At 45.0% G+C, this 144179-nt stretch overlaps 2 protein-coding genes across 4 annotated transcripts in view; both read right to left on the bottom strand.

Moving 5' to 3' along the window:
- LOC137522697 (tumor necrosis factor receptor superfamily member 4-like) overlaps positions 1 to 40609 on the bottom strand; it is a 47884-nt gene extending 7275 nt beyond the window's left edge. The window contains exons 1-6 of the mRNA XM_068242762.1: positions 40444 to 40609; positions 34232 to 34417; positions 22910 to 23035; positions 16954 to 17088; positions 16649 to 16715; positions 134 to 351 (exon numbers count right to left, since the gene is read on the bottom strand). Coding sequence (XP_068098863.1) covers positions 134 to 351; positions 16649 to 16715; positions 16954 to 17088; positions 22910 to 23035; positions 34232 to 34361 — 676 coding nt within the window. The 5' untranslated portion in view covers positions 34362 to 34417; positions 40444 to 40609. The remainder of the gene's footprint in view (positions 1 to 133; positions 352 to 16648; positions 16716 to 16953; positions 17089 to 22909; positions 23036 to 34231; positions 34418 to 40443) is intronic.
- A 14271-nt stretch (positions 40610 to 54880) lies between these two features.
- On the bottom strand, positions 54881 to 137377 carry SDF4 (stromal cell derived factor 4). Of its 3 annotated transcripts, XM_068240592.1 has the most exons (9): positions 137293 to 137365; positions 130761 to 130853; positions 126361 to 126484; positions 107357 to 107708; positions 97869 to 98005; positions 94223 to 94336; positions 83851 to 84009; positions 60664 to 60839; positions 54881 to 59378 (listed from the first exon to the last, which is right to left on the bottom strand). In XM_068240592.1, the coding sequence occupies exons 4-9, from the start codon at positions 107656 to 107658 to the stop codon at positions 59202 to 59204; spliced, it is 1065 nt and encodes a 354-aa protein (XP_068096693.1). In that variant the 5' UTR covers positions 107659 to 107708; positions 126361 to 126484; positions 130761 to 130853; positions 137293 to 137365; the 3' UTR covers positions 54881 to 59201. The 3 variants fall into 3 exon arrangements, with proteins under 3 accessions (XP_068096693.1, XP_068096692.1, XP_068096691.1); XM_068240591.1 differs by lacking the exon at positions 126361 to 126484; XM_068240590.1 differs by lacking the exons at positions 126361 to 126484; positions 130761 to 130853 and having other exon boundaries at positions 137293 to 137377.
- Positions 137378 to 144179: the final 6802 nt, after the last annotated feature.

The following is a 144179-nucleotide window of genomic DNA, read 5'->3' as shown; positions in this document are numbered from 1 at the left end:
GGCGGCGTGGGAGCGATCCAGGCTTATGGGGCTGGAAGAAGCCCCAGGTATGTATAAAAGCTTTTTCTATTTTTACAGTTCATTCCTCTCTGGTTCCCTTTAAAAAGATGATATTCCAGTTTCGGAAATTTACCCCAGTTATAGAATCTACTTGATGGTGGCTGGTTGAAGGTAATGAAAGGATTCTGTGATGGAGTCATCTGATCAATGGTCGGTCTGCTCTGAGGATGCGATGATGTTGATATGACAGTTCTGAGTATAGCCACGGTAGTCTGGTCCTTTGCTTTGGAACATTTTACATCCTGGGTAGTGGAACCATTCTCTAGTACTGTCTGACCTTCAGCACTACAGCTGAAAAAGAGGAAAAACATCATTAAAAACCTCAAAACTCACTGGGCCCAATTTAATAAATATGCTGATCTGTTAACAATCAATAGCTCCCTGGTATCAACTGTTTATCTACATTGAACTCTCACCACCCCATAACATACACTTGTCCATTAATGTTTTTTTTCATCAATATCCGGCAGATTTAATCATTTGATCAAATCTGCTACAAATCAGTGCTGCACATGATTCCTGATTTATCGATTTCTGGCCCGAAATTGGTTGATTTAGGCGATTGCGCTAGATAAAGGATATCGCTCAATTGGCATTGGGTTGTGGGCGCTTTAATGGTAGCGTTTGATTTCACAAAGAGCTACCGAGGCAGCAAAGCTTATACTCACCTGTCTGCCAGTGCTTCTTCCTGTGTCTTCTCTCTGTCCTCACTGGGCACTCCTCTCTGTCTCTTTTCTCCTAGGGTGGTGTGCATCACATCACAAACACTAAAGAGGCCTCTAGTGGTCATGTGAGGTATGTGTCACAGTGCTTGTAGTAAACTGCAGTGTTTGGCCTCTGGCATTTGTGACGTGACACAGGGGCCTTGGGGGAGAAGAGTCCTGCTGAAATCTATTGAAAATCTGTGCATAGTGTGTGGAGGCATTCAATCAGATAGACCCCTCTCTGTTTAGATAATGATCTGAGAGGGATCTATCCAATTTCCACATAGACCAGTGTAAAGCTACCCATACACTATGTCGATTTCCCATCGATGTACAGCAGATTTGATCACTGTGATCGAATCTGCTATGAAATTCGATAACGCAAATGGTGAGTTATTGATTTCCATCCGAAATTGATTGATTCAGTTGATCTGTCCCAGCGGAAAATTTTGCTCAAATTTGCGAGTCCCCGGTCCGTGTTGAGACTTTTTCTCCGGCTGGCCTGTCTCATTATTACTTCCTGTCTCCTCTAAAGATGGCCTGAACCTCCGATTTTCGGTTCGTGAACTACGAACCCGAACTTCCTGAAAAGTTTGGTTCTCGCGAACCTTCGCAAACCGCTATAGACTTCAATGGGGAGGTGAACTTTGAAAACTAGAACCACTTATGCTGGCCACAAAAGTGATGAAAAAGATGTTTCAAGGGGCCTAACACCTGAAGGGGGGCATGGCGGAGTGGGATACATGCCAAAAGTCCCGGGGGGAAAAATCTGGATTTGACACAAAGCAGCGTTTTAAGGGCAGAAATCACATTGAATGCTAAATTGCAGGCCTAAAGTGCTTTAAAACATCTTGCATGTGTATACATCAATCAGGGAGTGTAATTAGAGTACTGCTTCACACTGAAACACCAAACTCACTGTGTAACCCACTGCACACAGCTGTTTGTGTAGCGACGGTCGTGCTGGACTGGTGCGCACCATGGCGAGAGTGCAGGCCGTGGCGGTTTTCAAGCCCATATGGTCGCCGGGCTGTGGTAGCTCAATGATAGAACAACAGTGACTGTCCAGCTGATCAAATTTGGTCTGTCCACAATGAAGCAACGACCTTATTATCTTGGGTGTGCCACCCCCGAGACACTCATATAGTCGGCGGTCATTGCTTCATTGTGATACGCAAGCCCCTTCACTGCGGCAAGGTAATGATCACGAAGGGGAATTGGCACATGTACATGCCTTTTGTTTTGTTGTTGCAGCTGCAGTGCAGCCAGAAAAATTAGGCAGGCATGTACACGCACCAGAAAAATTAGTATAGCAGCCACTGCTAGCAGCGGCCTTAAAAATTCAGGAATCCACCTGGAGTCGTGGACCCTGTTGATGGTGGCGGAGAAGGCAGTGAAGTGGCCTGCGGGCGGAGGTGCTGTGTGGGGAGCAACTTAGTCTTGGGGCAGGCAGTCACACGGCGTGCAGGCAGAGATGCTATGTGTGGGGACTGACTTAGTCTTCGGGCAGGCAGTAGCCCTCCGGGATCCATGCCTCATTCATTTTGATAAAGGTGAGGTACTGAACACTTTTGTGACTTAGGCGACTTCTTTTCTCAGTGACAATGTCTCCAGCTGCGCTGAAGGTCCTTTCTGACAGGACGCTGAGGCAGGGCAAGACAGAAGTTGGATGGCAAATTGGGAGACTTCTGGCCACAGGTCAAGCCTGCGCACCCAGTAGTCTAAGGGTTCATCGCTGCTCACAGTGTCTACATCCACACTTAAGGCCAGGTAGTCGGCTACCTGCCGGTCCAGGCGTTAATGGAGGGTGGATCCGGAAGGGCTAAGGCGAGGCGTTGGACTAAAGAATGTCTGCATGTCGACATAACCATGAGATCGCTGGAGAGTCTTGTCCTTACCTGCGTGGACATGGGAGAAGGATTACTGGAAGTGGTACCTTTATTGCGTTGTGCTGTGACATCACCCTTAACCACCCTGGCGTTCTATTAAGATCGCCAGGGCAGCTACATGAGGGTTTTTTTTAAATAAAAAAAAAAATATTTCATGCAGCCAACTGAAAGTTGGCTGCATGAAAGCCCACTAGATGGCGCTCCGGAGGCGTTCTTCTGATCGCCTCCGGCGCCCGGAATAAACAAGGAAGGCCGCAATGAGCGGCCTTCCTTGTTTTGCTTAGATCGTCGCCATAGCGACGAGCGGAGTGACGTCATGGACGTCAGCCGACGTCCTGACGTCTGCCGCCTCCGATCCAGCCCTTAGCGCTGGCCGGAACTATTTGTTCCGGCTGCGCAGGGCTCAGGCGGCTGGGGGGACCCTCTTTCGCCGCTGCTCGCGGCGGATCGCCGCAGAGCGGCGGCGATCGGGCAGCACACGCGGCTGGCAAAGTGCCGGCTGCGTGTGCTGCTCTTTATTTCATGTAAATCGGCCCAGCAGGGCCTGAGCGGCACCCTCTGGCGGTAATGGACGAGCTGAGCTCGTCCATACCGCTAAGGTGGTTAAATGCATTGTAAAGCATAGTTGCCAGCTTGTTCTGCAAGTGCTGCATCCTTTCTGCCTTCAGGTGAGTTGGTAACATTTCCGCCACTTTGTGCCTGTTCTGAGCAGGGCTGTGTAGTCGGTACAAAAATCTTCCGACTCCGACTCCTCAGTTTATGAAATCACGACTCTAACTCCGACTTCGGGTAGCCAAAATGGCTCCGACTCCTCGACTTCGACTCCTTAGTCTAATACTTAACATGGATGTGGATTTTGTACAAAAATCAGCCGACTCCGACTCCTCAGTTTATGAAATCAATGACTCCAACTCCGACTCCGGGTGCCCAAAATTGCTTCGACTCTGACTCCACAGCCCTGGTACTGAGGGTCTAATAGCGTGGCCACCCAGTACAGCTCATTCCCCTTGAGTTTTTTATACGGGGGTCCCTCAACAGGCTGGACAGCATGAAAGACGCCATCTGCACAAAGTTGGATGCAGACGTACTATCCATCACCTCTTGCTCTTCCTCAGTGACGTCAGGTAAGTCCTCCACCCCCCAGCCACGAACAATACCACAGGAACGTTGAGCAGCACAAGCCCCCTGCGACGCCGGCTGCGGTTGTTCTTCTGCCGCCACCTCCTCCTCCAAATAAACACCTTCCTCATCATCCGAGTCTGACTCCTCTTCCCCACACGACTCTTCCTCATTCTCCCCCCTCTGTGCTGCCGCAGGTATTGAGGAAACATCTGGTTCTGATGAGAATTGATCCCACAATGCTTCCTCCTGTTCCTGTTCACGCTCCTCCACAGCTTGATCCACCACTCTACGCACAGCACGCTCCAGGAAGTTAGCGTACGGGATCAAGTCGCTGATGTTGCCTTCACTGCGACTCACCAGGTTGATCACCTCCTCAAACGGCCGCATGAGCCTGCATGCATTTCGCATGTGTGTCCAGTTGTTGGGCCAGAACATCCCCATCTCCCCAGAGTGTGTCCTTCTACTGTAATTGTAGAGGTACTGGGTGTCGGCTTTCTCCTGTTCTAGCAGGTGAGAGAACATACGGAGGGTCGAATTCCAGCGAGTCTGGCTATCGCAAATGAGGCGTCTCACCGGCAACTTGTTTCTCCGCTGAATCTCGGCAAAGTGTGCCATGGCCATGTAAGACCGCCTGAAATGCCCACACAACTTCCTGGCCTGTTTCAGGACATCCTCTAAGCCTGGGCACTTTGACACAAATCTTTGAATGACTAGATTCAGCACATGTTCCATGCAGGGTACATGTGTCAGCTTTCCCAAATTCAAAGCGGAAATGAGATTGCTGTCGTTGTCACACACCACGTTGCCGATCTTCAGCTGGTGCGGGGTCAGCCACCGATCCACCTGTTTGTTAAGAGCAGCCAGGAGAGCTGCTCCAGTGTGACTCTCCGCTTTGAGGCAAGACATGTCTAAGATGGCGTGACACCGTCGTACCTGGCATGCAGCATAGGCCCTGGGGAGCTGGGGCTGTGTAGCTGGAGAGGAGATCGCAGCACCAGTTGAACTGCCACTCAGCCAAGGAGGAGGACGACAGCAAAGAGGATGTAGCAGGAGGAGAGGAGGTGGCAGGAGGCCTGCCTGCAAGCCGTGGAGGTGTCATAAGTTGGTCCGCTGCACAGCCACTTACTCCCTGCTTGCCATCGGTCACCAGGTTGACCCAATGGGCTGTGTAAGTAATGTACCTGCCCTGACCGTGCTTGGCAGACCAGTCATTCGTGGTCAGGTGGACCCTTGACCCAACGCTGTGTGCCAGAGATAACACCACTTGCCTCTCAACTTCACGGTACAGTTTGGGTATCGCCTTTTTAGAGAAATAATTGCGGCCTGGTATCTTCCACTGCGGTGTCCCAATGGCCACAAATTTATGGAAGGCTTCAGAGTCCACCAGCTGGTATGGTAACAGCTGGCAAGCTAACAGTTCCACCAAGCCAGCTGTCAGACGCCGGGCAAGGGGGTGACTGGCAGAAATTGGCTTCTTCCGCTCAAAGATTTCCTTCACAGACACCTGGCTGCTGTGGGCAGAGGAGCAGGAACGGCTCAAGGTCAGAGGCAAAGTGGAGGAGGGTAGCTGTGAAGGCGCAAGGGAGAAAGTGGCTGAAGATGATGCACCTGAAGGAGGAAGAGTAGAAGGAGGGTGGCTGCTCTTCCCATTGCAGTTTGTGCCTTTTCTCCATGTGCCTTCGTAAGGCAGTTGTCCCTACGTGGGTGTTGGCCTTTCCACGGCTCAATTTTTGGAGTCAGAGAGAACAGATGGCATTGCTCTGATCTGAGGCAGACACATTAAAAAATGTCCAAACCGCTGAGCCCCCCTGAGGTGATGGCACTATGGTGGCATCAGCAGCTGACGTTGAAGGGCATGTTGGCTGGCTGTCCATAGGTGGCCATACATGGCGTCGGACACTGTCACCAGCTGTTTCTGACGACGAGCTCCCCCTGCTTCTTTCAGCAACTCGTCTTCTCCTACTCCTCTCTGACTCTCCCTCTGAACTATCCCCTTGGTCATTGTTTCTCTTAGGAACCCACGTGGCATCCGTATCATCGTCATCATAATCATAATCATCCTGCCCAGCTTCGCTTTGCCTCAGACATCTCATAAACTGCACCAACAGCAGGTACTTCATCATCCTCCCCTCACACGTTACGTCCATAGTGTCGCCACCTAACTCAGACATATGAAGTGGTGTAACTTGCTTAGCGCCTTCATCTTGTTGTAACAATAATGGCTGTGCATCAGTGATTTCCCCACCAAATAACTCCTGCAAACTGTCAAATGCAGCGGATGTGGTGCTTGTAGTAGCGCTGGTGGCTGCGGAAGATGAGGTGTTCTGTGTTAAATAGTCAACCACGTCCTGACAATCTTGGGAGTTGATGGGACGTGCCTTCTTCTGAGCACTGTACTTTGGGCCAGGGCCGCAAGAAATCACATCAGCACGACCTCGCACAGACCTGCCGGGTGGCCTTCCTCTGGGTCTGCCTCTACCTGTTTTGTCCGTTTTGTCCATATTGGGGGGGGATGAAGTAAAAGGTATGCACTGACTTGACTAATGCAATGTGCAGTCACACAGGTGCAGTTAACAGGTATGCACGGAGTGGTATATCACATTGCGTGCGCTCACGTAGGTAGGTGCGTGCACTGAACAACAGGTAGGTATAAGAGATAAATGGGTCGGAACCACCAATAGTAAATAAAGCTCTATTAATGAACAGCAGTGACAGATGCTGTTTCGGGCTGACAAGCCCTTCCTCAAACTGCTGCTGGTAAGCAGTTTGAGGAAGGGCTTGTCAACCTGAAACAGTGTCTGTCACTGCTGTTTATTAAAAGAGCTTTATTTAGTATTGGTGGTGCCGACCCATTTATCTCTTTGACTGTATTAGTCCCAAGAGACACTGGGATGGGGTCGTGGCACACCAATTCATGCTAGGGTGCTCCTCGCTTCACCTACTCTTGCAACAGGTAGGTATATGCAGTGATGGGTATTACAATGTGCACCTGTAACACACAGACAGGTACCGTACAGGCACAGTGACACTGCGTGCGCTCACGTAGATAGGTGGGTGCACTTACTGAAGTGAACAACAGGTAGGTATATGCAGTGATGGGTATTACAATGTGCACCTGTCACACACACAGGTAGTCACTAAGTGTGCTGGGCCTGGCAGTGGCACACACAGTAGGAATTACCAAGGCTGTCTATGCAACACAAGTGTCAGTGGGACACACACACACACACACACACACACACACACACACAAAATAGATCACAAGAACAAGATTAGCTCTCAAAAGAGCTGTTGAGGGGTGCTTTTTTAGCAATAAGAATCAACAAGAAGCAAGCTAAGAAGCCTAACTAAGCTTTCCCTCTAGCTCTCTATGCAACAGCTCTCCCTTCTCTAATTACTGCAGGCACACAAGTGAGTCCAATGCCTGACGCTGCCTGCCTTTTATAAGGGGGGGGGGGGTGTCTCCAGGAGGGAGTGTAGCCTGATTGGCTACAATGTGCCTGCTGACTGTGATGTAGAGGGTCAAAGTTGACCCTCATGATGCACTATGAGGGCGAATGGAACTTTCGGAAAAGTTTGCCGTTCTCCGCAAACCACCGAAGTTCGCCGGGAACCGTTCAGGCCCCCTCTAGTCTCCTCCTGTGACAAGCCGAATTTCAAACAGTGCCCTCTACTGTTTGTACTTCCCGCTCGTCACAGGATGGGACAGGAAGTGAAGAGGAGACAGGCCAGCCGGGGAAAGTGTTAGCATGGACTGGGGACTCGCGCCAGTGGGCAGGTAATGTATTGCTGCTGGCCGGGGGAGCACACAGGGGGTGTTGAGCAGACAGCAGATCTACAGGTTGTGAATAGATTTCAAGCTGAAAAGTGTAATTTCATTTCTGTGAATTTTTTTTCACATGAGTGAGGTGGAACCCTTCAAATCATAAAAATGATTTCCTTGTAGGCATTTGCTTTATGTAGAAACATGCTGTAAAGCGGACTTGAACTCAGAACCTCCCTTTCTGCTCAAAAAGATACATACATAACAGCATAAAAACCCCTTCTTTTATCACAGAAGCGCGTCTCCCGGCTGCTCTGAAGAGGCAGGAAGCAGGGCAGCGGTTCCCCTGGTAACGGCGATATACATCACTGCTACAGGAAGCTGCTTTCCTGCTTCTGCCTCTTTACAGCAGCCGGGAGACGTGCCGCTGTGAAAAAAACGGGGTATGATGGAGAGGGGCTGACCAGGATATATAAAGAGGAAGCGGCCGCCAGCTAAGGTAACACTAGCGGCAGACTAGCGGCAGGGGAAGGGGGCAGGGAGAGAGGACAGACCCGCGGCCCAGCTGCAAACAGCTCACGGACCGGCAGTGGACCGGGGTATAGGGACCCCTGTTTTAGCTAATTATGGTCTGTTTTTTTCTTTACAGATAATTCAACACTCTGAATCTATCTCAGGTAAGTGCATTGCTAAAATGTCTCTCTATAACTTAAACAATCTTAATTCCTGCTACTGACAGAAACAGTTTTTTCTTTCTTTTAGTGTGGCAGGTGGCTTATAAATGCTTTGGGACAGTCTATAGGAGGGAAATGGCATTGGACCTGATAAAGTTACATGTGGAGTCACATCCATATACAGTAATGAGGCCTTATCTCTTCATCTTTCACCTACAGCTGAAGTGGCGGCCGATCAGATTACCACAAGGAGAAAAAGGTTCACAAAACTGGCAGCCGAATCATTATTCATTATATGACAGTCGATTGCTGTATTATTAATCACTGCTGATGTCGCAGCTCCCCTGTATACTCTCACTGACTCAAAATCTTCTTTTGTCTTTCTCTCTCAGGGCTGGGTTACATTTGTCTATATTGTTGCCAGATGGCTAATAAAGAACTTCTTCTGCTTTTTTCACAAACTATGTGTCTATCTGTTATCTTTATATCTCTAAATTATGCGTCCTGCTTTATTTTGTTCTATATTTCTTTCCTTCCCTCTTGCCTGCCATGCTTATCTGTAATATTGGCCAGGCTGCGGATATCAGACTTCTCCCTCTGCTGTGGTGTGCTTAGGGGAGGCTTTCCCTTCTCTTTTCCAGGATTTCTGCTCATCCGATGTGCCGCTCTGGGTCCCGTTGCCTCCAGTCACTCTGCATCCGTCCTCTCCCTCCTCTTACCGCTGCCTCACTGCCTCACCACACACAGGTAAACTGGTTAAAAACTAGTTTACCTCAACAGCTGTCCCATCCCGCAACCTGCATGAGTGCTGATCCCTCGCGCACTGCCGCCTCGCGTCTCAGTTGCCTGGCAACCAATAGGAGTGCACGCATCTATTCCTACGCGTGCACTCCCTCTTCCATTAGCACACAGCAGCTCTCCTGTAAATTCGCCTGGCAGTCTGCCCCTGCCACACAAGCCAGTGTCAGCAGCATACACAAAGATCATGGCTGCTGACCAGGCACATCTACATATAACCAATAGATCAAAATATTATATATATACAGTGGGTTGCAAAAGTATTCGGCCTCCTTGAAGTTTTCCACATTTTGTCATATTACTGCCACAAACATGAATCAATTTTATTGGAATTCCACATGAAAGACCAACACAAAGTGGTGTACACATGAGAAGTGGAACGAAAATCATACATGATTACAAACATTTTTTTTACAAATAAATAACTGCAAAGTGGTGTGTGCATAATTATTCGCCCCCTTTGATCTGAGTGCAGTCAGTTGCCTATAGACTTTGCCTGATGAGTGCTAATGACTAAATAGAGTGCACCTGTGTGTAATCTAATGTCAGTACAAATACAGCTGCTCTGTGAGGGCCTCAGAGGTTGTCTAAGAGAATATTGGGAGCAACAACACCGTGAAGTCCAAAGAACACACAAGACAGGTTCAAGACAGGTCAGGGATCAAGTTATTGAGAAATTTAAAGCAGGCTTAGGCTACAAAAAGATTTCCAAAGCCTTGAACATCTCAAGGAGCACTGTTCAAGCGATCATTCAGAAATGGAAGGAGTATGGCACAACTGTAAACCTACCAAGACAAGGCCATCCACCTAAACTCACAAGCCGAAGAAGGAGAGCGCTTATCAGAAATGCAGTCAAGAGGCCCATGGTGACTCTGGACGAGCTGCAGAGATCTACAGCTCAGGTGGGAGACAACTATTAGTCATGCACTGCACAAAGTTGGCCTTTATGGAAGAGTGGCAAGAAGAAAGGCATTGTTAACAGAAAGCATAAGAAGTCCCGTTTGCAGTTTGCCACAAGCCATGTGGGGGACACAGCAACCATGTGGAAGAAGGTGCTCTGGTCAGATGAGACCAAAATGGAACATTTTGGCCAAAATGCAAAACGCTATGTGTGGCAGAAAACTAACACTGCACATCACTCTGAACACACCATTCCCACTGTCAAATATGGTGGTGGCAGCATCATGCTCGGGGGGTGCATCTATTCAGCAGGGACAGGGAAGCTGGTCGGAGTTGATGGGAAGATGGATGGAGTCAAATACAGGGCAAACTTGGAAGAAAACATCTTGGAGACTGCAAAAGTCTTGAGAATGGGGCGGAGCTTCACCTTCCAGCAGGACAATGACGCTAAACATAAAGCCAGGACAACAATGGAATGGTTTAAAACAAAACACATCTATGTGTTAGAATGGCCCAGTCAAAGTTCAGATCTAAATCCAATCGAGAATCTGTGGCAAGATCTGAAAACTTATAGGTAAAAGGCTGCGCATCCCTGACCCAATACTGTACAATTGAATGGTTAATCGCTGTGGCGCACACCGCCCCCCCTGGACTAAAATGCACGCCCGCATCCAAACAATGCAATACTGGTCTATGGAGAAATTTTAGCTTCCATCATAGTTTTGCATGCAAAAATATAGATATACTGGACATCTGCACCAACGTTGAGGTAAATCTCCAGAGCAGATGTCCTAACACTAAACTGACCTAAGTTAAAAGCAAATGTCTTTACCCTGGCAGCAGCTACGCTAAAATGTGTAACTTACATTCAATACAGACAGCAGAAAACAAAGCAAGCGCTCACCAATATGGGCCGCATCTGAATGACTCACCACCTCATATGCACCGCTTAAATAGCTCAAATACACACTCAGCAATCAGACAGATGCAAAACATATGCAAAACTAAACTAGATACTTACCATGCAAAACAGGATAGCACAATGGGTGCTGCTAGCCTGGTAGTTACAGAACTGTGGATACAAAATATAGGTAAAAGGCTGCGCATCCCTGACCCAGATCTGAAAACTGCTGTTGACAAATGCTGTCCATCTAATCTGACTGAGCTGGAGCTGTTTTGCAAAGAAGAATGGGCAAGAATTTCAGTCTCTAGATGTGCAAAGCTGGTAGAGACATACCCTAAAAGACTGGCAGCTGTAATTGCAGCAAAAGGTGGTTCTACAAAGTATTGACTCAGGGGCCCCACTTTGCAGTTATTTATTTGTAAAAAAATTTTTGGAATGATGTATGATTTTCGATCCACTTCTCACATGTACACCACTTTGTATTGGTCTTTCACATGGAATTCCAATAAAATTGATGCATGTTTGTGGCAGTAATGTGACAAAATGTGGAAAACTTCAAGGGGCCCGAATACTTTTGCAAGTTTGGGCAACCTTGTTAATCGTCATGATTTTCCTGTATAAATAGTTGGTTGTTACGACAAAAAATGTCAGTAAAATATATCATATAGGAGACACACACAGTGATATTTGAGAAGTGAAATGAAGTTTATTGGATTTACAGAAAGTGCGCAATTATTGTTTAAATAAAATTAGGCAGGTGCATACATTTGGGGGCTGTTGTCATTTTATTGATTCCAAAACCTTTAGAACTAATTATCGGAACTCAAATTGGCTTGGTAAGTTAAGTGACTCCGGACCTACATATACAGATGAATCTATTATGAGAATGAGTATTTAAGGGGGTCAGTTGTAAGTTTCCCTCTTTTAATTTTCTCTGAAGAGTAGCAACATGGGGGTGTCAAAACAACTCTCAAATGACCTGAAGACAAAGATTGTTCACCATCATGGTTTAGGGGAAAGATACAGAAAGCTGTCTCAGAGATTTCAGCTGTCTGTTTCCACAGTTAGGAACATATTGAGGAAATGGAGGACCACATGCTCAGTTCAAGTTAAGGCTCAAAGTGGCACACCAAGAAAAATCTTGGATAAAGAGAAGCGACGAATGGTGAGAACAGTCAGAGGCAACCCACAGACCAGCACCGAAGACCTACAACATCATCTTGCTGCAGATGGAGTCACTGTGCATCGTTCAACCATTTCGCACACATTACACAAGGAGATGCTGTATGCGAGAGTGATGCAGAGGAGTTTTCTCCACCCACAGCACAAACAGAGCCGCTTGAGGTATGCTAAAGCACATTTGGACAAGCCAGCTTCATTTTGGAATACGGTGCTGTGGACTGATGAAACTAAAATTGAGTTATTTGGGCATTACAAGAAAAACACCTGCTACCTACAGTAAAATATGGTGGTTCCATCATACTGTGGGGTTGTGTGGCCAGTGCAGGGACTGGGGATCTTGTCAAAGTTGAGGGACGCATGGATTCCACTCAGTATCAGCAGATTCTGGAGACCAATGTCCAGAAATCAGTGACAAAGCTGAAGCTGCGCCGGGGCTGGATCTTTCAACAAGACAACGACCCTAAACACTGCTCAAAATCCACTACGGCATTCATGCAGAGGAGCAAGTACAACGTTCTGGAATGGCAATCTCAGTTCCCAGACCTGAATATAATTGAAAATCTGTGGTGTGAGTTAAAGAGGTTCATGCTCGGAAGCCATCAAACGTGATTGAACTAGAGATGTTTTGTTAAGAGGAATGGTCCAAAATACCTTCAACCAGAATCCAGACTCTCATTGGAACTTACAGGAAGCGTTTAGAGGCTGTAATTTCTGCAAAAGCTGGATCTACTAAATATTGATTTAATTTTTTTTTTGTGGTGCTTAAATTTATGCCTAATTTTGTTTAAACAATTATTGCACACTTTCTGTAAATCTAGTAAACTTCATTTCATGCCTCAAATAACACTGTGTGTGTCTCCAATATCCTAGGTTCTCAACGTGTGGTACGCATATCCCAGGGGGTACTTCTGATGGTTCCAGGGGGTACTCAGGCTTGATATACTTAATCAAAAATAACAAATTTAGAGTTTTTGAAAATAAATCTTCTTTAAACAACACCAAATTAGTATTTTAGCTAATTAAAAGCAATAGTAAATGCTTGGAAATTGTTTAGAACCAATTATCATGTACTACGATTAAATATATATTTGTCTAGGGGTACGTGTGACAATGTTTACTATGCTAGGGTGTACTTGGTGAGTACATACCAATAAAAAATAAACACATATGATATACTATATGATACATTTAACTGACATTTTTTTATCGTAACAACCAACGATATAGGAAAATCATGAAGATTAACAAAGTTGCCCAGTATAGGAAGCCTGGAAGGGAGAGCAGTGGGCACAGAGCGGTAGGGAGGGAACCAGCCTCCCCCCTCAACTTAATTCTTCCTGGTTCCAGCCAGGTGCTAGAGCTCTGCATGCCGCTGGTCTGGTCTTCTCAGATGTCCAATGTCGTTCTCACTGTACTCACTGTACTTCTGCTAATCAGTAAGTACAGTGAGAGAGGCATTGGACAACTGAGAAGACCAGACCAGCTGCAGGCAGAGCTCTGGCACCTGGAACCAGGAAGAGGAAAGTCGTTCCCTGCTCGCTGCCACTGCTCTAAATTCTGGAGGGGAGAGCACGGAAAAGGGGCCCCAGGTAAGGGAGGAGGGTAGGCTGCCCCACCTCCCCAATGAGGTATAGTAAGACCAGGAAGAGAGAGGACAGAAAAGCCTAGATCAGATCTACATAAGTAAATCTTCCCTCCTCACTGCTCACTCACTAAGTTACTACTAGTACTAGTCTATTCCCAATTTGTGGCTGTTATATATACAGTGTGTGGAATGAGATTGTACGGCATAATGTGGGGTTCTATTGATGCTGCATATTGTGGGGACCATACTGTGACGGATTGCGGAGAAACCGCCGCGCGTTCTGACAGTGAGGCGGCGGAATCCGCGCACAGAGCGGCGGTTTCCCCGCAGCAACATGCTTCTGGTTTGCCTGGACCTAGTAGTGCACACAGATGGAGAGCTGCGCGCGTGCCGCAAGACAGGCTCTTCATGCCAATAGGAGAAGGGTCAGCTGATCGAGGCGGTCAGCTGATCCCAGCTCAGCAGGTGATTGGTTGATGGGAGCTGGGCGGCGCTGTGGAGCCCTTTACTATATATATATATATATATATATATATATATATATATATATATATATATATATATATATATATATATATATATATATATATATATATATATATATATATCTTTTGCTTTCAGTTGCTGGTTGTCTGGCGTTGCAAATACCTATGTGTTAGCACTCAGACCTTAGTCAGATCCTTCAGTGTGGTGGAACCAGGTGGACCTGGGAATCCACACTTAGCCAGTTTACTGTGTGTTATCTGTGTTATTCCTTAGACCAGTTCCAGGGTGTAGAGACCACGGACCTCACAACCCAGACTAGGAATACTGTGTATCATCTGTGTTATTCCTTAGACCAGTTCCAGGGTGTAGAGACCACGGACCTCACACCCCAGACTAGGAATACTGTGTATTATCTGTGTTATTCCTTAGACCAGTTCCAGGGTATAGAGACCACGGACCTCACACCCCAGACTAGGAATACTGTGTATCATCTGTGTTATTCCTTAGACCAGTTCCAGGATGTAGAGACCACGGACCTCACACCCCAGACTAGGAATACTGTGTATCATCTGTGTTATTCCTTAGACCAGTTGCAGGGTGTAGAGACCACGGACCTCACACCCAGACTAGGGAACCTGTGTTATCAGTCTGTTATACATCAGACTAGTTCCAGGGTGTAGACACCACGGACCTCACACCCAGACTAGGGAACTTGTGTTATCATTCTGTTATACATCAGACTAGTTCCAGGGTGTAGAGACCACGGACCTCACACCCAGACTAGGGAACTTGTGTTATTCTGTTATACATCAGACTAGTTCCAGGGTGTAGAGACCACGGACCTCACACCCAGACTAGGCATTGTTTGATATCTGTTATGACTTATTGCTTTCCTGACTATTCCTCCGCTCTCTGATTCGGTACCTCGCATTTCTGATTACCTGTTGCCAAACCCTGCTTGCCTTGGATACCGAATCAGCTTCCTGTCTCTGTACTTTATCTGTCTGTGTGTTGCCGACCCGGCCTGCCCGACCTTCCTGGCTGTCACCCACCCCTTGGGTGCTCAGCCTTCCTGCAGGGGCCCCCTGCTCCTCAGAGGGGGAACTGCTGCTAATCAGTCAGGGTCTCCTTCTCCTGGAGTCCTTGACTGCAGTAGAGTCTGTCTGTACTCATGCTACCCCGGTGGTCCAAATTACTACTGTTACACCAAACACTTACACGCTTCAGGTGTCCAGAGGTTAGCAATATATCTGTATTATCGGTGATTCTGCAGATCATCAATAATCAGGTATATATCTGTATTCTTGGTGATACTGCAGATCACCAATAATCAGATTCTCTCTGCGTGCTGACACAAATCGTTACACATATATTGTGGTGGAGGATGTTATATATTGTGATGGTGCAGATAGTGGGCCATGGTACATATGGGAAGGGGACAGGCTGCATATATTTTGTGGGGGCGATGGTACATACATATGTTGTTGTTTGAAGTGCCATGCTGCCTGTATGTTTTTTTCAGTAGACATGCTGCTTAATTCTGTTGCTGTGGAGACATGTTGTAAAATAATGTTGTAACTAGCATAATTAAGCACTAAGTTAATGCAAAACTTTGCTCATGGCTGTTAAATTTGAAATTGGAAATAAAGTGTAAGCATCTTTAGAAAAATTATATACAGGTATTAATGGCACCAAAGTGGTTTGCCGAATAAACCCCAATGTAATTAAAAAAAGGACTCTAAACATTGTTACTACTATGACTTGTTAAATGCAGGTTTTTTTTTAAAATTTTACTTTATTTTGACTTCCATGTAGTACATTCTCATCCTCTTCAGCAACCTCAGTTAGCCCCCCTGTATATGCTGCCCTACATCGTCAGCATCCCTGCTTCAGCTGCTGATGTTTGAAGTGCCTGCAGTGGTAGTCGAAGCAGGTTGTTGTGGAGCTGAGCGCCGTGCACTGAAGCTGGCGCCGTCATAGCAGCAATGCTATGCTGAGCGCCCCGCGTAATGGTAATTCGGGGCTCCGGCTGTTGTCAGCCACCGAATTACATCTCCCTCTGAGTTGGGACAACTTGGAGGGGGAATAGTATTTATTGCCGCCTCGGAGTTTAGCGTTTCTCCCTGCACCGAACTGGCTGGCGCCAGAATAAAATGTACTAGCGGTAGTGTACAGCCTCAGATGCCACAGTGCATTCTGGGAGATATAGTCCTTCAATGTGAGTACATCTCTTCACCGCAAGAAGTTCAATTAAATTTAATATGAGGTACAACGCATTGATCTACCTACCACTGCTCCTGCATAACCTCCAATAAATGAAGATATTTCAATTTGGACGATTGATAATTTTGATCAAAATTATGATTGATCTGACATATTGGGGCATATATTTCTAGCACATTTGATCAGTATTAGCAAATCTGCAGGGATTCGAACTGAAATATCTATAAACGTGTGGCATTCTTGTAACCACCTCGGTTTTATTAAATATAAAGGTATTCACAAGCATTCTTACTTTCTTAAACATATCTTACATGATTACATTGAACATCACCTGCCACAAGAAGACTTCTTGACTTACTTGGTCCAAGGACGGCAGGTGGTGTCCTTTGCAGATGAAAAATATCCAAAGGCACATGGTTGGCATTCTGCAATAAAAACAATAGTATGCCTAAATAACTTTCCATGCCAGTTGCTAGCCTTGTATCTTGGTTTCCCCCTTTTCACCTACTGTTGTTCTTAACATTGGTGAGGTTAAGCCGGGGACCGCTACCTGGTGGTCAATTGCTTCAAATTGATGCACAGGTATGTAGCCCGGTACCTTTCTAATACAAAGAACAACAGAAAGATATGAAATGGAACTAGTTATGACAATATGGCACTTACTATTATTGACAATTTCTTTTCCGCTTTCACATTCGCAGGCTGTGTTGTCCTTGTTAAGTGATCTGCTTCCTAGAGGACAGGCACAAACTGTATTTGAGCTTGCAGTACATGGCTGGATTTGTATGGATCCTTTAGCTTTGGAGTGAAAAGAAAATTGAAGTCATTTTACAGTTGATATTTCTCCATCACTATTTTTAACAGAATAGTTTCACTATTCAAAAAAGAAAAAAAAAGGACATCACTCTTGATCAGCTCTATATATTGCAAATATTTTAAAAGACTATTTCGGATTTTTACATTTTTGTAATGTATTTATCGTAATATAGCTGACCTTATAACAAGTAATGCAAAGGACCAGGCCTATGTACGAACGCTGTTAAAACAGTGCAGGAGAATTGGGCGCAGCCAGCACCACCATAGGCCATGATAGGAATAAATTTTAAAGCATTGTAATTCGGCCACCAGCAATAGATGGAAGCCAAATTACATCATTCCCCACTATACATGTGGCGGCCTGGAGGGGGAATAGTAATTAACACTACCAGGACTTGTGCGCCCAAATCTCCCGGCAGCACATTCATAAGTATGCCTAGTATTTGTGAAAAGAAGACAATCCAGGCACCAGATAAGTTGCAATGCTAAATCCACTTTATTTCATCCCCAGACAAACAGGCAAGCAATAGTGTGGCGGCCTGACAGCCATTTTGCAAGCACCGCTTGCTTCCTCAGAGACTCTAAAGCTGGCCATACACTAGACCGATTCCCCACCGATCGACAGCAGATTCGATCACTGGGATCGAATCTGCTGTCAAATCGTTAACGTTAACGCTGAATTTCGATCTATTTCGTCCCGAAATAGATCGGTCCCATCGATCGCTCCGTGCGGGAAATTATCGTTGATTGCCTGCGGGTATGGAGCGCGTCGCTAGCGGCGTTCGAGTGCCCGCCGACCAATACAGCTGCAATACATTACCTGCTCTGCCGGCGCGACTCCCCCGGTCTCTGCTGTCTTCTTCTCCACTCTGGTCTGGTCTCCGGCAGGCTTCACTTCTTCCTGTCCCGGCAGGAAGTTTAAACAGTAGAGGGCGCTCTACTGTTTAAACTTTCCCCAGACAGGAAGTGAAGCCTTCCGGACCCGGAGACCAGAGCGGAGAAGAAGACAGCAGAGACAGGGGGAGTCGCGCCGGCGGAGCGGGTAATGTATGCGGGGGGGAGGGGGGGAGCGGCAGCACCACCACCACAGATTGTAAACGGTTTCAGGCTGAAATCGATTCACAATCTGTTTGCAGTAAAGGCAGCCATATGATCCCTCTCTGATCAGATTCGATCAGAGAGGGATCTATCTGTTGGTCGAATATGATGGCAAATCGACCAGTGTATGGCTACCTTAAGGAAGCAAGCAGTGCTCGCGAAACGGCTATCAGGCCGCCACACTATTGCTTATCTGTTTGTCTGGGGGATGCAATAAAGTGGATTTAGCATTGCAACTTCTCCTTCTCCTTTTCACAAATATTGGATTGGTTGTTCTATCTGGAGGCACAGTGAGTTATCCTTGCCCCCTGAGGTAGCCTGGATGCATCTGGTGCCGATCTCTTACTTCTACATACACGATTAGATAGGTATGTATGATAACAAATAACCTTCTGCTCTGTTTGGCTAATTACACATTCCGGAAAAATGGAAATGTGGTGGAGGAGGGCTTTTTGATAGTGATCAGCATGAGGTCACTACTGTTGACTGGAAGTGAAGTTTAAACTGTCTTAAAATTTCCTAAAATCATAACTGGTTACAAATAAAGCAGGAAACCTAGTTTTGTTTTTTTTTAAAAGGCTCCAGTGATGCTGACCTTCACCCTCCCCCAATATGACCACGGTCTAGTAGTCTCTGCATGGGTGCAGAAGCCAGAGAAGGTCATCAAAGAGGAAAGTTTCTGCACATCTACTTTATCATGTATGGGAAATTACCTTTAAAAGTGCACCTAATGGTGGCCATACATGGTACAATTTTTTCATTTTTTATTAGATCATTTTGCTTGATAATTCCATTAGATCGAATATAAAGATTTCTCCAACATGTGCGATTGGATTTTTATTGAAAAAACAGGATAATTGTTCGTTTTTCTTGATCAATTAAAAAAAACAAAAAAAAAACAAAAGGTGATTTTGACTTTTATTCAATTCAATCGTTTTGGTTGAATAAACGGGAAAATCAAACACTTTTATTGTACCGTGTATGGGCACCATAAGCTCTAGAATTCTGTTACAAACAAAAGCTATGGGTAAATTATCAAAAATCAAGAGAAAAAAAATGGGCCCTTATTTGGCTCTGTACAACTCAATTGAGGAGCTATACTGGTGTCGCATGAAATCTCAATTAATTACAAAAATTGAAATCAGTGCTGCTGCATGTGCATGAAAAATTAGTTCTAATTTTATTGTGCGACTGATGCAATGGTACAAATGGTCTAAGACCTCATAAAAATGTAAAAAACATGGATCAGCATAGTGAGACACTCCATGATTTATGCCAACGACCATCATGTTTAATAGACTCTTCCTAATCGCCCAGCACTCAGCTTATGCAGAAAAAGGCAGGTCATACAATCCTAATTGGTCATGTGGGGCCCCTCCACCGACGCACACCCAGGCTTCTCACTCACACACACGGAGCAGCTACTAGGCCCTTTTCCTAGACTGTAGATTCCTCTAACACAGCTGATGCCAGTCCTTATATTCTGCTCAGATGATAGATGTGACTTAAAGGGGCACTATAGCGAAAAATTGTAAAATTTCAAATATGTGCAAACATATACAAATAAGAAGTACATTTTTCAAGAGTAAAATGAGCCATAAATTACTTTTTTCCTATGTTGCTGTCACTTACAGTAGGTAGTAGAAATTTGACCGAAGCGACAGGTTTTGGACTAGTCTATCTCTTCATAGGGGATTGGGATTCTCAGGGAATTATTTATTTTCAAAGTAAAGTAAATACTAAGTAAATAGCAGTTGCTCTGTCCAACTGCCAAAAAACTGTGTAGGGAGCAGGGAAGCTGGCCAGCATAATTGTTTAAATCCTTTTTAGGGAATATCTTTATAAAGAATAAAAGCCTTGCTGGGAATCCCCTATGAAGAGATGGACTAGTCCAAAACCTGTCACTTCTGTCAGATACTTCTTATTTATTTATGTTTACACATATTTTAAATTTTCCGCCATAGTGCCCCTTTAATCCCTAGGGATATCCAAGTTAACAGTTCTCATTCAGCAATCTGTACCTTTGCTTAAAGGGAACCTGAAGCGAGTCAAATTATTTAAAATAAACACATGATGTAGCTGCAAATGAATATTACATACTAACCTCACCGTCAGTTCCTCTCACAAGATCACCATTTTCTTCTTACAGTGATCCCTTCCAGTTCTGACAATATTTTGTCAGAACTGAAAAATACCAGTTGCTGTCAGTTATGTATCAGCAGCTGTCAGTTACAACTGAATGTGCAAGGCAATGTCCATGTTTCCCTAAGGCTCAAGTGGGTGATATTACAGTTTAACAGTGTGCTGACCAGGAAGCTGTTATGGGGTAATGGCCATTTTTAAAATGGAGGACGGAGAATTCCATTGATCACAGTGGACAAATGGGACGCAGGAGAGGAGAAAGAGATTGAGTAGACTACGCAGGAGGTAAGTATGACCTGTGTATGGTTATTTTGACTTTTTATGTTCAGTTCAGGTTCTCTTTAAGTAGGAAAACAGGAGTTCACAGTTCAGATGTCCCCCCTGTGTGTGGTATGAAGGATGTGGTGCGCAGTGGAGCGTGTCCGCTCATGCAACTTATTATCTCACCGACCTTGAGGCTGTCATCTTACTTAGGAGCTGCGAAGAGGAACTTCTTTAATCTGTGCCGTTGTATTGCGGTAACCGCTCATTTGCAGACTAGCCGAGCCGATGGTACTGGCGTGTGTTAGCCGGTTTGCTTGGGACACGTGAGCGCTCACTGTGCTGGTCCCCGCCCGTCCATGGCATAACTCAATGGAGTGTCTCACTATGCTGATCCATGTTTTTTACATTTTTATGAGGTCTTAGACCATTTGTACCATTGCATCAGTCGCACAATAAAATTTGAACTAATTTTTCATGCACATGCAGCAGTACTGGTTTCAATTTTTGTAATTAATATGGGTAAATTCCCCCTCCCAAAGTAAGTATCAATACATATGGATTGCAAACCTCCCGGGGTTTGCTTTAAACTAGTATGGTGAAAAGGGAACCTTTATAAGTTCCTTCTTTTACCTTAAAGAGACCCCGAGATGGGTTCTAAGAATCCTAATTGCAGACAGAGGCTGGGTCTGCATATACTGCCCAGCCTCTGTTGCTATACAGTTCCCCCCCACAGGCCCCCCTGTGCTCTGCTTGTCCCCATTAATCATACACCGTGCTAAGCGACACGCAGCGTCGATAGTGGCTGTTTACATTGCCACTGTCAGTTTTGCCGCTCCCCCGTCTCCTCTATGTCGCCGTTCCCCGCCCGCGTCCCTTCCCTCCCTGCTGATTGGAGGGAAGGGACGCGGGCGGGGAGCGGCGACATAGAGGAGGCGGGGGAGCGGGGAAACTGACAGTGGCAATGTAAACAGCCGGCTGTCAACACGCTGCGTATCGCTTAGCATGGCGTATGATTTATGGGGACAAGCAGAGCAAAGGGGGGCCTGTGGGGGGAATTGTATAGCAACAGAGGCTGGGTATTATATGCAGACCCAGCCTCTGTGTGCAATTAGGATTCTTAGAACCCATCTCGGGTTTTCCTTAAACCATGGTACAATGAGCTGTTTCAGGAGGCTTCCTGAAGCGGCCTTCTACAATCAGCACAAATGCAAATTCCATCAGGTATAGTTAGTGCTACATTTGTGCCAATATGTGCTGTAAAAATAAAGATTTGTGCAGCTTTCATTTTGAAGATGATAGCAATTTTTTTTCTTCAGGTGACAACACCCAGCTTCCCTACAATAGTGCACGGGCATGAAACCAATATGACTGGGCAGTGCCACATATGTGCTCATCTGCTCATTGTTCTATCTTTTATAGTTTGAGATATTCAAATTTTTGTAAAGGTCAGACGTTAGACACAGCCAAACACTGTTGTGAGAGGCCCGAGTGAACTTTTGGCATTTTTAAAAGGTTTATTTCCTGAAAACCATAAAAGATAGAATGATGATTTTTGCAGCACAAATGGGCACAAATGCAGTACTACCCAACCATACCAGTTTAGCCTCCTTAGCGGTATGCCCAACACTGTGTCAGGCATGTACGCTCTGTGGCCCCAGAAATCCCCCATAATTAAATAATTGTTCCAAATGACTGTAAATCCTTTAGCTAGCACTAGGCTAGCTAGTAGGAGTGTCGGGCACCTGCCGCTGCCCTGCGATCCCCCCCGTTTATACATTACCCCGTGGATGCAGCGGTTGCACAGCCTCCCTGCACAGCTTCGGTCTCTCTATGGGGAGGATCGGGTTTGCGCATGACGTCATGACGTTGGGGACGTCATGTGCAATCCTCTCCATAGTGAAGACCGGAGCTGTTCGGGGAGGTTGCGCCGATCTCTGGATCCAGGCTGGATAATGTATAAACGGGGGGGGGGGGGGATCGGGGGGTGCCAGGCACTTCTACTAGCTAGCCTAGTGCTAGCTAAAGGATTTACAGTCATTTGGAACAATTATTTAACTATCGGGCAAAAAGTAACAAAACCTCCTGAGCGGCTAATGTCCATGCACTGTTTTGGGCGGGCTGGGTGACATCACCATCTGGAAAAAAATAATTGATATCTTCAAAACGGAAGTAACACAAATCTTTATTTTTGCAAACAAATGGGCACAAATGTATCACTAACCAAATGTGATGGAATTTTATTTGTGCCACTGCAGTTATTGTTACGCCACATCTTCATGACTCTAATCTTACTGCTTACATTTGTCACAGACTTTGCACGTCTTGCATGAACTTCTAGCGGTTGCTGGGTTGTAGTAGCCCGGTTTGCATTTGACACATTCTGAGGTTGAGCGTGTTGCTGTACATTCATTCTTTATAAATTCACCTGGAAAAATAACAAACACAGAACATTTAACCACACACAAGGTGAAAGCAAAACTGATATGGTCCCTGTTCATAGAGCTGGTTCTAGGCTCAATAGGCTCCATTAGGTCCCTGTAAGCAGCATTGAGCCCCTCTGTTTCTGCCCCCAGAGCTCCAGGGCTTACCTCCCTCCAGGTGTATAGTGGTAACCAGGGCCATGCAGAGAATTATTCAGCAGAGTGACTCACCTACCCAACTGGTGTACTCCTCCATCTACTGTATGTGCCCCCATCTTCATCGCCACCTCTTCTCAGTGATCCTGTACATGTAAATCACATAACATGCCACCAGGTCACTGAGAGCTGCGACCCGCGGGATGAAGACAGGGAGCATGCAGAATGATAAAGACTGATGGAGGAGCATGTCTGCCAGACAGGTGAGTCGCTTTGCTGGTGAATTCTCTGCAGGGTCCTCAGGTACCACTATACACTTAGAGGAAGACTTTAGATTCTCAAAAAAAGATACAGTTCAGCAAAACCTGCTATGCAAATTTTGCCTTTTATTGACCAGACAAAGGGGTGTCACATTAAAACTTGTACCACTTTCTTCTTTATTCAAGAAGAAAAAATAGCAAGTGCAGTAACAATAAGCATGTTACATATCCAGTTGAAGAAAATAGCTTATTTGAATAAAAGTTTCTTTACATCATGAAACGAAGATGAGACTGAAAACTGAAACTGCAGTTTCTCTACACAGTGAAGCAAACTAAGAGAATTCTGATAGCGCCAGCAAAAATTCTTATGCAGCACCTGAAGAGGTTGAAGCAACTCTTCCCTCATTTGACCTCTGCATAGAAGTTGTGACAACTATTGTCACGCTACAGATTTCCCATTTAAGCAAGACCAGGCATTACACTAAAATTGATGTGCATGAAGCAAACCACATGCCTCTTCAGGAAGTTTCCCCCTGGCCACTGATCCTCCTCATAGAAATGGCAGCTGTGACATTTCTATCACAACAGGCTCTGGTTACTTCCTGTTTCTATCCTAGTGGCGTAGTCTACTGTCTGAGACTCAAAATCTCCAACGGAACAAACTCCCTCTGCCTGCGTTGCTACACAGAGGAATCAGAAGCATGAGCACAATCAATTTTGCTTTGGGAAGGGGAAACCCCTTTAACTTTCCTACAGTCTCAAATTTTAGGTAGAATTTGTCTTCCTGGTGTTTTTCAGCCAAAAGGAAGTCTCCTATTATGTTGAAGTTCCTGAAACTGCAGCACATGATCTGTGATTTGTAAAATCACATTACTGTAGTAAATATCACAAAAGGTCATCTGACATAGTTTGTTGCTTTTGACCTACACAGAGATCATGATGGTAAATCTTGTTGTCTCATTACAAAGTACTCCTTGTTTGGTAATCTTTCAAAAACACCTGATCCTCTTATTTAATCTGGATCAGTATTTAGGAGAGTATTGAAAGCAGACGATCAGCACAAAACACCAAACAACTATTTTGATGGACATTAGCAATGGCAGCTTTCATAATCTCAGTTTAGATATGCTAAAATACAGGTAAAATGGACAAAAAAACTGTGCAGTGAACAACACTCCCTTAAAGTCCAGACCATAGCAGATATGAAGCTTACAGACTGCAATTGTGTATTCCATAAGATTATTCCTGCTTTTTACATTGGTTTTATGTGCTGAAACAAACACAACCATTCCACGAACATACCTATAATTAAGCCACCAGGAGATTCGGGCGCAGGGTAGAGCCAAAAAACGTCTCACTCTGCTCCTGCTAAAGTCCCAGCAGCATTAATTACTAACCCCCCTCCGGGTTGCTATGGATAGTGGAGAGAGATATAATTTATCTGCCAGCTATTGCTGGCAGCTGAATTACGATGTTTTTAGAGTCATTTGGGCGCCGTCTTTTGGCAGCGCCCAAATTACTGTCTGAGCACTGCTATAGCTGTAATTCCTATTATGGCCTATGGTGGCGGCGGCTGAGCCGAAATCTCCAGCACTGTATTTACCGCGCTCCTTCCATGGGGTTCCTGCGAGCAAAATGACCAATGGTTGATTATTCCTGGTGTATAGTAAGAGCTGCAATGCTTCCGTTTATGTGCATCTTAGTGGACAGTCTGTACATTACAGAATACAGTATAGTAAATGTAGTACCTTTTGACTTTCCATATATTTTTAAAAATTTTATTTGTCCATAGACTGGAAAGGAGAGATCATGTTTACCATAATTAAATCACAAATTTACCTTTGAAGACCTATGGAGGTGTCAACAATTTTTTAAACAAAAGTTAAATTTTGTTAAAATCTGTATATACCAGTAATTCTCTTGCATGGATATTTTCTTCATAAACGCTGAGTCACAATTTAATTTTAAATGTAAAAATATTGTGAAGTGGATCTACAGCTCTGGCCTTCTATGGTGATAGAAGCAGTATAGACTTTTTCCCCGTACAGGAACATTTATCTGTGGCAGTCAGATCAGTAGAGCCGGAAGAACGTGTCAAATGATGCAGGAGCTTAATAAGTACGGTAACTATTTTTAGTAGCATAGTATTTGTAATGCTATATATGGATATCAAAAACACGCTGTTTGTGGCTACGCCATTCTGCACTGAAGGGATTTTCCCTTGTAATCACTTCTTTTCTTTCCATTCACTGATTGTGTGTAAATTGCTATGTCTGCAAATTCTATTAAACACGATTGAAAGATCAGGCTATTTTTGGAAACTTATTCAGAGATTTAGAAAACAAAAAGTATTTTTGTTTTAAGTGAAGAAGCGCAGGCAATGGCAAGATAAAACACTGTTGTGTGTGGTCTTTTAGAACAGCCTTTGTTCACACTTTTTATAGCATGTACCCCATTATTGAGGATAGTGTTTCCCAAGTAAGGGCTGAGACACACCAGAAAAGCTCCCCAAACGCTAGAGGTTTCAAAAGCTCTTCCCAATGTAATGCTATGGTTTTTTTTTACAAAACAAACCTCATCGCTCCAGTGTGCATAGACACATAGGATAACATTAGCAGGAGGTTTCAAAAACTCAAAACGCTCAGAAAAACTCCTCTGGTGTGCACCAGGCCTTAGCCTTAGGCTAGTGACACACCAGGACGTTGCGTTTAGGGGACGTTATAGGGCACATAACGTGCCCCTAACGCAACGCCTGGTGCTGTCTGGTGTGGACGTCGGAGTGAGCCGCGTTGTGCAGCTCACTCTGGCGTCCGTGATGCGTACTCTTGGACGCATGCGGCATCACGTGGTCCGGCCCGGCCAATCGCCGCACAGAGCGGCAGCTCCAGGAAGTAAACACTGCACGTCACTGAGTGCAGTGACTATTAATAAGCCATGTGCCCGGCCGCTCTCCCCTCCTCCCCAACATGACTGAGCATGTGCAAACAGTTTAACGCGGCTTAGCCGCCTAGAACATACAGCATGCAGCACTTTGCTGCGTTACAATGTAACGCAACGTGGGCAGTGTGAACAGCCCACTTGTGTTACATTGCTGTGCGTTGGGGGAGCGTTACAGGCTGCACTAACGTGCGCCTGTAACGTCCCTGTGTGCAAGAAGCCTTATTGTTGGTAGCATAGTAGAGTATACATGCTTTTTAAAGAGTCTTTTGTGCTTTTAAAGCGGAATATAACCCTGCATTTCAACTTTGCTCTAAAACATTATTTACAGTATATTATATGCAACCAGCATTTTTTTTTACTAGACCAGCATTGCAAGGGTTACACAGGGCTTTAAAGTTCCTGGAGATTTCTGCAGACGCATCCGAAGCTGAAATAGATACATTTTGTTTACATAAATGTATCTAAGTGTTGAATGTGACTCATCTTTCTGACTGAGAAGGAGCTTGGAGGACAGCCAAAGAGTGTGTAACATTTATCAATAGATACATGTAACTAAATAGAATGTATCTATCTGAACTTCTGCATATCTCTCCACGGAACTTTAAACCTCTGTGTTTAACCCTTCCAATGCTGGTCTAGTAAAAAATAAAAATGCTTTTTGCATATAATATGCTGTAAATAATATTTTAGAGCAAAGTTGAAATGCAGGGTTATATTCCGCTTTAATTACTAATAAATACTTACTTGGGTTTGTTCATTGCAGAATTTACCATAATGATTTTACTGAGACACATTCAAGTCCCCCCCATCCCCCCAGGTACCCCCTGAGTTACGTCCCCCTGCATTTAAGAAAACTATGTAACACCACTTTTCACCTGTACATAAAAATATATAGGCTAGTAAATCTCATATATAGCTATTGCTCATCTTATCTTTAGCCTGCATTGGTTTCCACTGCATACCACGGAATGTTTGTCTGAGCTTACATGTATTGGGATAGTTAACTTGCTCTTAACAGGAATGTGCACAGAGAGGAAATTGGGAGTCACAATCTTTATTCCCTCTAAAAAAAATAAATAAATCAGCAGTTGTGTAGCTGTGCTGCTGAACATTTTGTTTTACTAATGTCTGTGCCATACACTTGCAGCAAGCATGCTGGCAGTAGCTTGAGGCAGATCACCTGATCTGCGCATTCATTCCGGTTTCGGGGATATAAAAGGAAGATTAACATAAAAGCTGGGTTCTTTTTCTACTTCTTGTTTTAAGCCTAACTTGTTGTTTCGGACAATGCAGGGCATTTTCTAGGCTAAACTGCAACGAGGACAAGGGTGTAAAAATTGCACCTCCTTCCCCCCCACCCCCATGGACTCGTGAACACTTTTTTTTTACGAACAGTCACACAGCCCAAGTAGATCTGCCTATTTACTCGTGACCAGCTGCTCATCCAGGAGAAAGCAGGGACCAGGAAAGCACACAAACAATAGAGCCCCGGCAAGCCGACTCCTCCATGGGTGCCGCGCACTTTTGCAGTACCTCTACAGGACATCAGGTGTCCTCACGCGGTGTTGACGTGAAGATGACTTGTTGTCGGATGCAGGCAGGAGGAGTCAAGGGAGGTAATCGCGCTGGTAATCATCTTTCTTCTTCCATTTGGCGGCACCGCGCGTTACGAACTCCCTAGCGGTTATGTCCTTCTGCCTGCGCCCCCCTTCTACTTGCTGGTCTGCTCCCAGGGCAGTTGCCCTGCCCAAGATACAGCCCTGGGACAATGCTTCACTTTTTCTTTGTACTTGTCTTTGTTAAAGTGTACCCAAGGCGATGTGACATGATGAGATAAACGCAGGGTCGGATTTACCATAAGGCACTGTAGGCACGTGCCTACAGGCGCTTGATGATGGAAAGGCGGCTCACACCCCTAGTGCCTCCTTCCCTCCTTCCCTATGCAGAGCCCTGAGCGGAGTTTAAATAAGAGGTTACTCACCGAGCTTTCAACATTCCACTGAAAAAAAAATCTCCCTTTAGTCACGGGCACCTCTAGCTACTTAATTTTGAGGGTACTTCTGGCTACCTAATACTAAAGGACACCTCTAGCTACTCAACTACCTAACGACCGCGTCACGCCAATGGGCGTGACCACGGCGGCAGCCCCAGGACCGCCTAACGCCAATCGGCGTCAAGTCCTTAGGCCGGCTACTGCAGGAGATCGCACGCAGGCTGCGCGCGCATCTCCTGCTTGGTAGACGGAGCTCCACTCCGCCTTCGGTCTCCCAGCGGCGATCGCTGCTCAGAGACTGCCAGCGATCGCCGCTCGGACACTGTTAGACGGTTTCTGCAGATCGCAGCACTGTACTTAGTAAAAAGACAGTGGTTTCGCCGTCTGTACATCGCTGTGATCTGCAGCAGCGCTGTACTGGGGACAGCCGCGTGACAATGTGATTGCTGCGATCGCTGTGATAGACTGGCCGAAGGAGGGAGGGTAAAATTAAAGTAAAATACACACTTTTATTTAAAAAGGAAAAGAAAATAAATATTTGTACAAAAATAAACATCCGGGGGCGATCAGACCCCTCCAACAGAAAACTCTGTTGGTGGGGAGAAAGGGGGGGGGGGGAATCACTTGTGTGCTGTGTTGGGCGGCCCTGCAGCGAGCCATTAAAGCTGCAGTGGCCATTTTAGTAAAAAATGGCCTGGTCTTTAGAGGGGTTTAGCACTGTGGTCCTCAAGTGGTTAATACTGAGGGTACTTCTGGCTACCTAATACCAAGGAGCACCTGTAGCTATCTATGATGGGCAGGGGAAGTAAGGGAGAAGTGACAGCTAGTAGTCAGCACACTTGCGTGTGGTTTGGTGGGGGTTTGTAGGTTCATGGGGGGCGAAGTCTAAGGTGCCAGGACATCTGTGCCTATAGGCTCCTGTGAGGTAAATCTGGGCATGGATAAACGTGTATGTACAGTGCAAAACATTATTAATAACCAGGCTGTTTCTCTTCTTTTTCCAGGCATGTAAGTCTGTATTATTTGCAGCCCATGGAGCATCTCTTATTAACTGAATGCTTTAAACAGTGGATGGCAGAATAATTACATACGGTATATTACGGCGTATAAGACGACTGGGCATATAAGATGACCCCCCCCCCCCAACTTTTCCAGATAAGATATAGAGTTTGGGATATACTCGCCATATAAGACTACCTCCCTCTTCCAATGCCCACCAAATAAAAATGTTTAAAAAAAAATCATATACATGTGCTATGTATGAACAGATACTGGTGCTGTACTATATGTGGTACCCAGTATATAACAGTATACAGGTAGTCCCCGACTTACGAACACCTGACTTACGAACAACCCGCTGATACAAATGGCATGGATTCTGTGTTTCCATTGGAACAAGCCCCCCCCCCATTTTCAAAACGGACATGTAGTTTTTGAGAAAATCAATTTTTAAAGAAAAAATGGCTTTCTAAACTATATAGAAGTTACAGGGGGCAGAGGTGACACAGAGGAGGACACAGGGGGGCACAGAGGCGGTACAGAGAACATAGATTGCACAGTGTTCTGACTTAAGAACAGATTCAGGTTAAGAACTAACCTACAGTCCCTATCTCGTTCGTTAACCAGGGACTACCTGTATAGCCGATTGGTTGGATTGATCAACTCTCCCCCTCCCTAAGTGGATTGGTCAGCTCTCCTTGTCTGTTTATCAGAGCGGTATGGAAGAATCGATCATGCTGTGCCCATAAAAAACGCCTCTTTCACCCTTCTGGTCCACCCTTGTATCCTATTTACCTCCTCTGTCTCTCAAGTCTCGCACATGTTCTTCACTACAGTCCTCAGCAGCGAGATCTGAGAGTCGGTAACAGGATAGGGCGTATCACCCGGTATCAATGACACCCGGCGTATAAGACGACCCCTGACTTTGCAGATGATTTTCAAGTGTTAAAAAGTGGTCTTATACGCCAGAACATACTGTATTTATAGGCTAAAATTTTACAAGAAAAATCAGGCCCAGATTTACATCATAGGAGCCTATAGACACATATGTCCTGGCACCCTAGACTTCACCCTCCATGAACCTACAAACTCTCACTGTACCGCACCACAACTGTGTTGGCTTCCCCAGCTGTCACTTCTCTTTTTCTTCCCCTGCCCATCATAGCTGCAGGTGCCCTAGGTACTGGGTAGCCAGAACTACCCTCAATATTAAGCAGCTAGTGGCGTCAGTGGAATGCCGAGAGCTGGGTGTGTAACTTCACATTTACATTCTCATCAGGACTTTGCATAGGGAAGGAGGGAGGGAGGCACTAAGGGAGTGGAGGGAGCTGCTTTTCCATCATCAGGTTCCTACAGTGCCTTATGGTAAACCTGGCCCTGAGAAAAATAGAAGTACCATAACTGAACAGCCTGGTTCCAATACACTAATAGTCAGAGGTAGCACAATGGCAGAATGGTAAGCGCTCTTAACTCGCAGCATTATTATTTTTTTTTTTTCAAACAAAAAGAAGTTTATTGAACAGAATTTTGCATTTTACAAGGCATATGTATATGTACATAGATCTTAAAGATACATGCATGGCTGTATTACAGGTATAGGGTGAATAATACATGAAGAAATTGCAATTGACTGTATGTAAGACAGCAGTGGGAGATATAATCTTTATAAGGGATAACAAGCCAGGATTTGCAAATAAAAGTCAACAAGTATTTTAGAGTAAACAGAGATTTAACCCGTGTCCCTGATTACAAGCCTTAGTATTGAGAGTACACTCATTACCGATTCTTCCACCTATCCCAAACCAGGTGGAATTTCTTGCTTGAACCTCTGTGCAAATACACAAGCTTTTTGTATGGAATGGCGTGGTTTACTCTTTTGACCCAGTTTTCGAAAGAGGGTGCTATTGGGGATAACCATCTGAGTGCCACTTCCTGTCTAGCCATGAAGAGGACTTAACACAAAAAGTTTTTTTAGCGAGTTATCAAGGGCCTGATCTTGTATTACACCAAGGAGACAGAGAATAGGGGCAGAGTTCAAGGGGCAGCCTATCTTATCATGTAGAAACTTAGTAATTTGAGCCCAGAAGGGCAGAATGGATGGGCATTCCCATATCAAGTGGAAAAAAGTAGGTGAGGTGGCTTGGCATTTGGGACAAGGTCAGATTGTTGTGGGTTGTATTTAGTTATTTGCTTGGGAATCAAGTAGGTTTGATGTAGTATATAAATTTGCGAAGTGCGTTCACGGATACAAGGAGAGACCCTTTTAGGAACTGAGAGTGCCTCGTCCCAGTCATCGTCTTGAATGTCTAAACCACAAGCTTCCCATTTATTCCGTGAGGGTGTAGTAAGATCCTCTGCGCCGTATTCTAGGAGTGTCTTATATATTTCACCAACCATGTGTCTGATGGGCCCATTTTTAATCATCTCTATAATAGGGGAGTTGTATATCTGAACTGGGGTTGTGCGGAATTGTTTCTGGAAGGCGTGCCTAATTTTCCAATATCTGAATTCTCGATTTAGGGGGACGGAATAGGCAGCTGCAATAGCGGAGAAAGGAAGGATCTGTCCTTTTGAGGCAATATGCCCAAGGAAAATCACTCCCTTGTTTATCCAAAAGGAGGGATCAGGAACTGATCTAAATTCTAGCAGGTGAGGGTTGTTCCAGAGGGGGGTATGATAACCAGTGCCTTTGTCACTATATATTTTATTAACACATTTCCATACTTGTGCGGCCTGTAACAGAATAGTATTGTGTTTTTTCTCGCTAGGAATAAAACACTTGAGAGTATCTAAAGCTGGGCTTTCAATTGTAGGATCAGATGGATAACCCAGGGACTCAACGTTTGTGGAGGGAGGGACCAACTCGCAGCATTATAATGCTGGGTTCAATTACTGGAAATTATTTGTATGGAGTTCATATGATTGCCTTGCGTTTGCGTGAGTTTTCTCCAGGTATTCCATTTTCCTCTCACACTTCAAAAAACATACTGGTAGGGCGTGTTCACACTGCAAGAGCTTTTTCTAAGAGCTTGTGTGATTTTAAAAGCTCTTGTTAATGTAATGCTATGAGTTTGTTCTCGCTTGAGCAATGTGATTTTATAGAAATCACCCATAGCATTGCATTAGCAGGGGCTTTTTTTGAAATCACTAGCACTAAAAAAAGCTCTTGCAGTGTGAACCAGGCCATACAATAATTGGTCCCAATTCCCCAAACTGGCTATGGTAGGGATTAGATCGTGAACTCTTTTGAGAGACAGTAGAAAGACAAAAATAAAGAACAATCGAGAGCCCCCAATAGTGTATTATTGTTAATATAAGGTAATCTTCAATTTGTACAGCAGATATGGATATGGATATACTCACAAGTCTGGGCTGCCGACCTCAGGCAACCACTCCAATCACATATGGGGATATTAGGCCTGTCCCCACTCAGGCTAAGAAGTCGCTCTCCGTAGAAGAAAAATAAGGGTGTACACACCCATCCACCAGGTGGATAATGATATTTGTAGTAGTTACAGAGGCGCCAGCAGAATAAAAATTAATAGTCTATTAAAACCAAATTAAAAATTGGGGGACCGGGGTGGATCCGTCTCCCCAATATACATGACACAACCACCATATATGGTATCCAGAAAAATATATATTTAATCAGTACTCCACATAAAATTGTGCAACGTGTTTTCGTGGGTCCCAAGCCCGCTTCCTCAGGCAAATACAAGAGCAGGAGTAACTCCGAGGTTGTGAAGATAGGTGCAGCGCCAGGGGACACAGATAGATAGTCTTGAGCAGTGCACTCTGAACACCATGTTGTGGGGGATGCGGGGCATGGACACAGCAGGGAGCAAGCTGGCAATGCTGAAATATTAGGCTTATACGTGAGTATAGCTAGTACAAACAAGGCAGTCCGTGCACTGCTCCAAAGATTGTTTTAATCCCCTTTAGAAAAGTCACTATACCGATGCATATAAATCCATTGCGTGATATAACAAGGTGATTTCATCAAACCTTAACCAGAGACTGTGCCATAACGGGTAGGGATTGGTGACCAGAGGGCGACAGGACGGCGCAACAGCCGTTTCGTGCCGGTATGACGCTGATGAATATCCCACATAACACCTCCATTTTTATCTCTCTGATATTTTATTTCATTTTTCCATATTGAGCTTTTGCAAGTAAAAACAGTATGCATCATATGATAATAATACCCTTGCCCTCAGAGGAAAATAGGTCACATGAAAAAGGATTCTTTACTGTAAGGGCTGTGAAAAGGGGGAAAGCCACAGGATCTATTTTGTTTTAGGCTAGGTTCACTGTGGGGCGTTATTATCCTGCATTATAAAGTCATATAACGCAGTTTACCGCACTGCAATGTTAGACTATGTGACATTCACAATGTGACGTTAGCGTTGCAAATGTTGCGTTATGGTAACTCACTGCTGCAGTGCATTACTTCTAAACGCAGACGTTACCAGATACATTTCATTGCTTGTATGCTTCACTGAATCTACTGTATGCTACATTATCGTGGCGTTAATGTGGGTTATGACTTTTTTGTTGCGTTGTAATTTTGGGTTGCAACTTTAACCTTGCAACACAACGACCCACTGTGAATCTAGCCTCAAAGAAACTTGGATGATTTCCTAAATCAACAATAAAATGCTTCTTAAATGTTTTAACATTAAATATTTTCATATTAATCTAAGATTTTCTCAATTTTTTTTACGCTTATAAGGAAAATGGACCAAACTTCTTTCTCTGGGTTTTCTGGATTTTTCTGGATTAACTTGGTTGAACTCAATAGACATAAATCTTATCAACAGATCTGGCCTTTAAAGTATGGAAGGGTGTCTCACCTGCTACACAGGAGTCGCAGCAAAAGATCTGTTGTCCACTTTTATGTTCATACTGGTCCTCTCTGCATTTTCCATGAATACAGTGCCAAAGGGACAGAATGGTTATAAGCTGTAGCCAGAGAACAGACATCTCCTCTGCAACTAGTGACACGCGCAGCCAGCTTCCTCTTCTAACTCTATGCCATACTGCAGGAAATATGAGTGAATGATCAATGGGAGGAGCAAAAGGACGATGGGACACCCACACTTCTTAACCCATCACAGATTCATTAAAAAAAAAAACTGCTTGTTCAAAAAATCTATTTCTAAAAAAAGGTGCCAGATGCAAAGCCAGCAGATAGAAGTCTTGCTGCGTACATGTCGTATCATCTGCACCTCACAAAAAGTTAACGTGTGATTCAGTGCCAGTGGTAAATTTAGTGCTCTTGATGTGTGCGTGAGATTAACGGACACCGTAAACCAGTCGTTTTGAGTGTTAGTGCTTGTACACGCTAAAATGTTTTTGGCCAAGGTGGCGGAACGCAAGCGTGTGTACAGTGACCCTGATGTGTCGCCGAGAGATCAGGAGTGCCAGATCGACTCAGCCAAGTGCAGCCAGCCCATTGTTCTCATACTCAACCTACGTGCTAGAAGCCGCCACTCAACCTACACGCTTGTGCACTGTGCTATTGTTCCTCCTCCCCCCTCTATAGCAGCAGAACATCTCAAAATCCTGTAGGTTAGTGGTGCATCTGCACAGCAATCAGGCTCAAAGTGTTGCCCGAAGGATGACGTCCCGATCCCTGTGAGCGACAGTAATTGCTCATGTGTTTGCTCCTTTACAAATGAGAGGTTGGTGTTTTTATATTTTTTGTTACTTTAGTAATAACAGTAAAAATAATGACAAAGTAACATTTTGAGACAAGCAAGGGCCTTGATGCATGAACTAGTAGTAAATACAGTATATTGTGCACACGCAGCACGGATCAATAATAACGCGCATGGTCCTGTCAGCGTAGTGTGTTCTCATAACTGCTGCGCAATGTGCTCGCAGCACAACTACAGTAGTCCAGTTGCGTTGCCGCTACTGCAATTACCATAGTAGCGGCTGCGCTAATGGAGTACTGCGGCCGCACTACAAGTGCATTGTACAACAGTTACGAGTACACAATACGCTGACAGCACCGTGCGCTGTGCGCACATGGTAATATTAACCCGCACTGTGTGTACACGGTATATTTACCAATAGTTTATGCATCAAGCTCAATGAGCCATATCCTATTACCAAACTCACCAGCAATAAGAGCTGGTAAATTCTTAAAGAGAAACCGTAACCAAGAATTGAACTTCATCCCTTCATCAGTAGCTGATACCCCCTTTCTCATAAGAAATCTTGTCCTTTACACAAACGGATCATCAGGGGGCTCTGTATGGCTGATACTGTGGTGAAACCCCTCCCACAGTGTGATGTTAGGACCATGGTTCTGACATCACACTGTGGGAGCCTTGTTGCACTGTGGGAAGTAACAGCTGCCAACTGCCAGAAAAGCAAGCAGGATCATCTTCCACTGACATCACCTGCCAGCAGTAAAAATGTCACCTTGTGATATATGTCAGACTGTAAATAAGGGCAAACACTGACTAAATCATGTATACATAATTATTGTAAATATGAAGCACTTTTTTGTTACATTATTTTCACTGCAGTTCCTCTTAAATTAGGCAATGGGAGCGAGCATCAGCTAATCCAATTAAATGTAACACTCCCCCCCACGGGTAAAGAACTTCTCTACACCCTAGCCAATTGCAGTTTTCATGCTGCCAGGAAGCGATGCTTCCCGTCAGACACAAGCATTGGCTTAGACCTGCAAAAAGCACATCTCCTAGGAGAAAACTCAAGAGAAAAAGTTAATTGCATATGGGCCAAGATGTCCGCTTGCAGTGTTTTGCATGGCACACAGGGTTAGAGTAGGCACTGGCCAGCACTTCTGCAGTTTTTTTTTGAAATATTTGAAACTTTGCTTTCCTTCCTATTTGTGAGTTTGTGTTTTGTGTGCAGGGACTTACTATAAATACAGAGAGGCCAGGAACGCCCTGAAAAGAGAACTGCGATCAGCAAAGAGGGCCTACTCCGATAAGCTGGGGCTCTACCTCCAATCAAACAATACACTGGAGGTATGGAAGGGCCTGAGAGCAGCCATGAACTTCAAACCCGCACCTCAGCCTGCGACCCCGAGCCTTCGGCTGGCGGAGGAACTCAATGAGTTCTACTGCAGGTTCGAGCAACTTCCAAACCTGCACGTAGACCATACAGCCACGACCAAGGCCCCCCCCCCTTGGGTGATCTCAGCGCCCTGGCTCCTGTTGCTGGCCAGGAATTAGAGGTACTCCGGCACCTCCGCAAGCTGAATCCCAGGAAGTGTTCTGGACCGGATGGAGTTTCATCGATCTGCCTGTGAACCTGTGCTGATCAGTTAGCCCCTGTGCTCACCTCCTTATTTGAGCAGTCCTGTTTAAAGCGGTCCGCAATTGTACCAGTCCCCAAAAAACCCGGCAGCACGGAGCCCAACAACTTCCGACCAGTGGCCCTAACTTCCAACATCATGAAGCTCCTTGAGCGGCTGGTCCTTGCCCACCTGAAGAGGTACACGGACACTCACCTTGACCAGCTCCAATTTGCTTACAGGGCAAACAGATCCGTTGAGTACGCCATCAACGCCTGTCTGGCATACATCACCGTGCACCTAGAAAATCCTGCCTCCTACGCTAGGATCCTGTTCCTGGATTTTAGCTCAGCATTCAATACGATGTGCCCAAACATCCTGCTCTCCAATCTGGTGCAGCTCGGAGTAGACCCCTCCCATCGAGCATGGATCAAAGACTTCCTGACAAACAGAACACAACAGGTGAAGCTCGGTGTTATAAATCACCTTTTTGCTTCGACACCAGCAACTTCTTAGAGTTGCACCTCACAGACTGAGATAACACAGCAAGCATTATAGGAGATAGACTGTTCTCAGGTGTCTTCAAAGCACAAGTTGTTTAACAGATATACAGATACAGTTCGTCACAACTGCTACTCCTGCGTTAGAACCACCCTACAGGGGCTCCACAAGGCTGTGTACTGTCACCACTATTGTTCTCCCTCTATACCAACAATTGCATATCATCCGTGGACTCTGTTAAAGTCATCAAATTTGCAGATGACACCACTATCATCGGCCTAATTGGCAGCAACGGAGAGCATGAGAACTGTAGCAGAGTCGAGAGAATCTGTAACTGGTGCAGAGACAACAACCTAGTACTCAATGCTGACTGTTGAACTAGTTGTAGACTTCAGGAGGAACCCTCCCCCCCTCCCACCTGTCCTTATTGGGAGTACCGAAGTCTCGAGGGTGACATCCGTGCGGTTCCTCGGCACGACTCTCACCAACAACCTGAAGTGGGGGCAGAACACCTCCAAAATTCAGAAGAAATCTCAGCAGAGGTTGTTCTTCCTGCGTCAACTGAAGAGATTCAGCATGCCCAGGGAACTACTGACCAGCTTCTATACTGCCACTATAGAATCCATCCTCTGCTCCTCAGTCATTGTCTGGTACGCGGGCGCAACGGCCAGGGATAAACACAAACTGCAGAGAGTCATAGCTCATGCAGAGAGAATCATCGGGTCTCCTCTTCCACCTCTTGATCTTCTCCATTCCGCTAGGATGATGAAGAGGGCCTCTGTGATATCTCGTGATCCCTCCCACCCAGGCAGTCGCTACTTCAAGCTCCTCCCACTGGGCCGACGCTACATGACTATAGCATGCAAAACCACCAGATGGAAGAACCCCTTCTTCCCCCAGGCGGTTCGGCTGCTGAACTCCAACCTCCCCCTGCCAGGCCCGCCTACCGGCATGCCCCAGCGGGGTCTCTCCGTTGGTCTTGGCCGGCTGCTGAACTCCAACCTCCCCCTGCCAGGCCTGCCTACTGGCACGCCCTAGCGGGGGGCCACCACCACCATCATCATCATTATTATTAATTAATAATTTATTTGGTCTGCTCCTGCACGGCTGACCCAGGACTGTCATATATACCATTACTGCTGTTCTAAAATTTGTGTTGTGCGTCTTGTTTTCCTTTACTATGTCTATGCCATGTGTACCACAAATAATTCCGAATACAGTCCTTACTGTACTTGGCGAAATAAATATGATTCTGATTCTGAACAAGGGCAGAGTTCCCCCATAAGTTAAACTATATATCAGTCTCGGGTGGATAATTCCATCAATAGAAGGGGCTTTATACAGAGGCAGCAACCCCTAAATAAATTCACAGCACTTTTCATATATACTTAGCTTGATGTGGTTTATACAATGTGAAAACTGTTAGCATGATTCAGAAAAGGGGTCACTGTGGTGGTAGACGGCTGCTGCGTGTACGCCTTGTGCAATCGAGGAAAAAGAGCAGCTAAAGATATGAGAAAGAGTTTGTGAGACACAGGAAAAGAGTAGAACAGTAAATATTCTCTGTAACTACAGCAACAACTCCAGGGCAGTATTTAAAAGGAATTTCAGTTCATGGTTGAGTAAAACTCAATGTAATTACAGTAGTTGATCCCTAAATATTGGGAAAATATTCCCTAAGAATTGATGGTTACATTATTTCATTTGTCTTTCTTCATGTGTATGTATATGTAAAAAACAAGAAAAAAAAGTAGTTCCTCTGACCTATAGGTACATAGTTTAATAAAGGAGACTATACTGCAGTATTCACATAGAACACATCTTTATTTGCCAACAGTACTAAAAGTTAATAACAATTAAAAACACAATTTGGCTTCCGAGCCTATGATGCCATAATCATATCATAATCATCAATGGTCCATACACCGCTCTCCTGAACAGCAGTGCATTGGCCCAAATAGTAGGGTATCTCACCCTAAGTGCATAAATAATCTAGTGATATGGTGAGACACTGGGTCAATACACCACTGTTCGGACAGTATGCAATTAAATTCTACTATTGCCCAACACATAATAATCTGGCAAGAAATGAGTGCAATTTCCTAATAAAGTGCTAGTGCAGAACAACAATACAAACTATGAGGTCCTATCCAAAAAGGACCAAAGTGCATGACTGAATAAATAATCTCCAATATATGTAAAAAATATGCAATTCAGAAAAGGATCACCCGTGCTGTGAGGTAAAGAGAAAGCAATCACCTTAGAAAAGATGAGAAGGAAGGAAATGGGAAGTGCCTGGTGTGAACAGAGTGTAGGAGATCCCAGCCAGAAGGAAATATAATATCAAGATAGTAGATTAAGAAATAAGTAGAGGGCAATGAAAGGTCGCGGATCGGCAAGGAGCTTACCAAGGATGGTGCTGAGTAAGAGCCCGGGCAGTCAAAGATCCTACCGGTTACCCGGAAGCTACATCAGGGATATGTGTCGTTGGGATGGCGCCATTTAAATACTAGCTATACGCTTGCAGACGTGGCCGTGTCATCGGCGTGACCAGGCGCACCGTTACCATGTAGATGTAAAACACGGTCATTCCACCTGAGGTGAGAAGGATATGGAGGCTGACATGTTTATTTACTTTTAAGTAATGCACATTGCCTGGCTGTCCTGCTGATCCACTGCCTCTAATACTTTAACCCTTTGGGGACCGCCACATGTAAATCCTACGCCGCACTTGTGGCTGTGTAACCCTGATGCGGCGTAGAATTTACTCCACCCGCCCTTTCCGCTCCCGATGTGATTGTGCGCACCCGAGAGGGGAGATTAAGCTGTCATATGACAGCTGACATCTCCCCTCAGTCAGGAGCCATCCCATATGGCTCCTGATCACGTGATAACTATGATCGCCGGCAGATCGTAGTGATCACTGTTAGTGATGCGGCAGTAGGGGGGGGGGGGGGAGAGAAAAGGATCCACTCACCTTCCTGCCATTCCCCCCGCGATCGGCGCTCCCCTCCGCTCTGGACGGCATCCCCGCTTGCTCTGAAGTAAATGTCGGGAACTTAATGTCCGTGTGAGCGAGGATACCGGCGAGAGCGGAGGGGTCCACAGCTGCTCATCGCTGGAGCCTGGAAGTTGATTAAAGGCTGCCTGCAATACGTGGGACACCTGGCCACACAAGGGACACTATCTACCCAGCCATACTGGGGGATCCAGCTGCCTGGCTCCCCTCTATTGAGGTGAGTACCGAAGTTGGGCACCTTTTCCCTATAGTATTGCATCTGTATATACCGTATCTGGCGGCTGCCAGTTATTAGGGGATTCCTGGAGGCATTCCTGATATCACTCCCAACATATGGACATAGGCTGATGGAAACCTCAGATGAAGGGAGAATTCTGGCAGTTAGAGATGGGAGTGCATCAGTTGCGACACTCATCAGATGGCTCATCAAGAGGGGATTGGCCATATTTGTTCATGGGGAGTTGTTTTGTAAGTGGAACCTGGGGGGGGGGGGGGGGGGGGGGAAGAAATTTTAACATGTTGCACATTTAGGCCTGGGGCACACCAGAGGAGTTTTTCTGAGCGTTTTGAGTTTTTAAATCTGCTGCTAATGTTATCCTATGTGTCTGTGCACACTGGAGCAATGAGGTTTTGTAAAAAAAACCCATAGCATTACATTGGGAAGAGCTTTTGAAACCTCTAAAAGCTCTTCCCAATGTAATGCTATGGGTTTTTTTTTTACAAAACCTCATTGCTCCAGTGTGCACAGACACATAGGATAACATTAGCAGCAGATTTAAAAACTCAAAATGCTCAGAAAAACTCCTCTGGTGTGTTTCAGGCCATAGTTTGTATTCATGCCCTGAGTTATTTTTTTTATTCAAAATTGACTATACTGGATTAACTGTATCCATGTAGGTTTCAGAAGACACCTAAAAACTACTGTGCAGCTTTGAAACTGATCAGAACTGTATACTGGCTTCCTGTCTAGAGAAGAGATGTCACATTCCGTCTAATTTCCAATTTTTGCTTTGCAAGCAGTCTTTACAAGAAGTGATCAGATATGATAATATGATACACCAAGACAGAAGGAAGGATGTGGTTGATTGGTATCAGAGCAGCTATGCAGTGGATGCACTGATGTCACAGTAGTTCCACCCTCCAGTGGAACCTTCAACTTTACATAGTGAAACACAGTGTACGTACACTTTTGTTAAACAACTGGTAGTATATAGCTATGATGTAATTTAATGTTAAAATTGGCCCTTCATTTTGAGAGCCAGCCAACCATGATATTCAGCTAAAAGGACATCTTTACAACCTTGGCAATAGTACATTACTTGACAACTCATTTCATATGCAAACGCAGGGCGGGTGATTACAGCTGCCCAGGATCCCCCCTCAGACCAAGGATCCCTCAGACCAGGGCGGGTGCAGTGTCTGGGGACAGGCACAAGTTAAAACACCAGAATATCTGCAGCTCACAGCATTGCCCCCTTTTTTTACCTGCTACAATTGACTTTGGATGTAGCAGCAGTGTGTATACAAAGCATGGAGCAGATCTGGGGGACTTAACAGAGTCAGCTACGAGGACAACCCTGCGCCCTGCTGTGTGAATGCTTCACTTTCCCCGTCATTAGCAATGTCGGCTGTCCTCATTATTATCTGTATCCAAACTGCTTCTGATCAATCCCGTTGTCGATCAGGAGCAGATCGGACATTTAGGAAATATTCTGTCAGTCATACGTAAAATTGCATTATGTGTACCCAGCATGATGTCCTACCATATAATTATACTGTATTGTGCCTGGCTGGCCTTTCAGGAATCCCCCCCTTTGAAAATGCTGGGTTTGCCCCTGAATTTGGAGCACTAATGCCCCAGACACCAATCTTCCTGCAGGAGTAAAAATAATTGAACAGAGGAAGAAGTTATGTTTACCTTGTCACTTCTAGGAGTAATTAAGAGTTCAAACCGGGTAGATGGTGCATTTCCCAGGGAGAAAGGTTTTCCAAATCCAAAATGTTTGAGGTTTCTGTCTGGTTTCCCAGAAAAAAAAAATCTAGATTTAGAAAAAAAAACATATTTTTCTGATGGACTTCCACATAATTTTTGCTTTTCAGTTTGGCTTGCATACCCTGAAAGTGTTGAGAGAATGTAGAAGAGCTAGAAAACATGCAAATTACAGAAGTCTCCTGGAACACCATGGGGCCTTATTCAATTCAGTTTTTCTCCTCAGTTATCTCCTAGGAGTTACTTTTTTATCTTCTCTTTAAAATATTTTTTCAGCATTTTGCAATCAAAAAAGTACCAAAAAGTAGGTGAAAATTTACTATGAAAATTATTTTACGTATTTTCCTGCTTGCTGGTGGCTTCAGAGGTATTTTATTGTCAAGATGTGAAAATATCACTTTGGAGAAAATTCAGGAGTAAAAACTTAATTGCATATGTGCCCCTTTATCTTCAACACAGACTATTTTTGGAGACTATACACACCTTCAGCCAGACATTTTAGCATCTGCATAATACTGATTGTTGCCAGAAGTAAGCAGATTACTGGCATATACAGTATATAATGCATGGAGTCTGTATGCTAGTCAGGTAGAAAGGGCGCTGCACGGCTGAGGACATTTTGGCGCTGCTGTTGGCTGTATTGTGAATTATGGCTAAAGCAGTGCTCAGTGAGTTATTTGAGTGCTGTCAGAGTCTAAATTACAATATAAACAGTGCAATTCAGCCCACAACAATAACTAGAAGCTGAATTGGATCTTACCCCCCACTGTATGGCGCGCCTTGGAGGGGGAATAGTAATTAACGTCACCGGGAAATTTGCCACAGCAGGGTGAGCCATCTTGCAACTTCACCCTGCGCCAAAATTTCTCGGCGGCCTTTTTACATGTATGCGTCTGTATGTTCTCCCTATGCTTGCATTGGTTATCTCCCACATTCCAAAAACATACATACTGTCTTCCCCCAAAGGGGCCTTTGAGCCCCTCTGAGGAACAGCTAGTGACAAGCAGTAGTGCTAAGCAAGATTTCGGATATCCGAACTACCCAGATAATCTGAACTTTGAATAGCTATTCGGATACTTTTTAAAATCCGAATAGACTATCCGAGCAAACTTGGATTTCCCATTTGAAATCCGGGCGGATAGTTAGTTCAATGGCAAAAAAATAAGAGAGAAGAGAGAGAGAGAGAGAGAGAGAGAAGAGAGAGAGAGAAGAGAGAGAGAGAGAGAGAGAGAGAGAGAGAGAGAGAGAGAGAGAGAGAGAGAGAGAGAGAGAGAAGAGAGAGAGAGAGAGAGAGAAGAGAGAAGAGAGAAGAGAGAAGAGAGAGAGAGAGAGAGAGAGAGAGAGAGAGACCTCCAAATAGTTTTTTTTGCCATTTAATGAGACATTTGGAAGCATTTTAAGCCATTTTCAGGTCACTTCCGGTTCTCTATCCAGATATGCGAATTCCACCGGATACTGAGGTCGGATATCCGATTCGGATTGGAAAATTTTAAACTCTGATATCCGACCTGGATCGGATATCTGGGTATCCGGATCCGAATTAAATCCAGATAGTGAAAAGTGGTATCCGAGCAGCACTGGTGACAAGACTTATGGCCCATACACACGGGCTACAACTGTCGCCGCAAACACGTGGCAAGCGCACGTTGCGGCGACAGTTGCACCATGTGTATGAGGCGCGCACCCCAAACTGTCGCCTGAGACAGCAGTTGCCGTGCGATTGGAAAGTTCAATCGCACGGCAACTTCTGTCGCCGCAACTGTCGCTAGTCCGCCGCGTGTATGCGGACTAGCGACAGCTACCCACTCACTGCAGACGGAGTTTCCGGCGGGGGACTGAACCTTCGGCGACAGCTTCCGCCGCGCCTCTGCCTTTGGGCAGAGACATGTAAACAGCTGTCGCACAGGCTGAGCTGTCGGCAAGCTATCGCGCACACGTCCCGTGTGCTAGCGACAGCTACAACGGTCCCCGTGTGTACCCAGCATAACAGAAGATGTCAGCGCTACATAAACATTAAATAAGTAAATAAACACCAAGCAATGCCCTTTGCTCATTAGGTATAAAGAAATTACCCCATACTAGTGAGTGAGAAAACATCTTATAGATGATAGAAAGGTGGCCAGTTAAAGTTAGATTATTGTTTATGTGTATAAACATAAAAATAGAATGAGTGAAACAAGTTAATGTAATAGGAAATTGTAGTTCATCAATCACTTATTTTGTCGGACTTTGCTTGCTCTTGGCTGACTGGGCAACTCATAAGGTTTGTGCAAAAGGACTATAAAATCCTCTATCTAAAAGCCCGAACACACGCTCAACCAAATTGCCTGATTATCGTCTGACTTTAGTCTGTTGGACAACAATCAGGCATGTGTACGCATGCAAATGACTAACTGGTAACAGTTAACAGTTAACTGGTTGCCTGTTCCAACTGTCAGATCTACTCACACAATTGTTGGGCTGCTATTTGTGCAGTTGGCCGTGTGTGTAAAAGTCGTTTGAAGGACGTGTACGCGGCCATGTCGTGCCGAACATTATTCCACTTGTGTCCACAGTATGAAAATGAGCTGGTCATTTAGTTGGTTTGGTCATGTGGACATAGAGGTCATGTCAATGTCTTGAGGTTAGTCATGTTGTTGTGTGTTTCTTGGACGTGTGTATGAGGCTTAAAAAGTAATCAGCTTCTGCTTTTTACTTCTTCAATATACTACGCTTACACAGCTGTCTGTTGTTCTATGGAAGCTTTAGGACTAACTGCAGATGGAGTTTATCTAACAAACAACATTTATATAGCCCGTAAACACAGCATGCGTTTTGCTGACTGCAAGGGCTCCATGACTCACATAATAAACGCAGTGCCCTTTTCACACAGTTGCTGTTTTCACAAATGTAGTGCATGCAGCTTTTTTCCTGTGTTTGGGTTGTGGTGCATAGCGATTTAGCCTGATAGCATCACAATCGTGCCAGAATATGCATTTTGGAAACGGAGAAAATCGTAATCGCAATGCACGTCATTAGCAATTTTCAGTGTGTACGGGCCCTAATAGTTCTACCATTCTTCTTGTATTTTACATACATTTACCCATTTTTAACTGATTATTGCACTTTTTTTTGTACTAGTTTAGTTGTCAATTATCAGCATCCATAGTCACTGAGCACCACTATAGCCGTAATTCTCACTACAGCCTATGGCGGCTCCCCAAACCGCAGCGCTACACAGAAATTAACTGATCCGACATAGGTACTCTATATATTTGCAGACAGCTATGGACTATACTATTTTCCATTAGAAGGAACTGCCCAACAAAGTTAGGACAAAACAGAATAATCTCTTCTGTGCTTTCTGGTGGATTGTCAACATGTTTGAAAAGGTCACTTCTAACGTCTGATCTGAGTCATTCGGCAGAAGTGTGCTATTCATATAAAGCATTTGTGCCTCATTCTCTCAGTTGAGGTTAAAGTCCAGTACACATGCCTGATTCAAGTCAGCTCAGACGGTCGATATCATTCATTAGCACAGAGGCGGCCGATCCCCAACCCGTGATGCGCAAGTGATTTGCCTGGTGGATCGGCTCACCTCTAGCGATGGCCAACTTAATTGTTCACGGCACTACATTTCCTGCTGCGCGATGTCATGCATGTGCTGCCCAGTCATCCCTCCGCCCCCCTACATAGCATTACAGCGCGTCATCAGCTACACAGCTGACATGCATCTGTAAAGCAGAGCCCAGTGATGTCGCCCAAGGAGATCGGGTTCTGATCCGATCCACATCAGTAGTTTGGTTTTGCGTATGCACCTTTAGGGCTGGTGCACACCGAAAAGCGCCAGCGTAATCTCAAACGCTCAGTGTTTTTAGAAGTGATTTTTCTAAGCAATTCTAGGCATGTGCCCAGAGATTTTTATTTGTTATGCCTGGCGATTTTTGGAGCGTTTTGGTGTAGCAATTTAAAAATTTTTTGTATAGTAGAGCTCTGGAAGTATAAAGCTTTTGTAAAAAAAAAAAAAAAAAAAAAAAAAAAAGCTTGGATAATTGATCTGTTCTAGCGCTTTTTAGAACGTGTTTCCACTTTCCTATACTTAACATTGAGGCTAAATCGCCTCAGAAATGCTGCAGGACCTGCATTTGCGTTTGGGGAAAAAAAATAAAAAAATAAATCACATTGCTCTGTGTGAGCCATTCCATGCAAATACATTAGCCAAGCACTTTTCAAAGCGCTAGCATTTTGAAAAGCGCTCAGAAGCAGTCTAGGTGTGCACCAGCCCTCACACACTGAACTGAGCTGACAGGAATTCTGGAGCTGAATCAGGCCCAGAGCACACCAAATACCTCAGATCTGCAAAACGCTAGAGGTTTTTGAAGCAGATTCTAGGCATGTTTAGAGACGTTTTCGGGAGCGTTTTTGTGTAGCAGATTACAAATATTGTTACAGTAAAAGCTGTTACTGACAGAAAACTGCTCTGATCTAGCGTTTTTCAGAGCGGTTTTCCACTTTCCTATAATTTAACATTGAGACAGAAACGCCTCAGAAATCTAAAAAATGCTGCAGCCCCCGAGTTTGCGTTTGTGGAAAAAACAACCTGCTCTGGTGTGCATCATCCCATTCACTTTCATTAGCCAAGCAGTTTTCCCCCTGAAAGCGGTTTAAAAAACGCTCCAGAACCGCTCTGGTGTGCACCAGCCTTCACACAGGGAAACATCTCTAGAAGGAAGAATCCCTTTCAAGTATGAGACAGCTTTGTGTTTTGACATGCAAAAAAGAGACCCCCCCCCAACCAATTCATTGATGTGGGTTTTCAGGGTGAATTCCTTCCTCCGTGTATAAAAGGTTCTGGTTAGTATGTAAATCACTAAAAGAGGAACTTAATTACAGGATAGGATTTTTTTTTTAATGATTGTGTGGCAGAACAATGGTTACTGAACTGAATGATATTGGCACTGGCAGCTGTACACCTGATTGGATGTAAATTCACTTTCAACAGTGCAGTATGTAAACTAGTATTAGGTTTCTTCAGACTCCTTACCAAGTTGCCAATAAGGTGCCCATTTCAGAAATAGCAGGTCACCAGTTGCTATTCTATGGACATTTCTTGTTTTCTACAACTCCTTGCATCCAGGTGCAGCTATTTTTTTTTCACAGGGATACCGAAGTACTTCAGGGAAGGAACACACTAGGCAGAACCGCATGAGTTCTCCCCATAGCACATAGTGGAAAACGCATGAACTCGATAGACGTAAGTGTTTTTTTTACAACACAAATAACTAACATATGCGATTCTGCCTAGTGTGTTCCTATCCTTAGTCTTTCAACATGCATGCCTTTCTAATAGTAGGTAGGCTATTAGCATCACAAAAAATGGAAACAACAACATATACAGTATACACACCACATAAACACATTTTCCCTCAGTCAAGCAGCTAGAAGGCATTAGGGTAGGAACACACTGGGAAGAATCACATTGCGTTTTCCATAGCACATAGTGATCCAATAAAATGCACTTTCTGACGAATTGGATCAGCCAAATTTCTAAGGTGCAAACAACACCCACTACAGGATTTGATTGGAGTGCCAAAAATACCCAATAAGGCCTTGTTCACATTGCGTTCCGCTCGCGTGTCTGTCCGTGGTGGGCTTTTTTTTCCCCAATTCCCGATGCTTGGGTGGGCGATTCGTTTTTGTGGTTAGCGGTTTCCGACGCATTTTTCCAGAGCGTTTTGGTAATTCACTCCGACGCAAGTCAGGAAGTGAACTCTTTGATCCGGAAAATAATAAATACAATGTATTTATTCTTAAAAACATGAACGCAATCGCTCGACAAAGCAGTTTTGTGAGCGTTTTGCGTTTTTTTCTATGCCTTCCATTGAGACGAAATCGCCTAAAAAATGGCTCAAGCACCACTTTACAAAGCAGAACGCAAATGAGCCGCTCATGTGTGAACTCTCTCATACAGAATCATTGTGTAAGCGCTTTCAGGGCGATTTTGAAAAATTGCCGTGCTTAAAAAAATAACAAAAACGCCTCCAGTGTGAACAAACCCATACTGTATACAATCACCACCATTATTTTCACCAAAGGTGTTGGACTGTGTTTGCATGCATTGCTTGTTTATCATTTCCCAAAAGCTGCATACATTTTATTTGTACGTCCTCAAATGTGATGCCATAAAAACACTTGTACATTCTGGTGCCTGCCTCACCAAGAAAAATAGAATCAAAGGAACTTTTACATGCAGATAATTAAAGAGAACCTGACTAAGGGTACGTACAGACATACGATAACGATCGTTCGTTCTGAACGACGAACGATGTTAAAGGAGGTATCGGCCGATGATCGTTTGAAGAAAGGCTACTTTGAACATCGTTCGTGTACGAACGATCTTGGAACGAGCGTTGCGTGCGCAACATGATGTATAAACTGATTTCAAACACAAGTGTCAAAAAGAACTGTTTGAGCATGTGCAAAGCTTTGAGAACGAACGATCAACGACCGATCGTTGTACAGACATTACTTTTTGAACGATGGTCGTTGGAAAAGATCTGGCAGAATGGATCGTTCTTTACCAATGACATATCTCGTTGGTCGGTCGTTTTAATGATCGTTTGTGCACTTTTTACGAACGATCGTCGGGCAATGCCGTCGGTAACGATCGTTTCAAAGACTATAGTCGCATGTCTGTACGCACCCTAAGGCTGGGAGCACACATTACATAGCGTGAAAGGCTGTGTTTTAGGTCATGTTTTATGTTAATGTTGTGTGCGTTTTTGATGCGTTTTTCAAGCGTTTTGTGTGCATTTTAATGCATTTGCGGTTCACATATAAAAAATGCATTTTGTATGAGTTTTTATATTTCCATTTATACAAATCACCAGGAAGACAATAGGAAGCGGAAATACAGCAAAACAAAAATTATTTTTGGGGAAAACCGCATATAAAAACGCATGGAAAATACATACCATTGTGTTCCCATTGACTCATTGTGCGTTTTTGCTGAGTCTATGAATATTATGCAACAAAACCAGCATTTTTAAAAACGCAAGTTGCAAAACGCATATGCATTTTTTCCTGCGGCTCCTAGACTTCCATTTGCAGCAAAAACGCAGCATTTTATGCAATGCTAGCGTTTCTACTATGTGTGCACCCAGCCTAAAGGAAAAAGAATTGATACCTGGTGCTTCCTCCATTCCCATGTACTCCGCGGGCTTCCTTGCCATCCTCCCAGGTGCCTCCGTTCATCAGCAATCTTCCCGCTCATAGGCTCTATTTGGGATGTTCTACGCGGCCTGGCCCCACTCCTCCATCGCCGGAAGCATCCAGCGCAATTAGTATTGCGAAAAGCTTTCTGCAACCGAGCACAAAAGTGTTTGGCATCGATTCCCGATGTTCTGTCACCATGTTTTGAACTCCTTAGGATGCTCAGAACTGATGAACAGGGATGGGCTTACTCGAATTTGGAATTCTAATAAAGATTAATTACTGCACCTGTGACCGTGGGATTGGGGGGGTTTAACTTACCCAGAAGTCTGTGGATCCTATGTGTCTCACAGCTGTAATAAGTGACCTATGGGACGCGTTCCACCACTCACTACCGCCCTTCCTCCTTCCGCCGGTGCACGATGACTGGCAGCACGCAGCTTGGCTTGCATTATTACAACAGAACCCAATTCACCAAGGGGATAACACACCAATGTGAATGGGCCCAATGTGGAACCACTGCAGCACATTGCTGTGTGATTATAACTTGCATACACTCACTCTTGCAGCACCTGCCTGGTCAGCCCAAACATGTAAACAAGTGCCATTTCAGCTGTCAGTTGTGAAAATGTACACCTTTAGCTGCAGATTAAAAGGAAAATACTTTTTATGAACGGTATATCAAAATGACTTGTGCCGCAAAAGTCAACATTTACGGTAATTTAAAAGCATATGTGAAACCTCATTTCAAAGTAGACCTCAAATGAGAGGAATATGGAGATTGACATATTGATATTGCCTGTCTGTCCTGCTCATCCTCTGCCTCTAAAGTCCCATTTTAACTATGTCGAACTTGCAGCGTTTCCCGACATGTGAGCTGGACTAAAATGCTGCCTATTCTGTCAAAAGGTTGCTGTCCAAATTTCATGACGATGCAATTAGGACAGCATGCTGCAGTTTTCTACAGCAAGCACGGGTGCAGCATTGGATTAGGAAACTGGCGCAGCACTCTATAGTGGAAAACGGCCCAAGTACTTTAAGCCAAAGAGACTGAACATGCATGCAGATCAGGTGCTCTGACTGAAGTGTACCTAGATCAGCCTCATGCTTGTTTTAGGTGTGCGATGCAGACACTACTGCAGCCAAATAGATCAGCAGGACAGCCAGGTATTTGGTATTGTTTAAAGGAAATATCAGGCATTTTAAAGAAAATGAGATCTGCTTTCATTGGGGCTGCCTCCAGCCCCTGGAAGGCTTTCTGTCCCTTGCTGCAGCTTCACTGCCAGCTGATCTCCCAGGGTCCCCTCCTCTGCAGATGCCGACCCCGCTCGCACTCACTTAGCTGGGAGTGTTCTGCGCAGGCACAGAAGCTCTGCACCTGCCCACAAATCTCCCAGCCATGGTCGGCATCTGCAACGGCAGGGACCCCAGGAGATCGTCTGGGAGTGGAGCTGCGGCGAGGGACACATAGCCTTTCTTGCTGGAGGAAGCCCCAAGGAAAGTAGATCTCATTTTCTTTGAAATGCCTGATATTTCCTTTAGGCCTCTTTTCCACAGACTGTTGAGCTGTGTGCTCAGCAAGCAGTTACAAGGCAGCAGTGAGCAGTTGTGAGAGGCATTTCACTGCCTACCAACGAACCGCTCTGGTGTACACCATCCCAATGAAATACATTACCCAAGCTGTTTTCAAACAGCTAGCGTTTTTAAAAACACTCCAGACCGCTCTAGTGTGCACCAGCCCTAAGAGCGGTTCTGAGCTTTTCTTAAAACGCTTGCGGGAGGAACACCGCTTGGCTAATGAAAGGGAATGGGATGGAGTACACCAGAGTGGTTACTTTTTTTCCCCCAAATGCAAACTCGGGTCCTGCAGCATTTTTTCTGTTTTCTGAGGCGTTTCTGCCTCAATGTAAAGTATAGGAAAGAGGAAAATCACTCTGAAAAGCGCTAGATTAGAGCAATTTTCCAAGCGTTTTTGTTACAGAAGCTGTTCAGCTACAGCTGTACTGTAACAAAATATAAAAAATGCTACACAGAAACGCTCCAAAAAACGCTAGGCATGTTTAGAAAATCTCTCTAAACATGCCTAGAATCGCTCTGAAAAACAGCTTCAAAAAACGCTAGCGTTTGCAGATCTGGGTTTTTGGTGTGCACTGTCCTCAAAGCTGGGCACACGTATGACAAATGTCGATTGGCAGGGATCGGGGACTCCATCTCTCAAGCGACACTGTGCCTAGTCCTTTAGGGCTAGTTCACAGTGCTCAGTTGCATTGCAGAATAATCCTGCATGTCAGCTCACTGCCCATACAATTGTATGGGTCTGTTCACAGTACTGCATTGTAACGGATCATGTTATTCTTAAGGTCCGTACACACGCCGGACTGCAGGGAACGACGGGTCCGTCGTCACCTCCTGCTGGGCGGGCGTTCCAGCGACAGTCTGGCGTGTGTACAGTCTGTCTGCAGACTGATACGGCTGTTTCGGATCGCTCAGAAACAGCCGTATCAGTCTGCCGACAGACTATACACACGCCAGACTGTCTGCTGAAAACTCGCCCAGCAGGAGGTGACGACGGACCCGTCGTTTCCTGCAGTCCGGCGTGTGTACGGACCTTAACTCACTGCATGCAGACAGCATGGCAATTTGTATTAAAGTGCCCGGGCTGGTGCACACTACAAGAACTTTTTAAATGCTAGAGAGATTTTAAAAGCTCTTGCTAATGCAATGCTATGGGGGATTTTTACACAATCACATTGCTCCAGCGTGAATACACACATAGGACAACATTAGCAAGAGCTTTCAAAATCACAAAGTGCTTAGAAAACTTGTAGGCCTAGTGCACACCAAAAATCGCTAGCAGATCCGCAAAATGGTAGTGGTTTATGAAGCGTTTTTCTTATTATTATGAAGCGTTTTGCGGTTTTGTGTAGCATTTTTTTACTTAAAGTGAAGCGTTTTTGTGTAGCAGATTACAGATATTGTTACAGTAAAGCTGTTACTGAACAGCTACTGTAACAAAAACGCCTGGAAAACCGCTCTGATCTGGCGATTATCAAGCGTTTTTTCTATACTTAACATTGGAGGCAGAAACGCCTCCAAAATCCAAAAAATGCTGCAGCCCGGGAGTTTGCATTTCAGCTAAAACCGACCCGCTCTGGTGTGCACTAGCCCATTGAAATACATTACCCAAGCGTTGCCTCAGCAGCAAGCGTTTCTAAAAACGCAACCAAACCGCTCTGGTGTGCACCAGCCCTATGTCAGTCTCCATTGCAGTTCACACACATTAGAACGTGTGGGTTTTGCAAGTGACCACTGTGAATCCAGCCTTACAGATGGCTCACTAGTCTGCAAGCTAGAGAGGTGTTCTGCTTTGAAGTGGGAGAAAGACTGACAGAGCGGTGCATGGCAGACTGGGGGGACAGATGGAATAACCAATGCATTTGGCTGAGTCTGTCTGCTGCGCATCGAGGGAATTGGAGTGAAACTGCACAAAACGGTGTAAAGAAGTTTGTGCTCATCATGCACCGACATAGGCCATAATGTGAATTACAGCTTTAGCGGCACTCAGTAACTTGGGTGCCCTCAAAAGACGAAACCCAAATTACTTTAACCTCCCTGGCGTTATGCCCGACACAGTATAGGGATCACATCGCCTCGGGAGGATTCTTTTAAATAAAATTTGTTACACTGTGTTAAGCTAGAACTTGGCTAGCTAACTATGCAGCCCAAGTCGCTCCGGTGCCCTCCTATCGCCCCCGATCACCTCCGGTATACATACCCCCCAGGGATCCCGCGATGGTGCAGCCTCCCAATCAGCTCCAGGCTTCGCTATGGGGAGGATCGGGACTGCACACAACGTCATGTCCGATCGTCGCCATAGCAACGAGTGATGCTGATTGGGAAGCTGCGGCTCTCGCGGAATCGCGGACGGGTGAGTGTTGCCGACGGCGATCAGGGGGGGTCGGAGAGGTGCCGGGGGGCTTGGGCAGCATAGTTAGCTAGCCTTGTGTAGCTAACATATAAAAAAAAAAAACCCTCCCGCGGACGCAGCCACTTAAACTATGTAACGCCAGGGAGGTTAAAAACAGCGTAATTTGTCTGATAGCAATAGCTGCCAGCAGAATTAGGTCTTACCCCTGAGTCCATGGCTGCCTGGAGGGGGAATAGTAATTAACGCCACCGGGACTTTTGCAAAAGCAGTGCGAGACGTTTTTCCGATTCACCCTGTGCCCAAATTTTCTAATGCCATATTTGCATGTATGCGATCTGGGACTGCACACTAGTTTCTTGGCCATCGGCCTCGTCTGCTGAGAGAAGTGATATGTGTGTAAACAGCTTTAGGCTGCACATGGTGTGGCCCAAGAGACATTTGGACACAGGAAACCAGGCTAGTACGAGAAATTCTCTAGCATCTTCATACAGGAGATATTGGCAGCGCTTCCAAATACAGGCTGCATCCGAATTCACCAGCTGCATAGATGTGCAGTGCCCACACACACAGGCAGATTACACAACTTGCATTCAAAACGGATGCAGTAAAGGAGGTTGTTGGCTTCAAGGACAGCCTGTGCCCAGATTGTTCAATAGTAGACTCTTACACAACGATGATGTGCCCTCTCCGAAGAGGCAGTGCTCAATCTGGCTACAACAGAGCGCTGCCAATCTTTTCCCTGTTCTTTAGAAAATGTGTAGACCATTTATGGCCAGTAGCCTCAGGTTCATACTATGTTTTAACTGTTAGCTAGTTGTTAGGTCTCTTCCGAGACAGCACGTCATCGTCGTTGAAGAGACACTAGTCTCTGTGCACAGGTTGTCCTTGATGCCAATGTTCTCCTTTACTGCATCTGTTTTGAATGCAAGTTGTGTAATATGCCCGTGTGTGGGCTCTGCACATCTATGCAGCTGGTCAACTCGGGTGCAACCTGTATTTGGAATTGCTGCCAACATCTCCTGTTGTACAAAAATGCAAGTCTACTAATGGCTAGCTGCATCCCTGTGTATCAGTTGCATTCAATTTATTTAGATTAGGGTTTACTGCATAGTTTTGCATCTGCTCTGTACCCAGGGTGTGTAATTTAAGTCCCTGAGGGGGCGGTGCACCCCTCTGTTGCTTTCATTTCAGTTGCAGCCTAATTGAGCACTGCCAATCTTTTCCCTGATCTTCACAAACTTACCTAGGAAACAAACCATTATTCTCCTCAGAAGAAATGCATTCAGGTCAGCTAATTCCTCGACTTCCATTATACAGTAGCTTCACTGTTTTTTTTTTTTTTTTAAATACAGTACTAAAAACGTATGAATTCCTTTAGGGCCAGTTCACAGTCGGCGCTTTGCCTGTTCGCATTCGGCTCCGCGATTACGATTTGCGGGCAAAATCTCGCAATTCGCGCTTGTGATTCCCGCCAATAGAACGAGAATCACTGCGCAATCGCCCTCGAAACGATGCATGCAGCGCAATTGAGATCAGCAAAGCGCTGAAAAATCTCCCAGTGTGAACTAGCCCTTAATATGCACACTGCACACAGCGATAAGGTCAGAATCATTTTTTATTTATAGCATGATAAAATTATTATGTTCATGTTTGCAGCTGTACAACAAAAAAACTCAGACATAAAACGACACAAAAAAGCCTTCAGCAGCAAGCACACAACAGTTCCAGGAAACAGGATTTTCAGTACCAGTCAGGTCAACAGCATCAATCAGCACAATGCTCTGTCATCCTTATCCTCTGGCTCTCTCCTGCAGGGACAGGACAGCCAGCTGGGAACTGTGCTTAGCTCAGAAACAACTGTGCCATAATTTATTCCCAAACACCACTACATAACTAACCAACCATCTCAACCAAACCAGACTGCAGCGTGGTAAATCTCTCACCAGCCTCTGACTTGTTGGGAAAGAATACAAAGATCTCCCGAATGCACTGCTCAAGAGCACCAGAAACCACCACCATGGCCTAACGTGATCCAGGCAAGTGTTCCAAACTCCTGTGACCTGATTTGTAATAAATGTACACCAGGATTTTAAGGGTAAGTGGTGCTCTACAGCCTAGGTTCTCAACGTGTGGTACGCGTAACCCCAGGGGGTACTTCTGATGGTTTCAGGGGGTACTCGGGCTTGATCTATACTTAACCAAGAATAACAAATTAAGAGAGTTTTTTTTCAGAAAATGATAAATCTTATTTAAACACAACCAAATTAGTGTTTTAGCTAATTAAAAGCAATAGTGAATGCTTGGAAATTGTTTACAACCAATTAACATGTATTATGATTATATATATATATATATATATATATATATATATATATATATATATATATATATATATATATATATATATATAATTTGTCAAGGTGTACTTGTGATAATGTTTACTACACTAGGGGGAACTTGGTGTGCACAGGGTTTTAAAAGGGGTACATACCAATAAAATGTTGAGAAACACTGCTCTACAGCTCAGGGCCACCGGTTAAGGAGGTCCCTACATGCAGTGATTTGGGTTGAAATTATATTTTAGTTGGCATTTCTGATTATCCCGTTGTGTTAATAATGAGCTACCTCCTTCATTGTCTCTTGGGGCATAAAACAGACAAATGACGGGAGAGACTGAATGATAATGGAACTATGGCAGCTGATAACTTAAAAAAATACAACTTACAAATGAGTTGTCCAAACTTTCCTGATTTCAGACGTACACAATTAAAGTGACTGCACATTTTCTGTGCTGCCCTAGCATTGCATGCCTGCAACCTCAGATGCCCACAGTCTGTGCTGAGAGGGGCCTGGTTGGTGTAGATCACTGAGCCACACATTCATAGTTCCCTACTGAGCAGGTAGAGAGAGCACCTTGCTGAAATGATGTCCAACACAGAAGGGCTTTGTGGATGCAGTCACCTTTAGGGCCTTTTTCCACCAGCGCAAACTGAATCGCAAAAACGCAAACCGCTAGCGATTTTACAATCGCTACGGTTTGCTTTTTAACATAGGAATCGCGGTAGGTCATTTCCACTACCGCGATTCATTTTTGCCGGGAACGCGAACGCGCGGCGGAGCGATATTTGCTGCGATTTTGCTATGCAGTGCATAGCATAGCAAAATCGCGGCCGCGAACGTCAGGGAATCGCCGGTAATTGCGATTCAGCAATCGCTAGCGTTCAGCGTGAACGCTAGCGATTGCTAGTGGAAAAGGGCCCTTAGACTATCATCATCAAGGGAAAAGGTTACTGGGTAGACTGAAACACTACTACTAAGCCTCAGTTGTGTTTCTACACAGCCAACCACACAAGCCCCCTTTCAGGCGCTAAGAGACCATTTTCAATTGCTATAACTTCCACACAGACCATGTATGGGATACACCCAAGAAAGGATGTTTCACAGTGTACTGGGCCAGTTTCAGGAAGCAGTGACTGGGAGAAATAAACACACTGCAACACTTATTGTAAAACACACAGATTTACATAACATAATTTAAGAAATAATGAAAAAGGAATCATGTTTTTTTTGTTTTGTTTTTTACAAAATACAATTTTTACAATGGAGTAAAATGTTCTTCCTTATCTTACAACCCACTACCACAAACCAACAAGAGAATCCTGAAGAGGTAATGCAGCCCATGTTAGCCATTTTGAATATCAGACAGACAAGAGGACACTTAAAGCAGACATTCAGGCAATATGTGTACTGCAATTGTATAATTTACATGCCTCAGAGGTCTATGGTCATTTTAGTGTGTAATCTGAAATCACAGCTGCAGGACCCAAAAGCAGCTTCAGGCTGGTATGCACCTTTCCTCAGCCTGCATGTGATACAGGCAGGAGGTGGTGCTAAGTGCAAACATAAAATCAGAAGATAAAGCTCAAGGGGGTGCCACAGACTAGACGCATCCTTGGCTGTGCCTAGACACATGAGGTACACTGGTTGAGGAGTTCAAACAGCTCGAGCCAGAAGACAGTGCTATAATGTGATAAGAGGCAAATCAGGAGGTAGAACCTACGGAACCTACCTTCATAGCCTCGCACCATACTGCTTTCAGTGGGAGGAATTTCATCTGTGGTGACTATAGGCTATACTGCACATAAATATGAAGTTACATGTCTACAGAATTCCCCTTTACCACACCAGCCAATGAATGTGGCTGATTCATTGTCCAATAATCCAGCAGGCATCACAGGAAGTTTAAGGGCTGAAATTAAAAACATAGACTATGCAGTCTTGTAGGTTTGTGTTTATCACAAAACATTGAAAACAATCACAAAATATGTCCCCCTTACCCCTCGGAAATTTCCATCTGTATTTATAACACTATATTAAGTGGTTTGCCTGCCATTCCATCTGTAGACAAAAATAATTCCAGTTAATTTTCTATGCGGTTATTTCAAAATCTAACACTCAAGTTATATAGGCATTTTATCATTTACAGCCTGTGCACAAGCCTGCCTCCCCCCCAAATACATCTGACCTATTCACGTGAGCCTAAGCAACCCCCCAATCCTTGTATAAAAGACTGACTAGTAAAAGCCCTATGTGAAACAATGGCATCAGGGCATGTGCCCTCACTGCTGCTCAATGCATTCTTAAAGGACTAATATTGCACACACAAAAAAATCTGTCAAATTAAAATGCATGTGCAATAAATGTACCAGTACTTTTGTGCCAGAGTAAAATGCACTATAAATCTATTTTTCTCCCCCCTATGTCACTGTCACTTACAGTAGGTTGCAAAAATCATCTGACAGATCTGAGGTTTTGGACTAGTCCACTTCCTTATAAGGAATTTTCAGAGTTTTCTTTATTTCAAAAGTGGGGCAGCTGGACGGCAACTTTTTAGAGATCATTTCCATATACAGTAGAATCTCGTTGTAAACTGATATAGTAAACCTCTGTATATATTAAACTCAGTTCTCAAGTCCCGGAAAATGCATCTGTATAAATATACAATGTGTGACCAATTCTGATATAGAAAACTACTTTTCCTGGTCCCTTGGAGTATACTTTAAAGGGATTCTACTGTAGAGCTTCTGAAAAAAAGGAAATACTGAGAATCCCCCCCCCCCCCATGAGGAGACTGGACTAGTCCAAAACCTGCCAGATGCATCAGATTTTTACTGCTTACTGTAAACGACAGTAACATAGGAGAAAAGTAATTAATGGTGAATTTTATTCTTGGGGAAATGTACTTTTTGTACACGTTTTGTAAAATTTGCCATTTTTCAAGGTAGTAGTCCTTTAAGTAGAACGCGGGGGCAAGCTCAGACTGGCTGCCTCCACCACAGGCAAGAAAGGTACGCTTTACATATAGCACAAGAAGTATGACTGGGTAGATCCGATATCTTTCTACCATTACATGACAAAACAATGCAATAGTGCTATTTACAGATTGAATTCTTATACAATTATTTTCAGTAATAGAATTATTTATATATATATATGTATAAATGAATAAGTCTATCTTATTCCGATGAAGATCTATAATATATTACACTTTACACAGACGGTTCAACAGATCCAATCCAGATTAGTCCTTTCTTTTTGCCCCAAAGCTAATCTGCAGCCAGCGAGAAAATGCGCTCTGCAGGCAATTTTTTATAATTACATTAACTGAATGAAGCACGTCACCAAAGCAAAAATCAAAGCCATGAATTATGTGCAAATTCTGCTGTGAAGGTTGCATGTGGGTGGGGAAGGCGACGTCCCCACTCAATACTGCACGCTAGTAATACACAGGAAAAGTAGCAGCAAGACTGGTGTATATTCTCCCATTAGACTAAGAGACATGTCCCCACCACTAAAGCTTATCCAGCTAAATGCTAGTTTGGTTCATCAGGATGGATTGTGGGACGTGGCTGGTGGGCTTAGAACTCCTCGTGAACATTCCGAGCGTAGTCCATTAGTTTGCTACCCGTGAAATACTCGCTGTACTTCAGAATCTCCTCTAGGGACAGATGGTGATCTTGGTTTTCATCTGCCACAGCGATCATCTGCTTGGCTTCATTCAGAGCATTGTATTCATTCATGGGGTCCATATACTCCTGTGAGGTTGAGAGTCACAAAACAAATTACTTTTTGTGTTTTACCTTAAAAATAACAAGAGTTAACCTAAAGGTACTCGTACACTACTTCATTTGTCTAATAGATGAGTCAGTAAATTTAATCTAAACATTGCATTTAACGACAATCTGCTAAAACTGCACGGATATTGAAAACTGCACTGGAGATTGGGACCTGGAAAGGTGGTTTATTATACCATAGTTTATTTATAACGAGATTATACCGCATCTAACTTTTTGGGGGGGCTTTACACTCACTTCAATGAGTGGAAGTTTATAGGTGTTTAGTGGAAGTTTATAGGAGTATAGCATACTCATTTATTTAAGTATTTATATAGCACCAACATATTATGCAGGGCTGTACAGAGTATATTGTCTTGTCACTAACTGTCCCTCAGAGGGACTCACAATCTAGTCCCTACCATAGTCATATGTCTATGTATGTATCATGTAGTGCATGTATCACAGTCCAGGGACAATTTATGGAGAAGCCAATTAACTTATCTGTATGTTTTTGGGGTGTGGGAGGAAACCAGAGTGCCCGGATGAAACCCACACAGATGTTGACCTGGCTGGGATTCGAACCGGGGACCCAGCACTGCAAGGCGAGAGCGCTAACCATTACTCCACCTTGCTGCCTACCCACTTCGCCACCATCAATTACCTTAATTATTAAACTATCTAGTCTCTCCTCTCCAGACCTATCCATTTCCTGATATAACCACACTACAATCGTTCTTGGAGCGGTCTTGTTTTCTCCTTACACTTTCTCCCCTGGCAAACTTATACTGGCCTACAAAACCATCAATGCAGTACTAGCTATGCTGAGCCAACTTCCCATGGCCCCCTGTGGGTTCCATTGTGACAAGAACCAGCGTGTCCAATAAACAGATATACAGCTGAAATGTAAAAATACCAGAATTTCAGTAGGTTTCTATTAGATTTAATGTTTATATTAAAAATGTCAGCTATATTGAAAAAAAAATAGGTATTGTATAGGTCACCTCAAGGAAAGAATGGGTGACACAAGGGACAATGGGAACAGGTAAATGGTATGCAAGATAAAAAGGAGTGTCCTAGGTTAAAGAAGACCAATGAAATCCTAATGTTTTTAAGCTGATGTAAATAGTATGCAAATTTATGCAGCATAGAACTGGACTAGTCAAATGCAGAAGCTGATTATTTTGATTGAACAAAATTAAAGCAGTATAAATTGACATACAATGAAATTTGCATTAATATAGCAGAAATTAATGAAGCCACTTACCTCCAGCTCCTCCATGGTGACAATCTTGTCATGGTTGCTATCAATAGCTTCTTCAAACTCTTTCTTCCGATCTTGCACCCAATCATCATCAATATCCTGAGCTTGTTGGTTCTCCACTGTTCCCACAGGAAGAGAGATGAACTCTGCCAGGGTCAGCTTCTTATCACCATCCTGGTCTGTGTGGAAGAGAAGTAGCAGCTATGCATTAACAATCAACCATTATACAACATTAAGTCATTGCATATTTATTATTAACCATGAATGGGTTTGTAAAGATTTACAAATCAATATCAAGTATAACCCAAAGCAAACAATTTCCTTAGAGCTTCAGATAAATATGTTGGTGGCATTTAAACGCATCAGAAGAAAGTCTTTTCTATGTTTTGCCACACACCTGCTGACGCTACAGATAGGCGTGAGGTGTAAGGCTAGGTTCACAATAGGCAGGATGCACAACGGTGCATTCACAGTGTATCCTGAGCTGTGCCTCTTTGCATCGTCCGGCGAGATCTTCACTCATCAACGTTGGGCATCAGGTCCTCCGCACTACTGGGCTCAGGGACAAGTGCCAGGTGTCCTGGAAGAAGCATTGGGCTCCCATTGGGTTGTAAATGGTCAATGGGAATCCTATCTGGCAACAGAGAGAATTATCATTGGTCCATCCCTGAATCAATGAAAATCCTCAACTTGTGTGGTAAACACCTCAACACATGTCAGTAAATGTCAATTCATAAAAATGCGGTAAAGCACAGGAAAATTAACATTAGGTTTGATGTGGCAAAATCAGAGCGGTTTCTGTGCGAGACTGGGCAGGGAGCTGCGACTCTGAATCAGAAGCTTCAGTGAGCTATGAGCCAATAGAAAGAGCCCGTCTCCTGCAAGAACCCTGTGATCGTATCGGATTGGACCCGCAGGCTTCTCCTACACCTAATTTCCTCAGTTCCCTCCAAGTTATCACAGTGTGTCTAAATAAGACACTATGGCCCATATGCCTTTAATGCAAAACAGATGCAAAATTATGTGCTCTCTAATCTAAAAATTTGAGAGTGAATTTAAAACAGTGAAGGCAGCTAGCCACTAGTATACTTACATTTAATTTTGCACAGTGGGAGATATGGCAGCGCTTTCAAACAAACCTCATACCTGAATGGTTTAACTGCAATGGTGAGCAGAGCTCCAGAAACTGGACTATATTACACACCCAGCATACACTGCAGGCAAAGAGAGGGAGGGGGAATTAGTGATTAAGCTGCATCAGTGGGCAGAGCTCCAGAACCTGGACTATATTACACACCCTGCATCACTATAGACCAAGGGGGGGTGTTAGCTTCAGTGATAATTAGTGCACAAATTATGACCTAATAGACTTCCCCACGGCGGTGACGTACCCCCTTGGGGAAGACCTAACTCTAACCTAGCGATAAAAACATAATTCCTCGTGCTGCTATTCATAAATGGCCGCTGATGGCTTACAATTCAGGTGCATCCTTGAGCGCTTATCATTTGTCTGTTTTGCTTGTCTTATGAAATGTGTATACCATTTATGAATAGCAGCATGACGAATTATGTTTTTATCTCTAGGTTAGAGGTAGGTCTTCCCCAAGGGGGTACGTCACCGCCGTAGGGAAGTCTATTAGGTCATAATTTGTGCACTAATTAACACCCCCCCTTGGTCTATAGTGATGCAGGGTGTGTAATATAGTCCAGGTTCTGGAGCTCTGCCCACTGATGCAGCTTAATCACTAATTCCCCCTCCCTCTCTTTGCCTGCAGTGTATGCTGGGTGTGTAATATAGTCCAGTTTCTGGAGCTCTGCTCACCATTGCAGTTAAACCATTCAGGTATGAGGTTTGTTTGAAAGCGCTGCCATATCTCCCACTGTGCAAAATTACTATGGCCCATATGCCAGGGGTCCCCAACCTTTTCCGTCCCGGGGACCGCTTTCTGACCAAATTTTTCTCCGGGGACCGGGGGTGGGGGGCTGGTGTTATGGGGTGATGAGTGGGGTGCGGGACCTAGTGAACAATGTCGTGCGCAGCAGGTTACGGGGAGGGGGGGGGGGGGTTCTGGGGTGCAGCTGCATTGCTAGCATAGTTGCCCAAGTATAGATAGTTTAGTTACCCCAGTATAGCTAGTAAAGTGACCAGTATAGCTAGTATAGTCCCAGTATGGGTAGGTAGTGTCCAGTATGGGTAGGTAGTGCCCCAGTACAGCTAGTAAAGTGCCCAGTATAGCTAGTAAAGTGCCCAGTATAGCTAGTATAGTGCCCAGCATGGCTAGTTTAGTGCCCAGCATGGCTAGTACAGCACCCCAGTATGGCTAGTATAGTGGCCAGCGTGGCTAGTATAGTGCCCAGCGTGGCTAGTGCCCAGCGTGGCTAGTATAGTGCCCAGTAAAGTGCCCTAGTATGGGTAGGCGGTGCCCCCGCTCATATTACCTTATGAGCGAGCGGGCGGCCGCTTCCGGATTCCCCTAGGCGCCGCTCTCCTTCTCCTTCATGCCTCATCTCCGATACCAGCAGCGCGTCTTGCAGAGGAGGGAGGGAGGCGGGGCAGCGGCTTCCTGTAGCGGCGATAAGCTACGCCGCTACCATGGCAACCGCTGCCCCGCCCTCCTTCCCTCCTCTGCAAGACGCGCTGTTAGCGGAGATGCTGCATGAAGGAGAGAGGCGCCTGTGGGAATCCGGAAGCGGCCGCTCGCTCAAAAGGTAACATGAACGGCGGCCGCGGGGGGGGGGGGGGGGGGGGACGGGGGGAGGGGTGTCTGGATTGTTGCCACGAGGGGTGAGAGGACAGACCCGCCGCGGCTCGACTGGAAACTGCCAACGGACCGGCAGTGGGCCGCGGCCCGGTGGTTGGGGACCCCTGCCATATGCAATTCACTTTTTCACCTGAGTTTTATCCTAGGTGATATTTTTCAATTTGTCAAAATGTTTTTTAAGCCACCAGAAAGCAAGAAAATACTCAAAATAATTGTATTACCTTTTCACCTACTTTTTGGTACTTTTCGTGTTAAAAAGTACTGGAAAACTATTTTAAATCGAAGATGAAAAATTATCTCCTAGGAGAAAACTCAGGTGAAAAACTGAATTGCATATGGGCCCATGTTTCAACCTGGGTGGAAGTGAGGACCAAGTGCCATGTAATATACCTACTAAAGACCAGGGTTCAGCACAAGCTGCCTCCAGATTATAATCAGAGAATGTAGATGTTTGCAAGATCCAATTACGTACGTGTCTAGTGAGGCATGCTATATTATATCTTCTGATATCAGGGATTCCAAGCCCTCCATGTTCCTTAGGTAGAGATAGTCTTTTTTTTTTTTTTTTTTTTAAAGATATTCTGATCCTTTTACCTCTCCATAAGAAGGTGGAAATTGCTCTATGTATCTGTTGTATCTCTGCATGTTTGAATAAAAGGGGAAGAATTTGCATGCGATACAATAGCCTCCCAAAGGTTACCATTTTTACCAGTGCTGCCCTACCCATAATGCTGGGAATACACCATACAATTTTCTGTTAGATTCTTCTGGTAGATTTTTGTTAGAATGCAAAAAATAATTCGATTATTTTCTGTAGAGAATGGTCATGATCTCTGGTGCATTGTCTTCTGTTTATCTCCTGCTGAGTAGAACAATGCCTAATTGCTCGGCAGATAGATGGTAAGATAGATAAATTTCCAACATGTTGAACTTTATCTGGCAGGTAAATCTAATGCCTGGAATACACGAGTCGATCTGGCGGCCGATTAGCCGCCGGATCAACTCCTGCCGCGTTCCCCGATCGTCCCCGCCGGCGCTTCCTTATCAGCGCTCCATTCCCTGCCATTGTCCGCCGGCGGGGATCGAGCGGCAGGGCAATTTCTAGGCTAAAATACACCCAGGGCGAGGGTTAAAATAGCGCCCCCCCCCCCCCCCCCCCCGCGCGAGGTATACATGTCCGCAGTGTAGGTTAGCCAGGTCTAGTTGCACTCAGTATATGTAGCCAGCTATAGGTCCCCCCAGTATAGGTAGCTAGGCATAGTATAGGTAGCCGGCATAGGTGCCCCAGTATAGGTTAGCCACCTAGGTGCCTCCAGTATAGGTAGCTGGTATAGTTGCCCCCAGTATAGGTTAGATAGGCAGGTGCCCCCGGTATAGGTTAGATAGGTAGGTGCCCCTAATATAGGGAGTCAGAATAGTTGCCCCCATCCTAGGTTAGATAGGTAGGTGCCTCCAATATAGGTAGCCAGTATAGTTGCCACCAGTATAAGCTAGGTAGGTAGGTGGCCACCAATACAGGTTAGATAGGTAGGGGCCCTCCAGTATAGGTTAGATTAGGCAGGTGCCCCCCAGTGTGGTTAGATTAGGTAGGTGCCCCCCAGTATAGGTTAGATTAGGTAGGTGCCCCCCAGTATAGGTTAGATTAGGTAGGTGCCCCCCCCCAGTATAGGTTAGATTAGGTAGGTGCCCTCCCAGTGTGGTTAGATTAGGTAGGTGCCCCCCAGTATAGGTTAGATTAGGTAGGTGCCCCCCAGTGTGGTTAGATTAGGTAGGTGCCCCCCAGTATAGGTTAGATTAGGTAGGTGCCCCCCAGTGTGGTTAGATTAGGTAGGTGCCCCCCCAGTATAGGTTAGATAAGGTAGGTGCCTCCCAGTATAGGTTAGATAGGTAGCTGCCCCCCAGTATAGGTTAGATTAGGTAGGTGCCCCCCAGTATAGGTTAGATTAGGTAGCTGCCCCCCAGTATAGGTTAGATTATACAATACAATACAATAACATTTCTATAGCGCTTTTCTCCCATAGGACTCAAAGCGCTTAGGCTCTCTCAGATTCAGTAATTAGTAGGATGAAGTATTCACACAACAAAAGTTATATTTCTGCAAATGCCAAACTGAACAGGTAGGTTTTCAGTCTGGATTTAAACACGTCCAGGGATGGAGCTGTCCTGATCTGTTGAGGTAAGGAGTTCCAAAACGTAGGGGCAGCATGACAGAAAGCTCTGGGACCAAACGTTTTCAAGTGGACTCTGGGTATGACTAGATTATTAGAACCTGTTGATCTGAGAATGCGGGGATTGCTACATAGCTGCAACATATCTTTCATGTATCCAGGGCCTAGATTATTCCGGGATTTAAATGTCAGTAGGCCGATCTTGAATAGGACCCTCCATTCTATAGGTAGCCAGTGAAGGGAGTGCAGGACTGGCGTTATGTGGAAGTGACGGGGTTGGTTGGTTAGCAGTCTGGCAGCAGTATTCTGTATCAGCTGTAGACGGTACAAGGCCTTTTTTGGAAGGCCAGTGTAGAGAGCATTGCAGTAGTCCAGTCGGGATGTGATAAAGGCGTGGACTAAGGTTGGCAGATCTTCTGGGGGGATGAGGTGCTTGATTTTTGCAATGTTCTTCAGGTGAAAATAGGATGATTTCACCACAGCAGAGATTTGAGTTCTGAAGTTTAAATCCCAATCAATTAGAACTCCCAGGCTATGCACATGATCAGAGCTGCGTAGATCCGTGCCTCCTATTCCCAGTGGTGAAGACTGCAAGTTAAGTTGTTTTGTTATGCTCTGCCCTCCAATCAGAAGGACTTCAGTTTTGTCTGCATTTAGTTTCAGCCAGTTGTCATTCATCCATTTCTGTAGTTCACGTAAGCAGGTGTTTATAGTTAGAGTTGGGTCTGTCACACCAGGCTTGAAGGAAAGATATAGTTGGGTGTCGTCTGCATAGCAGTGGTATGTCAGGCCATGTTTTTGGATTAGTTTTCCCAGCGGTAACATGTAAATAGTGAAAAGCAGGGGAGAGAGGATTGAGCCCTGGGGCACCCCATACTTAAGTGATACAGGGGTGGACAGGAAGGGCCCCATAGACACTTTGTGGGTTCTGCCACTCAAGAAGGATTGGAACCGCTGAAGAACTATGCCATCAATGCCGCAGTATTCCTGTAGCCTGTTTATCAAGATGTCATGGTCAACTGTATCAAAGGCTGTAGAAAGGTCTAGCAGTATGAGGATCGAGCACTCTCCTCTGTCTCTTGCCATGAGCAGGTGGTTGCATATTTGGATGAGGGCAGTTTCAGTGTTGTGGTGTTTCCTGAAGCCAGACTGGAATGGGTCATAACTGTTTTGTAGGATTTGGGCTTCTAGCTGGAGGTAGACAGCTTTTTCAATTAGCTTGCCCAGAAAGGGGAGGTTAGAGACAGGTCTGTAGCTGGTCATTGCATCTGGGTCCAGGGAGGGTTTTTTGAGGAGAGGCCTGATGATTGCTTCCTTCAGTAAAGCAGGAAATATCCCCGACTTTAAGGAACAGTTAATAATTTTTAGGAATACCAGTACGAGCAGGTCGGGGCAGTTCAACATGAACTGTGTTGGGCCAGGATCCAGGTCACAGGTAGTTAGGCGGACGTGAAGGAGGATGCTTGATGTGACTTCTTCATCAATTTCTTTGAAGTTTGACCAAGGTGTTACATTGTCTCTGCTAATGGTCTTCGGCGCTATATTAGGCTCAGATGCTCTAAGTTGGATGGCGGACCTTATAGCGGAGACTTTGTCTGTGAAGAAATGGGCAAATTGGTCACAGAGGTCCTTTGAAGACTTGATATTAAGTTTTTGACATGCCGGGTTGCAGAGTTTTTCCACTGTGCGGAACAGTTGGGCTGGTTTGTTAACTGCATTTGCAATCTCTTGTGATAGAAAGGATGATTTTTTTCCCGTGATTACCTTTTGGTAGCTCTTCAAGTGGAGGATTAAGGCATGTTTGTCTTCTGGGGACTGAGATTTGCGCCACAGTCTCTCAAGTTTTCGGCCTTGTCTTTTCAGCTCTATTATAGCGTTATCAAACCACTGTGCATGATGGTGTGGAGTAAGATATTTGGTGCGCAGAGGAGCAATGGTCTCAAAGGTGGAGGACACACATTTGTTGTATTTAAACACCAGAGTATCAGGGTCCAAGCTGGAGTCAGTCAATTCATCAAAGCTAAGGTTATCTCGGATATGTTGAGGTGTTAGCCCTTTTAAAGCGGAATATAACCCTGCATTTCAACTTTGCTCTAAAATATTATTTACAGCATATTATATGCAAAAAGCATTTTTTTTTTTACTAGACCAGCATTGGAAGGGTTAAACACAGAGGTTTAAAGGTCCTGGAGAGATATGCAGAAGTTCAGATAGATACATTCTATTTAGTTACATGTATCTATTGATAAACAGTTACACACTTTGGCTGTCGTCCAAGCTCCTTCTCAGTGAGAGAGATTAGTCACATTCAACACTTAGATACATTATGTAAACAAAATGTATCTATTTCAGCTGATGCGTCTGCAGAAATCTAAAGGAACTTTAAAGCCCTGTGTAACCCTTCCAATGCTGGTGTAGTAAAAAAAAAAAATGCTGGTTGCATATAATATACTGTAAATAATGTTTTAGAGCAAAGTTGAAATGCAGGGTTATATTCCGCTTTAAGCGGCGATATTTTATTTGATTCTTGACCTGGTGTTGGACAGCTGGTATTGAGAGGGAGAAGTGGATAGTGTGATGGTCTGACCAGGCAACAGGATTAATTTCCACATTGGCTATTGATAGCCCAGTATGGAATATAAGGTCCAGAGTGTGACCTTTCCTGTGAGTAGCAGAGCTGATTGATTGGAGGAAGCCCAGTTCATGTAAGGCATGAGATAGCTCTATTCCAAATTTTGAAGAGGAGTCATCCACCCATGTATTGAAATCTCCAAGAACAATCCATCTGGGGTGTTCCAGTGTTAGGTTGCATAGGAGGTCTACATGTTTCTTAAGGAAGTCTGAGTATTTTTCTGGTGGGCGGTAGATCAGCAATATGTTAGTGTTTTTCTCAGCTGAAAGTTGCACCCCCAAGCATTCAAACGAGTTGGTAGGACCTACAGTAAGTGGTCTGATTTTCAAAGCTGATCTAAAGCAAAGTGCAACCCCTCCCCCCCTGCGTTCTTTCCTGTTGCAGTATATCACGGAATAGTTTGTTGGCACGGCGGCCTCCAGGGTGGGGCCAACTGGTTCAGAAAGCCAGGTTTCAGTCAGGCAGGCCAGATCAGAAGACTCTATTAGATCATGTATGATTGCTGTTTTGTTGTTTATCGATCTGACGTTACAGAGGACAGCCTTGATGGGGCTACCCTGGAAGCTAGGGTCTGAGATTGATGACTCCAGGACAGAACAGTCTCCAGATGTGTGGCTGTCATCTCTGCTGGATTGTGCTGGAGCTATTAGGGTTGTTGGCTGGGTGTACTCTGCAGATTTTGTCACAGAGTTATTTTGGTTCTGCGGTGAAGAACGTCTTTTCCCACGTCCTCTCGATCCTCTCTTTGTCTTTCTGAGGATTCCAACAGACTTAAGTAGAATTATTGTGGATTTGTCAATTGGATAAATATTTCTTGGTTGGTATACAGCTAAAAGTCTCTCTGCTGAGTATTGATGTTTACACATTAGGATGGACAAGAGACAGCTCAGGGCCGAGAAAGGCCCTATTTAGAGTCAAGGTGTGAACTTTCTCAGCTGTGGCTGGTATCCTGCAGAGATCAAAGGGCCTGTATAGACTGAATTGTCCTTACACAGAGATGTATGGATGGACAGCATGGATTTGAAAACAGTCCTTTGTTTAGGAATTTGAAGATATAATGTATAATATATGTAGAAAAATATATTCTATTGAGCATAGATGCTGTAGATAATCGATGAAAGTTACTCACAGGATGGGAGAGGGCGGGCACAAAGAGGCAGAAAGTCTTTAAGGTCTCAGGTCAATTCCAAGGAAGGTGTGCAGTGTTCAGCCGTGTGATACCAAGGAAGATCCAATCCAGCTTAAATCTTTGCCATCCCAAGTAATCCAGGTGTTCTGAAAGGTTATAGGTGTTGCTTGAGAAGTGCTACATTAGAATCCACTGAAATTTCGGTCCAGTCTTTCCATTAAGAGGTTTAAGGTAGCAGAAATGAGATGTAATGTCTGGAGCAGCCTTAGAGAGCAGCAGCACCAGTCTGGGCGCGCTCATTAGGTAGGTGCCCCCCAGTATAGGTTAGATAGGAAGCTGCCCCCCCCATAATGGAGGGGGGAGCCGCAGACACGGGGAGGGCAGCCCGACCTCTCCCTCCCTCTCCTCTCCGGGCGCCCTTCGTGCTCTCCCCTTCGAGTCTGACTGCACAGGAAGAGCTGTGTACAGTGCGCATTAGCGCAACTCACCTCCCTCCCTGGTTCCAATCGCCGCCGGTCTCCTCTTCTGTCTTCTCCTCAAAGCCGCTGACACGCTGCTTCCGGGTAAACAGGAAGCAGCGTGTGTATGAGCGGCTATGAAGAGAAGAGGAGACCGGCGGCGATTGGAACCAGGGAGGGAGGTTAGTTGCGCTAATGCGCTCTGTACACAGCGCTTCCTGTGCAGTCAGACTCGGAGGGGGGAGCACGGAGGGCGCCCGGAGAGGAGAGGAAGGGAGAGGTCGGGCTGCCCTCCCCGCGGCTGCGGCTTCCCCCTCCGTTACTGCGCCCACAGTCCTTCGGCGCCCAGGGTGCCCACACGGCCCTAGAAATGGGCCTGTCGAGCGGCTTGATTGGGCCAGCTGAATATTATCAGCTGGCCGGATCAGCTGCTCGATACACGGTACAGAAACGTACCGTGCATCCCCAGCATAACAGAAAATTGCATGGTGTATTCCCAGCATAAAATTGAAGCCCAATGTACATGATACGATTCTTTGTACGATTCAATTACTATTCTATTTACGATCCGATTAAATCTGACATGTCCGATAGGGATTCGATTCAGTTCGATTTGCCATTGTTTTGCAATGGAAAATCGAACTGAATCGAATGCCGATCGGACATGCTGGATTTAATCGGATCATAAATAGAATCATAATTGAATCGTACAAAGAATCGTATCGTGTAGATTGGGCTTAAGAGGCAGATTGGCCCAAGTTTTAAGTTGGTGTATAACCTTTTTGACAAGCGGCGTAATATTTAGTTCATATAAGGAATGAGGATCTGGTTTAATTCTGATGCACAGATACGTAATAGGGCCTGGAGTAATTTTCATCCCCAATTGTAGTTTGCCGGGATAGTGGCCCTTTTAGATAAGAACATCAATTCACATTTAGTGGGATGAATACGGAAACCTGAAAGTACGGCTATTATAGAAATGAATGTTAAAATAGTTGTTGTTGAATAGGGTAATTAAGAAATAGCATATCATCCGCAAATAGGGCTTGATGTACAGGGTGATTATTAACGAGGATTCCTTAGAGGTCATAAGTCATCTAGCAAGGGGTTCCAGGGAAAGATTAAATAGGAGGGGGGACAGGGGGCAGTCCTGCCGAGTGCCTCTGAAAATATTGAAAGGGAGAGAGAGGTGTCCTGGCAGGTGTATCCTGTAGAGGATTGATATAATAAATGAATTACATTTAGAAAATTTCCACAAAAGCCCATCTTGTAAAGAGTCAACTCCATCCAATGCCAATTTACAGCATCAAGTGCTTTTTCAGCATCTAAGGTTAAAATTGCAGCTGGTTTATAAGCGAGAGGATATGATCTGACAATTTCCAAGATGGCTAGGAGTCTCCTTATATTGGCTAGTGCTGATCTTCCCTTAGTGAATCCTGCTTGATTGTAATTAATACGTTTGAGGGTTATTAGAGATAGTCTGTTGGCCATTATTTTTGTAAGAAGTTTCATGTCTTGGTTAATTAAAGATATTAGCCTGTATGATTCAGGGGAAAGAGGATCTTTGTCTTTCTAAAGTAGTAATTTGATACGTTTTGTTTCCAGATTTTAATCATGACTGGTTTAGTATCATTTCATTACAAAGTTTTGACAATATTGGGGAGACTTCGGTTTTCAAGCTTTTAAAAAATTCAGCAGGTAGGCCATCTGATCCGTGAGCTTTGTGGTTGGATGGGCCGGTGATAGCTACCACCACTTCGTCCTGAGTAATAGGTGCGTTTAATGAGTCGAGATCAGTCGTTATTTTAGTAAGTTTTGCTTTATTAAGCCAATGATGAGCGGCAGTATCTATGTTTCCAGGGGATTGTGTATAGAGGGATTTATAATACTCAGAGAAGATGTTAGATATGTCTTTAGGATGGGAAGTGGAATTACCATGTTTGTCTAGAAGTTTTAAAATTGGGGTAGGGGCATAGAGGCCTTTGGATATATTAGCAAGTAATCTTCCTGGTTTATTGCCATATTTCAAGAAATAGTGAAATTTATTGGGCTATAATTGTATTTTCCTGAGTTTGAACCATTTATCTGCTGCTATCTTTTAGTTAATCCAATCTGCTCGCGTATTAGGGCAAGGGGATTTTTGATAGCATTGATATGCTTGTCTTACGTTTTTAGTTGCATCTAAGTATGCTTTACTGGTTTTTTTTCTTTTTAGTAGAAGAGTATGCTAAAATTCTGCCCCTTAATACTGCCTTTGCAGTGTCACAAAATAAGCATATATCTTCAATATGGGATTTATTGTCCTCATAATATTCGAGCCACCATCCCTGCAAGGATTGAGTGAAGCTATCATCACCATAGAGATAAGCCGGAATCTCCATATTTTATCTGTTCCACGTGGGATATGTTCTAGAATATCTATTTCTACTGGCACATGATCCAAGATTAGCATATCTCATATGGTTGCTGACACCAGTCTAGTGACATATCCACTGCCTATCCGGAGACTGTTGATGCGAGAGAAAGATGTATGAGGTGGAGGGGGAAAAAAGTAAATTCTCTATCGTACGGATGCAGAAATCTCCATGCATTTGTAATTTGTAGAAGATTGGAAAGCTCTGTCAATAGTGAGTGTTTATTTTTTTGTTTCGTCCCTTTTTTTCAGTTTTAGTGTCTTCTATGTCAGGGCTTTTCAACCTTTTCACTAATTGTACCACTTTTATAGCAAATAAATGTAAAGTACCACGAGTGTGCCTGCACAGTAGATCAGTCCCGATCAGGTTCGGCTGTTTTTGCCAGAGCATGAACGGAGAGCCGCTACTGGGCATGCATTCACGCCGACAAGGAGCTTCTTTTGAATCCAGAGTCTTCCCCCTCCCAAGGTAAGTACCCCGGGGCACTTTTTTCTTACTGGTACACTTTAAGAAAACATATGGGAGGGTAATAACAGGAAGCATTGGTGGAGTGATGTCACTTTCTGTATTTGACGTATACCTGCAGTCACTGTGCACCATTTGCCTGGCTGTCTCCTCACCACTGATCTGAGGTCTGACAGAATATGTGGCAGCACAGCGAGGAGTGAGCAAGGGGGAGCTGAACTTTGTGGAGGCTGGATGGGACCAGGATAAGAGGCAGGTTGGTAATGAAGTGGCAGGCAAAGCAGGAGTGTACCACCTGGCCAAAAGCAAAGTACAACTGGTGGTACGCGTACCACAGGTTGAAAAGCCCTGTTCTATGTTATCTGGGGCCTTATTCCAATCTCCTCCCAATATAAAAGAGTCTTTAGATAATCTTTGAGAAGCAGGGCTTGCAAGTTGGCATAAAATACTGACATTGTCATTGGGTCCGTAGACATTGTTTATTGTGAGAAGATCACCCGGAAGATGTATTTTAACCGCTACACATCGCCCTTCCTTATCTGTATAGTGCAAATCCACTTTCCCCTTTAAATAACTAATATCAGCACTCCACAGCTTTTCTGCCTAAGGCAGCCGAACCTACACAATCTCCCACACAAACTCTTTTGCATATATTTAATTTCCTCTTCTCGTAAGTGTGTTTCCTGCAAGAGCGCAATGTCTACCTGTAGATTTTTTAAATGTCGTAGGATCTGCGATCACTTTATGGTCGAGCACAGATCATTATTCTAATGCCATATGTAATTATTTTCTGAGCTTTCAGGGTGATTTTCTCACATTTCAGCACCGTCATAAATATTACATATTCCAAACTTGGGTCGGGTCTAAATGCAAAAATAATGAAACAATGAAAGAACTAAAAGTAAACTACGAGGTGATATTGGGGAAAATCCAATCGGGTAGACTTCACCTCTTCCCTACAAATTTGCGATAGGTTTACTCACTACCGAAATCACATTCACCGCATAACAGCATATGATAGAGAAGTAAAATATATTCACATTAAATCAGAAGACAGAATATGTGGCAAAACATGCTATCAAGACAGCATATAGAATGGTATTTCTTCCCCCTAAGGGTGAAATTTGTTAACCTTTCTCGGGTGATGGGGATCTTTGAGAATGGAGAGATGTTCTCAGGGAGTTATGTATTGCAGCTTTGTCTAGTTCAAGAAAGTTTTCAGCATCTCTGGGTGTGTTAAACACAAGTGCGCGGCTTTCCTGATCAGTAATGCGCAATATGGCGGGGTATAGGAGGGCGAAGCACTTTTTTTCATGTAAGAGCAGAGCATATAGGCGTGAAGGCCTGATGTTTTTGTGAGACCTCTTGTGAATAGTCATTAAAGATTTTAACTGTACTATCTTCCCTTGTCCTCGTTGGGGTCTATATTCCACCCGATGCATGCTCCAAGTCCGCCCTGCATGTACTCAGTGACTGTATCTCGCGGTGGGAAACAGCCCTCCCAGAGGCCCTGTTCATCATCTTGGGCGACTTCAATAAGGCGAACCTTCGGCACGTGAGGCCCCTCTACAAGCAGCACATCACCTGCCCTACCAGGAGCGGTAACACCCTGGATCACTGCTACACGGTTCACAAGAACGCCTACAAAGCCACCCAAGGAGCCCCCCTGGGAAACTCTGACCACAACACAGTACACCTGATCCCCTCCTACAGGAGGCTCCTAGAGACTTCAAAGCCCATCACCAAAACCGTCAAAAAATGGACTGCAGACGCCAAACTGCAGCTCCAAGCTTGCTTTGAAACCACCGACTGGACGGCTCTGGAGGCACCTACCCTTGATGAATGGGCCGAGAACATCTCCTCCTACATCACCTTCTGCGAAGAAGCGTGTATCCCGTCCAAGTCCTTCAGGGTCTACCCCAACAACAAGCCCTGGTTCAACGACAGGCTTCGCCGACTTCGGAAACGCAAAGAGGAGGCGCACAGGTCTGGCTCCTTAGAGGAATTCAGAGAAGCTAGGCTCGCCCTGAAAAGAGAACTGCGATCGGCAAAGAGGGCCTACGCTGAGAAGCTGGGGCTCTGCCTCCAGTCCACCAACACACGGGAAGTATGGAAGGGCCTGAGAGCAGCCACAAACTTCAAACCAACATCCCAAACGGCGACCCCGAGCCCTCGACTGGCGGAGGAGCTCAATGAGTTCTACTGCAGGTTCGAGCAACATTCCAACCAGCCCGTAGGCAAATCCACATCGACCTCTGATGTACTCGGCGCCCTGGCTCCTAGCGCTGTTCGGGAATCCGAGGTACTCCGGCACCTCCGGAAGCTGAATCCCAGGAAATCTTCCGGCCCGGACGGAGTGTCGTCTGTCTGCCTGCGAGCCTGCGCCGATCAGCTAGCCCCTGTGCTCACCTCCTTGTTTAAGCAGTCATTATCTGATGGTACAGTCCCCTCCTGTTTCAAGAGGTCCATAATTGTACCAGTCCCAAAAAAAAACAGGCAGTTCCGAGCACAATAACTTCCGCCCAGTGGCCCTAACCTCTAACATCATGAAGCTCCTCGAGCGGCTGGTCCTTGCCCACCTGAAGAGGTCCACAGACGCCCTTTTAGACCCGCTCCAATTTGCATATAGGGCAAACAGATCCGTGGAGGATGCCATCAATGTCAGCGTGGCACACATCACTGAGCACTTAGACAGGCCGGCCTCCTATGCCAGGATCCTGTTCCTAGACTTTAGCTCAGCGTTCAACACGATCTGCCCTGACATCCTGATCACCAATCTGACACAGCTCGGAGTTGATCCCACTCTCCGAGCATGGATCAAGGACTTCCTGACAAATAGAACACAACAGGTGAAGCTCGGCAACTATTACTCCAGCATTCGAACCACCAATACTGGGGCTCCACAAGGCTGTGTTCTGTCACCTCTACTGTTCTCCCTTTATACCAACGACTGTATCTCATCCGCTGACTCTGTGAAGGTCATCAAATTTGCGGATGACACCACCATTATTGGCCTAATTGGAAGCAACGGAGAGCATGAATACCGGAGCGAGGTCGAGAGAATATGCAATTGGTGCAGGGAGAACAACCTAGTTCTCAACACAGCAAAGACTGTTGAACTAGTTGTAGACTTCAGGAGGAACCCTCCCCCCCCTCGCCTGTCCTCATTGGAGGAACAGAAGTTTCTATAGTGTCATCGGTTCGGTTCCTTGGCACGACTCTCAACAATAATCTGAAATGGGGGCAGAACACCACTAAAATTCAAAAGAAATCCCAACAGAGGCTGTTCTTCCTGCGCCAACTGAAGAGATTTGGCATGCCACGGGAGCTGCTGGCCAGCTTCTATACCGCCACCATAGAATCCATCCTCTGCTCCTCAGTCATTGTTTGGTACGCGGGTGCATCGGCCAGTGATAAACATAAACTGCAGAGGGTCATAGCTGATGCAGAGAGAATCATCGGGTCTCCTCTTCCACCTCTTGATCTCCTCCACTCCGCTAGATTGAGTAAGAGGGCCACCATGATCTCCCGTGACCCCTCTCACCCTGGCAGCCACTACTTCAGGCTCCTCCCGTTGGGCCGCCGCTTCAGGACTATACCATCCAAAACCACCAGGCGGAAGAACACCTTCTTTCCCCAGGCCGTTCGGTCACTGAACTCTGACTTTCCCCAGTCCGGCCTGCACTCATAATTGCCGGGCCGACAGCTGGTCCCCGTCGCTGCCTCCTCTGTATATCTGATTACTGCATTTCAAATTGTATGTGCTGTTGTATCTGTCTATGCCATGTGTACCACAAATAATTCCGATTATGGCTCTTGCTGTACTTGGCGAAATAAAACTGATTCTGATTCTGATCAGTGGTCCTTCCATATTTTTATAGAGGTTTAGAATTGTGACTGTGTAATCTAGATATTTTGCCATAATCATCCTAGGCCTTGGGTTTGTCTTATCCTGACGCAGCTGACCCACCCTGTGTGCTCATTCAGTTTTGCAGGTTTCTGTGATAGATAGCAATGATGGGAGGGTGATTTCACAAAATTCCTTTAGGTCCTCCAATTTGATTGATTCAGGGAGACCGACTATGTGGAGATTGCTCCGTCTGGAGCGATTTTCAAGATCTTCTATTTTAGCATGAAAGGCAATATTTTGTCTCTCAGTGTCTTTTAGCCTGACTTGAGTAGTATATAGATCATCCTCACATGTGGAGATTATTTTCTCGGCTTCTTTAAGCCTATGTGCCGGTGCCTGAATATCTTTAGTAATGGAGGACTGGGATTTAGTGACGGCTGCTTCCACAATGTTATGCAGATCAGGCATTAGATACTTAGCCACTTCCTTAGCTATAGACCTTGAGTGCTGTGAGTGTCTCTTACCCCGTCTCTCTCCGTGATCTACATCTTCTTCCCGGTCATGGAGTGAGGTTTCGTCTGTGGCGTAGCCACCAGCATATCGGGCCTGCCCCGTCATTTTGCCGTGTGGGGACTTGTGGACACGATCTCTGTGTTTGACCATGGCTCAAGTAAGGTAATGATCCATAGAGGGTCTCTGTCGCTTGGGAGCGGTATGTGGCACCCTAGGGGGTAAAAACCAAGTGTCTTCCAGGGTTTGTGCTGTCGCAAGGTGAAGGGTTTAGCGGAGCTCCGCTATCGCATTCCTCCACTGTAGGCGCCGGAACCGGAAGTCACCTAAAAGCTCTTTTAAATGAGCAGCTAAAGGCAATGCATTCACTCCCCGTCAGCTGCTTCTGTGCACCTGCAAGGTTTTAGCTAGTGTTTGGCAGGAGCAGTGGAGAAGCATCTATCGTATCACACTGGCGTACATATGTTCCGGCCGTCGGTGAGTTGGGCGCATGGCGAGCCGAATGACTGCCCATCCTGCAGTCGCTAAACTCCCTGATAGCATTAAATAAATATTCCCCCTCCAAGTTGGGGGGAGGTGTAATTCGGGATCTGGTGATTGCCGGATCCCAAAATTACTGTTGCGCGGGTTGCGCTTCATAGCATTGCTGCTATGACGATGCCCAGCTTCAGTGCTCGGTGCTGAGCACCGAAATTATCTGCTTCGTCACACTGCTGGGTAACAGAAGTTTTAAAAAATATATTTATGCTGATTGTATTGCTATTTCTCCCAGAAAACAACCCCTTTATAAGCAGGGTGAATCGTTCTTGCAGCGACTCCTCTCCTGGCACTTGGACAGGTCAAGTAACAAGAGATAGATGGGTTGAGAGTTTATATCACTATGTTCTCATGATTTTATTTCTGGTTATTAACTCTGAGAATTTACAGGGTTTCACTTCAGTAAAAGCTTTTTATGCACAAAGGACTCAAAGATGAGTTATTACATGACATATCTGCCGATGTACGGTGTGGTTACAGCCTTCCGTATGATGAGTCATCAGATCTACACAGAGCATGTGAGGTTACAAGAGATGACAAAGTGTAAATGTCACTGTAATCTAAATATGGGCCAAAAGACTGAAGGTGATAGACACTGGCTAAAAAAACAGCAACAACGTCATACAACTGCACAACCAACCATCATTCTTCTTGGCATCCTGGCCAACTTTACTTAGGATAAATGGCCAATATAAGTTTGTCATAGAGATATCTACCTGATTCTATTTGCAAAACAGAAAAAGGGAAACCAAGAGCCCAATATAGTGTAGTAACTTGATGATACACAGTAAAAATGTAAGTAATAACAAATATACTCACAAACATGGGTTACCACTTAGGCAACCACTTAGACAGTAGGTGGGTAGAATTATAACCTGACCCCACTCAGGTATAAGGGCCCGTTCAGACTACAAAGTGCGGACCGCAACGCATGCGGACCGCAACGCGTACGAACGCACGCCATCCGCGTTCGTATGCGTTGCGTGGCTGATCCAATCAATGAAAAGTGAATGGGACAGCCGCGCGTTTTTGTAAAATCTGCGTGCAGCATGCGTTCCCGGACCGCACAGGTCCGGAACGCATGCTGTGTGAACATCAGACATTGAAATCTATGCAATGTCTGATGTCCTGCGTGTCGGCCCCCCCGCACGCGTTTCCAAAACGCATATGGAAACGCGTGCAGTGTGAACGGGCCCTAAGGGAAGATGCTCTCTGTAGATCGGAAAAATGGGGATAACACCTCTCCACCAAGGGTGGACTAGACTAGATATCAAGGTTTGAACAAAGGTGCCAAAATAGGATAAAAAAATAGTTTAAAAGGGAAAAATTGGTGGACTTGCCTCCCTCGAGGAAAAACAGACACAGATTTGTCATTTTGGATCACAAAAAAAAATAACATTTATTTGTAGCTCCAATTTGCAATGTGTTTCACGGGCAAGATCCCGCTTCATCAGGCATCAGTGGAGAAAAAACTATTTGTTGTCTGTAACGCAGCAGAGCGCCTCTGAGGGCTCGGCTGCGTTACAGACAACAAATAGTCCTCTGTTCAAACCTTCATATCTACTGATTCTAACCCACTGTAAAGGTTTCTCATGCCATCCAAGAATGCATGCTTATTACGTATACATCTTGCTAAACTTTAGAAACTTTAAGTAGATTAATTTTGGTTTAACGTTTCCTACATGCAAAACCCCTGTGGGGTCTTCAGATTCTAATTGTTTTCCGTTGATCCTCTTCGCTCTGATGCAGTAAATGGAACAATTTAGACTTAAGTGTGAACCACGCCTTAGTCATAACCTAAATGAAAACCACAGACTAAATACACATGGCTAGAGAGACTCCAAGTATATCAGAAATCAAGAAGGAGAATTAAACAGAATAATTTTACATCCCAATTAACTTTAAAAAGTCATTAAAAAATAGTAAAAAAAAATAATAAAAATACTTACCGTATATTCCGGTGTTAAAAAATAGCTGGGCGTATAAGACAATCCCCCAACTTTTCCAGTTAAAATATGGAGATTGGGATCTACTCACCGTATAAGACTACCCCTCCTCCAACGCACACCAAATAACTAAAAAAAACATCTTATGCTGATGCTATGTATGATCAGACTCTGGTGCTGTACTGTATGTGGTACCCAGTATAACAGTATACAGGCGATTGACTGGTTAGATTGGTCAACTCTTCCTCTCCCTAAGCGGATTGGTCAGCTCTCTCTGTCTCCCTGTTCAGAGGTATAGAAGAATAGATCATGCTGTGCCAATAAAATACACTTCTTTCACCCATCTAGCCCACCCTTGTGTCCTATTACCATACCTCCTTCTCTGCCTCTCAGACCTCGCACATGTGCGCATGCGCCGCTTCACTACAGTCCTCAGCAGCGAGGTCTGAGAGGAGGTAACAGGATAGGGCGTATCACCGACATCAATGACACCTGACGTATAAGATGACCCCTGACTGTTCAACAAGGGTTAAAAAGTAGTCTTATATGCCTAATGAGCCTTCCCTCTCCTCTCCCGGTAAAGCGCTAGCTTTCCCATTTGAATTCCCCACCGTGGGGTACTTCGGAAATCTTCGGGAGCAGAGTCCTCCCAAAGACAGGCGGCTCCATGCTGCGCATGCGCGAGACAGGGTGGTCGCACGTGCGCAGTCTGGAGTGGCCCGACTTCGGGAGCACTTGGGTTTCCAAAGACTTCCGAAGTCTCCCTTCATTGGTGGAGACAGCAGCATTTGACCAAATTGGTCAAACACTGCTATGGGGGATCCTGCGCTGGAACAGGTAATGGGAGGGGAGAGGGAAGGCTCATTAGGACCAAGAGCCTTCCCTCTCCTTAGGCAAGTATCTGGCTTTTATTTTCTTTCTTTTTTTTAAATGACGATTCCCAATGACTTTAAGGGCTTTAAACACTGTCACACTGCTGTATGGCTTTCAGGAGATGCTTTCCCTCTCCCCTATAAGCAGAGCAGTGTGCACATACTTACCTTATTCGTGGCTCTGCTGTCACGTGACATTTGGGCCTTATGGAGGAACTAGTGGACCTAAGCCAGTTACAATAACGGGCTCTAGCCCACCCCTCACAACTCACCTCCCCTCCGTCACATGCCTGTCCCTGCCCTCCTCCCGCTCTAAAATCTGCCTGCATGCCACACATGCGCGTTATGCAAAAGCAAGGACACAGGGACACGCAGGAGGAGGATGCAAGGACACAGGTTGATTATTAGGTAGGATGCTGGTGTACGCTGCAGAGTGAAGAGGAGAGAGCAGAGTCATGGAAACTTAAGTACGAGTATGCCACACTGCTGCTAGGGGGGCCGGGGGATGGCTTAAGTCGCGTACACACGTCCAACAAGCGCACAACCACACAACAAACTGCACGACCAGTATGTCCACATATCTAGACGGCTAAACGACCAACTAATTTACATACTGTGCACCCAAGCGGAATGAGGGGCTACACAATCAAAACAAGTACAAGTCGTTCCAACAACTTGTATACATGCACCAACTGCATGATATCAGGCCAACATACTGTATATCCGACAGTTTTAATGCGCAAACCGCCTGCTATCAGTTGCTCGTCATGCATACACATGCCTGATTCTCATCCAAGAGACTAAAAAGTCAGAGGATAATCAGGCTGCAGGTTGGTCCGTGTGTACTTAGCTTTAGAGAAAATAAAGCGTTCTTTGTCTGCAGCACTTCCAACATAATGTGAAAACACAGGAACAGTCACCCACACTGTGCCACCACATCATCTTACTATTTAATGCTGGTGCTCCTGCAGACAATAACACTTCCTCCTACTCATAGTAAGCTGCAGTTATGCGGTGTGTTATCTGACTAAGCTGCACCTGGCTCTCGCTGTAGGTAGACGAATGTGGTGAGCCACACTTTCCAGTCACTCGACTAGGCAGAACCGTGAGGGAGATACGATCACTTCACAAAACTTACTATACGCACAGGATGAGGTAGCAAGTTATTGCTCTTTACATTCCTACAGTGACTGACTTCATACAGGAATCAGCCCTGCAGATGTTTATCTTTATTATTGTGCAGTTATTTCTTGTGCACAGCAAGGATAAAAGTGTCTAATGCTGGGAATACACGGTTCGTTTCTGCTGCCGATAGATGGTTCGATAGATAATTTCCGACATGTTCGATCGTTTGGCAGCTCGATTACTGATAGAAGTGAATGGAAAAAGATAAGAAAAACGAGCAGAAGAGAAGAGAATTGAGTGGAGAATCGAGCGGCAGAAACACATGTATTCCCACCATAAGCCTCCCAGATGAAATATATACATGCAGCCTGTTCATATTTCTCCTATTTCAGTCCCTAAAGGATCATGAAGACATAAAATCTCATACTATAAAAGCCTCACTAAGCATTATTATTTTCCTAAATTTATGAAGGCACACAGCTTCTGTGTAGAAGCGCTTTGATTAGCCAATACTTAATCAATGACTTGTTAAATCTCTAGTAAGGAACCCAGACATTGGGCACTTCCTGCACTAGCTGTCTTATTTGCAGACTGTGGCAGCCTCCTTGCAATCCAAAACAGTAGAAATTATGCAATCCAGACACAATGGGCAGCCAAACCAACAGAGCCTGACAGACTCTTTCACAAAAAAGGACAAAAAGTAGGGATAATAAAAATTGCACCCTGCAGAAAGATAACACAGAGACAACAGGAGCCCAAATGGTGCAGTATGTCACAGTACCAGAAGTATGTAAAATATGCGGATGAATTATACTCACAAAGGTGGGTTGCAGAAGGGCAACCGACCACTAGAAGCAGGTGGAGATGTATAACCCCGACTCCACTCGGGTGACCAGAAGGAGCTGGTGATGGTCGCATTCTGATAAAAAGCAAACCTCAAATGACCTAAATTGGTCAAAGAGGGTTGATCCCCCTCCAAAAGGAGGGTAAAGGCACAGGATAAAAGGGAGAAGAGGCGCCCAGAGAAGATAAAATGCGTTAAAAACAAATAAAATGAAAAAAAGTGAGGTGGCTTACCTCAATAAAGACAAATTCACGTATTAATAGAATTTTATTGCACTGGCAACACGTTTCGTGGGTGCATACCCACTTCCTCAAGCCAAATAGCAGTGGCTAATAGTGCTTGTAGCCACAAATAAGGCACCTTATTTGTGGCTACAAGCGCTGTTAGGCAATATTGGCTGCATGCTTGTTTCTGGTGTACTTCAGACACTACTGCAGCCAAATAGATCAGCAGGGCTGCCAGGCAACTGGTATTGTTTAAAAGGAAACAAATATGGTAGCCCCCATATCCCTCATCTTAGGTTCACTTCTCACCTCAGGTATCACCTCTGTAGTTATTCTTACATGCAGTAGATAGGGAGCACATGCAGGCAAGATGTAGCTCCGCCCCTCCTGCTGTTTCCTCTGCAAATGAGAATACAGCAAGCCTGCACCTCGTATATGCCAGCCAGGGAAGGAGAAAGTGATGTTTCTTTTTCCTTCCTCTCTGTTTGCCTGCTGTGTATTTCTCTCTATATAGAATCCCTTTTGTATAAATACTAAAAAAATAAAGTAGACAGCTCAGAATTCTCCACTCTACATTGCAATATCTAGTAACACTCCACTTAACAACAGCTCAGGCCAGGTGATAATGTCTTACACATTTTACAGTTGTTATCACTTGCATTCCTCTATGTGAATCAACATGCGTTTAGGATTCAGTCCTTAATTTTAAGGATGCCAAATGCAAACGCCTCTGGTATAAACTGAAGCTGTATTGGGTAGGGGGGCATAATCAAATACTTACCATGCCTCCCGTTCCCCTCTGTCCTCACTACTCTTCTCCGGTTTGCCCCGTTGTCCTGGGCGACTTCGGCGAATCCAAACCCAGACATTCTGCACAGCGCATGTGCAGTATGTCCGTTCTGCTCCCGTTTTACCTTTCCTTCCTAAAACAGGGGCCCTCTTCTCCAGAGCAATTGTTGTGGTCATACTTGTGTGCACTTTTGTATAATTCCTATCAGATTACCCCAGGCTGTGGGGGTCACCACTGGTGTAGGTGTAAAAGGGGGGGGGGAGGGGAATCAACATTGGGGCTCCATGATTGTAGTTATTCACTCCATGCTCCGAGGTTGCACTGTGCAGCCAGGTGGGTTGGAGACATGAACGTATCCAAAGCAGCTAGAGCACATTTACACTAAAAAACAAAACATTTCCAGGACAAGCATCAAAAGGTATCTTTTTGACATTACACAAACAGCATTTATGGAATGGGCTTACCTAGATCTCGGACTATCTCTTTCACCATGAATTTGAGCATTCCTCGACTGTGTTCTGGGTGCAAAAAGGCCAGAAACTCCTCTTCATTTAATAGTTGATCTGCAGGTGGGTTATCTGCTTGGTACCAGCGGTCTTTGAGGTTATCTAAAACTTCCTGTGCTGTGAAATAAATGCAGACAAATAAGTCTTTCAGAAGCCTAATAGGTCTTATTAAAGTGTACCTGACATGATGAGATAAACTTAGGTAAATATAGTACTGGTCTTACTAAGAAATTGTACCTTTTTTATTTTCTTGTACTGCAAGCTTAAAAAAAAAAAAAAACACTAGATCTGTTAGCTATGCAAATTAACTTGAACAACTTGTTGAATTCAGCCTGCTGTCCTGAAAACTAAATACAGTCAAAACCCTTTTATTTGACTGAGAAAACACTGCTGATAAGGTTTAAATGCTGAAAAGTTGAAAGAGTCATAGCTTCTGTTTGTGTCCATGACAATCAGAATCACTGAACAACCAGCTCCATAGCAAAATATAAATCTTTATTAAGGGTTACACAATAACACCATTAAAACCAAAGAGCAACCACAGGGTCTAACACGGGTGGGGTGATAGTAGACACTAATATGCAATATTCATATACAATATTAATCCAGAAATATCAGCATAATTATCTAGTCTCCATAGGGGTAATTATATATACAATGCAGAAACAATGAAAAAAAGAGGTGCATAACAGACAGAGTAGCTACCTGCGCCACCTATCCAATCGAACTGTACCAAAACTGCTTAATAGCCGTGGTATACCTATATGTATGTATATGCACCCTCAAAAATCAGCTCGTGCACTCACCCACAAGGAGAAGATCCGCACACCGAGGCCCCAATGTTGCGTGAATCTCACGCGTTCCGGACCCCTGTCCTTCGTTGGAGAACGCGTGGGGAGACACAGGGGAGAAATAGCACCCCAGTAGTATTGTGCATGGTCTGGTAGCTTCACCAGATTGGCCAGCATGGCCTGCTACAATAAGTGGATACACACAGGCTTTTCTGAGCCCTATATGTCAGAAGGGGTAGAGCATATTTCTATTGTGATTTAGGAATTATTGGCAGTTATCTGCTCATCTAAAAAGCGCTGGAATTTATATAGAGATGTAGAAATAAAACGCTCAAAACAGAGTAAGCGTTCCAAGTTATAATCAGGGCTGTGGAGTCGGTACAAAAATCATCAGACTCCTCAGTTTATCAAACCTCCGACTCCAGGTACCCAAAATTGCTCAGACTCCTCAGTCTAATTTTTACACAGGATATGGATTTGGTTAAAAAAAAATCATCCGATTCAGACTCCTCAGTTTATTGAAACTACCGACTCCAGGTACCTAAAATTTCTCCCACTCCGAGGCCCTGGTTATAAATTACAGGCTCTGTTCACACTCGGCAATGCAAAATGCGATTATTTTGCATAATAAAGTTTAGTGATTTTGTGGCAATTACGTCTTGCAATGCTCATTGCAATGAACTAGAGTCACAACAAAAGCAACAGGAAAAAGCTGCATGCAGCGCAATTGTGATTGGCGGAGATCGCAATCTCCCCGCAGTGTGCTTAAGTCTATAGGATAACTAATGCTACAGCAACTTGCCGATTGTCGGTGATCAGCAAAACGCAGGCCGCAAGAGCCCAAGCGATAACGTGGCCCTCCTAACAGGTTCCATTTTGAGAGATTGTAAGTTGAGCCCTGTGTTAAACATGGGCAAACTTAAATTATTTCTGGTTAACTCTGGATTTGGACATATAGTATAAACGATGCTTTTTGGTTTTTGAATGTGCTTTTAAAGTATTTAAAAGGGACTCTGACCTCTAAATAAAAACGAAATTTGTACTCACCTGGGGCTTTCTGCAGCCCACCGTAGGTCGGGAGGTCCCACGGTGTCCATCTGGCTCTTCTCCCTGGGCATGTCCAGAAATGGCTGGCCGGCGGCTCCCGGTGACACTGGGCCCAAGTGTCGGGCTCCTCTTCCTTAAACGTCACGGCTGTCGTCACCACCTTGCGTCATTAAAACGCGCATGCGCTGTACTGTCACGCCGGCCGCCGTTATGACGCGAGGCGGCCGGGGTGGTGCCGCGCAGCCATTTCTGGACAGGCCCAGGGAGAAGAGCCAGATGGATGCCGTGGGACTTCCCGACCTACGGTGGGCTGCAGAAAGCCCCAGGAGAGTACCAATTTCATTTTTATTCAGAGCTCGGAGTCCCTTTAAAGGCTGGTTCAAACGGGCTTCTGCTGAGCTTTCGCTCAGCGCCACGTTCAAACGCCAGCATTTAAACGCCGGCGTTTAGATGCTAACTTTTGAAGGCTTTTGGGAAGCCTTCAAGGCTAGCAGTTTAGGTCTCTGCAATTGTTACCCGGCATTTACAGCCTCTGAAAGCAACATGTTGCTTTCAAGACGAGACAACGCCGGGATCTACCACCAGGCTTTTATGAAAGCCTGCAAAGGCCAGCTTTAAACGCTCCCATTCATTTAAAAGGGACGCCAGGAGATCCCAAAAAACACTGTCAACCGCCACAAAAACACTCATGTGAACCAGCCCTTATACTACTTCAGTGTTCTCCCCAGGCTCTTTCAGCTGGGTGCTCCACCCGGCTATTTTTGGTGAGCACCCGGCTGTCATCGGCTCACCTTCTCCCATGCTGCAAGCAGATTTGTGTACAGAAGCACTGGTCCTGTATTCTCTCGTCGCGCCCCACCCGGCTGGAAAAAATTTCTGGGGTGCACACTACACTTATAACAGTTTATACAATACTGTAACATTTAACAACAAAAATATGCAAAAAAAAAGTAGTATTGTATATTTTATACCTAAAATCAACTTTGCATCTCTGAAACATTGTAACGGGAGTCGTTTGTAAACAGGGGACTGTCTGTAATTTATTTTTTAGCCTCTAACCATATTAAAGTTTAAAATACACTCTTTAATAAGCCCCCTTATGGCTTAGCAGGAGGCGGCAGAGAAGCCACATTAGTGAGAATATCACTCTTCAGAAGAAACGTATAGCCACAGAGATACTTCTTTCACTTCTCTTGAACATGCAGCTGAAGAGAGTCTGCTGGCTGCCTTTGATGCCGGTAATGTGACTCAAACTGTACGCACAAGAAACGGAGATGACGCAAGCTTATTGATAAAACTGTTCCTACGCTGGACAGCCAAAGGAAATCGAGTGTGGGCGACATTTTCCTACAATTTACTGCTGCTATTGGGTTATTTGAAATTGAGACTGTTAGAAATTGTCGGAGAACATACATAAATATACCTCAGGGCTTGTTTCTATGGGGAGGAGCTTTCGATCCCACTCATTATACTGAATGGGATAGTGGGCTGAAGAGCCCCAAAATGCAGGCAACCATGCGCGTCGATTCAGCGGTGAATTGCCACGCATGAATGAAAACGGCAGTCTGCTGTCCCTTCGATCGCGTTTCCATAAGCATGCATTAAAGAGACTCTGTAACATTAAAAAGATCCCCTGGGGGGTACTCACCTCGGGTGGGGGAAGCCTCCGGATCCTAATGAGGCTTCCCACGCCGTCCTCTGTCCCACGGGGGTCTCGCTGCAGCCCTCCGAACAGCCGGCGACTGTGCCGACTGTCAGTTGAATATTTACCTTTGCTGGCTCCAGCGGGGGCGCTGTGGCGACTTTCGGCACGGAAATAGACGGAAATACCCGATCTCCGTCGGGTCCGCTCTACTGCGCAGGCGCCGGAAACTTGCGCCTGCGCAGTAGAGCAGACCCGACGGTATTTCCGCCTACTTCGGAGCCGACAGCCGTCAGAGCGCCTGCGCAGGAGCCAGGAAGGTAAATATTACGTCACCGCTGCACGGAGGGCTGCAGCGAGACCCCTGACGGATGGAGGACGGCGTGGGAAGCCTCATTAGGATCCGGAGGCTTCCCCCACCCGAGGTGAGTACCCCCCAGGGGCCGTTTTGTCGTTACAGTTCCTCTTTAAAGCACACTATATGGAAAGAAGCCCTTACTCATCATTGGGCATGTTTTGGTAAAAATGACGTTTGCTTGAGCTTTAACAGCAGAGAGAAGAGCTTGCACAGCTCTCAATGTATTGCATGCTATGCCAGAACAGTGTATGGTCATTTTAACATTACAACATGTACTGCAATGGTTCCGGGCCTGGAGACTAATAACAGCCGTAAAGTTCTCCATGGAGATATATTATTCTTAAGGTGCCCATTAACGGTACAATTTTTTCACCAAATGCGATATTTCGATGCGATTTGAATGATCGAATTGTATAAAAAATTCGCAGTTTATGAAGGCAATCGATAAGAAACAATTCTTTGGTCGATTGCTTAATAGGATAAAATCGATCCGAAAGTTGAATTTTATGATTGAATTTGGAAAAAAGAATCATTCAGTAAATGTGAACAATCAAAAATTACCTTCAGATTAGTTTCGGTCATTCAAATCGCACCTAAGGATCGAATTTAGTGAAAAAATTGTACCGTTAATGGGCACCTTTAAATGCTCTGCATCAAGGTTGTCAGAGCTTTCCAGTCACACCAGCAGGGCGCGCCTTGAATCAATCTCCAATTTCCATCTGCAACCTTTATCGGTTTCCAGATTTAAAAATAGTTATATTTCTCCAAAAATAAAACTATTTTACGGAGCCTGATAATCACCGAGGCACAAATGAAAGAAAATACCAGTGCACATTCGGTTCGAAAATTATCTGAAGTTTTGGGCTACTTTCTTTGTGTTCCCTGTAAAAGTAGGAACGGACACTTAGGTGTTATAGCGTCTGAAGAGTTTGGTAGTTCCTTGTTTAAGTTTTGTTTACTCCACTACCAAGATTTAACCCTTTTTGAAAAACTGAAAGTCCTGGCTTTACATTACACCAGGTCCCGTGTCAGTGTAATGCTCCGTTACCAAGTTAAAGGGTTTTGAAGGAGGGGTGTCCCCTGTATCTTGGCTGCACAAAGCGTGATTGCAGAAGTATCTGACAAACCCGACATTGATGATCAGCAGAACCCTCAGGAGGTTGTCTTCTTTCACAGGGGTCTCATTACAGAACACGAAGGAGCAGACAAGGTATACACCTTCCTGACCTCTCTCTGTGTGTTACTGGCCGGGGCTGGAGACTCTATTAAGACGAAGAAGAAGCCCAGCTATACACCCTCTTCACCTCTCAAGATGCAGGGGACACCCCTCCTTCAAAACCCTTTAACTTGGCAACAGAGCATTACACTGACATGGGACCTGGTGTAATGGAAAGCCAGGACTTTCAGCTTTTCAAAAAGGGTTAAATCTTGGTAGTGGAGCAAACATAACTTAAACAAGGAACTGCCAAACTCTTCAGACGATATTATACGCAAGTACCGAACAACGGAATGGAAATGTCACACCACATGTTATCCGTGCGTTGCGTTATATACAGAAGCATACAATTAATGAAAAGCATGAGCCCCTGCCCTGTAAACGTGTGCGTTTTACGGTAACGCACTGCATGCACTCCGTTATTTTGCACCGGCTGCACTGTGAATGATGCATAAATGTTGCATTGTGCTATGTCACACCACACTGCTGTGAACGCAGCCTTAATGTAGGTATACTTTTTCATTGCTGACTATACATTATACAATATGAGGGTGCAATCAATCCCCAGCAGATTCTATCACTCTGAATCTGCCAACTGTCTACATCCTCAAATATATCCCATCGATTCACTCTCTATTGGTTTTTGGCAGTTTATCAAGAGGGAGATCAGATACATTGGAAAATTTCTGGAGGAGAAAATGGGGCAGGAAAAGGGGAAGGAGTGAATGCAGATTGGGGAGGAGCAGTAGGCAAGCGTCAGCCAAAAGGCATTGCAATGTACTGAACAGTACAAGCGTTGCATTACAAGCTGGAATGGTGGCATAGTGGCATGCTCTCATTAAAGAGGAACTTCAGCCAAAACAAACATACCGTCATTAAGTTACATTAGTTATGTTAATTAAAATAGATAGGTAATATAATCTCTTACCCACCCTTTTTGAAAAGAACAGGCAAATGATTGTGATTTCATGGGGGCAGCCATCTTTTTAGTTGAAAGGAGGTGACAGGGAGCATGAGACACAGTTCCAACTGTCCTGGGTCCTGATCAACCCTCCCAGCTGCGCGCGCTAGGCAACGAGAACAACGTCATCAGAAATCCCACCATGCTTTGCATAGCATCAGGGGAAAAATGCCCAAAACAGATTTCTTTAATGGGTCGGAGCTTAGCTTCTGTGCAGCTAAAAATGAGGCTTGGGTAAGGGAAACAAAGTTCTGATGCTGTGAAACTGTTAAAGAAACACAAGGCCTTTTCAGTGCTGTAAATTTTTAATCTGGAGATTCAAATGCAAGCAAAACATGTACATATTTGAATGCATTCTTCTGAAAAAGAAAAACTATTTGACACAGTGCCTGCTTAGGGTTATACTGTATTGTGTACAGTCCTACCATTTTTTCTACACTGTTCATTTTGATGAGAATGTAAAGATCTGGCATTTTGTATTCTGCTGTACTACCTGGTAGCCATGCCTGACCCACCCACATGACTTTCCACCTGCTCTGCTTTAAAGAGAATCTGTACTCTAATATTCTTACACTAAAAAGCATACCATTCTATTCCTTATTTTCTCCTGTGCCCCTCTGTGCTGTTTCTGCCACTCTCTGCTGCAATCCTGGCTTGTTTTAGGCAGTGTTTACAAACAAACTAACCAGCTTGTGATAGGCTCACATAAACAGAGTGTGTGAGTCATACAGAGTGTGCAGGGGGCCTGCAGAGGGTGTGTATCGCTTCTATCCAATCACAAGCAGCCCTGCACATTCCACACATTCAAGCCTTAGCCCGACAGACACGACAGAGGAAAGGAGATAAGATTTATTACAGAGACAGTGCAATTAGGAAAGGCTGCAGTAAGCCAGAGCACATTAGAACAGGCATAGGAACTTATAGGATACAAAAACTAAGGCTAAAAATTTGTTACAGAGTCTCTTTAACCACTTTAGGGCTGTGGGCTTTACCCCCCTTAAAGACCAGGCACTTTTTTTCCATTCAGACCACTGCAGCTTTCACGGTTTATTGCTCGCTCATACAACCTACCACCTAAATGAATTTTGGCTCCTTTTCTTCTCACTAATAAAGCTTTCTTTTGGTGCTATTTGATTGCTGCTGCGATTTTTACTTTTTATTATATTCATCAAAAAAGACATGAATTTTGTCAAAAAAAATGATTTTTTTTTTTTATCTTTCTGTGCTGAATTTTTTCAAATAAAGTAAAATTTCTGTATACATGCAGCATGAAAAATGTGGACAAACATGTTTTTGATAAAAAAAAAAAAACAATTCAGCCTATATTTATTGGTTTGGGTAAAAGTTATAGCGTTTACAAACTATGGTGCAAAAAGTGAATTTTCCCATTTTACAGTATCTCTGATTTTTCTGACCCCCTGTCATGTTTCATGAGGGGCTAGAATTCCAGGATAGTATAAATACCCCCCAAATGACCCCATTTTGGAAAGAAGACATCCCAAAGTATTCACTGAGAGGCATAGTGAGTTCATAGAAGATATTATTTTTTGTCACAAGTAAGCGGAAAATGACACTTTGTGACAAAAAAAAAAAAAAAAAAAGTTTCCATTTCTTCTAACTTGCGACAAAAAAAAAATGAAATCTGCCACGGACTCACCATGCCCCTCTCTGAATACCTTGAAGTGTCTACTTTCCAAAATAGGGTCATTTGTGGGGCGTGTTTACTGTCCTCGCATTTTGGGGGGTGCTAATTTGTAAGCACCCCTGTAAAGCCTAAAGGTGCTCATTGGACTTTGGGCCCCTTAGCGCATTTAGGCTGCAAAAAAGTGCCACACATGTGGTATTGCCGTACTCAGAAGTAGTATAAGGTGTTTTGGGGTGTATTTTTACACATACCCATGCTGGGTGGGAGAAATATCTCTGTAAATGACAATTGTTTGATTTTTTTTTTTACACACAATTGTCCATTTACAGAGATATTTCTCCCACCCAGCATGGGTATATGTAAAAATACACCAAAAAACACATTATACTACTTCTCCTGAGTACGGCGATACCACATGGGTGACACTTTTTTGCAGCCTAGGTGCGCAAAGGGGCCCAAGTCCTATTCACAGGTCAATTTGAGGCATTTGTTTTCTAGACTACTCCTCATGGTTTAGGGCCTCTAAAATGCCAGGGTGGTATAGGAACCCCACAAGTGACCCCATTTTAGAATGAAGACACCCCAAGGTATACCGTTAGGTGTAAGGCGAGTTCATAGAAGATTTTATTTTTTGTCACAAGTTAGCGGAAAATGACACTTTGTGAAAAAAAAAAAAAAACAATTTCCGCTAACTTTTGACAAAAAATAAAATCTTCTATAAACTCGTCATACACCTAACAGAATACATTGGGGTGTCTTTTTTCTAAAATGGGGTCACTTGTGGGGTTCCTATCCCGCCCTGGCATTTTATGGGCCCAAAACCGTGAGTAGTAGTCTAGAAAACAAATGCCTCAAATTGACCTGTGAATAGGACGTTGGGCCCCTTAGCGCACCTAGGCTGCAAAAAAGTGTCACCCATGTGGTATCGCCGTACTCAGGAGAAGTAGTATAATGTGTTTTTTGGTGTATTTGGGCGATCAGGGGGGGGGGGGGGGGGGGTGAAAATCAGTGTGCTTGGGTGCAGACTAGGGTGGCTGCATGAGTAGTAGTCTAGAAAACAAATGCCTCAAATTGACCTGTGAATAGGACTTGGGCCCCTTAGCGCACCTAGGCTGCAAAAAAGTGTCACCCATGTGGTATCGCCGTACTCAGGAGAAGTAGTATAATGTGTTTTTTGGTGTATTTGGGCGATCAGGGGGGGGGGGGGAAATCAGTGTGCTTGGGTGCAGACTAGGGTGGCTGCAGCCTGCCCTGGTGGTCCCTCGGACACTGGGACCACCAGGGCAGGAGGCAGCCTGTATAATACACTTTGTAAACATTACAAAGTGTATTATACACTGTACGTGCGGCGATCCGGGTGCTAGTAACCCGCCGGCGCTTCCGAACGGCCGGCGGGTTAAAGCGCAAGGGGGGCAGAGCCAGGCGCTGGCGGCCGATCGCGTCACGAATGACGCGATCGCGCCGCCCATGCCCCTACAAGGACTGCCGCCTTTGGGCATGAGCTAGTCCTTGCGGGGTCCACTTTCCGGCCGCCTCTGTGCGTTAGGCGGGTCGGGAAGTGGTTAAAGCACAGGCTGGGGTACATTCATGTGGGTGAAAAGGGGGGCATTACCACACATTAAGCCCTGCCTACCTCATATTAAACCAGCCAAAAATTCAGGTTGGTTGATGGTGGCAAGGTCATACCCCTTTTCCACCCACTTATCTATAAGCGGTCTCTGTTCCAACATAGAGAGAGTTATATAAACATTTTTCACAGGTGAGGCAGTCTCTATGATCATTTCAGTATGCAGACCCAATTACCAGAATTCCTGACTGGACAGTGTTCCTGCTACAGCTCTATATAATGCTTATTTTTCTAAATGAACACTAATGAACTATAATATCTTTAGTGACCACTGTGCCAGGTTTGACAAGTTGTCAAATATAAAACAATATAAAATATAAAAAAAATGTAAAAGGGATAATCTGAAACTCTTATAGTACTTTGAATCAATGAAGTCAACATTTTCAATCTATTCCTTTCAATGAAACAACTGCAGTTGATTGAGAACATATCACCTTTCAATTTCAGGTCTTCCTCAACGTTTGATAAATACAATCATTTTATCAAACAAAGTGCCATCGAACGACTGCAGCTTAAGTGTGAGAGGCCAGCCAAAGTTGCACAAATCTCAGATATATAAGTAATTAGATGGAGGAAGGCATCATAGTGCCCAGTAATAGTACAATTTTAGCGAATGTTCACATTTTCAATAAAATAATTAAGATGAAAAGATTAAATTTATTTAATCCTCACCACTAAAGAATCCAACCTGTGATTATATCTAGACTAGTTATAATATCTATGAAAAAAAAATATCTGCCAATCATTTCTTTAAGGAAACCATTGATAATGCGATTGTTCAGGATCGGTTTGTCCCACTGGCTTCTCAGTTTTCATGCAATATGATCTGAATAATGTGATCAAAATACAATTGCTTACTAAATTGTACCGTTAATGTGCACCTTTACATTGGTGTTTTCCTCCTACTTTGTTTAGCACAGAGTGTTCTATGGGTGGCTATAGAACCATTTGAAGATGCGATCTGTGGCTCAGTGCACTATCACTACTTTGTCTGATTACAGCAAGACAAGCTCGGCTTATTCTGTCAAAGACAAGATACTTACTCTCTTCATCAATCTTCAGTTCCTCGTTGTTCTTCACCTTTTCTGCTATCTCTTCTTCATTGAATCCTTTGCTGGCAAGGAACTTGATCTTGTACTCATCCCAAGATACAAATCCTGAAGACCCAGAAAAAAACAAAAAGGACTCTCAATCACTTCAGGGACATTAAGGCAAACCAAATACAGACCAAATTCAATGCATAGATGAAATTCAAGCACACCCAAAGCAAATGAATCAACCAGTACACTCATGAAGTAGGAAATCCAACATTAGGATCATAGATGAAACTCCAGGATAGCTGTAACCTTCTACCACTCTCTCCCTATCACAGCCCTTCATTAGACTGACCTTCTGAACTTTCTGGAAATTTACATAAACATTTAGAAGCCTGCTTAAAAAGGCAGGTGCAGTGTTTGAATGATAGAATGGGCTGTCTGACATCCAAGGACCCTGTACTCTGCTTGATATCATACAGGATGAGGATAAGGGTGCTTCAGAGACTTTTTGCTGCAAGGCAGGTGGTGTTGTGCAGGTGGCTTGTGTCCTCTCTACCTTTTCTCAGAAGCTGGAAGCAACATATTGATAACAACCTGCTTTTCAAAAAGCTTATATATGCGCTTAAAGGAAACCTGAACTGAGTAAAAATATTTATAACACATGAGGTAACTTCAATTGAACATTACAGTTACCTTGCCATCAGTTCCTCTCAGAAGCTCACCATTTTCTTCTGACAATGATCCCTTCCAGTTCTGACAACATTTTGTCAGAACTGAAATATATCAGTTGCTGTCAGTTATAGCTGAGAGGACAACTGATGTGTCCATGTTTCCCTATGGCTCAAGTGGGCGATGTTACAGTTTAACAGTGTGCTGACCAGGATGCTGTTATGGGGTAATGGCCATTTTCAAAATGGAATTCAGAGAATTCTAGTGATCACAGTGAACAACCAGGACGTGGGACAGGAGAAAAAGCTTGAGGAGTAGACTACACGGGAGGTAAGTATGACTTGTGTATGTTTATTTTGAATTTTAATTTCCAGTTCAGGTTTTCTTTAAAGGAGCTACTAAGAAATTCCATCTTATATGGGATAAACAATAGGACCGTTAAGTATTGCAGCAGCATTCTCTCAAATGCTTTGTGACTTGTTGGGATCAATGATGTGCCAGTTGATATGGTTATAGGAGTGGCTGTGGCCTGATCCCCTTGTTCATTTAATTATATGCAAGATGTGCTCCGGTGTATGTGTAAATGTTTTAAATCTTGCCCCATTCCAGTATATATGAACCAGTTATCAACACCTAGCTCTCCAACTGGCCTGTTCACAGGCTTGTGTTTTTTCATGCTGTTTGCTGTCATATTGGGTAGCTTTCATGCTCAGTTCGCTATTATATGCATAAAATAGATCAGTGATGGCTAACCTTGGCACTCCAGCTGTGGTGGAATTACAAGTCCCATGATGCATTGCAATACTCTGACAGCTCTAAGCATAACTCGGGGAGGCAGAGGCATGATGGGATTTGTACTTTTTTCACGGCTGGAGTGCCAAGGTTAGCCATCACTGAGATAGATGGTTGGTTGTAAGTTACAAATACTCCTGTATATTTAATACTTTTGTGCTGTTATTGCTATACCTTCAATAAAGTCCAATTGCTTTGGGTAATAAAAAAAAAAAAAAAAAAAAAAAGGCAGGTGCAAAGAAAATAAAAGCTTGTAGCACCCAATGAGGTTTCAGCTGTTGTAGTTAACTTCCTTAGCGGTAACCCCGAGTCAGACTCGGGACGGAAAGCCGCAGCTCAGAGTGATAATCCAGAATTGGATCCATTGGAGGTGTGGAATGTGCAGGGCTGCTGCAGATCTATCTAGCATTGTTTTTTAGGGTCTAAAAGCTTGAGAGAAAATTGCACCGCTTTTGGACAATAAATTTGGAAATAATCATACCGCCAGAGAGGATTACCATATTTTTCGGACCATAAGACGCACCCAGGTTTTGTGGATAAAAATCAGGAAAAAAAAAATCTATACTTATCCTGTTGCGTCCATGGCACAGGGGCATCTTATGGACCTTTTCCCCCCAAATTTTGTATACCTTGTACCTTTTGTGTCCCTCCTTGTGCTACTCAGCACTTGTTTTGTCCTCCTATGTCTGTCCTGTGTCCCCCTTTGTCCAACTCCTACATGGCCCCATTCAGATGCCCACAGGCCAATCAGATCTCTACCCACAGCACAATGCCACCGCGTATCACTCCCTTTAATTGCAATTTCCATGTGGCCTCCACCCATATTCCAGCTGCAGATGCCGGCCATTAATGTGGGTGCGCTGTCCATCATGGCTGCTACAGCGGCCAGACACGCTGACCCCTGCCGTCACACTTCTACTTGGCCTGATGCTTCCGGGGTCAGCTGTCCTGCGCGTTTCCAACAAGTCTTCTCCAGAGGGCTGGCTCGCTGTTCCTGGAATTTACCCCTATTGCGCTGTCGTCATGGCCAAAACCGATGATCCCTGCCGTCTATCGCAACAGTGGGATCGCTCACTCTATCTCCGGGCTTCTGCCTCCACATGTCCCTATGAGAAGCCGCCAGCCAATCAGGTGGGGGTCGATGGTCTTGAGGGCGGTAGCAGGCTCTGCCATTCTGGCCAGTCACTGCACTCGCTGATCTCAGTGAGTAACTGCGAGGGCATGGGACGGCAGGAGGGGGCTGGTAGATGCCCCATGAAAGTAAAACTTTTGATTTTTTTTGTTCCTGGCTTAAAGGGGCACTACAGTGAAAAACTGTAAAATTTAAAATATGTGCAAACATATACAAATAAGTACATTTTTTTCAGAGTAAAATGAGGCATAAATTACTTTTCTCCTATAAAGCTGTCACTTACAGCAGGCAGTAGAAATCTGACCGAAGTGACAGGTTTTGGACTAGTCCATCTCTTCATAGGGGATTCTCAGCAAGGCTTTTATTCTTTATAAAGATATTCCCGAAAAAGGATCTAAATAATGATGCTGACCAGCTTCCCTGCTCCCTACACAGTTTTTTGGCAGTTGGACAGAGCAACTGCCATTCACTAAGTGTTTTTGAAAATAAATATATCCCTGAGAATCCCCTGTAAAGAGATGGACTAGTTCAAAACCTGTCACTTCTGTCAGATTTCTACTACCTCCTGTAAGTGACAGCAACATAGGAGGAAAGTAATTTATGGCTCATTTTACTCTGGAAAAAAATGTACTTCTTATTTGTATATGTTTGCACATATTTTAAATTTTACAGTTTTTCGCTGTAGTGCCCCTTTAACAAGGACTTGGTTGCCCTTGGAAATTGTTCTATGGATGCTTTAGTTTGCTTTGTACCTGTTTATATAAATCAGTACATATAAAATACCCATTTCTTTGAAGAAGTAAACAATTGGGATAAAACATGATTCATGTTATTACCATGTTCAAAACGCTATTGTGTTCAAGCAAAGGTTCTTGGCTGCAGTTCTGTAAGGTAGCACTGACCTTCACAATGACTGCCCACTAACAAAGCAATAACTGATCTTGTATGTATACCATGGTTATAAGCAATGTGGACTCTAGCACAGACCGGCTGGTACAAAGAGTCTTGTGGTGATTGAGCAGAAACCAAACTATGGCCACTATAAATTGTATCCCCTACCATCCCCATCTGGATCCACAGCCCGGAAGTGAAGCTTATTTTCCTTCACAGCCTCTTTAAAATGCTCTTCAGTTTTTTCCATAATCCAGTTCTGCATTTCCTGTGCGCTGATGCGTTTGTCATGGTTCCTGTCCACCCTTGAAAAGAAGAACACAGGGAGAAATACTACAGATTAGTTATGCCACATGTGAAAGATGAATTCTGATTTTACATCATTTACCCACCCTGGCGTTCAATTTCTGTGCAAAGAGTGGCTCAATTAATTTTCATTAAATGTTTGCTGTAAGTTACCAAAATGAGTTAAGCAAGTGTCTGGTATAAATTTCGAGTACTGTATAGTAAAAATTTCAAACACCGAAGCTAGGAACGTATTAGGCAGAAACCCTGAAGTTGCGGAAAATGCTAGCATTTTTGCCGCTAATAAATGTCAATGGGCCACATGTAAAAATGCATATATGTGCGTTTTACATTGAGCTTTTGAAAATGCATAGCTTGCTGCATGACTTTCAAAAATGCACGTAAAACACACATAATGCATCTCAATGGAGATGCAGATCATGTGTCTTTTTGTAAAAATAAAAAGGCGGCAAAAAACAACAACAACAACAAAAAAGAAACGCATGCTTTCTGCACTGCTAAGTGTGCTCCCAGCCAAAACATGTCAAAAATAAATTTAATTTAAATTTCCCTGTCAGGCCACAATTTCCCCACTCTTCAGCTTTTTTGGCAGTTTTTCGCACCCGCTTTTTCACATTAAAATTCGCATTTCGTGTGCAAATTTTCACCTGCAGGTTTCCACAGCATGCAAAAATATGCATACAAATTTTAAGATAGGAAAACGCAAGAACGAAAAATGGAACCCTGCCTTACAACTAATGGATGAGCTTGACTCGCCCACACCGTTTTCAGCTATTTTCTCTGGACGAGTCAGGCTCATTCATACTGCCAGGAAGGTTACATTTCCCCGTTTGCTTACTTCTTTCTAAGTCCTAGCACAATCTACATCCATACAAGCCCCTTTTGTAACACTAAGAAACAGTACCATAATCTGTTAAGGATCTGTTAATGGATACATTTTCAGCCAAAATCAATTGATTCGGTCGATCGCACTTGATGGAAGATTTTGCTCAAATCTGTGGTGGGTCCAGACAATGAAACTTTTGTTTTACTGTATCTGAACAATAGCTTTGCTCCCTCTAAAAAACAGGCAGAAAATTCCATGTCTTGAGACCTACAAATATGATGTTTTCTTCTTGTCACGGTGTATGAAAAATAGTTTTCAAACATCAAAACTTAAAAAAAAAAAAGAAGAAGAAGAAAGTCATGAAAATAAAAGAACTAGCTAAGGCATTTAATAACAAAACCAGAACACTTAAAGGAAACCTAAACTGAGAAGAATATGGATGTTTCTTTTTAAACAATACCAGTTGCCTGGCAGTCCTGCTGATGCCTTTGGCTGCAGTAGTGGTAGGATCACAGACCTGAATCAAGCATGCAGCTAATCCAGTCCGACTACAGTCAGAGTACCTGACCTGCATGCTTGCTGAGGGGCTGTGGCTAAAAGTAGTAGAGACAAAGGATCAGCAAGAGAGCCAGGCAACTGGTATTATTTTAAAAGGAAAAATCCATATCCTTCTCAGTTTAGGTTCCCTTAAAGAATTGCCAAATTCTAACTTTCAGCTTGCTCCAATGGGCCCAATTCATTTTCCGCCAATAATATTGCTGTGTGCAAGCTAGGGCTGCACGATTTTAGAAAAAAAATTGAAATTGCAATTTTTCTCTCATAAATTGTGATTTTGATTTTATTCACGATTTTCTTCAAAACAAGTGTAGCACTAAATTTACAATGCCCCCAGTGGTTGCCCCAGTATAGGTTAGCCAGGTAGGTGCATCCAGTATCGGTAGCCAGTATAGTTTCCCCCAGTATAAGTTAGTTAGGTAGGTGCCTCCAGTGTTGGTAGCCACAGCCAGTATAGTTGCCCCAAGTATAGGTTAGCAAGGTAGGTGCCTTCAGTATAGGTAGCCAGAGTATTTGCCCCAGTATAGATTAGCTAGGTAGGTGCCTCCAGTGTAGGTAGCCACAGCCAGTAGAGTTGCCCCCAGTATAGGTAGACAGGCAGCATAGGTGTAGTGGGGGGGGGGGGGGGGGGCAAGGGTCGGTGAGAGCAGGCAAAGTAACAACTTACCTTCCAAGATGACACTGGCAGCTTCTATCTTCTTCCTCTCTCAGCCGTCTATGCGATGCGGCTACGTCTTCACAGTGGGGCGCTGTTACCGGCGCTACTGACGCATAGGAGAGGAAGTAGAAAGAGGGTGTGTGTGTGTGTGTGTGTGTGTGTGTGTGTGTGTGTATTCTTTTTTGCAGGTTATGGGAATAGGAAGGTTATGGGCATCATTAGCTAAAGTGCAAGGCAGACATCAGAAGCATCACAAGCAGGAAGAGACACCTAAAGTCTGGTGACTCCCCTATCGTGCTCCCGTGGCCAGTAGTTTTCAGTGAATGCAGTTTAAGTCTTTTCGAACTTCAGAGCGCTCCTGGTCACAAGAGTATGCTCCAGGAGATTCGTGGCTGGGGCCGCACTGTAGTTGCAACTGGTCCATTTGGTGAGCTTTAAGAGGAGCATGGCAGCACAACGAGGAGGATTGGGAAGAGGAGATCGACAGACTTGTAAATGCTACGGGGGGCTGGAAAAAGCCCCAGGCTTTTTTTGCTTGGCTGCCTTGCTAATCCTCTGCCTCTAATACTATTAGCCATAAGGCCCATACACACGTCGGATTTTAGCGAACGACCCGTCGTTCGGACGTTTCCGCGTCAAATCCGACGTGTGTACAGAGTATCGTTCGGGTGATAAGACTGGTTACCAGCGATCCGCCCGGCGGATCGTTGGTGACCAGTCTTATCACCCGAACGATAGTCTGTACACACGTCGGATTTGACGCGGAAACGTCCGAACGACGGAACGTTCAAACGACGGGTCGTTCGCTAAAATCCGACGTGTGTATGGGCCTATTGACCCCGAACAAGCATGCAGCATATCAGATGTTTCTGATATTGTTGACAGATCTAACCAGATTAGCTGCATGCTTGTTTCTGGTATATTGAGACACTACTGAAGCCAAAGACATCAGCAGGGCTGCAAGGAAACTGGTATTGTTTAAAAAGGGAAATAAATATGGCAGCCTTCATATTCTTCTCACTACAGTTGTCCTTGAAGAGCTCTGTTCATTGCAGCAGGCTCTGTCTCTGCTGAAACAGCTACTAAACATTTCTATGGTTTGAACAGATACTAAAAAAGTAACACAGGGTTGCCCAAACCACTCCATCCAGGAGTGGTTTTAAGCATTTCCCTGCATGGGCCCTTCATACATTTCCTCAGTGATATTAAAAAGTGTAACTTCCTGCATCCTTATGAAGCCTGAACAGAATAACAAGAAGATGTGGTTGTGTGGGCACTCCGAGCAAGGCACTGTTTCCCCATAGCACACATTTCCTTAGCAGAACGACAAGTGACACAGCTTGAGGGATTTTTTTTCTGATATTTAATCTTCTGAGCAGAGAAAAACAAAGCTTTTGAAAAGAAACCACATTCACGGATTACACTAGTGACAGCTGCAGCCAAGCCCACCATCAGGGGGAGACAACAAGGAGTCCCGTGACGGGCCCGGGGGCCCCGCCCGCCTAAACACCCCCTCGCCGCTGGACGCCGCTGCGCTGCCTGGCTGCATCAGACCTCGATCAGCGGGCGACCACTGTGCAGGCGCTAGGACCTAGCGGACACCACACTTATATGCGTAAGTGACATCACAAGTACATTTTTTTACTTGTTCCTACAGAATTTCAGAATTCGTGCCGTTCGTATCGGCAGGACGTCCGTGAGTCGGGGACTACCTGTATGTGAAGATATCAAAACAGTGCAGTGACAAATGTAACCAGATGCCTAATCATGAAAACAGTGTGTACCAAAACCAGAGCCAAAAAATCCCACAAATATATATGTAAATAAAAAGGATGCCAGCCGCTAAAGAGAGTAGATACAGAAAACCAGATGCCCATTAACACACACCAATTGTGGAGAATAGTGCTAAGACCTACCAAGTGGTGACTGGTACAGCGCCTCTAAAGCCCCCACAGTCTATCAGGATTCGCCCAAAAGCTTCATCAGAGGTACCTCTAACGGATGCATAACCTGCACTCACTAGTCGCTGTGACGGGGCACAATGCTTTGTTGTGCATCCGTCCAAGTGTGAACCTAGCCTTACAATTTTTACCTTACAAGTTAGCCTTACAAGTTTTATGAACCAAGAGTGACCAGCAGACAAAAGCAAAAAACAATACACCCCCACATTAGCTGAACTCATCTGCAGGACTGTGGAGTCGGTACAAAAAAAATCATCCGACTCCAACACCTCAATTTATGAATCCACCAACTCAAACTCCAGATACCGAAAACAGCTTCGACTCCTCGACTCCTTAGTCTTATAGTTACCAGGGCTGCGGATTTTATACAAAAATCATCCGACTCCCGACTCAAGACTCCTCAGTTTATGAAAACTCTGACTCCAACACCAATTCCAGGTACCCAATATTGCTCAGACTCTGACTCCTCGAATTCAACTCCGACTCCACAGCCCTGCTCATCTGAAGCCCCACATTAGAAGAACTAAAGCCTGGAATGATACATAACTATAATTTAAAAAAAAAAAAAAAAAAAAAACGGATTCCCCCCTCCTTGTTGCCTACTTTTCCACACAGCAATAAAGTTAAAAAAATAAACTTCACAATTCTAAAACAACCAATCCGCCACGCATAATTATGTCCTATTCCATTCAATCAGAGCAGTGAGAAAAACAGCTTTCTAATACAAGCAGTGTAGCTGTCGCACAGAACCTCCCTGTTCTGTTTACTGGTGGTGGTCTGAAAGTCAGCATTTCTACTTTGCTCTAAAAGATTCCTTACAGGTTGAAAGCTACTATCCCAGAAATTTTTTTTAAGCAGAACATCACTGAAATAGTTAAACAAAGCACGTTGTCCTGCTATTCAGTTTCTAATCCGCATCCAAACTTGAGATAACAGTATCTTTACACACATTGTTACATCATTGGAATGTAAACAAACGCAGTGTAACAAGTGAAAAAGAGCTCTCTGTGCTTCAGACACACACACACAGAGTTCAGAATAGCTCATTAGAAGATGTTAATAAATAATAAAAAGCAGTTTGAATAAAATACGACAGCATTTAGGGCACGATAAACTACACTTTGGAAACCTGTAATTTGTAAACAGACAATATTACTTGTGCGTAAAAGCAAATATGATAACTGTATGAGTAATAAAAAGTAGGAAAACTCATTTTTATTGAATGTTATGTTGGAGTTTCAGACCACTGTAAGGAACAAACTTCACCTGACCTTGAGATTAAAGCAATTGTTTCACTGTTCATTTCCAGTCAGTCTGCATCAGAATTTAGTCCAGATTAACAGATAATCTGACCACTTTCATAATATCGACCACCTACCTCCCTGTCAGCTCAGTGAGGGAAAAGGATCCAGGCGGTGACTAAAGAGGGGTTTTTTTTGTTTTGTTTTTTACAGTACCATGAATAGCAGTTGATATACTAACTGTAAACCTCAGTGGCTACAAGTATCATACTAAAAGCCAGACAAACAAGTAAACAACAAACTGTGGAGTGTTAAACCGCAGCTTATTTAATTCACTTACAGCACAAAAGACCTGAGGAAACCACAACAAATGTGCTAAACACACTCTTCCCCTTTATCATAGCTAACAGCCCCCAATGCTTAAATTAAGAAAACGGAGCATGTGAAAGTGTGGATGACACCCACATCAGATGTTTGAGGTTTCTGCTTTTGAGAATTGTTAGTTTACAACCCAAAAACCTCTTAAGGTGCGTACACACCTTTGATGGATGTGGCCCTGCTGGGGATCTGTACCCGATCGCCTTGGTTGACATCGTCTGGCCAGGCTGCACAGACGTGAGTCAGTGGTGTAGCAGTGTGCACTATGCCATCGCTGGGCATGAGCTGATCCACTGGGCAGATCACTTGTGAGTTGGGGGTCGTGAGCCTCTGTACACAGCCTGACTATTAGCTCAGCCGCATCAGCCAAGTCAAGCGTGTATACAAGGCTTTACTCTCTAGTGACCACTAGGAATACAGCAATATAAAAGTGGATAAAATATAAAAAGAAAGGAAAGTTGTCAGGTTGTAATAGTAATCCTCTGGCTACCAAACTTTGAGAATAACTCAGCTGGTATTAGAATGCAAAACAGAGGGAGAAGGGTGCTTAGTTCACACTTGCGTTTCTGTGCCAAACGGACCGGATGACCGGACCGGACCGGATCGGAACCGTACGGTTCCGATCCGGTCGCATCAGGTATGTATACGGCTGCGATCCGGATCCGTTTGGTAAAAGAGATAAATAAGCTATTTTACTTGTTGGGGTCTGGAAGGTCAGCAGAAGGTGCATCTGTAGAATCAGGTCCTCCGCTGTTTAGGGCCTCACCTCTATGTCAGACATACTGCCAAACAGCTCCAGCACCAAGTCACTGCTGCTCCACTCCAGAAATGCTGGGCCGATGTGTCCCAATCCAAAATGGCCGCTAGAAAACGCATAGGAAGTGGGGTAGAACGTCAGTTTTTTATGGCCAGTGTGTTCTGTGCTTTCCGTTTCCCACTGGTTTCTATTGCCGGACGGTGCAGTCAGGCTCCGGTCCGGGTGCGTGGGCCGGATGATCCGGACCCGAAAAATAGAGCATGTTGGAAAAGTGTCCGGAGTCCGGATCTGATCCGGCTCCGTTCTGTACGGAACGTACGCACGTGAACGTCCGCATAGACTTTGCATTGCTATGCGGAACGTACGTTCCGTTTGTACAGTATACGGTCCTGATCCGATCAGGCGAATCCGGACAGCGAACGCTAATGTGAACCAGGCCTTAGTGATGGGCTTTGAGGTCCATTTATGAAGATCGGAAAAGGTTATCTTCCAACTTTTTTGATGATATTTGTGAAAATGCTGATAAAGTTAGCAATAAAGCTAGCAATTAAAATGCTGATAAAGTTAGCAAGTAAAGCTAAAAATTTTGTTATGAACCTGGCCTCACAAGGAATAACCAGTCAGAGCAAAAAAATAAATAAAAATTGAAAAAAAAAAAAAAAAAAAAAAAAAAAGGTTATTGGCTATATTTTATAGGATTCTAATTGGGAAAAAACAGTTCTGTGTTAATGTATAAAAAAAAAAACAAACCTAAAAATATAACTTTTATAACATTTTCCCTTACATTGCTGTAATTAACATGATCAGTGAACTACCGACTGCCGGTAACATAAGGGATCTGAGTCTGTACTGTCTATATAGCCAAATAATCTAAAATGAGTTAAAGAGGAGCTGTCAGCCATACTATCTCAGAAAAAACCCAAAAACAAATATATAAGCAGGGCTGTGGAGTCGGAGCAATTTTGGGTACCCGGAGTCAGAGTTGGAGACTGTTGATTTTTGTACAAAATCCACAGCCCTGGTAAGTATTAGACTAAGGAGTCGGAGTCATGTTGGGTACCTGGAGTCGGAGTTGGAGGTTTCATAAACTGAGGAGTCGGAAGATTTTTGTACCGACTCTACAGCCCTGTATATAAGTAGATAAATACTTGCTCTACTTACATAGCATATGTATTGCACTGTCCAAATTTTGATTTTAGTGATTTTTCTACAGAAAAAAAAAAAGAAAATCCTTCTTAGCATTTCCTGTTTTAGCTGTGGCTATTTTGAAACCAATCCTGATGTGATTTCCTCCCTTACTCTCCTATGCCCGATTTGCCCGCCCTTCACTATAGAAAGTGCATTGTCTCAACATGAGGAATATTGGCCAGAGAGGAACAGAGGTGTGGGAGGGGAAAACAGGATGGAAAGAGGCTTTAACCAATCAGGCTGCATTAGTTAAGTCTGAGGGGAAGTAGAGAAGCAAAAAAGGACATCCCAGCATGCCCTGCAACTTCCTTTTTGTGTACCAAATTTTGTGTGTACCAAATAAGAGTCAGGTAAACTGTAGGATGAGGATTTATCAACAAGAAAAGTAATAGTGATTTTAACTTTTGGATTGCCTGGTTAGCATCCTTATTACTTGTTTACCAGATAAAAATAAAGAATTGATTTTTGGTTTTATGCCCGACAGTTGCACTTTAATCTAGTGAAGTTCAGTAAAAACAGCTCAAGTGTGTGAATGTTGTAGCAAAAACCTCAGTGTGTGGGTGGCTATTCTATACCGTGCTGAGACTGAGATAACCACAACAATTGGTCAGGTTTCAGGTTATTGAGCTGGTTAAATCAAATAGGTTGAATTTCTTGTAAAAGCACATGAAGAAGCCAGTCTTCCAACGGGAAGAGCCAGTGAACATTCTGTTACTGTAGATGTGGGCTCCTCTTTCTCAGAACTCTGTGTCTGCTCTGCAGCTGCGGTTACTGTGCACAACTGATTTTTTGTTTTGCAGGTTATAGGGGATTTACCCTACAAAGTGCAAAGACTCATCTTGATCTGCATACTAGTACAGATTAAGCTAAAAACAATATAACTCTCTTAGCAGTGCTTACTTCAAACAGAGTCAGTTATGAACTTTTATACAAGTTTCCTTTGAACAAGTTCACTTACACAGCAAACTGCACTTTTGCCATTTGATTCTAAAATCCCTACAAAAAATTATGTCAATAACATTCCCTGCCAGGGCTACCACGGATGTGCCATCTCTGAAGCTGCATGCACATGTATAGATTGTCACCTGAAGGGATAGTAAAGGAGCCCTTTTGGGACAACAGTGCAATGCAGAACGTAGTGGCTTCCAGTGAAAGGGGTTGAGGAAGGGAAGAATGTGCTCAGCTGAAAGATTACTTATCTCTACCCTGGAGATTGTTACCAAGTTGGTCTCAAAACCTTCTTTCCCAATACATTTTGTACGTGGTAAACTTCAAAAAAATTAATTCAGAATAACAGAGTGATCAGTATAAACAGAATAATTTACTAACAGAGGAACATCCTTGCTTTAAAGTGCACCTAAACTATTGTACAGGACACAAGGAAAACAGAAAGATCCATCCTGTATGTATTTAGAGAGAAGAACCTGTCTAATTCCACCTCAACTTCAAGTAATCACAGGTGTAATTTGATCTCTCAGTTGGGTCAGCACAGGAATTCAGCAGTGGCAGACACAGCTAAAATGTAAACACAGGAGGTTAACCCCTTCTCTGCTTTCATGAAACCAGGAAGTAGACACACTGAAAATTTATTGCAAGAGTTCTGTAAGCTGTAACAAACAAATGTTTTTCTTTAAAGGTTATTATGCTGTGGTTTACCTTTTAGAGCATAGAGGGCGATCTGAGTACAGGTCCACTTTAAGAGAAGTCAGATCTTCTAGGGACTTGTCTGTGCTAATATAATTCGTTTTACAGTCATAAACATACTTAGAAAAGATGGCAAACTTACTTCGAAAAGATGGCCGACAGCTTCTTCCTGTTCCTTCGTGGCTCGGAATCCTCACTGAACTCGTCTGTGCCCAGGAACACTTCTTGGTGGAACTCTTTGTTCAGATGGCCATCCATTTCCAGCTTCACCCCGTTCAAGTGGTCAGGCGGGAGAATCTCATTCTCATCTTTGCTGTCCACAGGTTTTTCCTTAAGTGCTGAATTATTGGCTGGTCTGGCATAAACGTCCATGAGAAGGAATATAAACAGGAGAGAGAGGTAGAGGGAACCCAAGCTGAAGATGAAGGCCTGCTTAGACACCATTGTTTCTTATGGAAGATGAAGCCTAACGGTACGGAAAAGTTGTTTTCGCTCTGTCAAAATACAAACATAACAAATTGTTGATTATAATACTTTAAATGCTAATTAACAGAGTTCTATGTACAGATGGAGATACTGCTTGCTTGGCAGTTGTAAACAACCTTATTTCCCACAATGCAACAATGTTCAAAGACCGCAAACCCTGACACCACACTTTGGGAGGGGTTTCACCACAATATCAGCCATACCCTATTTATCTATTCAAGAAAAGGTAAAGATTTCTTGTGGGAAAGGGGGTACCAGCTACTAAAGTTCAATCCTGGGTTTAAAGTGAACCTCCGGACTAAAAATCTACTCAGCAGAACTGAAAAGGCTTGGTGTTTCTTTAACAGTTTCACAGCATCAGAACTTTTCTTACCAAAGCATCATTTTTAGCTCCACCCATCACAGAAAAAAGCCCAGGCTTTTTTTTCCGTGATGCTGTGCAGAGCATGATGGGATTTCCTATGTTGTTGTTCACGTTGCCTAGCAACTGGGAGAGGTGCTCAGGACACAGGACAATTGGAACTGTGTCTCATGCTCCCTGTCACCTCCTTTCAACCAAAAAGATGGCTGCCCTCATGAAATCAAACATTTGCCTGTTCGTTTAAAACAGTGTGGGTAAGAGATTACCTATCCATTTTAATTAACATAACTAATGTAGCTTAATGACAGTATGTTTGTTTAGGCTGGAGTGCCTCTTTAAAGGGAAGGTTCAGGGAGAGTGGGTAAAAAATAAAAATCAAATTCCACTTACCTGGGGCTTCCTCCAGCCCGTGGCAGGCAGGAGGTGCCCTCGCCGCCGCTCCGCAGGCTCCCGGTGGTCTCCGGTGGCGCGCCCGACCTGGCCAGGCCGGCTGCCAGGTCGGGCTCTTCTGCGCTCCAAGGCCCGGAACTTCTGCGTCCCACGCCGGCGCTCTGACGTCATCGGACGTCCTCCGTGCTCTACTGCGCATGCGCAGTAGTTCTGCGCATGCGCAGTAGAGCCCGGAGGACGTCAGAGCGCCGGCGTGGGACGCAGAAGTTCCGGGCCTTGGAGCGCAGAAGAGCCCGACCTGGCAGCCGGCCTGGCCAGGTCGGGCGCGCCACCGGAGACCACCGGGAGCCTGCGGAGCGGCGGCGAGGGCACCTCCTGCCTGTCACGGGCTGGAGGAAGCCCCAGGTAAGTGGAATTTTATTTTGATTTTTAACCCACCCTCCCTGAACCTTCCCTTTAAGTACTTCTTTAATGCACACCTGTGACAAAAATAAATAATAGTAATACAGATACTTACCTTGGTAGGGAGAAGCCTCTGGATCGCAATAAAGATGGGGGAAGCCTCTTTAGGAACCAGAGGCTTCCCTCTCCCAAGGTAAGTATCCCCTAGCGGCACTATTTTCCCTTCATGTACACTTTAAGCAAGGCATACACTATAAGATGCGGTAAACAACTGAGGTCTACCCGATATGAAGTAGTTACTACATTAATATAGACCTGGACTACTATCTCTCATAAGGTCACAACCACAAGCTTTGTGCCGCTTAGTGCAGTACTAAATTATGAAGCCTTGCTCTGGTGCCACTCTTGCCTGCAGCCCTCCCACTCCTGGCTCAATGATCTGGGAAAGGACGGAGCAACAAAATGATTGAACATCAATTAACCACTTTAGCCTTCAGTGTTTTTTCACCTTATGCATCCGACCAATTTTCATCCCCCATTCATTCGCCAATAACTTTATCACTACTTATCACAATGAAATGATCTATATCTTGTTTTTTTCTGCCACCAATTATGCTTTCTAATCGATCAGCCGCCGGAGCGCCCAGCAGCCTTTTGGACATAGCAGCTACATCCAAAAGGCCATAAATGGTTAAGCCTGGTACACACTGGGATTCGCCAATCACTGACCAATGTTACCACCTCCATGTAGTATGAGGGTTTACCTACACAATCTGCTCATAGTATTCAAACTCTTTTGGCCCTCATACTACATGGAGGTGGTAAAATTGGTCTGTAATTGGCTAATCATAATTGAAAGTGTGTACTAGGCTTTAGAATCAATGCTTTAATTGAGTCTTAACCTCATTTATTAAACATACATTAGAATCTCGTTATATTAAACCTCTGGCAATAGTAAACTCAGTCCGCAGGTCCCAGCAACTGCATCTGTATAAATTGAATGCCTGCCTTTCAGTCTGCATATTTTAACATTGATCCTTTGCTTGGATATGACTGCTGCCAATTTAAGCTGAAATGTCTCATCTGACAATTCTCAGTTCATTACATTAGGTGCAAGGAGACAGGGGAAAAAGTTCTATGTTACTTACCTGGAGGGCTTCTTCCAGAACCCCCCCTTCCCTCTCCTCAGTCTTACAAATACCTAGATTTTCTTGAAGGTCTGCTCTGTCCTCTGTTAGATTGCCAGTTGTGGGCTACGGCACATGCATGGGCCGGGCATACACAGTATCCAGTCAACAAGCTTTCGCAGGAGCACAACGGAGGGGACCAGGAGGACAGTGAAGGGACCTGTAAGGTTACAGTGGGCAGGAAGACACCCCACTATAAAGCAATGATTTCCACAAACAGCTGCTATGAGAATAAAGCAGGCCATACAAGCATCAATATTTACCAGCAGATTTGTTCATTCTGATTGCATGTCCCAGAAATACGGGTATACAGTGCAACAAGCTGCATTGATCAGAACTTTGAATGATTCACAGAAAAAAAGAAAAAAGAATAATTACAGTTGGACTGAATTTTTTACCAATAGAGAGCCCATAGCATGGCACTGTACTGAACAATGCCCCGCTGCAGTTTGTTAGATAATTGAAAATCTGTGTAAAGTATATGGGGGATTGGAGCCCTCTCTAATCAAATATAGATCAGAGAAGGATTGATCTGTTCATCACATTGGATGGCAATCTAACTGTGTTTGGGCACCTTAAAGTGAACCTGAGGTGAGAGAGATATGGAGGCTGCCATATTTATTTCCTTCTAAGCAATACTAGTTGCCTGGCTATCATGCTGATTCTCTGCCTCTAATGCTGGGCATATACGGCTCGATTTTGCCACTCGATTCTCCCGCTTGATTGATTCCCCACTCGATTCCGCAGGCGATTCTCTTATCTTCTGCTGGTTTTTCTTATCTTTTTTGCATTGTCTTCAATGTGGAATCGAGCGGCGAAGCGATCGGGACGGAGATCGGACATGTTGGAAATTATCTATTGAGCCATCTAAATGGTTAAGAATCAAGCCGTGTATTCCCAGCATAATGCTAGGTACACACCATACGTTTTTCCAGCAGATAGATGGTCCGATAGATCATTTTCAACATGTCCGATCTTATTTTCGATCGATTTTTTTCTGATGGATTTCTCATTGAAGTGAATAGAAAGATAAGAAAATCGATCGGAAATAAGATCGGACAGTAAATGACTGAAAAATCTCACCGCGTATTCCCAGCATAAAACGCAATCTTCATGATATGATTCTTTGTGCGATTTGATTACGATTCTGGCTTCCAAGGTTCAGATCCCACCCTCAACATGCAATCCTCATTAACCAGTTTAGAATGTCTGTTGGAGAAAGAGGTGCGCTTATGGTGGGATACCACAACTTTAAAGCATTATGTCTCAGAGGGCATGATTCCGAGGGGTTTGCGCATTAAAAAAGTGCCCACCACTCTTTACTCTGACCAGTTCATACTAGAATGGAATCAAGTCTTGTCCGACTGTTCCATTCGACTTATGAAACTGATCATAACCTATGAAGAGAGAAAGCTTGCAGACATCAGGGTTCGGATCACGGAAGCCAAAAAGGATCTTGAGAGGTTTTCGTCATTCGAACTTTTTGATGAGCTAAACAATAAAATGAAAGAGAACATCAATAAATTGGAGAGTTTGGTCACTAATACCAAACGAGTCAAGTTTCTCAGGGATTTAGGGGACTATAATAACAACGTTGTTTATGAGTGGGGCAGGTGGGAGACCATGCACAGATCACCCCGGCCAATATTGTGTAAACCTAAACATGCCAAAAAAGTCAGCTTTAGATCTGCGGATAGCTCAGGTTCATTTTCTGATGCATCAGATGGGAAAGAGGAGTTGGTTCAGTCGGTCTTTGCTGGCACCCCAAAAAAGGGGGGGGGGGGACCAGCACGGACAGACACAAACCATCACACCAACCTCTTACTACCAAAATCCCAAGAAGAAACGTGGGAAACACAGGTACAACAAAAAAGGGGGCGCAGGAGGAGGGCGGGGCGAAAACATAAGAAACTAAAACGCCACAATGATCACTCCAATGTCATAAATCTTTCCAGTGTACAACTGTCTGATACCCAGCTTTCCCTGCTTTCCAGAGGTCTTTCTTTCTCACCATCCTGTCATTTTGATGTCTTTGGCACTATGCTAGACATCAATAAATTTATTAGGAATCTCATGGTTAAGAAACATTTCTTGGAACTAGGCGAAGCGGAGGTCGGAGAGGAGGGCTTGGGGACGGTCACGGGGCCCCTACCTGCTGCCCCGGCGCCTGGGAGGTCCCCCCATTCCGGGAGGCCTCGACCGCCCTCGCTCTGGAACAAGTGTCCAGTGTGAGCGGCGGCCCAGTCGCCGGGGCGACCCTGGGCCCCGTGCCCGTCTCCAATCCTTTTTTCTATCCCATACAGGCCAGATCAGCGGTGGTTGACACTTTTCAAGATCTAGTTGAGGGTGAATTGGTCCGATTACAAAGGACATCTAGAGCTAAGTCGGACCTTGCTAAATCCGAACGGGAAGCACTTCTGTCCCTCCAGAATGATGACTCTATTGTCATCCGTAATGCAGACAAAGGGGGGCAGTGGTGGTCCTGGATCCTGATAAGAATAGAGCCGAAGCTCTACGTCAACTGGGGGATAGTGAAACTTACCAGGTTCTCAAGGGGGACCCCACCGGTCGGTTCAAGGCTGAACTCAAGAAATTGTTGAACCTGGGGTTCTCCTTGGGAGTATTCACGGAAAAAGAGAGGGATTATCTTATGGTGGAAACACCAGTGATCCCGATTTTCCATCATCTCCCCAAGGTGCACAAACCGGACGTTGCGGGTATCGGCTCCTTGGGGGAGCGTCTGGGCCAGTGGGTGGACGGTTGCCTTCAGCCGCCGGTTCAGCGGCTGCCGGGTTACATTCGGGATACCACCCATCTGTTGAATAGCCTGGAACCTATACAGTGGTCAGAACAATACACATGGGTCACGATGGACGTGACTGCTTTATATTCTTCGATCCCCCATACTCTAGCCCTTAGGGCTTTGGATTATCACTTTCGTAAATACAGTTCCTTTACCACCGAAGTCAGGGACCTCCTCATGTTGGCGGTGGATCATCTGTTAACCCACAATTATTTCATGTTTGATGGGGTTTTTTATCTCCAGAGGTGCGGAGCTTCTATGGGAGCCGAATTCTCCCCATCCCTGGCAAATTTGTTTATGGGGTGGTGGGAGGCGCTCCGCATCTTTGGGGAACGGAACCCCTTTTCTGAGTTCATTTTTTGGTATGGGAGATATATAGATGATCTGCTGCTAATATGGGGAGGTCCCCCGGACGTTCTGCCTGATTTCCTGTCATATTGCAACGACAACACCTTTAACCTGATGTTCACTATGTGTCATGACTCCACTAATATTGATTATCTTGATCTTACGTTATGTGGGTCTCGGACACTGGGTAGGGTTGTCACCAAGACCTTCAGGAAAGCATGTGCAGGTAACTCACTCTTGCTGGCCTCCAGTTGCCACCCTGGCCACACTCTCAGAGCTGTTCCTTATGGAGAGATGGTAAGGGTGGCTCGTAATTGTTCTGACCCCAATTTGCTTGGGCATGAGCTGGATCTGGTGGGAGAGAGGCTCCGGGAGCGGGGATACGATAGCCAGCTGATCAATAGGGCAAGGCAGCAAGCGCTGCAGAGGAATCGTCGGGATTTGCTGGGCGCGGGTGCTGGACGCAGGACTAGGCAAAAAAGAAATGTCACCTTCACAACTCCATACAGTCTGGAGTACAATAAGGTTGTTAATATTATTAAAAAATATTTGCATGTCCTCCATTCAGACCCTAAGCTCCGCACAGTCCTGAATGAAGGATGCGCCTTTTCAGCACGTCGCGCCCCTACATTGGGGACTCTCCTCTCCCCGAGCTTTTTCTCCACCTCGTCCAGACCCAGACCCACCTGGTTGTCCTGCAAGGGCTCATTTAAGTGTGGTTATAGCACCTGCAGGTACTGTTGTGTCCACAATCAGACGCAGGAGATCTTTTCTATCTCCAAAAATGAAAGGTTTGATATGAAACAATATATTAACTGTAATACCAGTAACGTTGTTTATCTTATTACCTGTACTGCCTGTGGCCTACAGTACGTGGGGTGCACCACCCGTCCTCTGAGACAGCGTATCTCTGAACACTACAATGGACCTGGGAGGCGTCTTAGGAATGAAACGTACATCACACAGGTTTCCAGTGTATCAAAACATTTTTTAAAGGAACACCAGGGTGTCATGACAAGCTTCACCTTCCAAGGAATAGAAAGAGTGGCCCTTTCACCTAGAGGGGGCGATTTACATAGGCTGTTGCTAAAACGGGAGGCCTTCTGGATATGGAAGCTGGGCACACGTTTGCCTTTAGGACTGAATTCAAAAATGGATATTAGTCTAACATATGATGTGAGATTATAACCTCCCCTATGTCATTCATGTCCATGTGGCCTGATACTTGCACCATGTCATACTAACTTTCACGAAACTGGAGAATGCAGTGTATGTTGTGCTTATATATTCTTGATGCTTAACCATGTCATCTTTGGTTTTTTAACCCATTGCATTTTATGTACTGATATGTGTTACTATTTTATATGCAATATTTATGTATGTCTCTTTAAGAATGATGGCCACGCCCCTAGTGGGCGGGCTATTGACTACTTAAACCTGTGATATGTTTGTGTAAGCTGGCTATGATTAAGGAGCCTCTTAGAGCTCCGATACGCGTCAGCCTTTACATGTTCTACTGATGTGCCAATAAAGTTGAAGAAAAGTTTTATACCCAGCCTTGGTGTAGTGGAATGCCTTTTTCCTGCATGTTCTGAGACCCGTGATTCCTGCTCCTTTGGCTAGTGCAGCGGTGGTGTGAGCGTTTCCTCATCTTTGCTATTGATTACGATTCTATTTACAATCCGATTAAATCCGACATGTCTGATCTGGATTCGATTCAATTCAATTGCCATTGCAAAACAATGGCAAATCGAATTGAATTGAATCCTGATCAGACATGTCGAATTTAATCAGATTGAAAATAGAATCGTAATCGAATTGCACAAAGAATCGTATCGTGTAGATGGGGCATCAGGTTTACCTGCCAGGTAATTTCCAACATGTTGGAAATTATCTATCTAACCATCCATCTGCCTAGAAATGAGGCATTGTTCTACTCAGCAGGAGATGACCAGAAGACAATGCACCAGAGATAATGACTGTCAGGAACCGACCCACGGCACGCCTGCGTATGCGGTTCCCGACTGCGGGTTTGACCAGATCAAGCGGGGAGCAGCCTTATTTAAGCTACAAACAAGGCTGTGACCCCCCAGAACACTTCTCACTGCCACCACTAGCGGTTCGCTAGACACGTCCACTCAGCTGTCAAGGGCTAAACACGCAATCTGCGTTTTCGTATTTGGGTCAGCTTTGCGCTTAGGCCGAATACGAGAACGCCACGCACCCACACACAGTTGCAATCTTACACTGTAATGAAGCAAAACCACTAACAGTCGTTCCGAACAATACTGTTAGCCACTCTGCTGTCGCTACTCGCACTGGCGTTTTTCGTACGTTGGGTCAGCTGCGCGCTTTAGGCCAACGTATGACAAACGCCCCCACACACAATGCAATTACAATTTCATATGGTAGTGTTGCTCAAGCGTACATAGGCATGGACTATACACAGTTGCACTTCAATCTCTTCTAGGCTATGAGTGTTAGTTTAGCACAGCAGAAGTCAAACTTATTAAATAATGATTTAATATTCCATAAAAACATAGAACAATGCAGAACTTAATATATACAAAAGATTACAAAAAGACAAAGTAAAAAAGTTACAAAATTAAGAGTTACAAAGATACACACCAAGCAATTTACTTACCAAAAATTACAGGAATCCAGATAGAAGAACCTTGGACTTTTGTGGACGGACACAATTCTGGTTAGACCAGGAGTCCACTAGCTTGGGCCAGGAGACCGGCTGCCACTACCGTCAGAAGATAACTGATTTGAGGTAGCTGTCCCCTGGTTTTTATAATGAAATATTCGCCTCGAGGCTGTAAGCCTGTGTGGACGGGGGGAAGCTAGATTTAATTACATCCTCAGTCTTAATTGGATTTCCAGAGATCCAACATCCACTATAGTACACACACCAAACAAAAGACTTCCTTAGCCCAATTTCCCCAGGTTACAATGTCTATACATCAAGAGATTGTTAAGTGAGGCTTTTCAACTCCACCAATAATTCAATTTCCACAGGTAAAAAATGGTATCAAAAGGACTTCAGCCCTTCAATAATTTCCAGTAGGCTGTGAAATACATTTCAAACATTCAGGTGCCAGCTTCCCCCTGCCCCCAAGACTCTAGCAGGCTTGCCTTGTATAATGGGACAATGGCTGACACCAGACTCAAAAGCCATGCCGACCAGCCTATTCTTCCTCAATTGGCAGCTAATTAGCAGTCCACACAGTTTCCCCTGCTGGACAATGGGGCAGAGGTAATGGACATCTACATACAGAATTACATTAGACTTCAGTTTACTCTGGCCAGGTGACCAATTACTCCCCAGCACAATACACATCTGAGGTTTTACCCAGTAGACAGAAACAGGACAGAAATATGTTCTGTTATTATCTTTAACATTATCAGCCTCATAACTAGCGGCTATATTCCTGACAATGACCAGTCTCTATCAGTACTTTGCTGAACATAATCTAATTACAGAAAATCTTACCGAAAATTTAACAGAAAAATCTAACAGAAAAGTGTATGGTGTGTACTAGGCATAAATACTTTTAGCCATAAGGCCCGTACACACGCCATATTTTCACAAACGACGGGTCCGTCAGACCCACTCACTGGGCGGACATTCTGCTGACAGTAGGACATGTGTACAGTCTGTTGGCAGACTGATAAAAACATCTTTTCAGTCTGCCGACAGACTGTACACCAGGGCTGTGGAGTCGGAGTCGTGGAGTCGGGCAATTTTGGGTGCCTGGAGTCGGAGTCGGGAAAAAATGCACCGATTCTGACTCCTAATGAATTTGTAACTGTAATTAAAATAGAAAATATGATAAAATGTTCTATTTCTCAGATAATAGTCATTAAAAATAATATACAGTAATAGCTGTGCTTAGTCCACAAAAATGAAATAAACCAATCAAAATTAGTTACTTGTGCTGCTTCAATAAAGCAGTCCCCTTATTTTTAAGGTCAGATATACATACCTGATTGTGACTGTATATATGATGTGTACACAGGAATCTCTTATATATACTAAATAACATCTATGCTGTAAGTATAAAGCCTGATGTGTAGCCGTGTCACTAATAGAGATGGTCAACGAGATGGAAATCATTCTGCATTGATGCTGATTTATGCAAATGTATGCACTCCCTTTGCTGATGAAATCAAATAATTTGATATGTTGTTAAAATTTGGTTTGGTGACTACAAATTAAAGGGTAACTGAGCCGGATGAAAAGAAAAGTTTTTTTTATACATACCTGGGGCTTCCTCCAGCCCCCTTCAGGCTTATCAGTCCCTCGCTGTCCTCCACCACCCCGATCTTCTGCTATGAGTCCTGGTAATTCAGCCAGTCAGCGCTGTCCGGCCGCATGCCTCTCCCACAGCCAGGAACATTCTGCACCTGCGCAATAGTGCTGCACAGGTGTAGTATGCTCCTGGCGGCGGAGTGTGTGCATGCGCACTACGCCCGACTGGCTCAAGTACCTGGACTCATAGCAGAATGTCCAGGTGGTGGAGGAGGACAACGAGGGACTGATTATTCTGAAGACGGCTGGAGGAAGCCCCAGGTATGTATAAAACTTTAATTTCATCTGTCTCAGGTTTACTTTGTTACACAGTAGTACTATACTCTACATATGCACTCCCCACAGAGCTGCAGGGAATCCACTGAGAATGCTGTGCACATTGAACACAGAGGTGTTGTCTGTTTACAATCTCCTCATTCCCCTGCAGAGTACCTGCACATCATTCTTACATGTACCCACACTTACATTGCCTAGGGCCTGATAGATGTTCTTTGTTCCGGTTTGTACCTTTTACAAGTACTCTTACTAAGGACTAGTTTTAGTCTAAAGGGAATGAATATAGTAGTCTACATATCCTTCTCACTTCAGTTGTCTTGTAAAATTCCTAAGCGTTGGCAGTTAAGAGACGAATTTCATGTTACATACTTTTAATCAAACAAAATTGTAATATGCAAATTAGAGGAGTCGGAGAGTCGGAGTCGGTGGATTTTTGGACCGACTCCACAGCCCTGCTGTACACACCTCCTACTGTCGGCAGAAAGTCCGCCCAGCGGCAGGGTCTGACGGACCCGTCGTTTGTGTGAAAATATGACGTGTGTACATGCCTATAGACCCTAAAGAAGCATGCAGCAGATCAGGCGATTCTGACAATATTGTCAGATCTGACAAGATTATCTGCATGCTTGTTTCTAGTGTGATTCAGACACTACTGCAGCCAAATAGATCTGCAGGAAAGCCAGGCAACTGGTATTGTTTAAAAGGAAATAAAAATGACAGCCTCCATATCACTCACCTCGGGTTTACTTTAACAGAGTTTAAGGATTAGGATTTAATTCCCTGCACACATATGCTTAGGCAAAGTCAATAGGGAGCATGAGAATTTGTGTGCGGGGAAAGATCTGACAACATGCAGCATAATCTCACATCGCCTGTCCAAATGGCTTAAAGGGAACCTAAAACGAGGTTTCCATCTTTATTTCCTTGTAAGCCTGGCTATCCTGCTGATCTCTTTGGCCGCAATTGTGTCTGAATCATTCACCTGAAACATGCATGCAAATAATCCAGTCACACTTCAGTCAGAGTACTTGCTCTGCATGCTTGTTCAGGATCTACAGTTAAAAGTAGTAGAAGCAGATGATCAGCAGGACAACCAAGCAATACTCCATGTTAAAAAGGATATAAATATGGCAACCTCTATATTTCTCGCGCATTAGGTTCCCTTTAGCAGGGGTCTCAAACTCGCGGGCCATTTGCGGCCCTCGATACAATATTTTGTGGCCCTCGCCGGCAAAAGCTTCCTTATAGTTCGCTTCAGTGCTCCCAAGTAATCCGCCGCATCCCAGCCGCTAAACGAGGGCTGCAGAGCCCCCAAATCGCCCGGGGGGCAATCAACCGGCATTTCCTGGAAGGGGCATAGCTTTCAGCTTCAGCTCTGCCCCTCCTGACGTCAATTGCCGCACGGATCGCCACCTCTCCCCGCCCCTCTCTGTGAAGGAAGAGTGAGAGGGGCGGGCAGAGGCGGCGATGCGCCGCGATTGCGAAATTCCTTATGCGGCCCAGCCTCATCCTGACTTTGCCTCCTGCGGCCCCCAGGTAAATTGAGTTTGAGACCACTGCTTTAAAGGGATTTGGCTGAGAAATGCATCACAGCTATGCCAGCATCAAGTCTCACAAGACACATGTCAACCACAGTAGAAACCTAGCCTAAATCCTCACATGTAAGAGTCTGCTCCTAATTAGACAATACCACAATGCTGAATTATCTGCAGTCTATGGTTTGCAAACTTTCTTCAAATAACACATTTTAATTAAAATGCAACAATAATTGAAAGATGCTGACTGAGGAGTATGGAGGAAGATGGATTTCTAAAGAGGAAAGCACCATACAATGGAGGCGCACAGAATGATGAGCTCTGCATAGATGTGCTGTTTGCCAACGCTGTGGAGAGAGACACTGAGCTGTGGAGTCGGTACAAAAATCATCCAATTTCAACTCCTCAGTTTATGATTCCACTGACTTAGACTCCTCCAATTTGCATATAACAATCTTGTTGATTGAAAGCATGTACGGTAACATTAAGGCTGGTTTCACAGTGGGATGTTGCGTTTTAGGGGACGTTATGGTCGCATAACGTGCCCCTAACGCAACGCCTGGTGGTGTTGGAGCAGGACGCTACCAAGAGCCGCGTTACAAGCAGCTCTTGGTGCGCCTGCTCTGTCGGAGGCACTGCGGAGACCACGTGAGTGGATCTCTCCGCATCACGTGGTCCCACCAGCCAATCCGCGGCCGCTCCAGGATGTAAACACTGCAAGTGCAGTGAATAATAAGTAGCCATGTGCCTGGCTACGTAATGGCCTCTCCCCGCCTCCTCTCCGCCCATTAAAAAAAAAACCCTACTGAGCATGTGCAAACCGGCTAACGTGGCTTAGCCGCTTGTAAAGTACTGCATGCAGTACGTTATGTAGACGTGCTGCGTTACAACGTAACGCAACGTGGGCACTGTGAACAGCCCATTGCTGTGCGTTGGGGTGCGTTACAGGCTGCTCTAACGTGCGCCTGTAACGTCCCACTGTGAAACCAGCCTAAAGGCATTTAATTGCTGCCAAAGCTTAGGGATTTTAAAGCTATATTACGGTGGCATCTGCTTTTAGGAAAAAAACAAAGCCTCTGGCCAGGAAGGTGACAGTATCGACCATCCCAGCCGCATACATATGAATAGCTGCCGGGAGACTTGGGCGCAGGATACAGCCGGTATATGGCTTATCCTGCTACTGCACAAATTCCCGGCGGCGCTAAATACTATTCCAACTCTAGGTCCATGCAGATAGTGGGGAATAATGTAATTCGGCTTCCAGCTATTAGAAGCAACCTCAGCTCCGTGTTCTGATGGCGCCAAAGTTACTCACTGTGCACCACTATAGCTGAAATTCCTATTACGCCTATGGTGGCGCCAGCTGCGCCGAAACCTCCTGCGCTGTAGTCACAGCGCTCGATCCCAGCCTGTCATTGTCAATGTGAATGTACCAGCATGTTGTCTATATAATAACATTCACCAGAGCCTCATATATACTGGGTTCCAGCGAGTAGCGCTATCACCTTGCAGAAAAAGGCCTCTCTACCTTTGCTATATCTGATATAGAAAAGACCAGGGCCATTTTCTGCAAGGGAGCAGATCTATGCACCGGAACCCAGCTGATACACGGTTTTCAGGGAATCTTATTAAACAGAAAATGTGTTGCGACACTAACTTTTAAGCATTAGTGTACCTCTGTGTTTTTTTTTATCTACACCAGAGATGCATTTTAACTCAACTTAGGGTATAGTTGTAGAGTAGCTTAGGGTATAGTTGTAGAGTAGCTGTTAAATAGAAATCAAAACTAGTCCTTGGTAAGAGTACTTGTAGAGGGTACAGACAGGAACAAAGAACATACGGTACATCAGACCCTAGGCCATCGTTTCTCAAACCTGTCCTCGTGACTCCCAAACGGAGAATTTTGGAAGGCAACCTCACCAATGCACACGTGGGGTAATTAGTGTCTCATCTACATGGAATCCACCTAGCTGAGCTGAGCCACTAATTAACCAACCTGTGCATAGGTGAGTTTGCCTGCAAAACATACACCCTTGGGGAGTCACAAGGACAGGTTTGAGAAACACTGTCCTAGGCAATCTAACTGTGGGTACATGTAAGATTGATGTGCAGCCAGGTACTCTGCAGGAGAGTGAAGACATTTTTCCTCTATTGCACATTCTTCATGCAGGATCTGAACCAGGTTTACAGGCGATAGACAACACCTCTGCATTGAATGTGCACAGCATTCTCAGTGGACTCACAACAGCTCTGCAGGGAGTGCATATGTAGAGTATAGAAGGGCTGTGGAGTCGGAGTCAAAGCAATTTTGGATACCTGGAGTTGGAGGTTTCATAAACTGAAGAGTCGAAATCGGAATAGTAGTCAGCTCTTTGTCAGTTGGATATAAGTAGACCACTCTGTCAGTTGAATAGTAGTAGAAAGCTGTCAGTTGGATAGTAGTAGAAAGCCCTCTGTCGGTTTAATGGTAGTAGACAGCTGTCCATTGGATAGTAGTAGACAGCTCTTTGTCAGTTGGAAGGCAGACAGCTACAGTATGTCAGTTGGATAGTAGTAGACAGCTCTGTCAGCTGGATGGCAGTAGACAGCTCTCCAGTGTTCTCCCCAGGCTTTTTTAGTTGGGTATTTCACCCGGCTAATTTTGGTAAGCACCCGACTGTCATCGGCTTGCCTCCTCCTCCTCTGTAAGAGTTGCACCAACTCTGCATTCCCCCCTTCCACCCTAACAGGTTTGTTCATTCCACCCGGCGAAAAAAACTTTTCTAGTGACAACACTGTCGACTCAAATAAGTGACAGCAACATCCAGTTGCTACCTTGCTTTTTAACTATTTTAGGTTTAAAGTGGCTCGCATAATGTTATACAACTTGTACTAAACCCAAAACATAAAACAAAATTCATATTTTAATTAGTAGAACAAAAAAATATGATTTTTATTGCAGCTCCACCTACTGGTGACTTTGTCTTGTATTGCAGTAAAAACCATGTTAGATCCATCCCGAATCACACCACAGCTCACAACCTTGCCTCTCTGATTACAGGTCAATCAAGTGTGATCATGTGCAAGAAGAAGAACAGAGGCCAGACCACATTTCTCAGCAACCCTGTATTGTCACAGAAACAGGTGTTTTCTACCTAAGGATATATTTTTTCAGGATGTAGGCATTCAACAACTGAAAGACCATGCTGTGCTCAGGAAAATAGACTCTGTAACAAATTTTTAGCCTTAGTTCTTCTATCCTATAAGTTCCTGTGCCTGTTCTAATGTGCTCTGGCTTACTGCAGCCTTTCCTAATTGCACTGTCCTATAATAAATCTTATCTCCTTTCCTCTGTCGTGTCTGTCGGGCTAAGGCTTGAATCTGTGGAATGTGCAGGGCTGCTTGTGATTAGATAGAAGCGATACACACCCTCTGCAGGCCCCCTGCACACTCTGTATGACTCACACACTCTGTTTATGTGAGCCTATCACAAGCTGGTTAGTTTGTTTGTAAACACTGCCTAAAACTGTTAATTACAAGCCAGGATTGCAGCAGAGAGTGGCAGAAACAGCACAGAGGGGCACAGGAGAAAATAAGGAATAGAATGGTATGCTTTTTAGTGTAAGAATATTAGAGAACAGATTCTCTTTAAAGAAAACTTGAACTGAAAATTAAAAGTCAACATACACCCGTCATACTTATATCCCATGTAGTCTACACCTCAACCTCTTTTTCCTCTCCTGCATCCTGTTTGTCCATTGTGATCAATGGAATTCTTCATTCTCCATTTTAAAAATGGCAATGACCCTGTAACCGCTTCCAGGTCTGCACACTGTTAAACTGTAATATCGCCCACTTGAGCCATAGGGAAACATGGAGATTACCTTGCTCATCAGTTGTCCTTTCAGCAACTGATATATTTCAGTTCTGACAAAAATCTTGTCAGAACTGGAAGAAATCGTTGTCAGAAGAAAATGGTGAGCTTCTGAGAGGAACTGATAGCGAGGTAAGTATGTAATATTAATTTGCAGATACATAACGTGTTTATTTTGAATAATTTCACTCAGTTCAGGTTCCCTTTAAGGGTCTAAAGTTATGTGCAAGTGCTAGTTTAATCTTTGCAAGGGACGGCCAATAAAGACCGGCTTGGATGAGAATCTAGCATCTAACTCGCACTTGGCAACCCCTTAAGATCAAGCGTTCTTAGCTACATTATCACTCTGTTCAGAGTGCAGGGGGATGGAGCACAGACTAAACTTACTCAAACAACCACAGCATGCATGGGTGCTAAAGGGTCTCCTAGCCAGGTACTTTAAAGAGAACCCAAGGTGGGCAGATGGGTTGCAGATGGGACACATAGGCACATTCTCTGCCTCATCCGCTGTGAAAGACACACAGTGCAGAATCGTGACCTATAGGTCACGCCCACGGGAGAGGCAGTCTTTAAGGCTACCTGATCTGCTCAGCCCCCTTGATCAGGTAGTTACTTTTTTTTTTTAACCCACCTCGGGCTCTCTTTAACCACTTTATCCACCACTACAGTATATCTACTTCCTCTGTGACTTCATCTAAGCCACAAGGACATAGATATAAGTCTTGTAGCTGAAGCACAGCTCTGCACAGTAGGGCATTGCTCCTGTGCACAACTCCGGCACAATCTGCTGCAGCACTAATTGGTGAAAGGTAATATATGTTCCCTGAGCCAATAAGATTGATTTTTAATATTAAAGCGGAATATAACTCTGCATTTCAACTTTGCTCTAAAACATTATTTACAGCATATTATATGCAACCAGCATTTTTTTTTTTTACTAGTCCAGCATTGGAAGGGTTACACACAGAGCTTTAAAGTTCCGTGGATAGAAATGCAGATGCATCCGAAGTTTAGATAGATACATTTAAGTAAACACAATGTAACAAGTGGTGAATGTTACACACTCTCTGGCTGTCCTCCAGCTCCTGCACAGTCAGAGTGTGTGTCACATTGCACACTTGTTACATTGTGTTTACTTAAATGTATCTATCTAAACTTCGGATGCGTCTGCATTTCTATCCATGGAACTTTAAAGCTCTGTGTGTAACCCTTCCAATGCTGGTCTAGTAAAAAAAAAAAAAATGCTGGTTGCATATAATATGCTGTAAATAATGTTTTAGAGCAAAGTTGAAATGCAGGGTTATAGTCAGCTTTAAAAAAAAAGCTTTTATTCTCTCAGTTCATAGTGAAAAATACACACTGTAGCATTATTTCAGAATCAAATATCCTCACCATTAATTGTGACAGGAAATTAATTTAAGTTTTATGCTAAACGGTAGGTAGAAATAGTCAAACAAAATTTGAGGTCAACTACAGCAGCGCTTTTTATTTTAAAAATGGAATTGGTAAAACGGAGAAATAATTTTTGTTTGTTTTAAATCTGTTTTACTGTTTTTCTCAGCGTAGCCTAGTTTTTCTTGAAAAAAAATAAAACAGTATCTACTGATAGCCCCTGGTTAACAAACAAGGTAGGGACAGTAGGTTTGTTCTTAAAGAGAACCCGAGGTGGGAATTACTTTTACTATTGGGGCACAGAGGCTGGTTGTGCGCACTAAGACCAGCCTCTGTTGCCCCATCGTGTGCCTCCATGTCCCCCCTGCTCGCCGCTATACCCCCCGCATTGCTGGCGACACGCAGCGTGTCGCCAGCTCAATGTTTACCTTGCGCTGTCAGTCAGCGCTGCTCCCCTGCCTCCTCCGCATCGGCGCACCCGCCCGTGTCCCTTCCCTCCCGCTGATAGGAGGGAAGTGACGCGGCGGGTGGCGCCGATGCGGAGGAGGCGGGGGAGCGGCGCTGACTGACAGCGCAAGGTAAACATTGAGCTGGCGACACAGCCAGCAATGCGGGGGGTATAGCGGCGAGCAGGGGGGACATGGAGGCACACGATGGGGCAACAGAGGCTGGTCTTAGTGCGCACAACCAGCCTCTGTGCCCCAATAGTAAAAGTAATTCCCACCTCGGGTTCTCTTTAACAAGCTGATACATCATTGCATTCCAGCGGATCAGGTGGTGTGTTTACCTCAGGGACAACAAAGTGATTTGCATATTTCAGCAGTGCTGCACTGGGAGACATCTTGGAGCTCACACCAACCTGAATAATTACAAATACTTTGTTTAAGAACGCAAACTTTTGTTTTCCATAGCATTTTTGTAAGAGGGCTTTTTGGTCCATTGTAGCCCCTTACACACTCCTAGGAGTTTTGGTTCACCACAAGCTTTCTGGGCACTAACTCTGGGTGTTTCAAGTCTTACCCTATAAGTAGGACTCCTCCTCTCCACACACTTTTTTTTAAGCTGCTCCGCCTTACAGCGAGGCCCTGGCTTGCTAGAAGAGGTGATGGCACCCAAAGATGACATCATCGCGGCAGAGTGACGGGATCGGCGGGCGTCCATATCGGCGGGTTGTTCGTAAGAAGCACAGATTTTGCGTGAAATGGCCGTAAGGCTATCTGTGCCCAGCACCCACCGCTACCACACCACCTCAGACAATGGTATGTTCATGCATGTTTACGTTGAATGAATAATTTTGATGCCACAATTTGAAGATACACTGTATTGGATTGGTTACATGTGTTCCACCACACTCTGGATTAAATAGCAATAGAAGCAGTGCCGATTGTCTCCCCCTCCTCTCCTTTATCGTATTGCAACTTCTAATCAACCAGAGCACGCTATCAATACCAGAAGTGTGGATGAAGAGGTGTGTGTTATATGCTATATCCTTTCAAATTCAGCGCAAATACTGTAGTGCCGACGCTTTTCTTCTTCTATCATAGAAAGGGATAAAGTTATTGCTGATTAAATAGGGATATGGCTAAAATGTCAAAAGTGCTCTGGTCCATAAGGGGGAAACAAAGTTTGGATGCAAATTGGTTAAAGTAGATTTAGCTGATATTAGCCAATTAAATGGTTTATACACAGACAAAGACAGGTTCTGCCACTGTGTGCTTACAAAGGACTACTGTGTCTTGTATCAAGTCTTAACCTTTATACTAAATCTAGGTTACCCTCTCAAAACACTGGCACTTACCTTATGAGGTGCTGAAAACGGGCACAGGAACCGGACTGCAAAGAGATCTTCAGTAACATGAGAACTGCTTTGCTATGTAACCATGAGCATCCCTAGCTATTTAAACTATTACAGGGCTTTTTGCCTATGGATAAAAAGAAACCAGGAATAACAATTGTCTTAATCCATCAGTGTCTCGCAAGAGGCAGAGCTACAGAATTAGCCCCTCCTCACCTATCAGCAACATATACACGGCACACAGAAAACCTCTGAGCAGACGCAAGATAAAAATAAACTGGCAAGACTCAGCAAAGGAAAGTGCAGAACACTGAAGGACACTGCAGAAATCTTGGAAGGTCAAAGGCCTTGGTACCCAATGCTGCTGGAAAATGAAAGGGATACAGGCCTTTACTTTAAGGTTCCCTTCACACTGGATGGATCAAAAAACTGATTAGTTTTTGATCTATGACCCTCCATTCCATTAGTGTGCTATGAATGCGATGGGGTCCATTGGTATGGAAAAATCACTCCCTCTCAAAACTTGCAATCCGTTTGGCAGAGCGGGCCAAACGAATGCGTTTCAACACAGCAATGATTAAGGGCTCTGGCACACTGGAGAGCGTTTTGCGGGTCATTTTCACTTTTAAAAAGACCCTTTCATTGACTTGCATTAAAATCACGGTAAAATTACTGTGATCACGCATTTTATATAAAAAAAAAATATGCGGCTATTTTAATGCAAATCAATGGTAGCGTTTAAAAAAAGAAAAAAATGAAAACAACCCACAAAAAGCTCTCTGGTGTGCCAGGGCCCTAACATAGGATCCGTTAGGATCAGTTCTGTTACAGTCCACTAAACAAACCATTTATATGCCAACAGTAACCCAGGCCTTAAAATGCCTTTAATGCACCGGAGCCAGGTTTAACTACACTGAGGTCAAAAGTTTCAAAACTATCAGAGCAGCGTTGCCAACTATTCCCTTTAATTACTGACACATATGAATTATACAGGTTTTGTGGCTAGGTAGATGCAGTTAAGGCACTGATTATGTGCAAATAGCCCCAGAACCTGTATAACTTAGATGTGTCAGTAATTAAAGGGATGAGTTGGCAACACTGTATCAGGGGGATCAGTCTTGCAGTTTTCTAAAAGATTCAAAACGACTCATTGCTCAGTATTAATTTCTGAGCATACAGATTTTACATTCTTCTCCAAACTTACCACTTCCATAAAGTCTAACCACTGTAAGCCAATGAGATAGATATATGGTGCTTTAGCCTAAATTGCTTTATAATAATGTTACTTTTTGGTCTCTGATGGGTGCTTCCTTTCCTCTTCCTCCTCCCTCCATTCTGCTCTTTTCTTCCCCTCTTTTACTCCCCCCTCCCCTCCCCTCCCCTCCCCATTCCCTCCTCCTTCCCGCATTGCCCATTTTGCTTACCTACCTACCTACCGTGTTCTACCCTTGCTTGCCTACCCTGTAACCACAGTGTACTTACTTTGCCTCCTCTGCCTATAACTTGAACTAAAAATGTAAGCCAGGAGTTTACTCCTGAGGAAGTAAACTTTACAGTGTTCTTTTTTCACAAAACGTGTCGAGCAATGTGTCTACCTTGTCTGAATTGTATTTGTGTGAGATAAGTAAACTTAGACATCAAAACTCCACTGTAAGCCTATTCTATTAACAGATATAGATTGTTCTCACAACAAAGGACACTGCTGTGTCCCTAATATAAAGTGACAAGCATTGATTATTTATGTAAAAACACGTTATCCTGCCATTTTGTGATTGCTGTATGTGTGGCTGTTCTGTTTTTGTATACAGGTAGTCCCCGGGTTACGAACGCCAGACTTACGAACGACCCGCCGATACGAACACCCGCCGACCTGCCGCAATGACGTCACGCAGCCCGGGGACTACCTCTTGTGCCCACTTTTCTAATGCAGAGTATGCGCAGCGGAAAGGCACAACAAGTCTCACCTGCTTCCAGGGCGGCTCCGGGGCCAATCAGCGGCGTCCTCTCTTCCCTCAATGTTCCTCCCTGTGTAATATCAGATTGGGCAGCCCGGAAGCAACCTTCCTCACTGAATATCACGCATGCTCAGTGGGAAGTTAGATGTTATTTCTCTGAAATATCTCCGCTTCCGCACCACGTACACTCCCCAAATTTTCAGGGTAGGGAGGAGTCCCCCAGATCTAGCTCTGTGCCGAATTGCAGCCCCCGAGCCCCGCTGGTTCCCGAGATAGGTTTGCTGTAATCCGTTTCGGGAACCAGCAGTGCTCGGGGGCTGCAATTCGGCACAGAGCTAGATCTGGGGGACCCTCCCTACCCTGAAAATTTGGGGAGTGTAGGTGGTGCGGAAGCGGAGATGTTTAGGACGTTTTATGTGGCTGCACAATTTAATGGGGCGCAGGCTCCTACTGCGCATGCGGGGCTGCACAATCTGCGGGGCTGCCCATTCTGTCACTACACCGGCGGCTTCACTAGCGTCGCGTAATGATGCAATCAGAAGGAGCCGCAGGGTCTCCTTCTGATTGCGTCATTACGCGACGCTAGTGAAGCCACCGGGAGGAACATTGAGGGAAGAGAGGACGCCGCTGATTTGCCCGGAGCCGCCCTGGAAGCAGGTGCGCATACTCTGCATTAGGGGCCACAAGAGACACAGGGGGGCCCGAGAGACACGGGGGGGGACACACTGGAAGCACAGGGGACAGAGAAGGCACAGCGTCCCGACTTAAGGTCGGATTCAGGTTAAGAACGATAGTGCCTATCTAGTTCGTTGTATACAATTTTTTTAACTTTTGTTTTGTTCTATGTTTAATACAATTCATTTTTAATGCAAATTAGATGACCATACTCACAAATTGCTAATTCTCTCTACCTAAGCCAATATCACATTTCGCCGACCAACATTCCCATTTAGCACTTGTATAGGAAATATCCCTTTTTTGGGCTGTAAGGATACTTATCAAATACCAAACTAAGAGACCCCTATGGGGCTCTGCTTGTTTTCAAGGGGCATTGTGATTCAAACTAAGCATTTATTTTCTGAACCGATCTGCCAGGATGGATTGGTCTACATGGACGATAACCCATCTTTTATCATCATTGGGACACTTTCTTTAACTACCTAAAGACCACCCCACGCCAACGGGCGTGGACGCGGTGGCAGCCCCAAGACTGCCTAACGCCAATTGGCGTCAGGTCCTGGAGCCGGCTACTGAAGGAGATCGCGCGCATCTCGGCTGTATCCTATGACAGCTGATCACCCCGATTGGCTGGCGGTGGGAGGGAGGGAGCAGGGGAAAAGAAATTTTAAAAAAAGTCTATTTTTATTAAAAAAAAAAAAAAAAAAGGAAATAAATATTTATATAAAAAAATAAACACGTGGCGCGATCAGACCCCACCAACAGAGAGCTCTGTTTGTGGGGGAAAAGAGGGGGGGGGGGGGGAAATCACTTGTGTGCTGTGTTGTGCGGGCCTGCAGCTTGGCCTTAAAGATGCAGTGGCCAATTAGGGAAAAAACAGGCTGGTCTTTAGGTTGGTTTAACACTGCGGTCCTCATGTGGTTAAAGGGAACATGGAAAAAAAAAAGTTTCATTTACCTGGGGCTTCTGCAAGACCCCTGCAGCCGCCCTGTGCCCACGCTGTTACCATACGATCCTCCGATTGCCTGCCATGGCTCACTTTCACAGTCTCCGTTCACTGCGTGGCCCTGGCCACTCACGTCCTAGTTTGCGCTCCTTCCACTGGGAGCGTCCTGTGCAGGCACAGTAGAGATTTACTCATACTGCGCAGGACGCTCCTGGCCATGTAAGCGGGAGCAAAGATGCACATGGCCAGGGCCAAGTAGGCGCAGCAGCTGTCGACTTGTAAGTCGGCGGTGAAGAAACGGAGCCGTGGTGGGGGACCGGATGATCATTTGCTAACATAACGGGCACAGTGTGGCTGCAGGGGGATGGCAGAAGCCCCAGGTAAGTGAAACTTTTTTTCTTTCTTCAGTTCCACTTTAAACGATTCTTGGCTGACCAGTCATTTATCGTTCCTTTCTGATGACCACAGTCTAGCGTGTGTACGGCGCTTAAAACAGGCCGTACACACATCAGTTTTGCCATTAGATTCCCAGCAGCTTTGATCACTGTGATCGAATATCCCAGGAATATATAGTTTTGACTGTAAATTTATTTTTTTAAAAAAAATGATCAGACAGATAATATCTGTCATTTGGCAGCAAGGCAAGAACGGTGGTAGACTGACAGTCAACAGTGTTGCACTGCATTGAGCGTTGTAAGGCTGTGGTTCAATAGATTACCAATCACAGCTGTGGAGTTTGTACAAAAATCACCTCAATCCTCAGTTTATGAAACCACCGACTCCAGTTACCCAAAATTGCTCCAACGCCTTATTTTAATACTTACCAGGGCTGTGGAGTTGGTAGAAAAATCTTCAGACCCCTCTGTTTATGAAACCGTCGACTCCAGGCACCCAAAAACTATTACGACTCCTCAGCCCTGTTTTCAATACATAGTAATGATCAGCTTAAAGAGACTATGTAACAAAATTTTCAGCCTTATTTCTTCTATCCTATAAGTTCCCATACCTGTTCTAATGTGCTCTGGCTTACTGCAGCCTTTTCTAGTTGCACTGTCTCTTTAATATATCTAATCTTTTCTTTGTCAAGCATTGTCGGCCCAGGGAGGAAGTGGCTGCCTCTGCTGTGATAGGGAGAAGTTATGCACACCCCCTCCACGCCCCTTGCAGGCTCTGTGTATGTGCTTTGTTTATCCCTCACAGACATCACTTCCTGGTTAGCGGCCATGTTTTTTGTTTGTAAACACTGCCTAAAACTGGCGATTAAAAGCCAGGATTGCAGTGGGGAGCAGCAGAAACGGCAAAGAGGGACCCAGGAGATCACAGTGACTCGATTGGTAAGTTATTTATTGTAAAAATCGGACAGTAAAGATTATCTTTAAGGTTAACCTGTAAAAACAAAAATGTCCCCTAGGGTTACTCACCGTGGGAGGGGAATAGCCTCCAGATCCTAAAGAAGTTTCATCCGTTCTCTCGATCTTGCACTGGGCCCTCGAAGTGTGGCCTCCCTGCAGGCTAGCTCAGTCCCACTAAGGCTCTGGTGAAAATAGGTGAGCCTGATTGGTCCTGTGCTACTGCACAGACGGCTTGCGCCTGTACAATTGCGTGGACCTGATCCAGCCTGGCTTTTTCTGAAGAAAACCAACCGTGATGGAGTTACTGCACCTGCCCCCAACAAGCAGGATTTTGGGAGTCCCAACGCTGGAACAGGGAGAATGAGGAGGACGAGAGAAGCCTCTTTAGGATCCAGAGGCCCTTTCAGAGGAGAGTACCCTATAGGGGCACTTTTTTTGTTACAGGTACACTTTAAATATAGGCACTCAAATTTGGCTGGTTGCTAGGGCTAACCTTTTTTTTATTTTCCTCCAGTATTTAAGTTTCTAGCCTTGTGTAGTTTATACTGAAAGACAGCGTTATGCACAGGCGGCTCATCACACTTGCAAAACATTACAGGCAATAAAACAATAAAATATCAGAACACGTTTATCTACAATGCACACCCTGTCTATTCTGGTTGGCCCAGTTCCAAGCTTCATACTTTTAGGGTCCATTTCCACTAGCATGTTGCATTCCGCATATATTTTTCTGTATGTGGATTAGCACTGTTTTTCTGTGAATGTTAACGTGGAAATCCGTAAGCAGCTATCATTTTATGGGAAACGAATGAATGCTGCAGAAATCTTCCATATTCTTTCTACATCGCAATTACAAATTTGCATTAAATGGAAATGACTCCATCGACGTGCATTGGTTTCAGTTTCAATGCGAATACTGTAATCACATTGCGAATTTGCACTTAGTAGAAGCGGGCCCTCCAAGTTAAATCTGCATGCAAGCCAGCATTATAAGCATCTTACTGACCATCTCCACTCCAGAGGTTAGCTTTAAAGGAATTCTTCAGTGACATGGAAACGTTCAGTTCAACTTAAAGTGAACCTTAACTCAACCCTTAAAAAAATAATAATAATAAAAGGAGTTACCTGGGACACCTACCCCCTGCAGCCATCCTGTGCCCTCGCAGGCAGTCACGGCCCCTCAGGTCCCCCGCCGTCAGCTAGTTTCGTTTTTGCCAACTCGGAGTAGGCGGGCCGCCACGCGCACCTGCAGCATGTAAAAACATATAAGTTGCCGCCCGCGATATCGGCTGCAAAGGTACGCGTGGCAGCAAAAACGAAACTAGCTGACGGTGGGGGACCGGAGGAGCCATGAGTGACTGCCAGGGCACAGGATGGCTGCAGGGGGCTGGTAGATGCCCCAGGTAAGATAAACTTATATTTTTGTTCGGTGTTAAGGTTCATTTTAAGTCTTTTTCCAGTCCCATGTTGCCCTTCGGGTTCCTTGCCATCCTCACAGTCCGCTCCATTGTGCCGCTGTCAGCCCAGTAAAATCCATTACTAGCTCCAGAGCTACAGCTCATGCACACCTCCTTGATCGTGCTCCTGTTTCTGAAAGTGCTATGTGCATACGCAGTTGCAAGGTTATTTCCGCTGTCACCTGAGTGCTCCCCTGGCGGCGCACGCCTTCTTGATGGTGCTCCAGTGGCCGAGTGCATGCTGTGCATGTGCAGTTCATAAACCTTGCAACTGCGCATCCCTGTGGGCGACACAGGGATCAGGCCTTAAAGTCATTGGGAGTCATGTTAAATAAAAGCCAGATACTTACCTAAGGAGAGGGAAGGCTCTGGGTCCTACTGAGCCTTACCACTCCTCTCCCGATCCCTGTTCCAGCGCTGGCTTCCCCGTAGCAGTACTCAACCAATTAGGTCAATACTGCTGTCCCTGCCGCCGAAGAGAGGCGGCGGAAGTCTTCGGGAGCCCCATATTGCGCATGCGAGAGCGCCCTCTCTCGGGCGTGCGTAGTATGGAGCTGCCTGTCTTCGGCTCCCAAAGTCAGCTATGGCAGGGGTTTCAAACGGGGTAGCTAGTGCTGCAATGAGGGGACAGGGAAGGCTCTATTGGACCCAGAGCCTTCCCTCTCCTTAGGTAAGTATCTGGATATATAAAGTGTGTGTGTGTGTCTGTGTGTGTGTGTGTCTGTGTGTGTGTGTGTCTGTGTGTGTGTGTGTCTGTGTGTGTGTGTGTGTGTGTGTCTGTGTGTGTGTGTGTCTGTGTGTGTGTGTGTGTCTGTGTGTCTGTGTCTGTGTGTGTGTGTCTGTGTGTGTGTGTGTGTGTGTGTGTGTGTGTGTGTGTGTGTGTGTGTGTGTGTGTGTGTGTGTGTGTGTCTGTGTGTGTGTGTCTGTGTCTGTGTGTGTGTGTCTGTGTGTGTGTGTGTGTCTGTGTGTGTGTGTGTGTCTGTGTGTGTGTGTGTGTCTGTGTGTGTGTGTGTGTCTGTGTGTGTGTGTGTGTCTGTGTGTGTGTGTGTGTCTGTGTGTGTGTGTGTGTCTGTGTGTGTGTGTGTGTCTGTGTGTGTGTGTGTGTCTGTGTGTGTGTGTCTGTGTCTGTGTGTGTGTCTGTGTGTGTGTCTGTGTGTGTGTCTGTGTGTGTGTCTGTGTGTGTGTGTGTCTGTGTGTGTGTGTGTCTGTGTGTGTGTGTGTCTGTGTGTGTGTGTGTCTGTGTGTCTGTGTGTGTGTGTGTCTGTGTGTGTGTGTGTCTGTGTGTGTGTGTGTCTGTGTGTGTGTGTGTGTCTGTGTGTCTGTGTGTGTGTCTGTGTCTGTGTGTGTGTGTCTGTGTCTGTGTGTGTGTGTCTGTGTCTGTCTGTGTCTGTGTCTGTGTGTGTGTGTGTCTGTGTCTGTGTGTGTGTGTGTCTGTGTGTGTGTGTGTCTGTGTGTGTGTGTGTCTGTGTGTGTGTCTGTGTGTGTGTCTGTGTGTGTGTGTGTCTGTGTGTGTGTGTGTCTGTGTGTGTGTGTGTCTGTGTGTGTGTGTGTCTGTGTGTGTGTGTGTCTGTGTGTGTGTGTGTGTGTGTGTGTGTGTGTCTGTGTGTGTGTGTGTCTGTGTGTGTGTGTGTCTGTGTGTGTGTGTGTCTGTGTGTGTGTGTGTGTCTGTGTGTGTGTCTGTGTGTGTGTGTGTCTGTGTGTGTGTGTGTCTGTGTGTGTGTGTGTCTGTGTGTGTGTGTGTCTGTGTGTGTGTGTGTCTGTGTGTGTGTGTGTCTGTGTGTGTGTGTGTCTGTGTGTGTGTGTGTCTGTGTGTGTGTCTGTGTGTGTGTCTGTGTGTGTGTCTGTGTGTGTGTCTGTGTGTGTGTCTGTGTGTGTGTCTGTGTGTGTGTCTGTGTGTGTGTCTGTGTGTGTGTCTGTGTGTGTGTCTGTGTGTGTCTGTGTGTGTGTCTGTGTGTGTGTCTGTGTGTGTGTCTGTGTGTGTGTCTGTGTGTGTGTCTGTGTGTGTGTCTGTGTGTGTGTCTGTGTCAAACATGATCAGTCCCAAACAGTCGGTATGTATGTTGGGTTATGGTGGCTCTGTAATATTAACAAGCTGACACATCATTGCATTCCAGCAGTTCTGGAAATGTGTTTAGAGTTCAGGGTCAACAAAGGGAAAATTTGCATGTTCAGCAGTGATGTATTGTGGGACACCTAATATGCTCACTTCAACCTGCAAAAACCTTCAGTTTTAAAAAGGCAAATTTCTGTTTTGCATAATGTTTTTAGTAAGAGGGCTTTTTGGTCTATTTTAGCTCTATACACACTCTTAGTAGTTGTGGTTCACCACGTGTTTGCTGGGCAATCTGTAACTCTGGGTGTTTCAAGTCCTACTACAAAGAGCCACATTATTCCACAGTGATATTTGTAATATTAACAACAAGGATGATGTGCATATTCAGCAGTGATGCATCATGGGACACCTCATAAGCTCACGCCAACCTGAAGAATCACAAATACCTTCTGTTTTAAGAAGGCACATTTCTGTTTGACTAAAAGTGTACCTGAGGCCAGGGCTGTGGAGTCGGTACAAAAATCTTTAGACTCCGACTCCTCAGTTTATGAAACCTCCGACTCCAGGTACCCAAAATTGCTCCGACTCCTCGACTCCACAGCCCTGCCTGAGACGAGTGCATATGCATGATTTATACTTACCTTGGGCTTCCTCCAACCCCATGAGGACTGTAGGCTCCATCGCCATCCTCCCAAGCAGCTACATTCTCCAAATCTGAGCACTGTTCATTTGGCCAATCATAGCCAGTTGCTCTCTTGTGCCCATTCTGGCCTTGTGTGCCCCCCGTCGTGCTCCCATGGCTGAGAGCATTCTGCGACCTGTGCAGAACGCTCCCGGCTGCAGGTGCATGACGTGGGCCGTGCATGCGCATAACAGCACAACGTAAATAAGCTCAGGACGAGAGACCGGAGCAGCCAGGGAGGACAGTAATGAAGCTCATGGGGCTGGAGGAAGCTCCAAGTATAAATCATACATATATCAGATTTCCATTAATAATCCCTCAAGCAACAGTTTGTGGCCGAGTTCTGTGCAGTGAAGGGAGGGCTGATGGCATGGCACACTACAGAGTGGGTAGGACGAGTAGGCAAACAATGCCCTTGGCTGATCACTCACCAATACATCGAGGGGTATCAAGGGCCAATGTACACACACATGCCAGGTTCTTGGCAGAGGATGCCCTGACCAGCCATCTCGACCGAGAGCAATCTCGTTTGTGGCTTTACAGGGGAAACATTTGTACAGCAAATTAAGGCCTTCAGTGAAACACGCAAACTATATAAAATAGTAAAATTGGGCTGTAAGACAAAACCCCCTTCCCAGTAAACAATCATACAGACATTAAACGTCTATCACTCAAGCCAATTTTGGGTGATTGAGAGTTATTAGACACCGACATCAGACTAACAGCAACTGATACGTCTGCACAGGACTACTAGTCTAGTTTAGGGGACCCAGCAGGAAACAAAGGGAAAACCTGCTATCATAATTGGACAGACAGCACCCGACCTGCTATGTTTCAGATAGGCTGTAATAAACTACACTCACACTCGGCCAATCACAATGCTTCGTGCTATAGAGGGTGCTGTGGTTGGAGAACTGTTCCCTATGAGGTCTCTTGCTGGATTTCCTGAACTAGACTAGCACCACGTATGGTAGGTACACACGATACAATTTTCTGACAGATTTACTGTCAGATCGATTATTTCCAACAGGTCTGACCTGATTTCTAATTGATTTTTCGTTCACTTCTATGGAAAATTGATTGGAAATCAGATGGGACCTGTTGAAAACAGACAGACAGTAATTCTGTCAGAAAATTGTATCGTGTGTACCTAGCATTAGATTTGGAATGCTACTGCATATGCACATGATTTAATAATCAGCTGTCAGATAATCAGTTTTGCCAATCAGCCATGAGCAGAGATCTGATTCTCCTCCACTAAATCAACTTTCTGTGGAGCAAAAAGAAATACAAAAGCACTTCACGTAATGTTCAGCTCACCCTAGCGAAGAATATGCATGCAGATGACAGCTTATCCCTGTGAACATATAGTACTGTCAACCCAAAAAATCTAGGATGTGTATGCAGCTGTAGAGAGCTGCATTGCAAGCCATTGCAGCAGCAGCAGCATGCTGTACAGGAGTGTAACCCAGGCAATTCCCCTCCTTCAAAAGAGAACTACAGTATATGAGAGAGGAGGCATGGCCACTACAAGGCTTCTGGTCAGTACAGACTGGACCACAGCAACTGTCACATAGCCAAAGCGTATATAGATAGCATTTCAAATAGTTCCTAAAACATACTATTATTTACAAAATTCACAGAATATAAAAAGGATTTACTGGTACTGCTGTTCAAAACCGCAGTGAAAGGAATCTCATTTCCAGGGGAAAAAACCTTATCAGTGTCAGGGCTCTCTTTCGAATCATGCTGATCCAGCGAGTCTTTCCGAAGCTTGCCAGAGACATACATGACTGCAGACTTCATTATTACCTGTACACGTAGCCACAACCTGCAGACCTCTCTCCCGAAGCTTCCTTACCGCAGACCGGAAGCAGGAAGCAAGCGGCGCTGGGGGAAGGTGGAATAGAGGACACGCCTGCAACGAGAGAAACGTTCCACCTCTCCACGTGTCCTCACCGTCCTGGCTGGAGGGAGGGGTGGGAAGTGGAGGACGCATTACTGTTCACGTTTACTACACTGCATTGAACAAAACTCTTACTGATGGCTGCTGGTACTGCAGCATATACTACGTACAGCTCTAGTAGTCTAGTAACTAAGTAGGTTCTAGCGGAGAGGTAGGTTCTAGCAGACAGTAGTACAGTACTCCTGAAAATAGAGGAATTTGGATATTTTAAAGCGGACCTGAACTCAGAACCCACATTTCTGCTCTAAAAGAAACAACACAACATTTCTTGGTTACTGCTGGTACAAATCCTGCAATAAATCTGCAGTGTGTCTACTTCCTGCTTACACAAAAGCAAACACAGGGGTAACATCCTGTGTTTACCAATTAGCTACCCTGCGGTGGTAGCTTTCTGACTCAGCTGAGATCAAATTACAACTTGTGATCAGAGGCGTAGCTAGGGACAAAGACTATTAATGCGCCCCCTAAGGTGAAGGGGCGTGGCAAATGTGGGCGTGGTTATGGGTGGAGCCAAATGTACATGGAGGTCAGCAGGCTCACGCTCACCCACCCTCCCTCAGTATGTACCTTCCAGCATGTTCCAAGACAAATTCAACAATCATGAGCCCCCCCATCAGGACAAAGTCCGCAATCATGAGCAAACATGAGGCCCCCAACATGACCAACTCAGCAATCATGAGGCCCCCAACAAGACAAATTTAGCAATCATGAGGCCCCCAACAAGACAAATTCAGCAATCATGAGGCCCCTAACAAGACAAATTCAGCGATCTTGAGGCCCCCAACAAATCATTAGGCCTCCAACAAGACAAATTCAGTAACCATGAGGCCCCCAACAAGACAAATTCAGCAGTCATGAGCAGGGCCGGCCCGCTCATGAGGCGGGGTGAAACATTTGCCTCAGGCGGCAAATCTGGGGGGGGCGGCACCCGCCTCTCCATGGACGCTGGGGCCGCCCGCCGAGCTGGAGGGGTAGCGGGCAGAAAGGGGGTATTGGGCCTAGCGGCAGGGAGGGGGGTCGGACCCCCCCCTCCCTCGCCTGGGTCCCCCGATCTGCGCTCCTCCTCCAGCGTAAAGTACCAGCCAGTGTGCATATGACGAAGAGGCAACGGGCGGGGAAATCACTCACCTCTTCCGTGTTCCATTGCGTGCTCCACTGACGTCACTTCCGGCAACGCCGCCCACTGTATTGTAAGTGGACGGCCTTGCAGGAAGTGACGTCAGTGGAGCGCACGATGGAACGCGGAAAAGGTGAGTGATTCCTCCGCCCGTTGACTCTTCAACATATGCGTGCTGGCTGGTACTTTACGCTGGAGGAGGAGCGCAGATCGGGGGACCCAGGCGAGGGAGGGGGGGTCCGACCCCCCTCCCCGCCGCTAGGCCCAATACCCCCTTTCTGCCAGCTACCCCTCCCGCTCGGCACCCCCCCCCCCCCCCACGGCTGGGGGGGGGGGGGGCGATTTTTTCTAATTTTGCCTCAGGCAGCAAAAAGTCTAGGGCCGGCCCTGGTCATGAGGCACATAAATAGACAGCATTTCACATAAATAGGCAGAATGCCCCCTTCATATGGTAGACACCTCTCACCTGGCAGCAGTTCCCCAAAATACACTCAATCTGACAGCAGTAGTTCCCCAAAAAAAGGTAGCCCCAGGTCTATAAGTGTCCCCAGAATAGGGAGCCAGCAGTATAGATGTCCCCAGAACAGGTAGCCAGGGGTAGAGATGTCTACAGAACCGGTAGCCAGGGGTATATGTGCCCAGTATATGTAGGCAGGGGTCAGGGGCGTAGCAATAGGGGGTGCAGAGGTAGCGACCGCATCGGGGCCCTTGGGCCAGAGGGGCCCTGAAGGGCCCTCTCTCTACTACAGTATTAGCTCTCTATTGGTCCTGTGCTCATAAAAATCACTTCTAAAGATACTTTGAATAGTGATAATCATTAACAAACTGTTCCCCATCCCATTCTAGCACCTCTGACACTGCAGTTGCCATTGGCAGGTTTTGGTGCGCCGTATTAATTATTCTGTATAGAGTGCTTGGGGGGCCCCATTGTAAAACTTGCATCGGGGCTCACAGCTCCTTAGCTACGCCACTGGCAGGGGTATGTGTCCCCAGTATATGTAGCCAGAGGTATATGTGCCCAGTATATGTAGCCAGGGGTATATGTGCCCAGTATATGTACCCAGGGGTATATGTGCCCAGTATATGTAGGCAGGTGTATATGTTCTCAGTATATATAGCCAGGGGTAAATGTCCCCAGTATATGTAGTCAGGGGTATATGTCCCCAGTATATATAGTCAGGGGTATATGTCCCCAGTATATATAGTCAGGGGTATATGTGCCCAGTATATGTAGTGGGGGGGTATATGTCCCCAGTATATGTAGTCGGGGGTATATGTGACCAGTATATGTAGCCAGGGGTATAAAATGTGCCCAGTATATATAGTCAGGGGTATATGTGCCCAGTATATGTAGCCAGGGATATATGTGCCCAGTATATGTAGCCAGGTGTATATGTGTCCCTAGTATACGTAGGCAGGGTATATGTCCCCAGAGTAGGTAGCCAGTTGTCCCCCCCAGCAGGAGGGGAACAGCGCAGAGAGGGAGAGCTGTGCGGACGGCGGGGAAGGGGGGCAATCTCCCCCTCCTTCCCTCACCTTAGGTGCTCTCCCTCCCTCGCTCTCCCCTCCATTACTGTCCGGGTGGCTGGCAGCGGCGGGCGAAACTTACCTCCGTCTCGTCGCAGCGCCGGATTGATCTGCCGCTACTCCGGTCTGGTCCAGACCTGAGCAGCGGCTGCGCACCCGAACTTCCGGCGCTGGAGCAAGACGGAGGTGAGTTCCGCCCGCTGCGCCAGCCACCCGGACAGTAATGGAGGGGAGAGCGAGGGAGAGAGAGCACCTAAGGTGAGGGAAGGAGGGGGGAGATTGCCCCCCTTCCCCGCCGTCCGCACAGCTCTCCCTCTTCTCTGCGCTGCTCCCCCCAAAAAAAAACAAAACCCTGCAGCTCAGCTGGGCACCCTTGGGGACCCGGCACCCCGGGGCACTTGTCCTACCCCGACCCCCCCTAGCTCCGCGCCTGCTTGCATTGCAGAGGGTGCTGTTATTGGAGAACTGTCCTCTATGAGGTTTCCTCCTGAGCCCCTTCAAGTAGACTAGCCCCATTACTTAGAGTTTCAAGCCCTTGGAAACTAGTCCGTACTTACTTTTAAATGTATTACTATTGTCTGCATGGCAAAATGAATTGATTCTTTAACCACTTCCCCTCCCCGGGACGAGTAACTACGTCCCTGCAAAATGAAATAACTGCTTGCAGGAGCGTAGCTACTACGTCCCTCCCCGCCGCGTGTTCCTACTCGCCCCCCTCCCCCCGTGCTTGTCACCAATGCCGATCTGTAGCCGCTAGATCAATCAACACAAGATCTAGATCAACACAGTTCCCATTTATTGATCTAAATCCCCGTGTGAATGACCGCAACCATCTATGAGACGGTGCTGCCATTCACAAAGAACGTCCACGCATCAGAAAAAATTACGTATAAGAAAGTGAACGGTGAGGACATCTTGTGGCCAAAAAGTAAAATTGCATCTACATTTTTTTTTCAATAATGGGCCTATTTAGCACTTATGTTTACATTTTAAATTAACCCCTGACCTCCCACACTTCCCAATAGTTACCCAAAAAATGTTTGGGGAAAAAAAATGTACAAATAAAAAAAAATTACATGACTAGTTATTTTAGGGACTGAACTTTTTTAATATGTATGTCAAGAGGGTATATTACTATTACTTTATAAATTATGGGCTTGTAATTAGGGATGGATGCAAAACTGAAAAAATGTACCTTTATTTCCATATAAAATATTGGCGCCATACATTGTGCAATAACCGGGACAAATGTGTGGCTTTTAATTATGTTAGTGTAACGATTGTGGAACTTTCTCCGTGCGCTGACACGGCGGAAATCCTCCACAAGCGTATATTTGCAGGCACCCAGCAAAAGGTGCTACGCACCCGTAGAGGGAAATTCCTGTCGGCAGATGGCGCTGGGGAGTGCAGAGGAACCAATCCTCTGTACCTCCACAAGTGCCAGACAGGAATTGTACGAAGCGCAGAACGCAATCAATTGAGCAAAGGGATAGGTTGTATGTGTGTGCGCCAATCCAGTCGCCACCCCGCGACCGCGCACACACAACAGCAGATACGAAATAGGAACGCGATCGCGAGAGGTGCGATCGCCAGACGTGACACAAGGCAGATCAGAATAGAATATGAGGGTAGCAAAGGCACAGCAAATACAATAAGGAGATACGGAAAATAACAAACGCTAGCTAACCGCGAACACCGCACTCATTCGCAACAGTGCACGCGGTTATGCGCGATCTCCACATGATAAGCACAATAGAGACAAGCACGCCTAACTAACCATTAACAGACAAACATGAAACAGAGGACGCGAGCGCTTGCTTAACGGTTACCTCACCGAGCCTGCAGCAAGCGTAGCGGACAAGACAGACACACGAAAACAGGGACAAACGAGAGATAGGATCCACAGCACTAGCGAAAAGTGGCCAGCGTGATCCAGGTACAGAGTAGCAGAACAGAAGGATCCCCAGCGCTAGCGAAAAGTAGCTAGCGCGATCCCAGGAGACAGAACAGAAGAGATAGCTGGTAGCAACCGCTGCACCAGCTATACTCCAAGAACAGAGATCAGAACCATTTCCTGTCGATCACCTTTGGGGCAGGACAATGGCAACAGGCAAGACAAGACAGAACAGGCAATACAGATAATACAACCTGACTGGGCTAGAAGGGGAGCCTAAAGCAACCCCCAGGAATTAACTATACTAGATAGCAATGGCTGACACTCCAGCAGTGTCCATCAGGAACAGACCATGGAAAGGAAATGACCAGCAAAGCCTTCTGGGAAACATAAAGCTCTTATAGTGCCAGTCATCAAAGAAGGCAGGTAGGGGATTTGCATAACGAATGTATGCAAATTCCCCAGCAAGAGAACAGACCAGAAACTTGCAATGGAAAGACAGGTCTCTGTTCCAGAGACATGCAGCCCACAGACTAGAGGAATGGACAAACAGCTGTCTGCCTGTGCAGCCAGCTGAGCGGATCATCACAGTACCCCCCCCCCCCCCCCCCTCTAGGGATGGATTCCAGACATCCCTCAAAACTGGTATCATCACAAAACTCTAACTGAAGACTCATGAAGGTCGGGGCAGCCCGACAAGGCCCAATTCCAGAGTCAGTCCATCCGAAACCGACCTCATCGGAAGCAGAAGCCACCGAAACATGCCCATCAGCACTACAAGTCTCAGCGTAACACCCATCAGGACTGTGGACACCAGAGAAGAAGCCATCGACACCCTCCAGACAATACCCACCACCTTCCAAGGAGCGTCCAAGAATACCAAACCTGCCGCAATACCTGTTCGAAGTGTCCCTTACAACACCAAAGCCATTGCTGATCGTATTCAGGGCACCAAGCAAAACCTTTCCCAGAATCTCCCAGAACGCCTTGAAGCTCCGCAGAGATCCCAAGAAGCCAGAACGCTCACCAGGCTCACATGGAGAACCACCAAGAACCCCTATGGAACCTATGATCATTCCAGACTCAAAATTAGCAGGACACCCATCAAGATCAGGACTTTCAGGGACCACTTCTGGGCATGCAAGCAGGCAGGCTATATCAGAACATGTCTCCACTGAGGAAGCATCTGAGTACGCTGGTGACCGAGGCACACTTGGGCTTTCTGGGTCACAGAGCACATCGGGGTACACTAGTACAGGAGAAACCTCAGGACATGTCGGGGAACTGCCAACCTCAGAGTCCGACACGACAAGACCAAAACCAGTACCGGGCAGAAAATCATCACGAGTAAAGGTCACAGGTACTGGTCTTTCAAAAGAAGACTCGGACTCAAATTCAGAATTTTCTGTAACTGTAATATCATCATTGACTACACATAAATGAAGCTCCACAAGAGCTGCAAAAGTAGTCAGCAAGGCAGCAATGCCTACTGAAGTGGGCAACACCTCAGAAGGACCTGGGGGGCAGGAGACATCTCCTACAAGTTCTGCACCCTTTGGGAGGAACTCGGAGACCTTCAGATCATCAAACAAGACCTCAGGAACATCATTTTTCAAGTTGTCTAAGAAGGATTCTGTACTATCCATGTTACAGGGCAAAACTGGAACTTTACTTTGAGAACAGGGCAGATGTCCCAGGAAAGGTTCCACCATAAACTGAGACTGAATTTCATCATCATGAGTGGAACGTACAGGAATATTCACTGGACCACACACTGACTCCCTAACTTTAATCTCGCTGCACCCAGAACTCTGCGTAGTAGTCAAACTAGCTTGCAACTCCAAAACTGCAGAAAGACAGGTAAAAATAGCAGCAATACCTAGACGAGCCTCTAGGGGCAGGGCAGGAGATATTGTACAAGGCAATATTGACTCATCCAGAGTACTGGGTGGAGAGTCAATATTTTCTTCAGAATCAGACTCGCAAATGTCAATGCAAGTGGACATCATGCCTTCATTCATGGTACAGGGCAGGTTCAGAGAAAGCTTCTCTGGACAAGGCAAAGAAGCTTCAGCATCAGATTCGCAAAACCGAAGCGCTGTCTCACTCTTAGATTCGGCTAACAATGTGGAATCCGAGGAGTCAGAACGCAAAATTTGCGGATCCAAGATCGCTTTAGGTTGCGAAACTGACGC

The sequence above is a fragment of the Hyperolius riggenbachi genome, chromosome 6 (assembly GCF_040937935.1).
Source record: "Hyperolius riggenbachi isolate aHypRig1 chromosome 6, aHypRig1.pri, whole genome shotgun sequence".
Taxonomy (NCBI): Eukaryota; Metazoa; Chordata; class Amphibia; order Anura; family Hyperoliidae; genus Hyperolius; species Hyperolius riggenbachi.
Note: the sequence above shows the minus strand (reverse complement) of the source record. Positions and strands in the feature narration are given on the sequence as shown.

Excerpts from the sequence above, each read along its gene's own strand:
- SDF4 (XM_068240590.1), bottom strand. The coding sequence starts at position 107,658 with ATGGTGTCTAAGCAGGCCTTCATCTTCAGCTTGGGTTCCCTCTACCTC. Across the intron at positions 60,840-83,850 it reads AGAGATAGTCCGAGATCTAG|ACCAGGATGGTGATAAGAAG; the intron begins GTAAGCCCATTC and ends TCTTCCACACAG. Across the intron at positions 59,379-60,663 it reads TCACCATGGAGGAGCTGGAG|GAGTATATGGACCCCATGAA; the intron begins GTAAGTGGCTTC and ends TCAACCTCACAG.